Genomic DNA, 144,179 nt, shown 5'->3' on the forward strand with positions numbered 1-144,179 from the left:
ACTTTCAGGCGGATGCCTCGGCTCAATTGTGCTCTGGACACAGCATGTGAACAATGGCTTAATATCAACGTTAACATATTGTTACAAGATAACGCAACTGTCTCATGCTAAAATTATTGACAGACACACTCCCGAGGGAAATTTGAGAGTAGTGCAACAAAAAACACACTTATTCATTTATATTCTCCTTGAGATTCATGAGGGATTTTGCAGTTTACTTAGCTATGATCACGTCTATTAGCACAAATATTTATGGGTCATATTCGACGTTGATCTCAAAATAAGTTCAGTTCTTTTAAGAGCTTATAGCTTGAAATTTGAAATGGACTAGTGAAATTGATTTGATCTGGTTTAGAAACAGTGTCATGGATGTCGTGTACCTTTCGCCAGAGAAAAGAGATGCAATCAGATATTGCTAGAGCTGAAATTAAGCTAAAATCATGAGGTTTACCGAATGTGAAGTTGAAGTTAATTTGATATTGGAAAACTAGAGCGCAGAATTCGGAAAAAAATGAAAATTTGTCCTCGCAAACGTATAATGAATGGCGAGGTAAAAATATCAGAGAGAACGTTCAATTTTTATACGGGGAATGTCGGATGGCGGATGAATTTTTTCGGGATTTAATTTTTTGAACCATTGAATTCACAAATAGCTATATATAGCCGCAGAAATTGTATGGTTTAAGTTTTATTTGATTTAATTTTACCGACAGGGAATTATTTATGGTACATGTTGAATGTACAGCAAAACATTTCTGTTTATAGGTGGAGTACTGCTTCAGTAAGAAGAGTCGCACGTTGCTTTCCCATGTCATTTTTGTTTGCCGAATTTATGAGTTTTGTTTCTCCATTCATTGCAACAAGTTATTGACTTGAAAAAGGTCTTATATACCTGAGTGAAATGCTTATTCCCAGGTAAAACCCACTCAATCTCTTTTAAAATATCGGCCTGTTCACGGTTAAAACTTTACTGAGGTCGATGGATGATCCCTGATCGCCAATTTTTGCGTTAAATATAAGGGATTGAACAGTTTGCGAAAGGTTGCCGAGCTTTCGTGAAAAAGTGATCGTCGGGAAATGATTGCCGTTGGGAAAGAGGACAATCCGCGGCATCATTCGCGTAATCGAGGCTGGACTCATAACTTGTGCCTGAGTGCAATGGCCCTCTGCCTCTCTTGCGTTCTCGCAATCGCCGAAAATTTCCACTGGGCGAGAGTTTACCGTGAAACTGAAGAGTATTATCTGAAGCGATGCTTTGGCGATAAAGCTGTGATATATTGGCTGGAAAAATAAAACCAATCCTGACCAATTTCCATATATATATAACTCTGAGGAAGGTGGATGTAAACCACCGAAAATTTAGTTCTGTGAGTGTTTTCTTTATCTTTTTGTGTCCTGTGCTTCTGCCCAACCTGGGATATTTTTGTTATTTACCTCGTCGAGGAAAATTTCGAAGTATATATATATATATATATGCTTCTGTAAGAAGAGTCACACATTGCTTTAAATGCTGTTTTCATTAACTTTTATCATTACATTACTTCAAAGTTTTTAAGAGCCAGAATAGCGTCAAAATCTTTTTCCGGGCATGAAATTTCCCAAACTTTTCTAGGGGAGGACCCCAGGCCCACTCTATATATGGAGGGCCTCATTCTGAGCTCTAGCCGAGGGCCACCCTAATCACCCCTGGCTGCCCCTGACGACTACAATGGAGGTTTTTCAAAACAACGTGACTTCAGTGTCTTAGAGTGGCTGTGGCTGGAGGTCTTGAGACTGGAAAATATGTATGACGCTCTATTCTCGCACAATCCCTTTCTTTGCAAGAGAGGTAATTTTCAGCCTATAGTACTTCAACTTAAAGTTTGGGATTTTCCTTTCTGTATTCTTTCGCATTTAAAAAATATTTAATTGAAGATAAAATTTCGATTAAATGAAAGCTGTCTCCGCAGGATGTTCAATTTTTTCCATTCAGTGGAATTTTTAATCACATGTTGCAAAAAATTATCCGGGGGTAATACAAAGTTAGCAAACTATTCTAACTATTATCTGGCGGCTTTTAAGGTACGTAGAATACCTCATGTTAATTTCTTACGGCGATACATTAAAGTGTAGTTCATTGCTATCTTGCATAGTGGTAGACGAAATAGGACTCCAGTGAAAAGGGAGTGAATTTAATGAATTGACCTAACGCAAAAACAGTATGGCTTCAGCAAATATTTTAGGCTCATAGTAAAAGAGGAAAAAGTATTACCTACCAATGCAAGGTATCGAATTAGAATCTATTAAGATACCGTCAGAATTTGTTTGTGCATTTTTTATGCATAGCGTGCTTGTTCGGTGTTTTAGGGATGATTTGCATACTTATGGCGTATTCTGAACCTATCCTGTAAAAATAAGAGAACCTTTATCATTGCTCAAAAAGAATGAGGTCGTTTACTCTGACCCGAAATCGTAATTTATGTCATCTGCACACTAAATGAGCGGGGAAACATATTTCGATAAATATTCTCCTAAATTCACCTACTCACACGGACATAAGAATTTGAGATACTTTCTAGGCAATCATACATTTCATCATCATTCTGAGTACACCAATCGCTCACTGAATAGTGAGGGTAATGCTGAGAACCTCATTCGACGCGAGGAGGAAGTGACGTCTATAACTTCCCGCAGCCGTGACAATGAAAGACTTAATTCGTTTTGCTTCTCTGATATGAATAATTATTATGACAAGATCCAGGTATGGGCTTTTTCATATCTCTAATCCAACGATAGTAAGCAATTAAAAATTAGCGAGGAATCTATGCGGTTGTTATGTATCCTGTAATATTAGGCACCCCACATTGAATGTTTGTATTGCATATGCTCCTACTAAAATGTAGGAGCTTGCAGCAGGAGCTTGATCACCAGCGATTCGCTCTGTGTATTCCTCGTGGTTTGATGTTATGATGATCAGTAATTGTAAATATCACACTGTGCCAGAAAACATGGTGACATCGATTGAGCCAATTAATTATGTGGAAAAACTCTAACTTATAGTTTTTATTGCTTCTGATGAGTCAACGTACTCAAAGCAACGTAGTGCTATTACGAAAGATAAGGAAGATTTCAATAAAATACCTTTGAATAATACTTTGAAGATAATTTCTCGTGATTTCTCTATGAAAATTGATATAATGACAAGATAATATATCGATTTTTATTAGTATTCTTTGATAAATTCATCAAATCAGTGGGTGGGCACCATAGATAAAATTTATCGTTTACTATAAATTTATATAAAATAGATAAAATTTATATAAAAAGTTCATGTTTAAGGAAAACTTTGACGTATCGTGAAAAAAGATTTTGTGTTGAATGAATAATTAATACAAAAGCTTTTTTTCGGAGGAAGGTCTCCAGAGTGAAGGAATTTTATCTCCGAATAATTTATTGGAAGTATATTACAATTTTCAAGCATCGATAGTTACCTATATCATGATTATAATAAAAAATATGGGTATGAATGTCAGTGAGCAGCATTACTAAACAAAGGTCAAAATTTACGGCCGAGCTCCTGAAGATGCGTGGGCATTAAAACAGTTTTTCAAAAGGGCATTAAAAGGTTAATCCACTAGGGACATATTTTTGCTTCTTAAAATTCTTCTCTCTCAATGTACTTCGGTCAAACTCATTCAAGTTATGTCTTCTTTTGGCTTCTGTAAAAATCAAACCATGTGTTGTTGAAATGGATTCTGAAATGAATTTCAATATCTCAAGTTGCTTTGTAAAACACTTTGCATGAACTTATTTTCTAAATTCGAAAAAAAATTCTGTGATGCCAATATTGCACCCCATATTGGGGTAGCATTAATTAATGTCTTATATAACCCTTCTTTCGGCCGATCGTTCTTCAGTATAGTTTAGGAATTACAAAAATTAGGTCAGCAATTGGTACTGAAGAATTGTAGGGAAAATGAATTATGGAAATTTTCATGTGAAAAAATTCGCAAAACCACTTTTGTCCATGATAACTATCCAAAAACCTCCGAGAGTCCCAACTCACGTATGACTGAGTCGCAAAAAAAATCCATCCCTGGTTCTACCCCTCGTTCACCACCCGTGTTGTATTTGCTCGTCACGGGAATGTCGTGTCGAGGTGACAGGCCAGCATGCGACCGCCGCAACAATTGCTTTGAACTGGGAAATCATCATACGTGGGCGTGGTCCTCTGTCACCATTTTCCCGCCTAAATGACGTCACCGCTTCCCCGTAGAGAGAGAGAGAGATAAAAAATGAAATATTTTCCGGTGCGTGAGCGATGGAATAATTCACGGGCGAGAAAGGAGGGAGGGGTGGTCTCGCCACCTCGACTATTTTCGATAAAGTGGATCGAGCGGTCGTTTGATGCCGTTCGATTGTGTTCGCCAGACGACGCTGATGGGCTCTGGGCTCCCACACCCCCGCCTCTTCATCAACGCGCCCCGATGAATATGCTCTGTGGCGGTCAAATTTATTGGGCGAGTGGTTCCGAAATTTTCATCTCGAAGCCCACCCCCACGTTAATCACCTTAAATGATTCCGGTTTGGTTAATTTTTTTTTCTCTCTCTCTCTACTCAAAAAGGGTGGAGCTGATGGAATCGGTAGGGTAAAAACAGAAGGCTTTTAGCGTGCTTGGGACTTAGAATCGTTCATTATAAATGGCACGTTTAACCTAGATAATTACTTGGCTCTCCGATGTAGAATACACGCCTCGTTGTGAAATTATTGAGATATAATTGTTGGAATTTTTGAATAATTACGCCTTAGTGGGGATTTTGCTTCATACGTTTGTTATGTGTGGAGATGATATGAAGCTTATAGTCTCAATTTCTTCCACTTCTTCTCCGTTAATTCTTCATCAATATGAAGTAAGAATTAGACCAGATTCTGGTAATGGGCAAGAAAAATCCGGATTTCAAGAAGGAGAAAGCAGAATTGATCATGCACCAAACAATTATCATTTCTGATTCCATGCTTTCGCTTGTTATGTATATAATTTGAATTCCATGCGTTAAGGTCCAAGCGTTTATTTTTATTGTGCTCGATAACTTTTCGGATCTTAAATGAATTTCTGAATGGAGGACCAAATAAAAGATTTGAATTCGTGGAATAGTTTTCAGCAACCATAATTTTTGATCTGAATAAAAATAAATTTTGCTTTAAGTTCATTAGAATAATGAAATAGTTAGAGAATCATAGAGTGCAGTTTGGGTAGTAACTTATCACCTGAGCAAAGGAATTTGCTTTAACATGGACAAAGTAGTTATCAACGTAAAGCAACGTATGGTAGGGAGAAACGAAATCATAATGGATTTTTAATTCTAATAGATATATAAATTTGCCCTCACACATGCTACGCAAAATTGGAATTATAGTTTTTTTTATGCCACTATTTTTCTTGTAGTGTGAAATATAGGCGCAGTAACATTTGAACGTTGTAGCTTCATGTTTATTTTAAAACTCTACGTGGGCGAAGATGGCCATATAGCAAGTGGAGTAACTTATTAGAATAATTAATCCAGCTCTTCGCATTGAACGTTTTAGCATCTTATGGGCACGGGTACGGTAAGTGTATGGAGGAGATAACTATGGTCATGGTGAAATACTCTGTAAAGTTTCATTTATTTGTGCTAAATCAAAAATTTGATGTTAGAATTATGTAGAAATTTTAAAAAGCGAAACTGGGATTTGTTGTTTCTGAAACGTGCTTATTGAAAGTAAATTTGGGTAAAAGGCTTCCCATATTCCCTTTACAGAATTGCTGCCAGCACTGCACCCCAAGCGTACTTGGTGACTACCTTTGTGAATGAATATATGACTATTGAATGAATGATGTGCTATAATAATATAAATTTTTGGAAAAGAATTACGGTCAAAATCGAATTTCTCTCATGATTAAAAGTTATTTAATAGCGAGCTATTTAATAGATACGTTTGGAATCTAACATTTATTTCATGGGGTGAATTTTTTTCTGAGTAAGTTTTGAATCATATTTTGTGATGCATTACATTCAGAAAGACGTTTTGGGCGTATTTGCTAAAATATATCGAAAACAGCATCAATCATGCATTGATTACGATAAAAATTGTTTAAAATAAGTAAGGGGGCGTGGTTTTAATGTTGGAGAAGTACGTAATTTTAAAATAAATCGCTGAAAATGTGAAAATTTGTTGGAGGGAGGAGACTGTGTACAGACATTTTTATCTACATTAAGGACCGGATATTTTTTTTTCGAACTTACCCCAGTGGCCGGGTATTTTTCAAGGCACGCTGTTTTTTTGCATGCAACTTTAATTTGGTTTACATCTGAATAAATGTACAATATCTCTTTCAAATTTTTAGTCTTTTAAGATAAAACCTAATGTTATAATATGAATAAATAATTTTTAATACCTAAAATTTATTATTTTTTATGACACATAACCTCGATAAATTTATAAACTTTATGAAGGCAGCGTGTAGAAAACACTCTCAATTATCTCGTGATCCTTCCGTAACAGATGGCTCGCGAAACATGAGTGTACTCGTGATCCGTCCACAATGTGTTAAGCCAATACGATGAGCGTTTCATTCGCTCCCACCGATTTGAGGCATAAATGTACACGTCGCGGGAATCACAAGCGATCAATTTGTACACCGGGCACCGTTCTCCCCATTGTTCCCTCCCGACCTCACCTTTTGTCCTCTCTGCTTACCAAATGGAGGCGATCCCTGAACCTTTAAGTGGAACCGACGTCGTGTCATCTTCCGCGGAAATCAAACCCATTCATCAGTTTTTCTCCGCTCCACGTCCGCCTGCCTCCACCCTCCGCCGGTGCTTTAGCAAGCCTCGATGGAGGAGGAGCATAGCAATTTGGCAGGGTGGGTGGTTTAAACCTCGCGGGAGCCGCCCGTCCGGACGAGGCCGTTGTGGAGGAATTATGTCCACTGGCTCGGAAGAGGGGGAGGAGCATTTCAAGCAGAAGAGACGCGGTGGCCTCCCAAGCCTCTTGAACCCAGCTTGGTTTTCCGTTTAGCCGACCGATCCTGATTCGATGTATTCATTACGTTGCTCGAGGGAGCGTGTGCGCCGGTTTTTCATCCGAGGAATGCATCTAGGAATCATTATCGGTCGGAAGTATGAAAAAAAAAGAAGGGAGAAATGGCCGAGGTCTGCTCAACAGGGCTTAGGGTCGGAGGGTAAGGATCGCTAGCTATTGTATGTGAACTAAGATTTAAGCGAAGAATTGTTTGCCGTTCCGCAGGAAAATAGATTTTTCGGTCAGTGGCCTATGGTAAGTGGTTTCTGGCTTGGTAACGGGGGGATAGTTCTTCAATCCTAGTAAATATTTTTGTAGGTCTTGGGATAGGGATATTCTATGAAGTTTGTTCCGGAAACTTTATTGTTTATTTATGCCTATATTCCTATTCTCTGGAATTATTCTATTATGTTATTTTTCTGATGAATGGATATCCTGGAAATAGAGTGAGCAGTTATGATGACTAACTTTATTTGAATGATTTTCTTCTTCCATCCTAAATTCAATTAATTGAGGACTCCTATTTGGCAATAAATGAAATATAATATCGTCAATATATATGCTTATGATGGGTGTGTTGGAATCTATTTTTCTGTTTTTGATAAACCAGTTCATTTTATTCAGGATGCGGACCGCGGATTCTGGCTTGGTAGCGGGTAGAGATTTCTGCAATCCAACTAAGTTCTGATAGGTTTCGAAAATAGGGATGATATAAGGGATAGCATTTCAACAGATTTTTTTTGCTGTGTATTTCTATAAATGCCTCAATGACATTTAATTCGAATTTCAACATTGACTTATTTTTCCAGTGAAATTATTAGCCAAGGAAGTCCCGGAAATAAAGTGAGAAGATTTGGTTACTACCTCTTAAACGATATTTACTGCATAGTGAAATAATTTATTTGTTGACAGTAACGGTTAGGTCATTGGTGCATTTTTTAAGCGTTGATGGTCTTAACAATCCATCCTAGATTATTATTTCATTTAGGCCGGTTATTCATCTTAGGAGAATCATTTGAGACTGTTAGAAAGCTTTTATCAATTTTTCTGATAAAAATGAGAAAGTGTGAGGAAGCAAAATGTATTTGAAGCAGATTTTGGCTAGTTAAGCACCCCTATTGTATAATCTATTTTTTTATAGCTCATCGGAGCTTACATAAATTGAATTGTTTTCCCCAAAGTTTCAGATAATGATTAATCCCTAGTCTTCTGCGTACCTAATTATATTGTGAACTTCAAATAAGTATTTTAAAGTTTTACGGGATATGTTAATCGCCCTGAGGATTTGAGCTTTAGCTTCTGAGATAATCTCGGTTTAAAAAGATGTGCATCTATGTATTTACACTTAGAAAAGATCAATATCACACTTCCTGAAAACCATGCACTTTCCACTTGGAAAACCTGATCATACCTCATATTATTTGATACATCAATATCACACTTCATACGGATTGCCATTCTCAATATCACTTGCCATTCTATGTGAAAATCCATCAATTATGTTTAATCCGGCCTGCGCATCAATCAGTAATTGCCATTTTTAAGAGTTCTTGGCTATGTGTTACATCATTTTGAGGAGAGAGTAATGCATTTCATGGCGCGTTAAACTTTGGGTAATCAATCATAATGTGATATTCTTGTGAATAAATTTTGCATAGAGGATATGTATTCGTTCAATTGCATTAGGCTCAACTATGTGGAAGTTAATACTCGAAAATGAAAAGGAGACTTCGTTGATTTCCACTGATTTATTTCGTCCGTACAACATGTTTCGAACCATAAAGGTCATTATCAAGTACCTTTAAGTTGATGTATTTAGGTACAACTCCCAGAGCGAGACATCTACTGTTATATATGTTCAACGACGCCACCCTGGATTTAATTGTCTCAGTCCGGTACAGTTTGGCCTTTTGCGCTGTACTTGCGTGCTTAATTCGTTCAATTGTATTAGGCCCAACTATGTGGAAGTTAATACTCGAAAATGAAAATGAGACTTGATAATGACCTCTTTGGTTCGAAACATGTCGTACGGACGAAATAAATTCGTGGAAATCAACAAAGTCTCCTTTTCATTTTCGAGGATATGTATTTTGAAAGAATGTTCTGTTTTTGATATCAAACTTGGACCAGAAATAATATCACTACAGCTTTTGGAATAGCGTTAATACATTTACCTCTCTCTTACTTTCTCCCTATACGCATGCCATAATCATAATTACTATAATTTCACTATTCTATGGCGTTTTTTTCGAATAAAGCATAGCTTTTTTTAAAACGTTCATCGTTTATAGGTTTTTATTGATCGAAAGTGTTGCTGCTTGAGTGTTGGAACTTATTTTTTGTGAGTGAAACATTTTTTGGTATGTGATAATGGTCATTTATCTCTCGTAGACACCGTCATATAATTAACGGAAATGGAATTGTGGGCATTTGGGTGAAAACAAGAGAATTATATGGGGCACGTATACAAAGATATAACGCTAAATATATCCCTAAAAATGCCTTAGTCGTGATATAGTATAATGTGATGTATATTGTACTAATTTTAAGAATAGCATACTTACGTGCTGGGAGAAGGAGGGTGTAACAAATCTCTCGAAAATTATGGTGGAGCTTTATTTATTTTATCTATAAAATGTATGTATATTATCTCGTAAAATGAAATCAAAGGGTGGGTATTTTGAGAATTATCATTAGTTTCCCTCGATATAGGAATTATGAGTATTAATGGGTCCACATACGATTTATACTTAAACTCTCAATACTATTTATTGTTATATTTATACTTAACTCTTATACTTAAACTCTCTCGGCTTAAACTCTTTTTTGAAATATCTGTGTCTCGCATTAATGAAAGAGCTCTTCTAAGTTCCACTGAAAATTGTTCAACTTGGAAAATCTATCTCATTTATAATGAATTGGTTCCATCACATCTCACCAGAAATATCCAGTTTTATGCATGTAGCTCATCTATCCCATGTCTCCCATAAATTTCAGCAAATTAACTCATCTCACTCAATAATATCACGCTACCGATTCTCTTTTCTTCTCTCTATATATATGTTCAATTTCATTCATCATAAAGTATTCCTCATGATTTTGATGCTTTCTCTATGCAACGAAACGGGGTATTGCTATCTTCTCTGGCCTATGTAACTACATATCAATATTCCCACTTTATCAATTATGTTCAATGCAATTTAGTGTTTCATAAACACAATACCATTTGCTATTTTCAATTTTTGCTTTGCTTTTAGAAGTGGAGACAGTTATATTATGTTTTATGTAAGTTAGTGTATTATTATTTGAAATGTAATGGAGCGAAATGTTCTCAGCCGAAGCTAGTGGTTTAGTTAACGTAAAAGAGGAAATTGCTGTAAAATGTAACAATACAATTAGATCCAAAAAGGGTTATTTTTTCGGAATAATATATTTTATAACAAAAAATTATTATTCAGAAAAAATAAACGTTATACATATTAATTAAAAGTAACGGTAGAAATCCGTTGTATTAATTACCGGCACCATATTAATTAATTAATATTAAAATCCCTTTTTAGTGGGGTTAATGAGGTTATGGAATGAAATTGACATCTCATACGACTGTCAAATTATGTATTTTAACCGCCTTTTTTTCGGAAATATATTTCAATATCAATTTCATCGCCACAATTACATGTGCGTCGTCTTTCAATTAAAAATCTAATGAAGGTTAAAGTGTCACCCCGTGGTGGGTACGCTAAGAAATAAATATGGTATGATATATGCTTTACCCGTATATTTATATTTTCTATTATACGGTTATTTCATATGAAACATATTTTTATGTCCTTTTTTGCACCATAAAACTCGCTTAAAAGATTAAAATCTACTTAAAAAACGGTGAATTTGTTAACGTGTGTGAATTCATTTTCCACTTCGGTAGCATTGATTTGTATCGTGGGGAATAAATACTGGCTAAATTTGACCACCTTATTCGGGAAAATTCAATCATCTTTTCCATGCTGTGTGAACCTCCTACTCTAGATTTCCTTTTAAGATGTTCCCTATCCCATTGCTCGTCAGTCAAGCACTAGAATATCTGAATTCATTGTTCTTTTGCTGTGAAATATCCTTGATACAGAATATATTGGACCCTGCGTCCTACACATTTATCGGTCGAATTATGCTTTCAGGTTGAGTATTAATGAATTAATTATGTCAATGCTAAGAGCTTGATGAATTGAAATATTTTATATTTATATAAAACCGTTATTGCATTGTAACATAAAATAATAGTGACTTAGCACGATCTGTGGCGTAGAGCAGAGGAGTTATCATGCAATGTGGGATCGAAGCACATCTAGACATCGCTGAATGTTAACATCCGGCGTATTGCTATAAAAGCGAGGAAAATTTAGATTTTGATTCAAAATAGAAGTATTCAAAATTCATGGTTTTATTCTTCTGGTTGCTATTAATCGTGCTGTGATGTGGCGATTGCCAATCTATTGGTGCTAGGGCACTAGATACTGCAGATACCTTTTTCGCCTTGTTTTCATTTATCATTTTGGCAGCTTTATATAAAATGTTTTAGGGTAAATCAGGGAGAGATGCCGTACGTTTTGTAAAATAACTATATTTTGTCCTATTTTGCTTTTTTTGATTAAACTAAGTAGCAAACATGATGACCAGTCTTGTTTCTGGCGTGCACACAAAAAGCGTATGCTTATATCGTTATTCTCTTAGCTATAAGAATAATTGGTGTAAAGCATTGCCTCGCAGCGTCTATCCCGTATGCTATGAGTGACACGCCACACCTATGAGGATAATACGCCGTATGCAATCAAAATTGACTAAAAATTTATTTCTCTATTCTGCTGCTTCAATAAAAAATAAAAATTGTCGCATTGTTGAAGATTTATGGAAAATAAGCTATGCAAATACTTTTGATATATTTTTACTATTTTGTAATTAATAGTTCATGCCTAAAATTTTAATTAAACTGAAATTCAGGTTGTTAAACTACACAATATGTCGGTTCGAAGATTTTCGCGGCGTTGATTAGATGATCTCTGCATTCTATTCGGGTTTTCACCGTGTCCGTTGTGTTTTGGCGACAACACTTTCATGGAGACTTCGTTGATTTCCACTGATTTATTTCGTCCGTACGACATGTTTCAAACCATAGAGGTCATTATCAAGTTTCATTTTCATTTTCGAGTTTCCTTCGACCTGAAGACGCTGACTGTAATTTCAGCGAAACTGTTGTCACCAAAGCACAACGGACGCGGAGAAAACCCGAATAGAATGCAGAGACCATCTACACAATATGTCATTATATTATAAACATACACATTTAAAACCCAAGAACTTTAACTAACATAGGCTATATTTATCCAATTTTAATTGAAAAATACAAGTCGAACCAAAGGAATTCAGTTAACAGAGACGTAATTGTGGAGTTTTTTGTAATTACAAAATACTTGTTTAAATGAATTAAGGAGATCAACTTAATTTATACCTAGCTTAAGTCAAAACTTGCTGTTGGCCACAATATTAGGATAGCAATGTCCAGAATATGCCTAGAAAAAATTAAATATTACTACACGACACAAAAACAATTGTATATAGTTTCCTTTTAATATACTACACACGAAAGCAAATATAAGGTGGCTGAAAACGTGCTACAATTAATTTGAAATCATAATTCATCCCACGCGCCGTATATCCCCTGTGAGGGAAATGCGGCGCGTGTACCGAAGTTCATTGCGGCGTCTCTCCCTTTCTCGACAGGGGAGACGCCGCACCTCGTGGATCTGTGGCCTTGATGGCCAATATGGCGTAACTAGAATGAAATCATCCCGAGGATAACTCATTGTTGCAGCAAACCTCAAATAATTGCAATATAGCAGCAATTAAACGTCCGTCACGAATTTAGTGAAAGGCGAGGAAAATTTTGAAGCTAAAATACCAGACTTACCTCAGTATTTGCGTTTTCAAATCTGAAAAACCAATGAAATACAAACGGGACATCCTCACTTATTCCTTGCCTTCTACATTGCCTCTGCAATGTGCATTTGCTCGCAATCTCTCAGGAAACCCGAAAGTAGAATAGAAATAGAATAGAAAATGAAATTTATTATTCCGGGACAAATGTGCCCCTCAGGAACATAAATGATTATAAATATAATAGAGTCAGAAATATTACCAAAAAATATATAGATTTACATTAAAAATCAATGTCACCGAATGCGTCTTAATATATGACAAAATAGAACAAATAATACATATGTATATATATAATTATCAGCAAGACAAACGTATGAACTCATAAATACATCTGATTTTATTAACAGCACAAAATGCAGTTAAGTTACAACTAGTAGTAGAAACTAATAGGGGTGCGCAATCTATCCCGTATACGGCTTCTTACCCCGATTTAGGTACAGTACTATTTTTTCGGATAAACACGAGCATAATTTGCACTTGTCTGTGCCTCAGCCCTTTGTTCCTTCGTTTATTATGTGGAGAGAGTACGAAACATGGAACTAAATTAAAATGATACAAAGGAAAACTTTAAAAGCGACATTTGATATATGACACCATTTTAAAATTCCAATTTTAATGCTGAGCACTGTTAATTTTCAATTGAGATTTATGAATTTAAGTTCTTAGCTCACTTTTCAGTGCACCAATTGCAATGGATTCAACTTAACGCTATGCATAAAGAATAATGTTTAGAGTCTGTTGAAGAATTTTTCACTTTTATTTCACAAGTAGCGTATTTTATGTTCCCTCACTCCCTTAAAGGCTCATCGTGAATAACGCACTTAAATGAGATTCCAGTCCTGGAGCCTCGGATTAATGAGATTTGCACATGTGTGTTTTTTCAATCACCGTGATCCATAGAAAAAAATCCGTGGGGCATTCGGTTTTAACAGCGCTTTCGCGGGGATGAGTCAACTCGTCGGATAAGAGTATTCACTTTAAACTGTGATATAGAGAGTGTTTCAGGAGGAATCTGGAATACTTAAGGAGAGAGAGAAAAGTAAGGGAAACAATTACAAGCATATTTAGTCCTATAAACGTCCTTAGTTACGCAACTCCTTAGTTACGGAGTTATGGCAATGAAAAAATTTTAATGCACTTTGCAGTCGCAATGATAATTGCTTTCTTGGGTATCCAGCCTTTTTGACATTCTATCCAATTCACTGGATTTTAAGGATCATTAAGTAATGAAGGTTAGACAAAAATGTGAGATTATAGCGGTGAATTCTTCTCGGGTTTCCATCCGGGTGAGCTCCATCTCCATCGCTGCCGACGTTTCGATAGAATCCTTTTCTATCGTCATCAGGGCCGATGATGCCAGTAGGAAAGTGCCAAGTTTATATATCCTCGGTCGCTCGGTCGAACGACCCAACATAACGACCGAGGATATATAAACCTGGCACTTTCCTACTGGCATCATCGGCCCTGATGACGATAGAAAAGGATTCTATCGAAACGTCGGCAGCGATGGAGATGGAGCTCACCCGGATGGAAACCCGAGAAGAATTCACCGCCATCATACGCCGGGAAAAAGTGGAATCTTACATGTGAGATTACAATTGAAGGGGGGAAAAGCCAAGGGATACAAGTGATTTCTCATTCTAAACAGAGTTAGAACAAAAATTAGGTATAGAAAACAAACGATATCAACTAGGCATTTAGCAGTGCATTTGATATTCTACTCGATGTCAGCAGAGAAGAGAAACTCGCAAACATCTCTTGATTACCAAGTTTTTGTACATTTCTTTTATAAATTTCTGTACCTAACCCTGTTAAGAAAGAAAATCGCTTGTACCCCTTGACTTCTCAACCCCTCAATTGTATGAAACAATCTCAAAATGGGTAGGATTACGAAATCGTATTGTTGATACTCGCTCAAAGCTCTCGTTTAGTTAAGATCAAAGACTTATTATTTCAGACAATTTTAATCGCACATTTTCATCCAACTTTAATTATTTAATGTCATAAAAAATCCAGTGTATTAAATAAAGTGTCGAAGGGGCAGGATACCCCAGAAAATGGTATTTATTTTAACTAAAAAGTAAATCCAAAAGAATATTTGCGTTGTCATAGCGAAGTAACTAAGAACTTGCAACCCCAAGTTTATAGGACAAAAATGCTTAAAATTGTCTCCTCTACCACCATTTCAATAATTGTAGATTTCTTCTAAAATAGCCTGTATTTTCACATTTTTATATCCACGGGAATCTTGGCGAAATATGAGTGGCATATAGAAATGTTTTAATAGTATTCAGTAACTTCGGGGTTTGTTACCAGACAGTTGAATAACAATCCAGCGTTGCCGTTTATAACTGAGAGCATCAATAATTCTAGATTTGTGCGGATATAATAGCGTTAGTTTACGATTTCCTCTGGCACCAGGCACAGATTTATCAATGAAATCCCTTCCGCTGGACATATTGGAATGACGTGTTCTTACGACGAGACATTCGATTGTCACCGTGTCTAAAACTCTCGTTGTGCTAATAATAGTTACAATGTCGTCATTTCCAACTACCCAGCGAAAAAGGCCATCGGAATGTGCATACGGTGTGATTCAAAGCCCACTTGCATAATAGGTTTTCCAGACACTCATTCTCGTGAAAATATAAGACTCAATCACGCTGTGAATGGAGCTTCCACGAATGTTGCGTCCCTAATCCCCGTCAAAAGTGTAAGCAAAAGTTTCATTTATCTCCATTCCTATATTCTGATCATGCTACAAATACAGTACCCATAATAGTATAGCCCCCAGTTTTATGATATGCTTTTATTTGATTTTAATGATTTTTATAGTGACGAGCGTGATGCGCCCCCTCCCAGCGGGCTTCCCCCGCTCTTTTCAATGCAAGTCCACAGAGGGATAGGTGCGTTTATAATTATAAAATGTAGAAAAAAAGGCAGGGTCTTATGTACAAATTTAATTGGAATGTTCATGTACAAATTGAGGTCAGAGGACCTCTTTAAACACAACATTGGAAGTAATTACACTATCCTCTGCTAATACTTGTTTAGCGTTTTCCTTCATATTTACAAAAATATTTTGAAAAGATCTTACCCAAGAGAATGCTTTATAAAGTTGGCGATGAGAGAATACAGGGTCAGGCAGGAATAAGCCAGCTCTTTGCAAAGTCTGACCCTGAGCCTTGTTAATAGTCATAGCATAGGAAACCTTAATGGGAAATTGTCTGCGAGTCAAATTAAAAGGCATGGTGGGATCCGACGGCGTTTGCTGTATTCTTGGGATGAGGACAATCTTGCCGAAATTGATTATTATTTTTTTATCGATTATTATTTTTTTATCGATTATTATTTTTTTATCGATTATTATTTTTTTATCGATTATTTTTTTTATTTTTTAAAACCAATTTTAGGAAACAATAGCAATATTTAGGAAATAAGATATGCCGTCGCATGTTCTCTGATAAATTCTGTGCATTTTGGTACCTCATTTGAAGAGTTTGGTTGGGTGTAAGTTGAGAAAAATGTATCTATACAGTAGAAATAATATAGAGGATAGCATGTATTTTATTATCGTAGAAAGTTCCCAGTTTTTTTGTCCTATAAATGACATTGCAATAAATGACGATATCATTTTTATGGTATTTAATTGCATGATGAGGACGTAACGAAACGATGCGGTAGATGAAGTATTGGATATAATTTCAAAACGGGTGAATTTCAATTTGCCTTGGCCGTATACAATGCATGTCAAAGGGATGCAGAATATTCCATATCGGCGCTCGAAGAGGGTAAATCGTAGATCGCTTAATCCGTGGTATCCGGGTCGGAGAATGGTCGACGGTAGATCAGCGAGATGAGGCTGCATTTGAACTGAAATCATCCGTGAGGAATAATGAAGTCATTAGGACCAATTCATTTACATTTTCATTTAGTATTTTCCTTCTGGGCATATCTATGAGGCTTCAGTCTGTCCTCATTTATTACTAGAAGAAGTGAAAATTTTACCTATTCAAACGTTGATCATTAATTAATTTCACTTACCTTCCCCTGCAAAACAAATTAAAGATTTGGGCACGAAAGAAATAATTGAGTTTTAAAAGATTTAAATACAGTAGTTTTGTCCCTATTCTTACATAAAAAGCTGTATTTTAGTGGCATAAAACGGAGTTCAACTCAGATATTCGTATTTAATTTCTCTTTATTCAGGACAGTGGCTAACTGGGATAGTTGATATGAAACCCTAAGGATATTAAAGGAATAAAAAAAAGTTCGCCATAGAATTTCCCTTATTATCAGGGAGCATTAGGGAATATCCTCTTTTCAGTTTATGGCTCCATAGGCTAGCAGAAAATTGGAACGGATGGATTAATCGCACGTTAGTTGCAGTGAGAATAGTTTAAACTTGTTAACTTATGAATTACTACCTTGGAATCCGTAGCTACGCTATTTAGTTAATGAATGTCTTTACGCTGTTTTATTTAGCTAGTCATTTGATCATAATTGGCGTCTTAACATTAATGTTAAACCTGCTGTTGATTGGGAAAAGTTACAGCTAATACATTTTATTATAAATATATTTTTAGTGATTGTGAAGAAATAAAATATTTACAGCCGTCAAAGTTTTTTTTCGAGTTTCTCTTGTATCAATTTGCATTACAAAGCTAAATTAAGCAAATAATCAAGTGCTGTCTGGAAAGAAACTTTCAATTAGAGCTATGTAAATTCTCAAAATTAAAAATATGGCCGTTGGATTCATAGTCACGCTCTTTTGTATCCCAATCAAACTGTTGCGAGCGAGGAGATGGGCAACTATATTCAGGTCGACTAGTTCATGCAGTTTCACTATTCGTTCAATTCATCCATGTCCTCATTATTGTCTAGGATGCTATACAATGGCAATTACAGATTTTATAGATAAGTATGGGGACGAAAACGTTCCCTAATAGTGCGCAGTGCATCTGTAGTGGGGAATTCGAAATGCATTCTGCTCCTCAATTCTGTTCACCCGCGTCCCAATAAATGTGAGGGAACATGAGCATTAATTCCTCCATGACAACAGCTGGGAGCACCAGCCGCACGTGACGTCTTTTGTTTTCGCCGCTTGACGTTCTTGTTTATTCTCTTTCACCGAAAATTACCCCAGAGCGTGTGAACGAAGCGATGTCTGCATTAAGAGGATCCACTCCTCCCGATAGACCGGTCTTTTTTGTGAGGGCTTTCTCAATAAAAAAATTGTGGTACCATCTTGATATTTTCAGAGTATTTTGAATAAAGCATATTAAAAAATTTCCTAAATTTTAAATTGGAAAATTTTACCTCGGTATTTCAACATCGTCATTATCACTGCTCAACAATCCTAAGATTGGAAAAAGGCTATTCGGGCTTCCAGCCGGGTGGTCTCCCTCCATTCTGCCGACGTTTCGGAACACGAGTCGGGTTCCATCCTCAGGGCTAATGGTGAGTGGATGATGTTTGCCAGCTTATATAATCTTATATTGGTTGTAAGGTCTAACGTGGTTGGCCGGGAGGCAGCCAATCTTATTTTCCTAAGTGCCGGTTTCCATACATTACTTAGTGAATACCCGGTGTCACAGTTGAGGGTGTTACTTGTCTGCCGGATCTCGATGGATTCCTTTACCAGTCTTTCCCAGAATTTAGTCTCACGGCATAGAATTTTCACGTGGTCCTAAGAATGGTTTGACTCAGCTCTCCACTCAACTCTCCTGACAGCTTATCATTACACACCTTCGATTTCAATCCTTCTTTACCTGCTCCATATATTTCATTCGAGGCCATTCTTTTACATTTTTGCGGTTCACTTGTCCCTTTAAGATTGTCTTCATCAGGCCACCTTGCCTCGAAGTATGGCCAGCGGCGGATACAGATGGGGGGCACAGGAGGCGCGCGCCGCCCCTTGTGGGGTTTTAACTTTCTCTCGCGTCTCGCGTCTCAATTTTAACTTTTTTATATCATAAGATGGGATCGTCTTATATTTACACACAATCACTTACATGAAAACTTCTTAAAATTTGCATGTGACTTGACTATTTTTTATTACGATAAAAGTAAAGGTAACTCAAGGTATATTTTGCGCCCCCTTGAGTTTTTTTTCTATATCCGCTACTGGGTATGGCCGATTGAGTTGTTTCACCTTCTTGTTCAAATTTTCAAGAGACCTCTCTCCTACTCTTTTAGGACCTCCTAATTGCTTAATCAATCCATTTGATCCTCATCATTTTTCTGTTGCACCACATTTCAAAGCCTCCATCCTTGATTTCTCCGCTGCTGTCATTACGCGTTCGTCATATCCGCAGGGAAGCATACTCCAAATGTAGGTTCTTATAAATTGTTTACTTACCTCTATGAATTTGCCGCTGTAAGTAGATCTCCCTTTCATGGTGTAAGGGTACGGCCCGCCACCTCGAAGTCGCGGGTCGCACGCTTTAAATTGCGTGGGTTCTTGCCCTTGGTGACGGGAAGCGAATAATCACACACAAGTATTTAAAGTTTTTACCCAAAGTTTATTCCCCAATTTAAAATCCCAATTTACAAATACATACATTCAAGTAATGATGAATTTGTGCGTCCAGAATAGCCAAAATTTAGAACATTCCCAAAAGTCTCGGGAAGGAGAGGAGCTGCTGGTGATGGCACGGGTGGATAGCGAGGCGCTTTGGTCGCACGGCCCATACGGCCCGCGCTTCGACTCCAACCGACGGATACATTGCTGACTGACCACTGGTGAGTCTACAGGTGACTGAGTAACTGCGTCATGTAAGTGAGTGTATGAGTCACTGAGTGAGTGCCAATAGCATCTCCACCGTGCCATTGTATAGGGAAGTGGAACCAGGATGTTTTCATCAAAAAGGAAGGGGAAGAGGAAGGTTAGGCGTTCTTGAAAGTGAAAAGGTACAAATCCCGAGGCATAGTTTGTTATAGCTGGCTATTCTGAGACGTCACACTACAACATGTTTATGCATATTTTGGAAATGCAAATCTTCCATTTCCGGGTCACTACAATGGAATGCTCGGTATTTAATCAGATTAACCCTTTACTGCTGGCGCGGGTTAATGGTAGACACCCAGGCGGGTAATTTTGTTATTTACTTCCATGGTGATTTGGCAACATCGCTTAGCTACTTGATACATTCAAGTCTACTTCTTCCCTCCTACCAAACTGGTTTTTGTCAGTCTACCTCACCCTTGTGAAGTGTAAACATTGTGCAAAGTGATCTAGGGACTCGGTATGCCCCCGCGCCACTATTTGCGTTTAAGATACCTTTTTTTTGCATTGAAGTAAATACCATTGTGAAGTGAAGTGGTGTACATTACTTTATTTTGAATTTTGTTATAATAATTGAATTATGAGTTCCCAGGAATGAAGAGAAAAATTAAATATGATTTTACGCTTTCACAAAATAATTCAAATTTCACAAAAGTTTTTTTTTTCTAAAAATATTAAATATTGAGAATATCAAAATCTAATAATCTAAAATTATTGAAAACAATTTAAACCTTCAAATATGAATGCTGGTTTTGACAAAATATCGGTAGTTATTAAGAAATTAAATAAACAATTTGGGGATCTGGTATGTCCACACGCCAGTACTAACGTATCAAAAAGAAACCGCGCCAGGTAATGGTTAAGGAAAATTATATTGATTGAAAATTATTTGATCATTTGGTAAACGATGACTTAGGTCTACTCTATATATAATAATTTCAAGATGATAGCGTTTGTTTTTAACGAGTAATACGTCACGAAAAAAGGCAGGGTACGATCGTTCGAAAAGGAGGGATGCATTGTCCTCTAGAGAATGGTAATATCTGATCTGCTCTCATCGTTTTCTTTGTGCCCTCTCAAGAGTTTTTCTTTCTCATTCCTATTTCCTCACACGCCACTGACTATTTGGCGAAAAACTTGAGCATTTTCTTTCCTCGTTGGCCCATTTTTAGCCTGTTTTACGCGTGATATCTGTCCATGGGACTAATTGATCAGAGAATTTACGACACACAGATTTTGCATAAGCACTGATTGAAGACATCCTATCCAAATATAGATCTTCCTTATTAGCCATAAAATTATAATTGATGATACCAAATCACTAGAGAAAGCTTCAAACCTGGAGATTCCTAAAGTGAGTGGAGCTTCAAACCTGAGGACGCTTACTGCAACGCCTGCGAAACAGCCGTCACGAAGATGAGTCAACGCGGAGGACAACACGAAACTCAGCTGCTACCACTACACCACTCCGCGAAAGCCACCAGCAACATTCTTTGGTTGTTATTGCCGCTGAACCTTCCAGCAGATAATTGTTCATAACTTATTATACCTACATTAATGTACCTTGTAGACTCGAGCAAAAGTTTCATAGATGAGTTTAATTCCGGAATGAGTATTACTCGCGTGATAATCAATTCATGCAAAGAGCGTTCATAGTCGAAGTAGTGGATGACAAGTCATTCAGAATTGAAATAGTGAAGCATTTTTATGGCGTCGAAATGTTTTATTGACTAAAAATTTTAATGGCGATAACGAATAAGTTTGACTGTAAATGGTAATGAGTATCATTGCGTATGCCGGAGCCAAGCCTGTATATTCTGTATCTCCTATGGCAAATGGCATATGCCTCGGTTAAAGCTCCACAAATTGTGGCATAAAATATAAATGTGTAAATTAATACCAATTCCTATTTCGATTACATTCTCGCAGAAGTGAGCTCATTACAGAGATAGTGGCTTGGCTCAAAACGAATGAAGATCATGGAAGATTTGCTTTTTCCCTTTTCAATCGATGGTTTCATCTCTTGGTATCGTAGTTGACGTATCCATAACGTAATGATTCTATTTCAAGCACTTTAAAAAGATAAATGCCTTTTCTAACCGCATTTAGGCAAGAATTTCCTTTCTTTAGTTGAAAATACTTCATGACTTATGATATAATCCATTCTAATTGACGCGAAGCTGCCAAACTAAAATTAATGGCATTCAGCCATCAGCTAGAAACACCGTGACTGCCTCATTTTTTGGAAATCATTAACAAAAGAGATGAGACTCAAATTTTCATTTTAATCAATTGATATAACAAATTATCTTCACAACTTTAGTTTTTTTTGGAAAAATCTATGTGAAATAAATTACCGATTTATATCTTTTGCCGCTCTGGAGTGACCATCCATAATTATTTCCTTGTTCAATCGCTCGTATTACTACACAAGTATCTCGAAAACGAGAGTGATACGGGGTTAACATTTTTACAACGTTCGAAAGATGAGAAATTTTCCCTTTGAGTGATCTATTTTATAAAATTATGTGTAGAGTCATATTCCATACTAACTACCTTGACCATGTTTCACTATTGGATGGTAACTTCAACCTCTTTTATACATTTTAGGAAGAGGTGGGGGAGGATTTGACAAGTTTGAGGAAGGGGTTGGGAATATACGTACAGTTAGGAGACAGTGAAAATAAAGACAACTAAATAGACACGGAAAACCCCGGGTTAGAAGGAGGACTCATGTAATTTATTAATTTTATTACAAGTAGGTAATTGCGCGGTGGCGGCACGAGATCAAAATAAACGAATAAAAAGTCTCTATATCTAAGAAAAAAGTGAGGAGATGGAAACTACACCTTTAGTATAACAAAATACATTAATTAGAATATCATAAGTTAACTAACGCCTGTAGGAGAACGAAAGTGGGAAAAGAGGCACGGAAACGGGAAGGCCAATGGGGTGGAGAGGAATAGAGGGCAGGGCGAAAGAGGCATGTCTTCAGAAATGGAGAGGATATTTTATTTCAACACTCTTGGTTACTCTATTGGTGGCTTTTATTTCAAACTACATTTTTACGCACGATAGTGGTGTGTTTTATGTGAGAATTTCTGTTGTAATCGGGTCGGATCTAAATGGTTTACACTGCCACGGGTGATCTTTCTCCGTCCCACTTGAGGATTTCTTTGCTTCGCCTCTTCAAATGCCGTATGTGGTGCCCGCGCCACTTTTCCATCCATATAAAACGACCCCTCTGCTTGAGGCAGCGTGCCCCTGGCACTTTTGATTGTCCCCCATAATTTTCTTCCTTCTCGTTTGGAACTCCCGGCGGTACAGCAAGAGGATGGCGGGACGCTCGGCGGAGCGTTATTACTTCGGGAAGGCGTCGCGCGCCACGGACGACGTCCTTCCCTCTTGCGAAGAGCTTCCGGTTCCGCCGGGAATTCTCTGGGAGGCGCGTCAAAGCGCAGTGACCTAGTGCAGCTGTTCAGCGACCCTGTACCTCAAGATGCCCTAGGTTCAGCGATGATTAGCATACGAAAATGAATAGTTTTGCGGTGTGACCTTTGGTAATATGTTCATTTTGATGCACTATTGCAATCCATTTTCGGGTGTACGTCTGCGTGCTTAATATTTAAACTGAACGCTGAAGTCTCTCACTGTCTAGCCTTCTGCGCCCTTATATTTTTATTTACTTTTTTCAACCCTTGATAACAATGTACAAGTTTTCGAACAGTACGAGATAAATATATTTACATATTCAGTCTCCTGACGATGTTCCCAGCCGGACGAACGAAACGTTGAGTTTAAATATTAAACACGCAAACGTGCACCCCAAAATGGATTGTAATAGTGCATCTAATCGCTGCGGAAACCCTAAAACCAAAACGTTAATTTTTAAATGAGAACCTTTGCAAATTTCATGCATGTAATTTGTGCCCCAAATACTTGGAGCGATGATTAAAATACGAAATTGAATAGTTTTGCGGTGTGACCTTGTGTAATATGTTCCTTTTGATGCACTATTACAATACATTTTCGGGTGTAAGTCTGCAAGCTTAATATTTAAGCTCGGCGCTTCATTCCTCCTGCTGGGAACGTCTTCAGTAGACTAAAGATTTAAATATTTTTCCCTCGTACCGTTGGAATACTGGTACATTGTTATCAGGGGTTTAAAAAAGTAAATAAAAATAAAATCAAATAAAAAAAATTTCTTTGAAACGTCAACTATGAAAATGGCGGGAGAGAGTATTGGAATATTGTTATTAATTTTTTTTGAAATATAACTCTTCCACACACAGCTTAAATAATATCCATCATCCCTATTAAAATTTATAGCCCGTTTAGAAATTTCTATCGTCTCTCTAATTAGCCTTGGATAATAGCAGATGTTCTTGGTATGGCTTTGGCCTCATCTAAGAGGATCTTGTGTCCCGGCCTCGACATGAAGTGATCGGCGATAGCTGAAGTCTCCCGTTGTCTAGCCTTCAGCGTCCTTATATTTTTATTTACCTTTTTAAACCCTTGATAACAATGTACCAGTATTCCAACGGTGCGAGAGAAAAATATTAACACATTCATTCTCCTGACGACGTTCCCAGCAGGAGGAACGAAACGTTGCGTTTAAATATTAAGCACGCAAACGTGCACCCGGAAATGGATTGTAATAGTGCATCAAATCGCTGCGGTAACCCTAAAACCAAAATGTTCATTTTGAAACGAAAAACCTTTGCAAATTTCATGTATGTTATTTTTTTCACCAAATACTTAGGGATCGAAGTGAAATTTTTAGTGAAATAGAGTTAAAGGCATAAATATACAATAAAATACCGTTCTGTAGAGGGGAAAATATATTCAATCGTATCTCGATAGGTGTTGTTATTTTTCAGGGTACCCCTTTACCAACTGCGCAATATAGTTCAAGGCTTGATGATTTAACTTCAGTTATCTCGGAAACTTCTTTATTGCACTTTGACGCCTTTGATTCTGAGGTCCTCAATTTTATACGACCAGAATTGTCGCGGTATGACATCCTTTGGTACAGCTACTGGAAATGCTTGTCGGAATTGTCAATGCTTGCGGAGAGATGGTGGAAAAGGGTAATGGAAGGTGAAGTAGATGGAAAACAATGGCATATCCTTTTCTATCCCTTGCCTTTTAGCTGACCTTTCATATTAAGACGGTGCACCATATGTGCTGATGCACCCCTACCGAACGGATCACCTCTTCTCAGCCGCACTTATCTTCCTCGCGCATTCCTCTTAAGGTTCATTGTGCTTTTTATTTCAGCGAGCGATTCTTTCCCTTAATGAGCGGTTTCCAGTGAACTACTAACTGAACAGTGACTCTTATAACGCCATTAAATCATGAAAAGTGGGTGGCAACCTTCCCGTATTTTATTTAAAAATTACCAGAAAATGGCTGACTAAGCAAAATTTTTCTTTGCGCTGTTACTTATTTACACTAGTGGCATTCAGTGGCGGAGTAAGGGAGTCTCAGTAATTTCTAGAAAAATTTAAAAGATGATGATATTTTTGGTGGCTCTCCAATCAAAGTTATTATTCCACTATGTTAAAAACAATGTTTAACTAAAAAAACAATTAATAAATATATAAAAGCTACTCATATCAGAACTCAGACAAATTACCACTGAGAAGTATTGCACGCTACCAAGTTAATTAAAAAAAATGATGAGTTTCTATATTTCTACTCTTTGCTTGGTGAGTGAATCTTACTCGACCAGGGGTTCATGTATACGTCTGCCTACCTTATGATAAGGGACCTCGGACAAAATGTATGGAAACCCTGGCTAACTAGTAGAGGATTGAGCTTTAAATACCGGAGTCAAGGGCCTCAGATAAAATTGCCCTTTCGGTATTTTACACCCCCTTCAAGTTTTTAGATTTTCATTTTCATTCAGCTGGGTTTAAAAAAAGGTTACCAATATCCTCAGATGTTGTTAATATTGAGCATTCCAATTGTGCTTTCTTACTTTATAAAAAAATTCATCCTTCTTTTTTCAGGCGTTCGAAAGTGTTTTTGTCTCCTTGAGAATGTATTTAGCTCAACAATCTTTAATTTCTCTGAATACCTTCATCATTGCTCTTTTAAATTCACCTTATTCTAGTAATCCCAAAAATACACACTCCATTTGCTTTCAGTGACATAATTTTCTATACTTTCCATTGCTAAGTTTCACTGCCATGTTAATCTGTGCTCTGAAGAAACTTTGGCAATATTTTTTTCTAACGATTATTGCCGAAAAGTATATACTTTATTCTGTACATATTTCTGACGATAGTGTGACCTTGGCATGATTATCCTTGCAGAGGAATTTTTGTGGCACTGCTATGAGTTTTTTTAGGATGGACGCTAAAATCATGTATCAAGCAAACCCCAAGGCGACGTGAACTATTATACTCAGCTATTTCCCTTCCAAATACTCGTTAAGCTTATCGGAGCTAATGGTGACATCCTCTTCAGAACATCCTTTCTACTTTTTGAAATGTAATTTTAGATAATTTGAGGGATTGTATAAATCCCACTCAAATGAAAAGTTTAGACTCTCCTCAGTAGAAATCTTCGAATTCCTGGCTCGCGCATTCTTTGTGATGTGCGTTTAAAAATGACCTTCGTCACTGATGTACGCTGTTAACAATTGATACCTCTCATCCATATAAACTTGGGTTCTAGTGAAAATTCCTAGATCGCAGCAGAATGCGTCGGTTGGTCAACTTTGTTAAGAAACCTACCCACTCTCTTTAGGATTTTTGACCCACAGTATTTGTTCGCAAAAATAGTAGAATACTGGGCTATTGGTCTAATGGACCACTGGATAGGAATATATATCGTGTGAGGTGCGCGGATTCATAGTTTATCTTCGGCCTTGGAACTGTGATAATTTTCACATGGACTTGTTGACCTGAGATGCTAAATGCCCGTCAGCATAAAATTATATATGTCTAGAAATACCTCGGAGGAGTAGATTTATAACAATCGGGTTTCATCGGGGTTTCTGGATCGAGTCGAGATCTAGATTTGAGTTTTTTTTTATGAAATATAGTTTTTTATTCGTTGAACCACATAAGGGCCATGTGAAAATTGAAAAAATCATATAAAAAATATCGAATTTGAGAATTAATGATGACAACGAGCCCAATTAAATATATAGTTTTCGGCATAATTTGGCGGAAATCTTAGATATTTAACACAATTGAAAGTAATTAAAAAAGAGTTACATACGGGTGTATGCCGCACGTCGTAATGGAGATTGCTCCGACGTTTCGTGACCGTCTGCTGGCCACTTCTTCAAGGGAATAAGTGACCAGCAGTCGGTCGCGAAACCTCCATTACGACACGCGGCATACACCCGTATGTCACTCTTTTTTAATCACCATGAGCCGCGAAAGCTTCAATCAGGAAACAATGAAAAGTACTTGTCTATTTCCACACTTATTTATTCAAATCGACCCAGGTTTCGGCACATTAGGCCATTTTCAAGGTTCCTACCTGAGGAAGCCCACCTAAATGGCGGCCGCCGACAGTTGTCTGATGACAGTGAGGAGTGGTTGGGGGGGGGGGGGGGCAATGTTGCTAGGTCAGAAAGGGAAACGCCGACCTCAAATGTAAACAAAAGGCTTCCTTGAAGAAAGGAGTCGGAGGGGACGACGAGCGTGAGGGGACAACGAAAGTATCGCGGTCAGCATTACCTTCTTATCCTCTTCTTTCCCACTACTCTGTCCTCAGTGAGAAAAATTGCGATCTGATGCCAGCAAAAGACACCTATATCACTCTTGAAGCCCTTTTCAAACCTGAAGACGGCTGCTGCAACGCCGGCGTGTGCAAATAGACAAGTGCTTTTCATTATAAATAACGAGCACATATTATTTTGGATATGACCGTTAGGTCATGGCAACCAGCGTACGTAATACTAACTAGTCGTTTAGTTGGTGAGGATGACTCCATATGAGTACATTCATTGTCAGCTCACGTGTATTTCCTGAAAATTGTATGCCTACTCCGTTTGGTATTTGGTAGGAAAGTGCGACGACAAAGTGAGAGATATAAGCTACTTTTCCCTCGTTAGACCCCATTTAGAATACGCTGCCAGTGTTTGGGATCCTCATTAAAAAAGCTTAATAACAGAGTTAGAACGCGTGCAAAGAAGAGCTTCCAGGTATGTGAAAGGTCGTTGCCATAGTCTTGTTATTTTTACTGGCCTCTTAGATAAACTCGAATGGAAATCTCTGTCAAACCGTAGATTGAAAAATAGACTAAATCTTTTAGATAAATTCAAGAGCAGTGTCTTTTCTAACGAAGTTAGCCATATTGTTATGCATGTCGCCCCTCTTCTAGATGTAAGTATGAGGGTGGAAGCTGTCATTGTGCTTTATGTGTCCAGGAGGCTGGCGTGGGAGAGTCAGAGGGTCACGCTTAGAGTGAAGGGGAGATTTTAAGGTCCACCTGCCCTTTCTAGGTGGTCTGGTCCACTCGTCAGGCGTCATAATTTTGGAAGACGTCCTCCCAAACCGTGTTGGGGTTTAAATGTTAAAACAGAGGTTTCGCTTATTGGGCCACCGGCACACTGGCCGAATATTGCAGTTGCTCTCCCTGGGAAACTGTTTCCGTGGGAATCCTTCGCAAAGGACCCTTCTCACGCCACCCACTGCAGCCTCCTGGTCCAGGGTAACGTATAAATACCCCAGATTTTTGGTACTCGGGGAACAATCTCCAAGGTGCAGCCGGAGGCTCTGCTACTCTCCGGCCAGGGCTAAATAAACATCTTTTAAAGCCAACGCTTGAGTTTCTACTCTTTGGTGCCTATACCCACTCTTCGAGACTTCGGCCTAGCCACTCAGGTCGGAGATCTTTATTGTTTATTCCATCTTGCGTTCTGTCTTTCGGGACACAACATACGGAAGGAAAAAACTGGTGTCAGGTCCGGGGTTGGCACAGCGTAATTTCGCACGAGATTGTTTCGTAAGTTCGGCGAAAGAGAGGCCACCGAAGCGCCTTCCGTGAAGCAGCAGACTTCAAAGGTGCATTGGCCATCGTCGTAGAGAGGGGCGCGGAGAGAGAAACCGACGCTGCCCAGATTCGACGCCGTTAAAGTCGCCGAAAGAAAAGATAGGCCACCGAGGCGCCTTCCGAGAAGCAGAAAGCTTAAAGGTGCATTGGCCATCGCCATAGAGAGGGGCGCGGAGAGAGATTCGACGCCACCGAAGGATTCGACGCCGTGCAGAGTAGCAGCTGCAGCCGTCGCCGTGGAGAGATCCAAGAGGGGAGCGCTGAGCAGTTCGACGCCGGAGACGGACGCCGCAGACGCTGCCAGGAGGACGAGGGGTTGCCGGAGATTCACCGCCGCTCTGTTGCCATCGGTGAGTCACACTCATTCCCTTCTCCCTAACCCTAAGTGAATTCTGGGATCAGTTTTTATAAAATAACTATGGCGCAAGGTAACGCAAGTGTAAGTAGTCAGCAGGACTATTGTGGCATCATGGAGGCCATCAAGTTAATTTCACAGCCCTTTGACGGGGATAAGGAGAAATTGAGAGAGTTTATAGATAATGTGGACGTGGCGTTTGAATTAGTGCATCCTAATAGCCACGATAAGCTTTTAAAATTCGTAAAAGCGAAAATAACTGGTGAGGCTAGGTCTAAGTTAATCGTCAGAGACCTCACAGACACATGGGAGAGAGTGAAGGGTGTATTGGAAGAGAATTATTCTATTAAAAGGACATTAGATTTTTACGCCTGTAAGATGTTCAATTCCAAGCAAGGAAAGACCGAATCGATAGCGTCTTGGGGGAGTAGAATCGATACGATGCAGACGGAATTGAGGGATGCAACTAGAAGAAACGTGACGGATGGAGAATTAAATGGGGCAATAGCTTTAATTAATCATTTAGCGAAAGCCTGTTTCATTCAAGGTTTATCGAGTGATCGGATTCAAACCATTGTGAGAAGTCGCGGTGACAAGATTCTCCTTTCATCCGCAATAGAAATTGCGCTCGAGGAAGAGAGTGCAATTCTCTCCCAGAGAGAAAGAGGTGGCAGCAGTACTCCCCTTGCTAATGTGAAAATGAAATGCGAAAACTGCCACAAAGTAGGTCATCATGTGTCTCAATGTTTTTTAAAGAAGAGGCGAGAAGACGCCGAGAATGTGAGGGTTTTAACAGGGGTCAGATGTTTTAACTGTAACGCTCAAGGTCATATGGCGAGAAACTGCAGGGCTCCACGCCGTGACCTAGAGAGAAAACCCAGGGGCCGAGAAGATGGAAACGGGGGCGGAACGAAATGGGCCCACTTGGGGAAGGGACCCGGAAGAAATATTGCCGTGACGAAAAGGGTCAGCGCCCTCGCCACCGACGCCGTGGAGACAGTGTCCTTTTATGTTGACGAGTGCGAAAAGGAACGCCTCGCGTTTTTAGTAGATACGGGGGCCGATGTAAGCCTGGTGAAGCATTCATTGCTAAGAGAAGGCGTTATTTACTTCCCCGAAGACCGAATTCAGGTAAAGGGAGTAACAGGTGAAAAGGCGAGCACGTTAGGGTCCGTGAAGCTCACCTTGATGACGAAGAAAAGGAAAACTTCGTTCAAATTCCAGATTGCAGACGAAAGGCTTCGGTTGAAGTACGACGGTATTTTAGGGAAGGATTTTCTGTGCGATATGGGGGCTAGGATCAGCTATAAAGAGAGGTCGATCACCATGCAAGATGTGATCGTTAAGTTTGATTCCCGATCAAAAAATTGTGAATCATCGCGGACGCGAGAATCCACTCACATCTTACTTCCTGCTAGAAGTGAGGTAGTTGTGGCATGCCCTTCCGAGAAAGATGGAGAAGGAGTAAGAGAAAATTGGGAGAATTGTCCTGGAGTATATTTAGCGGCATCATTAACCGTCAGCGAGGGAAATGAATGCATCATTAACTCCAATGAAGAGGACGTGAAAATTGAATCGCCCGTCGTAGAGCTGATTCCTGTTGAGAAACAACATTTTGTTGTGGACGAAGAAGTTGACGCGCAGTCGGGATTGGGTAGAAAGAAATTGCTACATTCGCAACTGCGACTTGATGACCGGAATAATGGAGAAAAAAGAGGGATTATGGAGTTGATTGATGAATACGGTGAATTGCTCTATTTGCCTGGAGATTCACTGTCATGCACAGATGTACTTGAGCACAGTATTCCGACTCAGGGAGTCGATCCGATAAAAGGAATCAATGTAAGACCGCACAGAGTACCCGAAGCACACAAAGAGATTGTAAATGAGCAAGCTGAGAAAATGCTCGATGAGGGAATTAATTTGCCAAGCAAAAGCAAGTTGAATTCGCCATTGTTAGTGGTTCCAAAGAAGATGGATTTGTCCGGTAAGAGGAAATGGAGGAAGGACCTCCGCAGAGTAAGTGATGTCACCGTGGGGGGCGCCTTTCCCCTTCCGAACATCGCAGATATCCTAGATCAGCTGGGGAAGGCAAAGTATTTTACGACCCTTGAGTTGGCGAGCGACTTCCACCAAATCCAAGTTAGATAAGAGGACCGAGAGAAGACCGCTGTGAGTACTTCAAACAGCAATTTTGAGTACGTTCGCGCGCCTTTTGGCTTAAAGGGTGCGCCTTCATCGTTCCAGGGGCTCATGAATGCAGTGTTATCGGGACTGCGAGGAAACAAATGTTTGGTATATATGGACGATATTGTGGTGCATGGAGATTTGCTTAGGAGCCATAACGAAAAACTGAGGGATGTTTTTCGGATACTGCGAGAGAGTAATTTAAAGCTGCAACCGGATGAATGCCAATTCCTTAGGAAAGAGGTGGTGTATTTTGGCCACATCATCACAAAAGATGGAGTTAAACCCGACCCAGAAAAGGTGGAGAGGGTCAGAGAGTTCCCTCAGCCTAAAAGTACGAAGCAGTTAAAGGAATTCTTTGGGCTTGCCGGCTACTATAGAAGATTTATTCCTGCATTCAGCAAGATTGCCAAACCAATGCATGAGTTGTTGGAGAAAAACGCGCGGTATGAGTTGGGAAGAGAGCAACAAGAAGAATTTGAAAGACTTCAGGAGTTGCTGACCATAGAGCCTATTCTAAAGTACCCTGATTTTGATGAGAAGTTTGTTCTCATGACTAATGCCAGTAATGAGGCATTAGGGAGTGTTCTTTCCCAAAGTGAGATCGGGAAGGATCGCCCTATTGCCTACGCAAGTCGGACGCTGAATAAAGCCGAGAAGCAAGGCTCAACTACAGAGAAAGAGCTACTCGCAATTGTTTGGGCTGTTAAGTACTTCCGTCCTTATTTTTACGGGAGGAAACTCACAATTTCAAGCGACCACAAATCTCTCACGTGGTTGTTTGGTGTGAAAAACCCAAACTCAAGGCAGATGAGATGGTGGCTCAAACTTGATGAATTTGAGTACAAGGTCATACCCAATAAGGGAGGATTGAATCTTAATGCTGTTGCCGTAAGTAGAATATCCAACCTCGAAATTGAAAATGAGGACTGGGTGACGGAGGAAAGAGATGTCGAAGAAACTGTCCAGAGAGAGACAGCGAAAAGTGACGAGAAAGAGAAAAATGATGAAGAGATGATGAAGAAATCTTCTAGAGAGATATCAAGAAGAAAATAAGAGAAATATGATAGAGAGATGACGAAAGAATCGTCGAGAGAAACAGAGAGAAGAGAAGGAGAAGAGAAAGGTGGTATAGAGATGATGAAGAAATCATCGAGACAGATAAAGAGAAAAGTAGGAGATAAATGTGGTAGATAGATGGCGAAAAGGTCTTCGAGAGAAACAGAGAGAAGAGAAGAAGGAAAGAAAGATGGTGAGGAGATGATGAAGAAATCATCGAGAGAGGAAGCTAGAAGAGAAGAAGAAAAGAAGAGTGATATTAAGGCGACGAAGAAATCGTCGAGAGGAGCAGAAAGAAGAGAAGAATAGAAAGGTGATGTGATTCTGCAAAAGAAAGGTGCGGAAGAAGACGACCCCTCTGAGGAAAAGAAATTAGAAAGAGAGATGGAATTATCCCGAGGAGAGGATACGGTATTTCTCTAAGATGAGAATGTCAAAAGGGGTTGGTAAAGAAAGTTATTTGCGCAGTGGATGAGAGTATAGTTCAGATCCATGCGTGGTTATGAGTGTTAATGTAACCATTAAAGGTAAAAGTTAGGTTACGAAGGTCAATAGTAGATTGAAATGGTTGTTTTAATTACGAGAAATCACAGTGGGACGAGTGATAAGCTACCGATATTGTAGTGAATGTATTAGATTTTAAGTTAGATAAAAGGAGGGATTAGCCAGGGATGTATTACGAATACGAAAGAGAGGCGCAATTGTACAATTCTGAATGGAGAATTGTAACGTATGTAAAGCTAGTGGAAATAGATAATTAATGTGAATGTCTGTTGAATTGTGCAAATTTAAGCTTAAGCTTTATAACTGCGTGGCTTATAAAATGAATGAAATCAGCAGTATGAGGAAGCTGATTAAGAAATAGGATCGTAATCAAGAGAGTTCATTATGGTCAATAAGGGGAATATTTGATTTCATTGGTGAATTAAGGAAGGTATTGTTTGGGATCATAGATGAGAAAGATGCCAAATATTGTACGGAAAATTTCAGTAAATTAGAAGGAGAGCTAAAAGGCTTTTTCAAACTCTCTAGAGAGGAGATGCCAGTGGTTTAGGCTACCCTTAGAACAGTTAATTCTACCGTCAGGGAGGTCCAAGAAAATGAAGATACACTGCTTAGTAATTTGAAACGTATTGAAGATCGCTTAGATGAAAGGGACGGTGAATTGAAAAGAAGATTTAGTGGTGTGACTGCCATGATTATAATGAACGAGCATGCGGTGCAGATTGAATCGTGCAATTCAGGAAGTGGAATTGGACTATGATATGATAGTGAGAGCGATTGTGGGTGCGCAACAGGGCATCCTACAGCCACATATCATCACTCCTGCACAAATACTGGAAACTATGAAGATTAGCCGAGGCGAGATCCCAAGTGACCTGTCCCTACCTATCCCACTGAGTGTGACTTATAGTAGTGTTTTGTTAAAAATTATCGAATTTGATGTTTTCATCAATCATGATTTCTTTGTGTATGTGATTAAAGTACCTTTAACGGACCACATTAAGTTTAATGTGTATCATGTAATTCCTTTGCCTATTCGGTCCGATTCCAGTGGTACTAAGTATTTGTTTATTCAACCAGAAAAACCGTATATTTTAATGGATATTGCTAAAAGATACTACTCTAAGGTCAATGAAAATGATTTATTAGAATGTAAGAAAATTAACGAATATTGGAGGATTTGTAAGCAATTGTATCCAGTGTTATCTACTCATTTGCATGAAGAGTGTGAAGCTAAAATGCTTCAATCTATACGAAAAATACCATCAGATTGTTCTGTGAGAATTGTTGAACTAAATCAAACATTATGGACCCCGTTGGACAATAACGAATGGTTGTATGTTGCTTCACCTCAAGAAACTATTACGGTGTTGTGTGAAAATCAAGACCCTGTGGATGTGAGAATCGAAGGGACTGGAAAGTTGAAGTTTGTGAAAAAGTGTAAGGGCTATGGGCCCAAGATCTTAATTGCTTCAAAGATAATGATCAGTTCAAATACTAGCCAAAAGGATGTGATACCTCCTTTGAGTTTATCTTATGATTGTTGTGTAGATGATAGAGTAACAAAAGGTGTTAGCAAGCTAAAAATTAATTCGCACCTAAAGCACATTGTGAATAACATTGAGGATCTTAAATATGCAAGTCACAAGGTTCAGGAAGTAGAGAACCTCTTGTCAGAAGAGGAATGGAAGCAAAGCCATTCAGATAGAGTGTATAATCTATCATTCATGTCCATAATTGGATTGATTGTAATTTGTATGATCTTATGTTGCTATTGTTGTAAATGCTATAAGGTATGTTTCCGCTATATTTGGAAGCCAGATACGGATACGAGATCGTGTCCAACTATTGTTTTCAGACCCAAAATTGTTAATAAGGTTCATACTTCCAATGACAGTTTAAGAAATAATGAACAAGAGGAGGTGATAAGGTTTACCTCCTTAGAATCGAGTCAGAGCTGTGGAGGAGAGGCAACTGCTAGCCTTTCTGTTCCAGTGCCGAAACGTTAGATTCATTTGAAGAAAACAAAGCAATTTGTGTGTTTAGCTTTATTTTCTCTTTTTAGGGGGGAGGTGTTATGCATGTCGCCCCTCTTCTAGATGTAAGTATGAGGGTGGAAGCTGTCATTGTGCTTTATGTGTCCAGGAGGCTGGCGTGGGAGAGTCAGAGGGTCACGCTTAGAGTGAAGGGGAGATTTTAAGGTCCACCTGCCCTTTCTAGGTGGTCTGGTCCACTCGTCAGGCGTCATAATTTTGGAAGACGTCCTCCCAAACCGTGTTGGGGTTTAAATGTTAAAACAGAGGTTTCGCTTATTGGGCCACCGGCACACTGGCCGAATATTGCAGTTGCTCTCCCTGGGAAACTGTTTCCGTGGGAATCCTTCGCAAAGGACCCTTCTCACGCCACCCACTGCAGCCTCCTGGTCCAGGGTAACGTATAAATACCCCAGATTTTTGGTACTCGGGGAACAATCTCCAAGGTGCAGCCGGAGGCTCTGCTACTCTCCGGCCAGGGCTAAATAAACATCTTTTAAAGCCAACGCTTGAGTTTCTACTCTTTGGTGCCTATACCCACTCTTCGAGACTTCGGCCTAGCCACTCAGGTCGGAGATCTTTATTGTTTATTCCATCTTGCGTTCTGTCTTTCGGGACACAACAATATCTTACGGACGCCAACATACTACGGAAGGTCAGGTCATATAAATAAAATAAGATAAATACACTGTAGAACAGACATTCAGAATGTCTTTTTTTCCACAATCATTAAGACATTATAACGGCAGCTATAAAACTCATAAATAGATTAGATGACTTGTAGTGTAGCCTACTAACCTATGTAAAACTTAATGCATGTTTCTTAATTTTATTATTATTTTTAACAGCATATGGTAGTACAATTTCTTAGTATGCTTGATGTTTTTTGGACTGTGAGGTGTGCATGTGGGAGTCCAATTGCATGCTGCATGATGGTGATTGATCACCCCCTGCCAAACACCCTAGAGGTGGCTCGCAGGGTATTATGTAGATGAAGATGTAGATGTATTCGGATTCATTCACTGAGAGATGAGTTCGTCGGGAAACTCGGAACTCTTGAAGTCCCGCGGGAATGGGACGATGGTGCAAGGGGGTGTGGGGGTATAATGGCCCGCTGGATGGGAATATAAATCGCGTGAAGTGCGCGGAATGCGGGTTTTCCCTCGTTGACGAGGGCTCCGCTCTAGGGAGCCGCGGGGTTTATCGGTGCCTGGCTGAAGAGGCCATTGGACGAGCGGGAAATACACAGCGGGAGATCTCAGCGGCGTCGCTGTGCGTCACATGCTAATGCTATTCCGCAGCGTGGAAGAAAAAATCAACACGAGTGGGATGCTTGCCGTGTTGGAGGTTTCGGGCCAAGGGTGACGCTTTATCGCGCTTCGTTGCTGCCGACGTTAATAGCACTGCGATCACGCCCTGTGGGTGTCGTCGACATAAATTTCGTATTGAATACGTGTGGTTATCATGTAAATTTAACAGCTTTTTCCGTCTAGGAATCGATATACACTCGTTATAAAATATATAAACAACAAATAATAATTTACACACTTTGATGCATAACTCCAACAACGACCGTGGCTTTGACATACTATGTCATTTTCAAGGTGAAATTGAAATTCATTGAAATTGACATAGTGTTGAAACTATGGTCGTCGGTGGGGTTATACATTTAAATGTGGAAATTACCATTTTTTGTTAATATATTATAATGAATATATCGCATTTCCGCTACACATTAGACATGCGGATTATAGTAATTCATTTTTTTCTGACGAGTTTTGAAATGCTTCCCGTTTCGGAGTGAGGCAATCTTTCGATTCATGGATTCGGAACTAATATTAATAAGCATATTTTTGTCTCCGTCAAATGCTCCTTTCTAATGTAAACTGGGGAAATTTCGAGGCAAGATTGCGGTATTATAATTCAAAACTTTTCAAGTCCCAGTCGAGTGACTTAATGGGCTCCAATCCCGTATATTGGATGCTTTTATGGGCATCGCATCTGCTTACTTCGAAACGGTCAGCTCAGTTGAAAATTGATTGGAACCGTAGTGTGCTCGAGAATGCTAAGAATACGGGTTCGAATCTATGGGTTAAATAATAGAAAATAAATTTTAATCCCCAATTTTAAAGCACCAGTTATTTTTCCTTGCTCCGGAACCGACTAGGTTCAACTCTAGAATTTTTAGGAGGTGTGAATAATATTATCATATATCAATGTCTTGATCATGATCTCATAAGTATGAATTTACTCTATTTATTTAACTAAAATAGGCGAAAATAATAAGTAATTAGTCAAAGAATAGCGACTCGTCTCCCTAATTCGCCCATAACACAGATATCATTCAATTTATACTATATTGACACCGGTATGTTATTTGTTTATTATTTGACCCCTATTTACTGTTATTTCGGTAATTGTTTCTCCTATCATTCCCAATATGGCCTATTTTCTCTCTTTACCGTGATTTTACTTATCTGAAATTTTTTTTGCCTTCGTTTCATTGAATTCCGTAATTTATCCTGTTCTCCATTTATACTTTATCTTCACAAGTACGTGTAGATTCCTTGGTATTTAAGGCTTCAAACGCAAATACCATGATGCGGGATTACATTTGCATTTTGTCTCGAGATTGGGGGAATGACTCCCAAACTAGAGCGTAGCAATGGAAATTCATTACGTCTTTAAGAGTCTTCGCGAGTGACCTGTCAATACCATCGTCATCTTCCACTCTGCGTTCGCAGTTAGCTCTTGTTTTTGGGCCATTCCCCTTTCATTCCGTGACCTATGCCCCCCGTAATATAAGAAGTACGTGTCAACTGCTCATTAAAATATTGATGGCATTTTCACTCCGAATAAATGTGACATTCTTGACAGATCCATCGAATAAGACTGTGTTGATACCCAGCAGTTTTTCAACGAATGTTCACGATTTTTAAATTGCGTGTCTTGTGTCAGCCTGCTGAAAATTTTTATTATTCTATTAGGTTTGTCACTGGTCTTGTTATTATTTTGTAATAAATAACTCATCGGAGTTTTACTGCCTAGCCTACAAGGCACTAAAATTTCAACCCACCAATCTGAATGGTTACTCTTCAATCTTGTGCCAGATCAGCCTCCCATCGGATGTGCTTCTCGAGTATATTGATGTGCGGAGATAACTCCCCGGCGAAGGTGTTAATGGACACAGTAAATGATGCGATTAGCGAGGAGAGATTTTTATTCCATTTTAGTAAGACATACTCCTGTTATCAACCAAGCATCCTGAAAAATCTCTTGAATTACTGACTTAATTACATTTTCACACAGTTCTATCCTATTACTAGAGGCCTATATGTCAAATGAATAGCGAGTAAAATTACCAATTGAATCTACGGGTAAAACCTTAAGCCGTCAACGCAGTAATTTCTATGAAATTACCCAGTACGATGACAATTTTCACTTATTGGAAGGAGATAAAGTGTATGTATGTCATTATCAACTTTCTTCAATCCGAAGATAGGGTTGACGCAGCTCTCGCCTCTATTATCTTATTAGCTAATCTTTTAACATCCACATAATTCTTCTGCCTAACATCGTTCATCACCGTATGATTTTCGCCTACCTATGGTGTAGTGAAGTTCTGTGCCAGTTTTACGGTTCTTACATTCGCCATCACACAAATATTATACATCACAATAGCTTTTGCTGTTGCACAGGGCTCTGATTTCAAAACGTTTTACGCTTGTCCTGGGATCATTATCCACAAAAGTCACTCACCCCCTTCTCCAGGAGTACAATTGCTGTGATTGATATGTAGGTGTGTATATGGAGAAGGTGACAGACATCAAAGGTTATTTTCACCATCGTGAAGGGAAGAAAGGGTGGAGATAAAGCCTGCGTCGGCATTAACATTAATGATAGGTATCTAGGGGACCACGGCATAACGTCCCACTTGATGGGCAGAGTGCTGTACTTGAAGTTTCCTCCACAAAACAATCAAATAAGGATCGAGAATCCTCTAAACATTTCCTTTCAGCATCAGGATTTGAAGGCGGGCACATGAAGTGATAGGCCAACACCCCCGCCACCGCAGCAACCCGAACCCCATTATTGAACGTGTTTTGTATTCCCGATCAATGATGAACTTCAGGGCTTTCGTACTTCAAATGCTTAACCCTTTTACTGCCAGCCCATTTCAGGTGGGATATGTCAAGAATGCCAAGGCTATTTTCTGGAATTTGCAACATTTCAGATTTTAAAAATTTTCAGCTATTTAATTTTATATAATATATCTAGATTTCTTCCCAATACTTAAGATATATTTATCTTATAACCATACATAGATTATGAGGGTTTACTTAAATTACAGCCGTTGAACAGGCCACAATCACAAAAAAAACTCAAATAAGTCGGGCCAATAAATCGGCCCCTGGCAGTTTTCGCTCAACCGACGTGAGAAATTCAGATGGAACTTCCTTCATAGTTTTGCGTTAGTAAAATTTTTATGTATACTTTTCAATACTTAACCGAGATGATTAAAAAAAATGCAAAAGAAACTATTTCATGGACGCTGAAAACTTCAATTGGTAACAGACATTGAAATAATGAAATCTTAATGGACGATAGTTATTGGCATCCTCGTCAACGGCTTAACTTTGCGTTAAATTCGATCGCAAGATATGCCCCAGAAAATAATTCAATAATACAAAATTTTTATTACCAGATCTATTAGACTGGGTAATGATGTGGCTTATGTTTTATTGTAGCAATCGAAGCACTATTTCGATTAGGATTCTGTGAAGAATACATTAATATACATTTTCTGTGTATCGGATATTAATCATGGTAATCGTATGTTGCAGTGCCACAATCTGAGAAAGCGGCCGATAAATTGTGATAAGGCCTATTTCAGAATAAACTCATTCTCAGCAAAACCAAAGGTTCCAAAGTCGTAATGTCTAATGTCCGACTGCCCATGCCCATTTATCTAACGATTTGATCGTTGGATTATTCATCTTCATAGAATGATCCTCCAAAAGTGTTAGAACATTGATAGCTTTGCTTGATTTCGCTATTTAGTAGGCCTTCTTCGCTTCTATAGCGTTGAAGTGTTTTTCCCCGTCCCATCCCTTACGCACCTATCCTACCCCAGAGGCGTCGACGGGCTCCTATCGCGGCGGCGCCTCTTTCCTTTTCCTTCCTCTGCAGACCCTTCCCGGGTGATCGGGCGTATGAGCCACTGGCTTGGTTCCCGGCCCCGGTGTGTTGTATCCCTGAAGGGTTCACCTTGAATCTCTGCCCGTGCCCAGTAAGTACCTGGATATGAAGGATATCTTCTCATGCTGGACTGGTCTTTACGATTATGAAAGTTCATAATTTTGTAATTATTCACTCTCGTTCACCTCGGAATGATATGCTAAAATAGTAATTCACTACAGCTATTATTTCAACTGCTCCGGTGAAATGTAAACAAACCTACAGTACTGATGGCCGTTAGTTAACTAAATTTCAATAATATTTAAACAGGGGGAAATCCGTTTTAAAAAAATTTGGTGGCAAATTATTAAATAAATTAAGAGAAAATAGATGTATATTTGATTACTTGTAGATATTGCGAACGCGAAAAATAATAACATTAAAATTTGTATGCAAAGGTAATACTAATTTCAAATGAAACAAGTAATGCATATGAAGTGCTCCTGTAATAAAACTTTATGTAAAATATTTTCGTAGCGAACTTAAAATTCGCATTAAAATGGTATAGTTCGCAAAGGGGCAAGCTGTTAATTATAACCTAGTTTGGTTTAAATAGCTGGACGAGTTAAAGCTGTGCGCCGTACTGCAATGAGAATTCTGTATGCTGGAGGCAGAATCTAAGAGGTTATATTAAACATCTCCTAAATTCGTTTAGTGAGGCATGAGAAATGAGACTTTAAAAAATGGGTTCTCCAAACTCTCCAAACTCACAGCGCGGGAAACTAGCAGTGAATTTGTTTAAAATATGGTCAAGGGTTTTCCGCTTTTAGTCCGGGCGTTGAGTTGATAGTGTCCATCAGTATTATCCTCGGCTTGAGTTACGGAGCTGACTTCATCACTAATATCTGTTCAAAAGGCTTATATGGTCTTTTATTTACGAGTGTGTATGGAGTGAAGAGGTTAAAAGGGTTAAGGATAAGCGAGGGCGGGCCGTCCATTTGGTGCAGCGTTGAGTGACGTGGATGAAATGCAACCGCATTGCATTATGGGTGGCTGCCCACGAAAGGGTAATTACCCTGTCGCTGCCTTTTCCCTTTCTAGCTTCTTCCTCATTGGTTGGCGTTTTTGGCGCGTGTTCGTGCCTTTTATGACACGATTTCCGAGAAATCCTGGAAATTTGTAATCCTTGCTGAGGTCATACGTGAAGCCGTGGCATATCCCCGCTTTGTCGATATTTTCCGTGACACTCGCCGCTTTTCCGTCCACGTCAAAGTCTTGAGGTTGTTTCTTCACCTACGGATGTGATGTGTCTTTGAAACATGGAGAATACGGAGCTTTTATGCGCCAGTCATTTGTCAAGCCTTTTTCAGCGTCTTTAGGACACTGCAATTACAGTGATTAACGAGCGAATTTTGTGTTTTATTATTTACTTGATTAATGGAAACACAGACTTATTAGGACAAATAGCCGTCCTCAACGTGTTGCGCACAGGGTACGGGCACTGTTTTAGGTTAGGCGATGACCTGCCAACAAAACGTGTATATTTTAAAATATTTTCATAAGTTAAATATTAAAATATTTGACTGTATTTGATGTTAGTGATGGGATTTGAACGGAGTGCAAAGAGAATAGGATTACGAAAATATGCTATTACAACTTATCATCTAATTTATCAAATGAAGTGGACATGTAAAAAAAATTGAAGATATTTTTTTTGATAAAATAAGCTGATTTCCCCTAGTTTTTCTTTATCTAAACGCCCCAAACAAGCTTAGGCGGAAAATATTTACGAACAATATGTAGTAGTCTCCTAGAATGCTGAGCTACAAGTCACAGGGAAAATAATAACTCCTACCTGATGGGAGAAACATCTTGAAGTAGCCGTAATAACTCAAGATTAGAGCTCTTTCACGCCTTTCTGCGGATGTACGTATTTGAGCGGATAACCTGAACGGCATTTGAATGAATCACATAGATTTGATACGAGATGCGTTTGGAGGGTGGGAAGTAATATTGGAGGGCTTCTGGTTTTACTTCCGGGAACTAGCAGTTGGGCCCTATCATTTTCGTTTCAACCGTTATCTTCCGTTTCTCTGTCGTTGAAAAGGCTAAAAATGGCCAAGAGGAGTCTTTTTCTTCCTATCGGATCGGGAATTAAGTGATTTACCATTCTTATCTACGAGACAAATACGTACCCTTCAAGAAGTACACGAGTCTTGGGCTCACCTATAATTACGAGCAAGCCTTCAATTAAGCAATACAGTCTGCAAAGTGTTTTTTTGAACACACGTTGATTTACCGTTAGCCTGTTTTCGTTACCAGTTTCCACTGCCATTTTTTTAAAAGCTTTCCCGCCTCTCGTATTGGAAAATGATATGCCTTTCGATATCGTCCGCTATTAAATATTTAAAGCCTCCATAATTCTGAAAATTGTGACAACCCGAATTGATATCCACGCGAAGTGAGGAATCAAAAAAATCGTAGTTGGCGTGTTTCGCGTTGATAACGTTCGTGGTCCGTGTTTCACGATGACGAAAGCGACGTATCGCATCGTGGTTTTTCCCGAGTGGATAAATCTACTCAATCGATATCTTCGTAGGCGGAAGTCTTGGGCACGCGAAGTGTTTCGCGTTTGGACAAAGCCAATTCGGTCCCATCCGATACCGCCTCTAATACTCTATAATGATGGGGAATCGAGTCGCCGTTTCCAGAATCGACCCTAATCTCGACGATATTGAGAGGCTCTCAAGATTTGCGCTGGCGTGCAGATGGGACGTTTTAAGATGAGATTAACGGGGAAGGCTTTTCATTTCCCTTATCACTTGCTGCCTATGAAAGACCCCGTAATAGGTAAATGGGGAGAAATTGGTTAGAGCGACCACAAATATTACAAAAGAGGATCCTAATGTCCGTCTCTAAATGTGTTTTCAACCAGCGCGCATTTAAATGGATTTACAAAATAGTCAAATTTTTTTGCGGAGAGATATCGTGGAACAACATCTAATGATCAACGAAGACATCGCATTGCCAACAAATTTTATTAAAACCGTACTGCACGTGTTTCAATTGTGACACAGTCATCATCTAGCTAGGTACTAAGCTGATATAACTGATATCCAAACATCATCATGGTGATTGTGTAATAATTGAATCACCTGTAGTACGCTGCTAATATAATTTGTTGGCAATACGATATCTTCGTTGATCATTGGGTTTACAAAAGTCGTTGCTCGCTTCGCTGAGGGACAAAGTGATCTGAGTGTCACGGGGAAATAAGGTATAATTAAGGGTGTTTACCGGAATTTACATTCATGATTATGTGATTTATAATTTTAATTTTTCAATGGAATTCCTCGTATTTGCAAAGACCATACCGCTAAATATTGGAAAAAAAGTGGATCGCATGGCACACATCACCACGCCGCGGACATTTTTGAAAGCCGATTAAAATGCGACCGAAGTGGCAACAGAAATCAGCCTTGTAAGGGATGGAATTGGGCCTCCTCTATGCAGTCTCCATGAGAGCGACTTAAGCAGTCCGGTCGCTTGCGTTTCGCGACTTGTTAAAATGCATATTTAAATTCGAGCTGCTGCTAGCGTGGGAATAGCGGAACTCTTTCGGACGTCAACGCTTCGTTTTTTTTCCTGTGGGCACATTTCCTCACTGCTCTATCGCGATGGCGTGCTTGAGTTTAATACGCCTCATCAGGCGAGAAGGTGGTTAATTCAGCCTTTGTTTCCTTCGTCGTTGGAGGGACGAAGAGTTAAAGGAAGAGGTTTATAACTGCTTAGAGGGCAATCTAAATTTAGGTGGATGAGTGAATTAGCACTTGATGCTTTTAAGTCCCTATTAATCACTCTTTATCGACCCTCCATCGTACATAAATTCGTGCGTTGGTGCTAGATTAAAGGAGTTAGCGTCAGACCTTGCTGCGTTCAAACTACATCATTGAAGTGCCCCCGCCATTAAGGAGGTAGTCGCCTTTTAAATCGTTAGGGTGCTTAATAGCTCAGTTTACTTATTACGTGCCTATGGCCGCAAGCATCGAGGGGTGCTTCTCATGGAACTAAGCCAGATAGCGCTGCTCCAGCCGAAAGAGTGAAACATGGGATCACGGGGAGATTTTTTTCTGGCCGAATGGCCCGGCGATAAATAGTCTGGAGGTAATATAACACCCACAAAAGGATGGAACGGAATTAGGGCGTATTAAAAGTTCTAAGGCGTGATGGATCGATGGCTGTCTTTCTCTCTTACGGAGATGGGAAAGGAAGGAATTTATTGAGTATTGCTAATATCAGAGAGTGTTTTCCGCCGTTAATGTTTTGCTAAGCCTCTTCCCTACCTTTACATCATTTATCCTACTTATAATTCTCACCATCATTGGAATTGTCTCTCCTTTTCATCGGCTCCTGCTGTAATTTCCTTTTTTTCTTTTTTTAGTGCTATTTCCCAGTTTTTACTTATTTTCCCGCTTCGATTAATTTATAGTTCACTTCCATTTACAGTTCACTGAAACTTTATAACTACCCATAGATAAGGCGTCTACTATTTCCGATTATCTCCCAATACCAAACTTTGTGCATTTTCATTGGAACTGGCCATGAAACCTGTTTGAATCTAAGTCGGTTCTTGACTTCCTCCGTTGAGCTTTATTATTGGTGCTTAGCCGTCGAATTTCTCGTGATCTGCTCTCAACTTTTCCCTTTTATATTTTTATCAGTCTGGCTACGTATATTTCTTTCCCTTTTCATCTGCTTTGAGGCATGAAGTTTGATTTTCTTTCCCTCATTGCAGCGTAAGTTTCGGTTTTATCCTTATAGGTTATGTTTATGTAGGTCTAACATTTACTATCAATTTTATCAAAGCCTAATAAACGGAAAACCCCCAATAACTATCGGTTCTGCAGTCTATTTCCCTAATCTCATTTATGTGATCGTTTCTACTATAATAATTAAATCACTATCTATCTCTAAACTATCATGATAGAATCAAAAATGGTGGTGAAGTGAAACGTTTATGTTGTGCTATAGTGTTATTATTTTAGACCGCGTCGGCTGTGATATAGTTCATGTATCAACTAGTAGCAATATTGTAAGTAGACGACCCTGGTAGCGTGACTAGACAATGATATTTGCCTCTTCGTACAATTATAAGTTAATTAAAAGTTCCCGTATTTCATAACCAAACATACGCTGAAGCTTGTTATATACTATCGACTGCTGTATAGTGATAATTGAAAAAGAGGAGTCGTTATTTTACCACCTTTCCATAAAAGTGCCTCGCTAGGCAATAAGGAGTGTTTAGCGGGTATACGGTAATGCAACTTAGACAAGCCCTTACTAAAGATGAATTGTACCCAGAAAGAAAAGAACGATGATAGCTACTACATGCATGCGGGAATTTCCGCGGCATAAGTCAAAATGGCTAATTTCTACTGGTAAGGAATCAGCGATTCCGATTTCACAAAATAATTATTTGCTGGGCGATATTTCCACTTTTGCAGTCAGCAGACTGCAATTATCAAGGAGCCTTACTGTATCCACTCGCTTGACTATAGATCCCTCGATACTTCACGCATCAAAATAATTCTTTCAAGTAATCTGAGGGATTCATGACTAATGTTCAGTACTGTTGGGAATTTTAGGGGTTGAGATTGTGCAAATTTTTTTACCCCGCAAGTATTGGATAATTACTCCTTGGTTACCGTGATAAGGCAACGCAAAATTATCCGAGACGAATTATTAGTTACCTTTGAAACTTCCAAAGGGAATTCATTTAAGTAGGGATAATTAAATTGAGCCTTCAGCGTCAAAAATACTATTCATTTCTCTCTTTCACTGCCTAAATTTCTGGTGATCATTTGAAAGTTTATAGATGATATTGATTGAATCCGTGACTGAGAAATATATTCTTGGTGGGATGAATATTCTATTCGTAATTTTTATATTTAAGGAGATTGGGAAGTATTTTTGGGAACAATATTTATGAAAATATTGATTTTATTTTTACCATTGTCTTAACAATTTCTGAATCATATTATTTGGTTTTTATACTCAGAGACAAAGTTGCATTATGGTGTTTATTACTTCCTATTAGCAAATAATGGAAAGCGATTGTGTAATGGAAAAGAAATTTAATTTTCGAAGTTGTGCATTCCATTTTCTTTTTTATACCGCTTAACATTTGGTGTTTTCATTATGATTGAAAATTTATCGGAGCCGAAGATTTTGCCTCGGAAGCGAAGAAAGGCCAATGCTCCTGCGACGGTAGTACATCATTTAGCTTATTGCTACCTTCTGAAGAATTAAACTTAACTTACAAAACTGTGTTTATTTTGGTCTCTGGATAATTTGAAACTGGATTACCTTTGTTGGCAGGCTTGCACAATTTCTCTATCGAAATTATGGAAACCACAAGATTTCGTTCTATCCATTGATGGGATAGTAATTCAACTATATTAAACTTATGAAGTTAAGTTATGACTATTGTATGGAATAATTGTACCGGTGCTTAAAATTGCTCATGTAAATGGACGTTAATTCACTCTTGTAAACCATTAATCGTACATTTTGATGTATGAAAAGATGAATTTGTGCCTTTGTAAGGTTGTAAGACTAAGCAGTGTTATTTTACAGTATTCCTTGTATGAAAGGCAGGCCGTTATGATCCTATTTCACTCCTCAATCTCTTTCGAAATGCAGTCGATAAATTTGATTATTAACTGACTATCATTCATCGTTGTTAGTCAGTCATGCTTGTTCTGCTTAGTCGTTTTTGAGAACTGCTTCGAAAGTTTCCTTATCACATTCAATGACTTGAAAATTTGGAAAATAGTTATCATTACATATTTTTAGTGGTTAAATGCCATTGCGATAAAATGGTAAATAGTATGGAGTTATGATAATGCTCTATAGTAATGCAGTTCAGCAAAAAATTGGATTAAAATAATGAGAGTGAAAATACAATAACGGGCATTGAACATTTGGCGAGAGCTGTTTGTTGATGCAGAAAATTTGGGGAAATGCCACCTAGGGATCTTCACTGCACCGTGAGGTTTCTCAAAAAATTGCCAATGTTACCCCCTGCAGTTGGTACTGTGGTCCCGTGCAAAGTATGGGGGCAGACAGGAAAGAATTTGGTTTCATTTTTGGCCATTCATTCTATTCCTTCGATCTGAAGGCGCTGAAGGTAATGTCAGCGATATTGTTGCCAAAAAAATCCAGCGGCCGCGGTGAGAACCTGAAGGAAATAGAAAGAACTTTCAATTTTAACCTTATACGTGCAAAGGAGAGAATTTTTCTCTTCAATACTGCATAGGATATATTTCGTATGCACAGTGAATCATCGGAAAAAAATTAACCGGTTGATGAAAGTCAATTTTTTGAAGTAGTCAGAGCCACGTAACGTAACGACGTAATTAGAGGATTCCGAGTGACGTCTTTGGAGATCACAAAAGTTAAATTGTCTTACTTGTAAAGTATCGTAGTACCTGGTGGCACAGGGAAAGTGACTATCCCAACTTCTGTTGTGAAATTGTGGCTTATTCCGCCGTGAGATTTACCTTCACCTATCAAGCCCTACTTTCCGATTGTATCACTGACTAAGTGAGGGAGCAAGGTATGATACCTTTTTCATTCGAATGGCATGAGCGCTTATGGTTGAATCAAATATATTTAGCTGCTCTCTCGACATTTTGATTGCGCGGACAATATGTATTCACTCTATCGGTATTTCGCGTTTACTTTAAGGGTAGCATTTTGTTTTCGTGTTCATGTAAGTGGTACCTAACAGTGGCGTAACTATGGAAGGAGATGAGAGGATAGATACCCCCCCCCCCAAAGCCTCAGAGAAAAAAAAATATTTAAAACTATCATCTAGTTTTGACATATAATGACTGCATCTGCTTAAAGTTAAATTTTTAGTGCCAAAATGATGTAAAATGTATTTCCAGATATGTATTTTTTTTTAATTTCCCGAACCGTTGCCTGGGGGAGATCGCGGGAAACACATTTCTGCTTAGTTAGTAAGCAGATGATTGACTTCATGTACAACCTCCTTTGCTTTATTGACTAACCTTGGTGCATGCGACTATTAAATCCATAAATTTTCAGATTGAATGATAACCGTTTTCGGTCTCTGACGGAGAGATCAAACGTAATGGTGATATTGATTTTTTTATTTTGTGGACAATCACATTATAATATAATTGAGTTATTTACCATTGTAATTGGAGCCGGTGATTATGATAAATTGAAGGAGTATTACGAATGCTGTTAGCGATGTAGTTTTGTGGTCTTCATCCTATTTTCAACCTTTTTGTCCAAAACAATATCGGATTTATCGAAATATTGCGTCAAATGTCAGATTCCGTGAGTGATAATTCATTGCTGTAAACATTTTTTGCAATAAAAATGTTGTAAAATCCTCTATTTTCGCGGAATTGTATACACAGAACCAATTGTGGCAGTTGCATTGGCTGCGCATGTGAAATATTTTCATTTAGGACAGAGCATGGACAACGATGGTAACAGTGAATAGTTACTGAAGCGTAAAGTTTGGATAATACGTAAAATTTAACTGCTATTTCTGGTCCGAATTTGAGTCAAACATGATTATTATTTAATAATGAATTTGCGTTGGTCTTCTATTTTTTCCTCTGCATCTAATCGAAAAAATTTCATCAAATTTTTTATTTGTGTACTTCAAGTTCTCATTTTGGAGACGTCATTGCACACGCTGGGTAAATAGTGTTCTCGAAAAGTCTATTACTGAAGCTTAATATTTGTCTTAACTGAAGCTTAACTGTCTTATGTCTTCTCTGTGAATTTAATTTTGCTCAGGCTTCTGTGATGTTCATCTTTATACGTTAGCTATATACAGGGCATCATTATCAAGGTAATTAGTAATTTTTCGTCTGCACGAAGAAATGTATTTTAGTAATTTAATTAATGTGATTCACAAAACATTCTTTACAGAGTAAATATGGCTATTGCTTTTTGTACACATTCGGCCGTTTTATAGCTAGACATCTGAAGATGTAACTATGTTGCGTAACCCGTTTATTTGGTATGGTATTTGGAGGAGGTGACTGACAGGTGAGGTCATTTGCGCCATGAGGGATGGGTAAGGATGCAAGGGTGGAGAGAAACCCGGCGTCGGCATTAGCCTGTTCTTAACGAAAGGCGCCAAGGTGACCACGGCTTAACGTCCCATCCGACGGACGGATTGTTGCGCTCGAAATGCCCTCCACACAAGATTCAAGCAGGGATCGGAAAGTCAGAAAATTCATTGCCACCGCCGGGATTTGAACCCGAGACTATGGGATGAGAAGCCTACGGGGCTAACACTCTAGCCACTACACCAACCCGATTTCGCGTAACCCGTGTCTTGCACATTAAACATATAGAGTGAACCCTATTAAGTGTACTGTTTTATTTTCAATAGAATTGTGTTTCGAAAATGTTCTCGATAAAAATATTATTTTTCGGTATGCTATCATGTTCACTTCGAATTAAACTTCAAAATAAGTGTGCATCAAACGCATTAGGAAGACGTGAAATACGATTTCAGAGTAAAGGCTGTTGCACGGGTGGTGCGGACTATTTTCAGGAAGTGATCGTACCTCCAAATATACTAAATTTTAGCTATCATATAATTTACTGAAAATTAACCCATATTACGTAGGCTGCTAATGAATTTTCTGATATTTAACCCCTCCTGATGTTCTTTATACACCTTTGCTGCAGCCCGTCTTATTATTATTGAAAAATATTAATGCCTAAAATTACATCCAGCACTGCGAAGTACACTCGAAGCCATGCCAGTAGGCAGCGAATTATATTTAAAATGCGTTGGATTGCCTGTAAAATTACTTTAGAAGCTATGTACTTCACTAACCCATGCATGCATGCGGCTCTAATAAAAAAACTCAAATTAAGTTCGCTTGGTCAGGTATTCAGAACGGTGACGGAACCATGAAATTTAAATGCATCGACCAAATAGAGGAACATTGTAATTTAATACCAATTGTTTATTTGTTATTGGTATGTATTTGCTATGGGGGATTGACGGCAAAGTTTGTGCCGCCATTATTGATACGCAAGAAAATAGATTTATTTTCTCATGGTATGATATTCTTAAGCCAAATTCGACGAGGGAAAAATGTCGCATCATCATCTTACTCAAGAATATTACAAAAGGGTATTTCCAAGTTAGCCCTCAGATGTGTTGTCACCCACCGCGCATTTAAAGGGGTTTACAGAAGTCGCCACTCGTGTCGCTGGCGGGCAAAGCGATCCGAGTTTGATGGGTAAATACGATATAATTAGGGGTGTTAACACAAATTTAAATTCATGGTGATGTGAGTTATCAAATATATAACTCCTCAATACTATCCCTCGCAATTCCGAACACAATACAGCAAAATATTGGAAAAAAAGGGGATCGCAACACACTCATCACCGCCCTGCGGACATTTTTGAAAACCCACTAAATTGCGAAGTGGCATCAGAAATTAATCTTCTGTAGGAGGGAATGGGGTCTTCTTTATGCAGTCTCCTCGGTTTTACTCTTTATATCATGCCCGTCTGAGACTTGGTACACGCAGTTTGCCTCCCCCATGTGTCTTTCGCAGCGGTTCTGGAATTTTTTAATTTGTAAACAATTAAAAGGTTTGGTACTTTTTCACACAATTTATTTAAGACGACCGGTTTCCAAACCAAACCAAAACCAAGTGGTGTCCAAGATGAGTGTTTTGTGAAGTACCAAACCTTTTAATTGTTTACAATGGATTTTCACATAGTTAATCCTGAAACTTAATCGAGTTTTTTAATTTGAGTGAATAGTTGGGCCTTGACCTTGGGAAATATAAGGTATGAAGAAATAAAGAGTGTTGTTTCAGCCGCTGGTATCTCTTTCTACCGAAAATTCATGGCATTACTTCAGAACTTGGCCAGCTGATCGCGAGCAGCCAGGCAAGAGGCAATACAGGCAATCCAGGAGAGACGAAGTCCAGCTCAGTGGCAATTTAGGGGGTGTCGCATGAGTCAATACACCCCCAAAAATTTAATAAAATTTTATCAGTTTAATACTTTTTTTCCTTGTAAAGGAAGAAGGTAAAAATAAATGCAGATTCACGACAATAAGTCCCAAACGTGAGAGAAGTTTGAGTTGCATTTTTCGTGGGGCGTAGTACCCCCTATTGTATAAATACTCCTCTCTCCCGTGGGGAGTGTATTCTATACGCCCTCTGCCCATATCATGACCACACAAATTTCATGCTTAATGATGAGCTGGCCGAGCTCGGGACGAATAGAGATCGGGAGCAGACCGACGATAAGGCAGTGGGAAGATTCCGAACTGTCTTCCGAACCGGCTGCCTCAGTCAAACTTTTGATTGGATCGATTTGTGTACCCCGCGATGAATATCACATTCGCAGAATTATTTTACTCTTCATGATCCTAATGAGTTCATCATTTAGTGGTTTTTATTACATATTATAGTAAAAATTGCACATTGAAGAAATTTGCTTCTCTATTTTTCGACCCGTAGCTTAATTGTGGAGAAACACGGAACTAAAGGAAATGATAGCTTGTGATCACAAGGAGCGTCAATAAGTATCTTCCCACACCTGTAATAACGTCGCTACCCTCACCAGAGGGCGGTTAATATTTTCTCACCATTGGTTTTCTTCTTGAGTTTTCAAGTTGATTTTCCAAGGATAATATTTATTTCTTCCATTCGCCCCTTGAAATCGTTTATAAAATTAGGAATTTGAATCGAGATGTACGATCTCAAGTGCTCCTAAATATTTATTCATGTCAAATATAGGTATGGGAATACATTTTTCCCGAGATATAAGGAACTTCAATAAATGGTAGGCGGAACTTTATTGGAGCATTTCCGTTTTACTTGTCACCGGCTGATGCCCTAGCATTCCACGCCGCTCGCCTATTGAGGTGGATTGCGGGGTAGTATGTATTTGTAGATGTAGAACGTAGAGGAAGGATCGTTGTTCCTAATTTGCCATTGATCTAAAAAACTTCCCGCGATCATATTTAATTTTAAATTTTTTTATTTATCTCAATTAGCCTCGAAAACAGCACAATTAGGCGCAGAAAAGTTTCTCTGGTTTTCCACCCGTTGATTTTCTCCATGTGTCTCGACGTTTCGAGCAGCGACTTGCTGTTCTGATCATGGATAGGGTCATAGGCGGATCTAGGGGGGCACGGGGGCATGTGCCCCCCGCAGAACCTAAAAAAATATGGAATATTTTAATAATGAGTCATTATCATTGCGTTCGTTTTGTATAACGTAGTATCCTTGTGCCCCCCCAGAATAAAATCCTGGATACGGCCTTGCTTATACCCCCCTTAGAAAGAAATCCTGGATCCGCCCCTGGATAGGGTGTATAAATTCGTGTCAAATTTTGAAGAATGGCATTCAGAAGACTCACTGAGGATGAACAGCAAGTCGCTGCTCGAAACGTCGCGAGACATGGGGAACATCGACCGGTGGAAAACCCGAGAACATTTTCTGCAACTGATACCCCGGGAAAACCTAAGATCATACAGCGCAATGAGGCAGTTCATTGGAAGCTTAACCAATCATCATCTGACGATAACGCACACACCCATGTCTTGGAAGGGGGTATCTATCCAGGCGGGACTCGAACACGCAACCTTCGGTGTGGTAGGTGAGGAGTTATCCCTGCCGCCACCGAGGCCGTCTGGATGAATGAAATGAATAGGTGGTTAAGACCTACAGTGGCAAGAAGGGTCAAGACGAATAATGCGGAGAAATTTTGGCACTAGAGTTAAATAGAACATTTAAAACTCATTGAATAAAATTTATATCTAATACGCCACCATTCAGATGACTAGCGCGAATACGTGAGTTCCAGGGAAAGGCAAGCTGCAGGTTCGTTATTGGCGTGCACAGTGGAAAGAATGAAACGATGTGACGCGTTGGAATTCCCACACTCGGAAATTTGACCGAAGAATTACAAGCCCTCATAGAGAAAACCGATTCTAAAGCAGCAGAATACGGCTGCAGAACTTTTTTTGGGATACATTTTTCCCCTGTAATGCGAGTAACCCGTTGGATAAGTACTTATCCAAACTGCAGCAGGACTATTAAACTAAAATGTAATTACTCCTTACCTCAAATATTTTAATTCGGCTCACAGAGCCATCATCTGGTACAATAATCAGAGCTACAATCCGTCATCTTGCACCAGGTGATGGCTTTGTCTGCCGAAATGCGTCGTACGTATTAAATTTAGTTTAATGTATCGAACTACCACTGCATAACGTCCGAATCGGTTAAATTAATGCAACAGCACTTGATGATTAGCATTGTTTCAAGTTATGGGCTACTTTGTGCTTTGGTCGCTAGGAGGAAAATTTGCGAGAATTAAAGCATTTTCATATTTTATTTCCCTAACTTTTATCGTCCTAACCAAATACCCTGTTACGTCTTTTTTCGAATTCTACATTGGCAGTTTTAAGGGTGGTTCTCATCCTAGTTGTCTTTTTGTCGTATCACTAATCAAGTTACCATTTCGTTTACAATATATCAATCAGCTTGTATTGGTGATACCATTGTTCGCGTGTATTTATTAAAATTCGTTTCCTCTTAATATTAGAATTTAAAGCTAAGCTCAAGGCAAAGTTGGTAAACAATAGGAAATCACAGATAGTGAATTAATGCATTGCTGTAAATATAGAGAGGCTTTAATTTGGACGAAGGAGCACTCATGACGCAATGCATTGGATTTTACAACAAAACGGCTGTTTAGATAAATTCTCTGATGTCCGTAAGTTGATGAAATAAATCCATTTTTTTTAGATTATTTTGGTTTTGGATAGACTTTTTCGTATTGCAATGAAGTTATATGACGTTTAATTGAGTTATTTTCAGAGAAAACAAAAGAATACGGCAACAAAAAATCTAGTAATCAAAAGAACACCCTTCCTCTACTTTTCTCTCCAATGTTTAGCACTCAACATATTCCCCCTGCATTTTTTTTGTAGCGTCTAATCAAGACTTTCCATTTTAGACTCACTTTGTGCTGGTAAGTATTTGTAAAAAAATTGTTCAAGTTTGCTGTAATAGAAATCGGAAGTGGATTTACGGGTCACTCTTCAATAGTTAGTGGGGAAACTAAGCTGAGGTCTGCGAAATCTCCAGGGGCCTCCGACACGAATATTACAGTAGAAGATTCTCCTCATTGTCAATATGCTTGTTGCCGTCCATTGCGCAATAAAGGCTTTGAAGGGACTCCTACAGGGAATTGATTGTAACTGGGGCTGTTACTGGAATATATCACCTGTCAAAATCACAAGATTTCAATGTTATTTTATGTACTTTGAAATGCAAAACAACGTCATGTGAAGCATTTGCACCGGGATTGCAAATAATCAATCGGAAATATTGATCACTCTGATGTGGACATTTTTGAAAATCGGTTATAAAGCACCCTAAAAGTGGCCACATGAATCAGGCTTCTAAAGGACGGACCGGGGAATTCTCTGCGTATTCCCCTTATTCTCTGAATTCTACAAATCGACGAAAATGTCAACCCCTTTCCCCATGAGTTCTACGTTTCCCCGTTCCACCCCGACTACCCCATCCAGCAACCCGCACAGCTGACTCATCCATTTTTCCACCCACACGGAGCAAAAAAAAAAACTTGGTCGCCTCGAAAAAAAGTCCCCGTAACAAAGATTGGTGGAGCCTTACGCCGCAGGAAATTTACGGGTCGTCCGGATCAGAGGAAATAATTGAACTAAAGGCCCCTCCGTCTTCATTTTAACCTGTAACGAATAAAAAGGAAAACTTTGTGCGACCACTGTAATGGGAGCAAAGGGTGGACAGTGTAGGCGATGTTCCGAGATTCATGAATATTCGTGACAAGGCGAGTGGTTGAGGTCATCCGACTAGGATTCATCCTACCCGCCATGCTGCAACACTGGTGGGAACATCGACATGACAAGTCGGGTACAAAAGGAGCTTAAATAAAGGCCTTCCGCGCCCTTTTTTTATGGGTGATCATGCATCGAAATCTGTGCTAATCGCGTGAAAGCTTCGTGAGAATTGGGTGCTGTTTTGCCAGGAACCTACTTTAAGGGCGTTATGGGCGATTAGCAGTATTAGGGTAGGAGTTCCGGTGATCGACTGTATAGTGCAGGGATGGGGCGGATATTTAGTTTAACTCATCAGGATTAAAAAAAGTTTGGATTCCGGAATATGACTCCGTCTGTAGAACTAATGTGCGTGAGTAGAGTAAGTCTTTTTCAGTGTCAAATTACAAATTCTAGCCTAATACACTTGGTTCACTAAGGGATGATACACTGCTATGAATCTGACTCATTTTTTTCAGTACTATGAAATGGATTGAATATAAGTGCGTTTTTCGATTTTTGAAGCGATTTGCTTCCTGGGTTGGTTTTAACTTACGCATATAATCTTGAAATTGTCTAATGTACACATTTATAATTTCTTTATCTAACAAGCATACTTCTCTCTATCATTTAACATCTTAGGCGTTCACGTACAAGGAAGCCCTGAATGGTGTAATATCCCTCTAGGTGAGATTGGAACCCACGACCTGGTTACTAGGCGAAGACTATCCTTCACGCGCCTCCACCTAGGCCGACGTTAAGTGGGTGAATGGAAGTGTTTTTTTAACATGGAGATGGAAAGTTTTCTCATGTAACGGCCGATGTAAAAAAGCTGTGGTTATTTTTGTCTTAAATAAAACTTACCCTCGTCGACCAACGCTAAATTTGACGGCTGGTGTTTGCGTTCCCGCATTTAAATCCATGAAGGAAGATATCGAGTAAATATAGAACAAAATGCATATAGAATTCGCGGTGACTTCAAAATATCCAATTCCTTGGTAAAGTGATTAGAATAAAATTATAAATGGAATAAATTAATAAAAAACGAACCTATTTATTTTCTGAGTCACTTGGAAAATATGTTGGACACTAAAATAAAATCGGTGGACGAGCCAATTGCTTCGATGGTTACGCGAAGGAAAGCTTTTAAGTAAGGAAGTAATTGATGAAGTATCATGAACATCTGCGGGAGATCTACTTTTTTCTCACGGGGTGTTCTATTTCTTGTTTTGAGAGATAAAGCCATCCTATTTTTCTTCAATTGGTCTTTCCCTTGATAAACCTTTTCTCGGTAATCGATCGATTTCCTGTCATAACTAGGACTGTTTATAGGTTGTGTGTGTAATGCGACAGTCGTATCCGTATTGGGGAGTTCAATATTGAAGTTTAATCGTGGGAAAAGCTCGTCATAGGTCGATGTGTTATAAAACCTGACTAGTTTCGATGGAAAATGTAACTTTTTACTTTAACCTGATGTTTGCCAGTAAACTTTTTGAAATGAAAGGGGTAAATGAGATAATATTATTTACTAGGGAATATTAATTTATTGTGAAAGAAGTTTACCTTATGAAGTTTAATAAGTCCGAATAATGATAAGTTTAATAAGTATTCCGAATTAAAAAAGCGGTTTTTAACATAAAAATTTTTCTGATAGGAAAAATCATGCTTTTTTTAAGGTTATAATGGGCTCATTCACCATTTTTATTTTGTTGTCGATTGTGATTGAATTAGAGAAACAAATAAACTATTATTTTTTCCGTTTCTAGATCCGTCGCCTACTTCTCGAGCTGTTTGTGATGTAAAATCGACGGCGCACAGTGGGCTGAAATCGAAAAAAGCTGGACAAAACCTCGAAAATGGTTTTTTTGAGTATGGAAGTTGAAACTTTGCACAGTTGTTGCCAACACATTAGTGCATTTTTTGACGCAAAATGTTTTTCATAGGTTGATTTTTTTTTATAAAATACATAGCCTCAAAGTTGAACAAATTTGGCGCAAATTGCCCGCTTTGAATTTTTTTCGAAATTCAGCATGTTTAAACTAATGTCACACCTTTAGTAGTAATTCGATAGCAACAAAAACTTATAAAATTGTTAAACGGTTTGTTAGCATTGATTACCATCAACTTTCACGACTTAGTTGTTGTATTTGTGACCAATATGATACAAAATGGCGGACCCTGTTTTTCGTCGAATTTTTGGGTTTATGTAGGATTTTAAAAAAAGGATCACCGAGTTACCTCGAGATATTTACACCACATATACAACAAAGTATATAGATTACGATAATCGGAAGTGCAGCTGCGACCACCTGCGACGCCGAAATTAAGATCGATTTTTCGAACGTGCGGCACCGCCCGGAGCTTGCTGCTGGCCACGGGAATTGCCGTACTCGACGGATGTTGGATAGTGAATCATTTTAAGCAAATTTATTGTATAAAAGCTATGATATATTATTACTACATTTATTTTCCTTTTGTTATAACCTGATTTCTTTACTCTTTTGTAATATTTATAGTCGATGCAGTACAAAATGGCGGACGCTAATTTCAGTAACATTTTTGCCCGTGTGTGGCTATACAAAAAGAAGGACACCGAGTTGCTCTCAGATATTTACATCGTAATTGCATCAAGCCTTTTAGAGTCTCCATCCACAGAAATAATCTGCGACCGTTCGCAACAAACAAAATAAAAATCGATGTTTCTACCGTGCCGCGCAGTCCGCGGCTGCTCCCTGGGCGGATGGAATGTCGTGACGCAGCGTACATTATAAAACGCTATGAATGCATAGTCTTTGTTGAGGATGTATTTAATGTTATTATTAACAGTATAGGCTTTTAGGCTTTTTTCTCAGCCCTTTCATTTTGATAAAAGGTTATCAATGAATATCTAAATAACTGTTGAACTTTCCCCATGTACGTGCAATAGTATCACTCCGAGTCGGTTGAAGAACTGTCGGTTTCACTTCCAGGCTGCAGGATTTCTGGCTCATCGTCATTTAGTAACAGTAAATTCCTCACTTCTATCGGCATTCTTCGGGATATCTTCGTAATTAGGGGTGCGGCGTTGGATATTACTGTATCCGAGGTCAGGATGAGCCGGCGAAATAAGTCATTGTTGGTAGATATTCTTGAGTGCTTCCTGCTGAAGCTTTCTCGATATTTTCTGGTATCTTTATTGCGTGCTTCAATTTCTTCTTCAGATAATTGCCCTAAAGGAAGAATCATCTCTGAAGCTATATATGCTCTGTGTATTAGAACCTTATGAACGGTCGGAGTCATGTGAAACCATGTGTACAGAGTGACGAAGAGCACAGCGGTTTCCAAGCAATAATCTTTGAATTGATATTCTTTTATGGGTGTATCGCTGGAAATAGCCTTCAAAATCGTTGAAATTTTTTGATAAGCTCTTCATCAATTTCTGCAAATTAAGCATGAGAGATTTAGCTAAAATTATAAGGCAGCTGTTGACAGAAATGCCAATCGAGGTTGTAAAGTCAGACCTGCTTTTTCATCATAATATGAATTAAAATGTTTTTACCTAATATTTCAGATGACAGAGTGGGATTTTCAAAGAAACGGCGAGCCGTCGTTTGTTGTTCAGCACCCTGTTTCGTCACATCAACAATCAAACCTATTTCTTCTTTAAACTTATTTTGTATTAATCCTCTTCGGTGTAATAGCAGTTGCTTTGGTCTCCGCGGGCCTGGTTGAGAAAGTTATATTGAATGATATGATAAGTAATTTTCATAGGGTAAAAGAAAAAGATGTCTTTCAGTGAAATTACAACCTACCTGCTACTGCTTAAAATCCAATACATATGAAATATGTAGAAGATATTAAAAAAATCTTATGTAGCAGTGCAATGTGGAAATGCCAAATTTCAGATTTTTAATTTTTACAGGTCGGCTTTCCAATTCTTGAATTCGATGCATTTCCGAAATTTTTGCACCCCAAACAAAGCATGTCATGCTTCCCGTCTCAGTCAATGCATTGCAGACCTAAAGTAATTAATTCATGCCATCAAGAATGAAAGAGTAGTTGCACAACAAACCTCTTTCACTGTATGTTCAAAACTAAATTCATATATGCATTTCTTTCTGGAAACGGAATTTCCGAAAAAGGTATAAAAAGGCACACGAGCAACGTGGGGTCATAAAAAGACAATTTTCGCGACTGCCGTAGGAGGTGGACGGGCAAATACCAACCAGCTGTGGGCTGGTCGGCTGGTTGTAAAATCTATTTCGTCTTTGAGGTTAGAAGCAGGCTAATAGAGCCGTTTTACCCATCCAAGGGGTACAATTCACGTGCGGAATTGTCATAGTTTCAAGTCAGCTAGTTTGCATTCGGGAATTTGGTAAATAGGGGGATCGGGTTGGTGTGGTGGCTAGAGTGTTGGCTTCCCACCCGGCGGGCTCGGGTTCAAATCCCGGCAGTGGCAGAGAATTTCCAGAGACTGCCCGACCCCTGCTTGAATGTTATGTGGAGGACATTTCAAGCGCAACACTCCGTCCGTCGGATGGGACGCTAAGCCGTGGTCCCCTTGGCGCCTTTCGTTAAGAGCAGGCTAATGCCGACGCCGGGTTTCTCTCCACCCTTCCTTCCACACCCTTCCCTCATGGCGCAAATGACCTCAGCTGTCGGTCGCCTCCTCCAAATACCATACCATTTGGTAAATAGTCACTAGTCAGTAAAAATTGATAGAGGAGCGAATTAATTTACCTAAAGTGACAACAAGCCAACTTGAAATGAAATAGTGATAATTATGTTGGAATCAAACATAACCACAGCAAAGACTTCATAGCGCTTTATCATGTACGCTGCGTCACGACATTCCATCCGCCCAGGGAGCAGCCGCGGACTGCGCGGCACGGTAGAAACATCGATTTTTATTTTGTTTGTTGCGAACGGTCGCAGATTATTTCTGTGGATGGAGACTCTAAAAGGCTTGATGCAATTACGATGTAAATATCTGAGAGCAACTCGGTGTCCTTCTTTTTGTATAGCCACACACGGGCAAAAATGTTACTGAAATTAGCGTCCGCCATTTTGTACTGCATCGACTATAAATATTACAAAAGAGTAAAGAAATCAGGTTATAACAAAAGGAAAATAAATGTAGTAATAATATATCATAGCTTTTATACAATAAATTTGCTTAAAATGATTCACTATCCAACATCCGTCGAGTACGGCAATTCCCGTGGCCAGCAGCAAGCTCCGGGCGGTGCCGCACGTTCGAAAAATCGATCTTAACCCATTAATGCCCAGACGTATCTTTAGATACGTCACACTTTAAAAATTCCTAAATACTCATTAATTTGTTATTTATGCAATTTCTTTACGTAGTATGACAAAGGAAGTCTTCAAGTGGTATACAAGTGATTTAGATTATTTAAGCCTATATTTGCTATTGTTATGCTTAGTTTAACATGGCTGGTCATGAACTACTCGGAAATCGCTTCGCTATGGTCATGTGAAAATTCAATTTTCATATTAAGTATTGAGTTATCTGTGTCCAGTTTTTAACTGTTTTATTTTAAATGTTTAAGGAATACTATCTTTTTAAAGAAAATCATTTTTCTTTCAAGCTCATGACAAAACTAGTCAGTAAAGTTTTGACGTATCTAAAGATACGTCTAGGCACTTGTGGCACTAAAAATTCAAGTTTCGACTTATAGATATGATTTATTCTGTTTATTGATTGAATAAATAAATAATTATTTTATAAGACTAATTATGTGATAGATCGAAGACAATTTTATATTTCTGCCATTTCATGATGCATAATATCGAACAATTAGGTAAATACAGCAAAAACAAGTATTATCTCAGAAATGTGGTGTATTCTCATTTGAATTGCGATAGAGTAACTTCATTGGAAGCATAAAATGAATCAGTATTGGATTTCTGGAAACGCAAATACTCGCGATATCAAGTTGCTTATCCGGGCACAGTAGCGTATACAGAAAAAAATCAAGGGGGGCGCAAAAGATATCTTGAGCTAACCTTACTTGTATTGTAATGAAAAATAATCAATTCACAAAAAAGTTTAGGAAATTTTTATTTAAAATGATTATATACGTATATACAAGGCAATGCCATCTTATTATACGAAAGAATTACAATTGTAGTTCTGCAATGTTAGGCAATGCGTGCGGCCACGTAAGAGGGGGGCGCGTGCCCCCTTCACTCCCCATATGTATCCGCCACTGTCCTGGCATTACTTGTATTCTGTATCGCCGACGGTGGAATGGACTGATTACTTGTTTCTCGTTAAACTCACCGCTGGCAAGAAATCCAGATTTCAAGCTGGAAATCAGTGTAGGAAATAAGTAGTTTTAGTGAACATTGGCAATGAAACTATGTACTACGCTACGTCACCCAAAACTTGTACTTTGTATTCAAGTTCGAGTCTCCGAAAGATATACCTGACATAAGGAGGAATTGGCGCTTTAAAACCTTCTCAATCGTCTCTTTTGTAAATATTATTTTGTTTCTTTTGTTGCACACCCCTTGCTATATATGCTTCCCATTTACCGCTGAGAAGAGAAGACGTACCTTAGTGATGGAGCAGAGGTGAAACAAATCTGAAATAGCTCTACCATCAACACTATCAGCAGAAAAATTCAAGACGAATTTTCTGAACAATTGTAAAAAATGTTAGTACATTATTCGGACGTACAAATCGAAGAGATTTATAAAGTGTTTGGAATATTTCTACCCTTAGGTTATCACCGTCTACCTAGTCGATGGCTTTATCGGAGGTCATCTCCAGACTGCACCATCGAAATAGTTTCTCAGTCAATTCGAAGGGACAGGTTTGAAGAAATTTTAAAGTTTCTGCATTAGGCAGATAATTATTATAATGGGGAGAGTGATGGCAAGGATAGGCTATGTAAAGTTCAACCTATGTTTGAGATTTTGTACTAGACTTTCAAAATTGTGAGCGCTGGAGAATACTGTTTGGTGGATGAATCACTCAACCGCTACTATGGTAGGTATCGCTGCAAGCAATGTGTTATAGGGAAACGAGTAAGAATTGGGTTAAAATTAGTGTATTTCCGAATCAAGTCAACCTTTATCATGCTGTAGCCAACCTGGAGAGAACAGATCTTGGTCAAGGAGGAGATGTAGTTTAGGACTTGTGGATGATTGTAAATTACTACCAGGTACAAACATATTTGTTGACAACTTATTCACATCAGAAAAGCTTCTTAGAATGTTGACTAGAAGGAGCTTGTGTGACTGGAATATTTCGTGAAAATAGAATCAATAGTGTATATAACCTTCCAGAAAAAGCTGCATTTCAAAAATCAAAAGGGGGCCTGCTCTAGTTAAATGGAATAGTTTATAAAAATGATACATACATAGATACCATGATTACTAAAAGCATACATAATAAAATGAAAACTCCTGTTTGTTATTCCGTTTCCGAAAAGAAAAAGTGGATGTATCAGTTGTACAGGGATGGCTACGGTATAAAAAACTGGGATACAGGGACACACTGCTGTAACATTTCAAAATCAAATGTAAATTTATCACGTAATAATACTACAATAATACTCAAAATTACATTATTTGATGCATAATAATTCTAATGCATGTATTAAAAACTACTGATAAAGGCATGAGTAATGAATTATACAGCAAAAACGTGCTTCAGCACAGTTAAATGATAATGTACATTTTTGACCCCTTAAGTGCCCAGATGTATCTTAAGATACGTATAGGATTTAGTACTATGCAAATGTTAGAGATTTTTTAAAACATTTTTTTACGCATCAGATATAATGTATAATCGTAATTTAAGCAAAAAAAGTAAAATGTTTTGAAAAAAATCTTCTGGGCATTAATGGGTTAATTTCGGCGTCGCAGGTGGTCGCAGCTGCACTTCCGATTATCGTAATCTATATACTTTGTTGTATATGTGGTGTAAATATCTCGAGGTAACTCGGTGATCCTTTTTTTAAAATCCTACATAAACCCAAAAATTCGACGAAAAACAGGGTCCGCCATTTTGTATCATATTGGTCACAAATACAACAACTAAGTCGTGAAAGTTGATGGTAATCAATGCTAACAAACCGTTTAACAATTTTATAAGTTTTTGTTGCTATCGAATTACTACTAAAGGTGTGACATTAGTTTAAACATGCTGAATTTCGAAAAAAATTCAAAGCGGGCAATTTGCGCCAAATTTGTTCAACTTTGAGGCTATGTATTTTATAAAAAAATCAACCTATGAAAAACATTTTGCGTCAAAAAATGCACTAATGTGTTGGCAACAACTGTGCAAAGTTTCAACTTCCATACTCAAAAAAACCATTTTCGAGGTTTTGTCCAGCTTTTTTCGATTTCAGCCCACTGTGCGGCGTGGACCTTTTCGCAGACAAGTTAGGTAGCTATAGGATTGAGTAGAAGCCTCACAAACGCTTGAACTACAAATGTGTGATAGGAATATGGAACTTTTTCTGGACGTGAAATATCTAGCATAAAAATATTGAAACAGGCCGTAAAGAAGTATTGAGTCAAGTTGAGAGTGTCACTCCACTTCAAGCAGAATTTTCATAACTTTTGCTATCATATTTATCTCTTGCATGGTACGAAATCAGAGCTAGTATTTGAATTGCATTGAAAACATGCCCTTTGCTTTCAAATGCTTTATATGTTTAAAGTGGATGTGCTTCATTGCTTGCATGGTAAAATTTCCTAAAACTGTGAATTTATTTTCTCTGAGTACCGTAAAATTATTCTGGTCTTGCAAACTTTTTATAAAAAACTGTCTCCATGTTCGCGATTCCATAGAAGGTATTTATAGCCAACTTATATTTACTTGAAGTAAGATATCCCTCGTATTTCTCGTCGGAAGTCAGTTAAGGAATTTTTCTTGATACTAGAGCTTTTTGATTATTTCACAATATGTCCATTCCAGTTTCGTGTTACAGCCAATTTAAATCCTGCATCTCAGATTTTTCTTAAGTTCGCCTTTAAACTAATTATAATGTATACTTACCGAGGGAAATTTAAATTTTTCTTTCCATAAAACTTTCTAACTGTCCAGAAATTTAATATAAAGTATCCATTTGAAGGAGGTACATTTAGCCTGTGCTTGATCGCTTGGTCTGATCGTATAGAAAAGAGACTCATAAGTTACGGGCCGTATTCTTAGTCGACCCTACATATCCGTCCCTACATAACAAAAGGCCCCTATATGCGTTTCTCAGTCGACCCCACATAAGTGGTGGGAGGTGATTCTGTCGTCAAGTTCTCTGAGATGACGTAAATGATGGCGCATTGCCAATTTTCCGCTGTGGTGGCGTAATGGGTCCTAACTATGAGACTAAGAAAAGAATTCTGATAATTTTCGGGCGTATTGTTAGGGCAACGGCTCAAGGTAAATAAACAATCCGTGTCGTCCGCCAGGTCGTGTCGGTACCTTAATTATCGCTACAAATACTCTCATAATGAGCCAAAAGTAGAACCTTATTGTCTTTAAATTACTTCATGAGCGGTCTGTACTAGATAGTAATAAGTACTGAGTAAATATGATCATTGATGTGGGAACTTACGTTGCATCATCAAGGTTCGTCATTCGCTTTCACCTTCCGTAGTTAAGTTTATTATTTGGAAAATAGTGGCATGAACATACGTTTCTATGGTTATACGTGAACGAAGTATTGGTTTCCCAAAAGTATACCAAGTGCCAAACGGAAAAATATTATATATTTGCAGACACAAGGTGTGTGTATACCGCTATATTGTTCTTATTAGTTCAGTCAATTTTATAATTCATTTAACTTGATGGCCATAATGTGGTAGTATTATTACCTTTCTACTGTGTTTCTGTAAATTTTGAAATGGTTCGTGTGAGCTCGTCTCCCTTAATATTCATTACAACGTAGATTCTTTAATCGAAGTGATCAGCAGACGATATTTGGCCGCCATGTTTTTGTAGGGTGTAGGGCTGGTTCAGCTACCATACATCAAGTAGGGCCCGTTTAGTTCCAAAAGCGGCCATACGTAGGGCTTGATGTGGCATATGTAGGGCGAGATCGGTTTATATAGGGGCTGATAACTTATCCAGGGTCGGTTAGCCCTACAGGGTCGACTAAGAATACGGGCCAAGGTATAGTACCGTAAGAAGGTGTTGTCGCTCCAATATCTGCTTTCTGATGACTTGCTGAATTTGGATTTATTTCACGTCATCTATTTCTCAGTAAGTGTTGATAATGGCCATATTATTTTATCAATTTTTTAGTTTTAATATTATTTTTAATGCTAAATTTTAGCGTCGGGTAATATTAGGTTTCCAGGTTTACCTATTTAAAGTATGTAAAATGGATACTGGCAGTCGTCTATTGTCAAATGTTATTTCTTTGTTTGGCTGGGTCTTTCCTTCTCATTCCAATTCTGATAACCTACCATTAACCTTTCCTCACTTACGCAACGCCTTTCTCTTTAAAATCATTAACATGATATTGATCATGACATTGACATTAGGCTAGTATCTCGATCAATTATTTTATCTTCAAATTCAACCATCCAACGTAATCCTATTTTCGCCGATCATGACAATGTGTGTTCCTTTTTCTGTCTGCTTCGCCTTAAGTCATATCCATTCCAAAATTTTGATTCGTGGTTACGCCTGAATTTGTCATGACAATATGATATGTGTCCCATTTCCTATACCTGATATTAACATAGTCTCAAATAATTTTCAAATACTGGATAAGGACGTTGGGACCCTGGTAAGTGTAAACGCATTCAAAACGAAGTTTGATTGTGATCCTATCTCTTTTTTGAATAATCGCGTCATGGCAGCGAAGTGGTGTCAGCAGCTTCCCCTTTTATCCCAATGGAGTCGTTTAATCCGAAGCCATATCCTCTTTTATCCACGGATTCGCTTGACGGCGATAAAAAAATACCATAGGCGAAAAATTATTGCCTTTAAAATCGACCGTGGTCTCATAAAACGAGAATGATACCGAAAAGTTACGGGTCACATGGGGCTGAATACGGCGTCATCGGAGATTCGATCAAATACGACCTGTTTCAAAACGGCGACTCATTGAATGTACATTCTCATAAGTCACCAAAGCATCATGAATCAGATGAAAGAATGATTTCCCGCGGGAAATGCCTTAACTTTCTCATAGACTGCGAATGTTTCAGGTGGCAGAATGGATTCTCGATTCCTACACTCCGACTGTACGACCACGGTGATCGTCTTTTGTCGTCCTATCTCTCTCGTCAACCTATCTTGTCATTGTTGGTGCGCGAGTTACAATTCCCATTGCTCATCTTTCTATTGGAGCATAACGATGGAATAAATGGTGTATTTCATTTGCTCTTCCAAGTCATGAATTATATCGGTTGTCAAAGTATGAGAATGTTCATCGTGATAATTTCCCGTTTCCCGATTGATAAGGAAGGAGTCGCCATCGTTGCTGACAAGATTTTAAAGGTGAAGTCGGAAAAATCTGCTTATTGAATGCTTTCAGATGGATGATGACGACAAAGTTTTCCTCGGGTAACCTCCCGGGTCATTTCCATCACTTCTAACTCTATTGTTTTCCATACTCAACTGACTGACGTGAAAGTAATTTTGCGTGATTATGTATCTTTGTTCTACTTGTGACGCGAAGAAATTTTATGATCGGTTCTTCCTTGTCCACACATGTGATCTTCATGATATTTTTTCAAGTCTGGCTAACTTAGAAATCACTGGAAATTTTTATCTTCCTTGGTTCCAGCTTAATTTCGATTGACTCCTTCACGACTCTGTCTCAGCTTGACACAAATATTTTTGAATTGTCTAAGCAAACCTTTTGGATGTAAAGGAGGCTGTGATCCGCAACCGCTAACTATTCTCTGGTTGGCGAATTCGTACAAACCTTTAATTTTCTTATAGTCGGGTCTCAATAGTCATTCCTATTTCTCCTATGAGATCTCCACATTCACCCAGTTTTCGCCAAATTAAACTCGTAGTTTGCTAACCGTTGCTGACTCATCACTGGATTCATGCCTGCTGAGCTCTATGTAATAATTTAGTGGGTAACTTTACTGCTCGTTAGGGCTGTTGAATCATTTTATAAGTTTCATTTAAAGGATTTTTTTTGAGTTTTGAGCAAAACTTGATTGAGGAGCGTTGCTCCAAAGTTGAGTGCATCTTGAGCGACGACACGGTCATTGAGCAACGCATTATTTTTGATCACATCCTGTTAGCCGGTGTTGGACTGAAAGTCTTCCGCCAGGACGATAATGAGAAAGTTGTTTTATTTTCTCCAACCAGCTCTTAATGATTTCCTGTCCGTAGCGTCGCACTCCTCTCATGGCGCGGCGTTCTGCCCGTTGACTCTTCCTGTTCTGTAAATACCCTGGAGTTCCATGTTAATTTTATACCTAAAAATTGTCGCGTTCTAACTATATTCTTTTCACTAAATTTATTTTGGTTGGTCCAATAACTTCTACTTTCGAACTTCTTGTAGTTTCCACTTCACTCATTTGATTCCTTTCTTATATTTATTTCATCTCACTTTGTTGATATTCGAATCAGCCTAAGCTTTGCATCTTCAATTCCGTGTTGCGTCGTAAGTAGGTAGCGGGGTGATTGGGGGCCCTCGGCTGGAGCTCATGATGAGACCCTACCTCCCGGGGGATACAGGCCTTCCCTTCGGATAAATTTTAAGAAATGGCATACCTGGAAATATAATTTGACTCTTAAAAAACTAGATAAAAGGTAAATAAAAATAGCCATTTCGTAAGAAAAAATGCACTATAAAATGAGTATTTCACAGATTATAAAATTTAAAAATTTATTGTGATTCTAATATCTATTAAGTGAATTTTTTCCATGAAACTGCTCTAAAATCCGGAAAAACCTCTAAAATAACCTTTTCGAATCACCCTAAATAAAATAACCTTTTGAAATAAGCATCACGTTCTCTTTTATCTTATGACACCTTTATTTAATTTATTTTTATGTAAAATTTTTACGCTGAGTGTGTTGTAAAGAAAGCAAATAATGACAAATTAGAATTTATAATTGTAAGAAAAAACTTTGGGTCAAGTGGTCTGATTCTTTTTCAACACACCATTCACATACGCTTCACGATAGAGGTGAGCGTTGTGGGGGCTCTTTAAGCTCGGGGCCCTGGGCGATCGCCGACCAGCCGACCTGGCCAGACCACCCCTGGGTCTAATAACCTCTACTCTCTAACTCCTTGCTGTCTTCATTTCTTCCCCATATTACTTATTTCATCTCACTTTTTTGATGTTCTAATCGGCCTAAGTTTTGGCTCTTCATTTCCGTGTTTTGTCGTAAGTAGGTATCCACGAAAGTTTCTTTTTAATCTGTGAAAAATATTTTCCGACGACGTCTTTTCCTTGTCATCTGGAAAAGAAGCAAGAGTTTCCCTTCAAAGAATTTTCTCACACCCTTTCTTTCGCAAAAGTTTTCTGAGCCCTGACTCTATAAAAAATTCGCGGTTTTCTGTATTCCATGATGTACAATTGAGTCATGCTACATTTAATTCGACATATTCTCATCATACGTTCACTATCTCTCTTACTTTCAGTGTAGAGCATATGGTGGCTGCATACTCATCGCGACCATGGGTTAAAAGTCGTCAGCTACGATCTTTATCCACAACTATACAGGAGTGGATGGTTGAAATCAGTCAACAGGGCCTACTCAAAGGTAATTCATCATTTCCATGCTCTTTTTTCCACAAAAATTGTGATAAAAATGATTGCAAATAATATGTGACCTTCATAAAATATTTTTACGAGGCAGTTATTTTTGTTCTGGTTTAATTTTTTTAATGCTTCCTGACGCTTAGTTTTTCTAGACACGAGTCACCTACAGTATTCTTTACGTCCTTAAATCTTAGGTAGCGTCGTGCCCTACCTATATACTATATCGTAGCGTCGGGCCCGACCAGAGGTATATTTTTTAATCCTTATATACTTATAATACCTCCATATAATTCCTACCTCCACATACTTACAGGGATGTGCAAGTAGCACTTTTTGATCTCGAGTCGAGCATCGAGTCGAGTTGAAAATTACACGCGAGTATCGAGTCGAGTATGACAATTTATGAACCAGGCAATACAGCAATGCATACTACAATATATTCTACTCCAATTTTCTATGATGAATGTCTAGCCTAATGTAAGAAGGAAAAGATAATGATAATCGTTGATGGTTAATGTTAGATGTATGTAGAAGGGGATGAGTGAAAATTAATGCGCCTTCAATAGTTCCATAGGCAGACTTGAAATTAATTACCCCAAGTAATATGTCGACGATGTCATTTAAGTCATATATGTATCCAAACTACAAGGGAGAGCCCTGAGTAAAGATTACATACTACGTACATGAATCATGTAATGTTTGGCCCTTTCAAATTCTCAAGCAGAAAAACCAATTATTTTACATGCTCAGCCAGCAGGTTTTGACGTCTCAATGTGACAGTACTATTGTCTGCAGAAAATTGCCTTTTGCTACACACTTGTGTGACTGGGAAAGTACTTTCCTACAATGATTGCAAGATTTCGGAACCTTCGGAATTTTTATTAAAAATTATATCAACGATTTTTATGGATCTTGAATCTTCATGGAATTCAAGTGGACGAAGCGAACGAACTGTAGAACTTAACTTTCGTTTTGTGGAGCCAAAGAAAATTCTATACTTCTCACGTCGTTTAATCAACGTTAAAAACTCTTGTTTTTATAAGTTCTAGAAAGAAACTAAACGCAACAAATGAATATCACATCGGACAGACGCAGTAATAGAAAAGGCTAAAAGATTCCTTGTGATATGAGAACTCCCCTTTCCGCGCGACTCATCTCGGCGAAGGTGGAAAGGGAAAAAGGGTATCGGCTGATGCCTTTCGCGGAAACAGATCATTTTTCTCTCTCTTAAGCATGCCAACTTAATCTCTTCACTTTACTTCAATACCCGAGCCATAATTCTTATGCGTGGGATGGTTCCGAAAAATATCCAATCCTTAGTATTTTCAATCGAGTAATGCGTTAAATGCTTAAGTCGATCTATACATAATCCTTTTTACCATCCTCAGTTTAGTGTCATAGGTCAATGAAGACGATATTTCGTGCTTTAAATGACGATTTTCAAGAATGAAGTTTGAAAAAACTGGAAAAATCGGCCTCCGAGCCTCAGGGTCCCGCAGCGTGTAGCTCAGCCTTGCCGCGCGATTGAAAAATCGTTCTCATTCCCTTCGTCGGAAACGTTTATTTTCCAAGATATCTGCTTAGTACTCTTTATAAATCTCTACTTTATACTGTGGTTTGAGTTTTTCGATTTATATTTTCGTAAACGAAAGATAATGTCTACTTTATGTCAAATTTCACGTGTAAAACGGGTCGGCCATTTTGCGTTGTAAAACCAGACAAATGCGAGCCAAAATCTTCACAAGTCATTAAAAGTATAAGTAAAGCACCAGGTCAAAGAAATATTGCGTTTTTTATTCCATAAAATCATGCCAACGCAACACCACCTGGATAAATTGAAAGATTTTCGAGGAAAAATGAGATCGCGCGTGGTTTTGAAAAGTTGTCCATGTTTGGGCCACTAAAGGGTCGTATTTATGTAAAATGGCATAAAAATCTATATATGGTAACAATACATGAGTATTTACGCTAAGTTTCAAGTCTCTATTCCCAAAAAGGTCATTTTGGACTTTATTCCAGCTTTTTCCGACGTAAAGGTATTCGGCGAACATGTCGACAACAATAGTGTATACAGCAAGCTGAAACTACCAGGCCATGGCATTAGAATAACTTATCCGCTTTAAAAACTGTATTATTACATGAGTTTCATGATAGCGCTTCCTGTCGGCAGATTGCTGGACCTACTAGCCTCGAAAGCTCTGTAACCGGAACCACTCGACTCGACATTCGTAATGTTACTGGAAACGCTCGAGTCGAGTACCAACTACTCGACTCGACTCAAATTTTCGTGTACTCCCGCATCCCTACATACTTATTATGATATATTTTCACTTCCGGGTTCTAAATGGAGAGGGCATCGCATCTTGGACTCTGATTGCATCAAATGCTTGGACTCTGATCGGTTATTTAGGATTGCGGAAAACAAATGTATAGAAAAGTATAGAGAAAAAATCCGTAGAGGAGAAAAATTTAGTTGAACGGGTACGCGGACAAGGCAAATAATTTTTCCTCTTTGGAATTTTCGTGTTTTGTATTCCCTTGCGTATGACTGCTTAAAGGCAAGACAAGGCAATCCAGATGGTTGCTTGAATGAGGATTAAGTATAAGTGAACAGCAGTTGTCAAAAGTATTAAACGCGTAGTAAGTACTACCGCTTCTAAATTGTGCGCATCTATGATCCGCTCATGGGTTGAATGAATGGGGCTAATTTCTAGCATAAACTTTGGAGGGTAGGCCCACGGTGTACAAGAACTTCGACCCTCGCTGGAAGAGACGTGGGTCGCCGAGAGGCGATGGACATTTTTATAGTACGGAGAATTGACGCCGCCGACTAGGTGATTGATGTCGCGGGAACGGTGGAAATCTTTGAAAAATATTGTGACTCGGGGTCACATTCATATGAATTCATACATTTGAAAATATTTTTCAATTATTCGATGAGTGGGTGAGCATTGGTGATTTTCTTTTCCATTCTAGCATATTTTTTTGGATTTCTTTTTCATCCAGTACTTTCTCGAAAAATACGTGTGGCTTCATATGCGGATGCGTTTTCTTAATCAACGCAATTTAGTCAGATATCATAATTGCCATTGCTAGGTGTTTTTAATTTGCTGACTAACCCAGAAAATCATGCTGATAACCTCACCAGATTATTTTTTAGCTGATTTTTTATTGAAAATGGCTGAATTTGTTATTTTTTGGCCTTTACAGAAGGCCTTTCATGCCTATTTTTGGTAAGATACCAATCCACATCTTCCTCTTAAAAATGTTGATATCCTATTAATGATCATTATTGTTGCTCAATTCAAAGTGAAAGTACGTATTTGCACTTATTTTTAATGCCAATTACTATTTAACTTGAAGGTTCAAATGTTTTTTTGTCTTAGTTTACCTTATCTTCAAACTAATATTATGTATGGAAATTGTTGTTTGCGGCATGCGCCGGCTGAAAACTTGTCAGGGGGGATTCTATTATTGTCACCCCTGAGGCGTTATGTGGCCATGAGTGGCGATGAAACAGTTTAAATAGTCAATAATGATAGGTCTATTAAAAAGAACTTATTTAATTAAAAAAATATTTTTTAATGTTTTCCTTTTGTAAATACTTTCATGCGTGCATCCAAGGGTGGCGACTAAAACTTAAACTGACAATGAGCAAATGCACGGCGGTGCATTTATTGCGTAGGTCATCCAATTATCTCATTGTACGTATATGTTGTCAACATTAAGACGATAGATGATGTGAAGTATCTAAGAGATGCAATAAATACGGACCTGTCGTGGGAATACATACAAGAAATATTTGTGCCGGAGCCCTGAAGAATATAAGATTCGTTAAGCGTGATGTGGGAAAATTAACGTATACAAAGTAAAGCTGTGCGATTCGTCAAAAACTGCTACGGGTGTACAGAAAGTGTTACATGAATGTTAAATGATTGATAATGGGACCTGCTAGAGATTCGGATGCTTAGCGCTAGGCTTAGATTGATTGGGCAATTGCGCATAGATATCTTTCAGAAAGACGCGGAAAAAATTATACGAGAACCCCACCCTATTTCCAGGTGCGATAGGAACGGTAAATCAAGAGAGATATTTTGCCGAACGGTTAGGTATAGGAATTCGTTTTTCCACCGAACAATAAAAAATTTAATAGAATTCTTGGCGAAACTTCGTCCGAGCATTGAGGCGCTTAACGGTTGGTATGTAGATGTAGATGAAGACGGTATTGCAAATATATGGGTAAGGTGGAGAGGTTATTCCAGATTTGTCTCTGGACAGGGTAGTGAAATATTTTAGCTCATTGATTGAACACCTACCACGGTGTCGAATACTTCGCCCTCATTAGTCTTAAGATAACCGTCCACCTGCCTCCCTCAAAATAAAATTCGATACGAAAAGGTAATATTAAACCATTTCAGAGGAAAACGTTGGAGCTATACCTGTATCCGGGTTCCAAGAATGTAATCCAAGACGGAAAATAATTCTTCTAAAAATCTTCTACGTTTTTTAAAGGGAAAATTTAACTCTCTTCCATCCATCAACGCCTCTGCGAATGCAAACCGATACAGAATGTAATCTGAATCGACTGATAAAGAGAAAATTGAGCTCCATCCTAACCACCTGGACCTTTCCAAATGTAACCCAATACAGAAAAGGTATTCTGATTCGTTTATCTAGTAAACATTTAAGGGAATGGGGGCGATGAACAAGCGCGGTCTGAGGCGCAGACACTTACCATCTTTCTCAACTTTAAAATAAAGTAATATACTGAAATTTAATTAATAGTAATACCCACAGTACTGTAAGGACTAAAGAAAGGATAGGTTGTTTTGCATAAATGAAGCTCTCATGAAGTCACATAGTTTTTTCCCAAGGAAATTGCGGCTAAATACATTATCGAAATTTGATTTTAAAAAAGCTGCTCCTCGGGCGTTCTGTCGAACTATTTCAACTTGTGAAGCGCCTCATGCCCCGTTCACACTACCATTGTTCTCAACCAGCGTAAGATGACGTCAAAACTAACGTGCGCTAACACTTACCATGGTTAGACACTGGCGACATCTGATGAGTAGTAAAGTAAGTGCACGTGAAAAATGAATCTACGAGAGCGAATAACCGGCTGGAAGGAAAGAGAATGTGCAAGGAAAAGTTCTTGTGTTAATTACAATGATTTTCAACATATGTGCATATTATGAGCTACTTATGAATTAAAAATTGCATTCCAGCGTCGTCGAGCATTGTTCCCTGCTACGTATACGTTAATTCAAATGTGTTCGTCCAACTCATTTCATCAATAATGTGGCATGCATTTTTCTACTGCTCTATTTAATACGAATTAAAGCGACTATTAGTGATAATTAGGTTGATATCAACAACATTTACTACTAAGTACTTGCCCTTGATTCGGATGTGTTGACAAATCATTGATGTAGGTGAAGAAAAGAGGACCTAATCTTGAGACTGAAGCCTCAATTGAGGCACAATTGTGGTGATTTGAGATTAAGATACACTTTTCGCTGCATTACAGTCTTAGCTATTATTGTTTTCTGATTTTGATAAAAGACATGATCCAATCTGATGCTATACCGCAAATTAAAACTATTTTACTTCAACTAAATGGTGGACGAAAATGTGACTGGATTGTTGAAATTAAACTTATGAAATAAGAGAGAACGTGGTATTTTTTTGTGATATGTAGTATCACCCGACGTTTCTAAATTTATTTTCCATAGTTATATCCAACTAGCCGTTAGCCTGATATTTTATATGATATGGGAGGAACTTTTGTTCAAGGATGAACATAAGTGAACTTTTTCAAACTGGGACGAAGGACTCTTACCAAAACATTATAATCATTGTGACCATCGGATTTTTGCTAAGGTAGTTTCGCACATTTTACATAATTATAGCAAAATATTAATAGAGATTATTCAATATGTCCGTCACAATACAATGCGAGCTAATGGCTCTTTCATACGAACTACATAGTATATCGCATAACTTAAATCAGGTTTTAAATCCCACAATATACAACAAATTACGGAATGAATCTATAAAACTTTCTTTAGAATTAATTCTGACAAATATAGTTCAACAATAACGGCCGCCTCCTCTTCGAATGCTTTACTTTCTGTTTTCTTTCCTCCTATCCCACCTTTTTGCTGCTTCGCTTTCTTCTTTTTCTAAACAGCTTTTAACCATCTTGCGTTCACACACGCATAAACTACCGCCAACCATGGTCGGAAAACGGTGGTCAGAATCCCAACCACGGTTGACGGTAACTTGCGTTCACACCTCGTTTTGTAACCATGGTAAGGGCTAACCGGCGTAAAAAGAAGGTAAGTAGTGTGAACGGGGCATCAGCGGTTCAGAGGGGAGCGTAGAATTGCCAAGTGTTCCTCGCAGTGGCACGAAGGCCGGAGCGGAGCAATAGAGTGGCGTGGAGCGAAGTAGCATAGAGTAAGAATATAGTTACTCTATGGTAGTAGGCTTGTCTTACTTGTCTCTTATGGTGGGAACCATCACAGTTGACTATAGCCTTCACTGAGGTTACGACGCGGTACCCTGTGGTTTTACTTCTTGCTTATTACTACTAAAATGACCTGTGAATGAAAATCACAGCGTTTTTTCTCCAGAATTTGTTTTAAAGGGTTTCTTTCCATGTTTTGGGCTCAAGTGCAAATTTGGTGCCCGGTATTTCGCAATTAGAGAGGTTCGTTACGGAAGGTTTGTTTTTGCGTGTGTTTTTCTTGCATTTTCCATTTGAAGTGTTTGGGACTCGGCCAATTACTTCAAAATAAAAATGACTTAAGTTTTTTTGTCGTGAACCCAAAGGGTCCCAAAGACTACAGAAATAAACACTCTGCTTCCCTGAATTATTTGAAAACAATAAGAAATACCAAAGAAATACAGCAGAAATAGTGCATATTAGGAAATGCTATATTAGGAAACATTACAAACGATATATTAGGGAATGGGGAGGTTTCCTTCAAATTTCGCTGTATGACGGTTCTCTGTATTGAGGTTTTACTGTACACTATTTCCATTAAAATTAAAAAAGTAGTATATGGATCAATTCCAAAAACATTTCGTGAGCTAGGGTTGTGCAAGTGATTGGATTGCGGCTTACGATAATTAAATCATAATTCACTATTTCATTTCTTCCATTCCATTCTTCTGCAAATGGCATTATTTCCCCAATTCTACCCCGCCTCTAACAAGTAAGGTGATATTAATATTATGATTTTCAAAATAAAATAAAAACTATTTGTCAGGCGTGTTCATTTTTTGGACCTTGATGAAATATGTACGTTATAGTAACTAGGTGAAATTTAAGTGAAATACATAAACATAATTATAATCACCATTAAAGTTTGAGTATAATCGTTAAGAAATAATTAATAAAAGATTTTGTATTAGTTTATCATGATCTCTTGATGTGCGAGTGTAGTGTAGAATTTCAGAATCCGATGGTATGAATATTGAGTGGATGGTTTTTGTCCTCAGAGTTTAAAGACTATACATCAAGCGAGGCCGCCACTTTTTCTAACGTACTCTAACTTGCAGGGTTTTCTGCACCTTAGCTGCATCCTTATATGACCTCCACCTTGATCGTTCATCGATTGTTCTTTCCGATGGTTCTATCTTTTTTCGCCATTATTAACTCGGTTCCTCTGTTTCACCGTCTCAGACCTGGCCCACGCCGGGTTCTTATTCCTGTGGGATTGTCATCGAGTACCACGTTCCACGGTAATTCCGTGTTTGTCCTAAGAAAACATTCAGGTCGCCTAATTATTTGGCTATTTTTGCCACTCCTAGTAAAAATACAAGTGCATCGTAACGTCTTGCTGGCGTGAAAATAATAGATGCAGTCGTTACTCTAAGCAATCTCTTGTTTGATATGAGTGAATTATGAATTCTGGACTGGACTCCTTCACAGTTAAAAATACCTAAACTTTTTTAAAGGTATTTTTATCTTTGTTGATTTTATTTATTGCTCTGCAGTTAAGTATGTGTGGTGGATGAAGTAATGTAATCTTGTTGAAAGATAACACCAGTCGCATCTCCGTGCTCCTGCTTGTGTCATATTCTTAAAAAATTGAATTCGTGGTGTTTTCTATGCTTTACCACCCTCTGAGAAGTGCTGCTGAGGTAGCTTTCTTGGCTTAATGAAGATAGCACTCGTCATTGTTTGTTATGCTATGTCTCCCCTAAATCGATAATGCTGTTCATACCCTCTGTCCTACCGACCGACCTACCAGTGAAATATGAGGATCACTTGCACAGATATATGTTGCAGCTAAGAAAAAAACGCGAGCATTCACAGAATTTATCCGCTAGCTCTATGCAAAACGTAATAATTTATGTAGAGTAAAGTTTACGCGATATGTAAGGATATTACTTATGGGGGAGATAAAAAGTTTCCGAATAAGTATTTTTCACAGTTAACTTCGCATTGTAAAACCATATTTCTCGCAATTTTGCCAAAGAACAAGTCTGTTTTAAATCCGTATAAATATGTCCTATAATTCATAGAATACAGTCCTTGGCTCCCGTGATGCTTGCCGACGATTCACGCCTAGTACGGAACGGAGTCAGGCGTATAGTCAGTGAGCAGGTCCTCATATATCTGGTACAATGCATTTTCATCTTTGCCGGAAGATTAGGACGCAATACCTTCGTCAGCCTAGCCTGAGAGCGCCTTCTACAGAGCTAATGAGTCATCGCTATCACCAAGACACCAGCGTGGAAGAATAATTAATAACGGCCTTATCAAATTATACGCAGCCATTTTCCTGTGGCAAAATTTAGAACTTGTACTGTATAAAGTACGAAATACGCTTTTTCATTAAAAATACAATGTGTGAGAAAACTCGAAACACAGGGAATCGATATTCGTGAAATTTAAATGGCGTATAAAAGAGAAGTAGCTACAGCTTTCGCAAAATGAGAAAGCAAGTAACTGGAAAAATCAAGAGAATTAATTCGAGGAGGAACCATTCCGTCCCCTCTTGATTTTATTTGCCATATTTTGGTGCGTTGTAATCTGTTTTCAAAAATGTCCGCAGTATGGCGATGAGGTGAGAGCGGTCCATTCATCTTCAATATTTACAGTATAATAGTGCGGAATAACATTGAAAAGAAGTGAAGTTGATAGACCACGTTACCATGAATACTAAATTCGGTCTATGGCCCTAATTATGGCTTATTCCTCTGTAAAATTCGGGTCGCTTTGCCCGTCAGCGATGTAAGTGGTGATTTCATGGAGCCATTTTAATGCATGATGCGTGACAACATATTTAGAGCCCGACTAGAGAAACCTCTTGTATAATATGCGTGGGAAAATCATTCTAAATATATTCCATTCCAAATAAAACAATCGTTTTGAACCTATTGCAAAGGAAGATAAAATATAGTTAAAAATGGCAATTTCCACACATTAATGCATGTTAACTCCACTACCGGCCATGATTTCGACTCTCTATGCCACTCTATGACTTTCTTTTACCGAAACCTTGAAAATGACATAAGAGTGTCTATTATAATTAACGTGCCTATGCGAATTATTTATTATACCACCCTCAGTGGCGGCTGGATAAAGTCCTCGCCTGCCAAACAAGAGGTCGCGGGTTCGAGTCCCGCCTGGTTAGGTTGCCCCTACCCAGGGCACGGTTGTTCTTGCACATGTACCTACATGTTTAATTGTTGAAAACGCCGATGCAAAAGGTCATTGTGAGCTGTTTTCGATGGTATGGTAATAAATAAATTAAAATAAAATGAAGTTTGGTATGGTATTTAGAGGAGGCGACCGACAGCTGAGGTCATTTGCACCATGAGGGAAGGGTATGGAAGGAAGCGTGGAGAGGAACCCGGCGTCAGCATTGGCCTGCTCTTAACGAAAGGCACTAAGGGGACCACGGCTTAACGTGCCATCCGACGGACGGAGTGTTGCGCTTGAAATGTCCTCGACTCAACACTCAAGCAGGGATCGGGCAGTCTCTGAAAATTGTCTGCCACTGCTGGGATTTGAACTCGAGCCCGCCGGAAATGAAGTTTGGAAATTAATATTTGTTGGGTAGATTTTATCATGGATAAATCGCAATTCCACCACGTCAAGCTTCAAACGATTTCGTATATTGGTATCGAAGTATTAAATCGAATTGAATTATACCTCATTCGATTTCTAAACTAGATACGGCTTCAAGTAGCCCTAATGATTGTGTTTCCAGTGTACCATGAAGATGGAGTGAGCTGTGTAGAAAGCTATCCTTTTCTGTCGTACTTGCAGTGTAAACGAGACTCCAGGACGGGCTCGCGGGGTTACACTCCTGGGGCAGGAACTGTAAGCGCTAGCTTTTCTCCTCTGCACCCAGAAGGGGAAGGACGGAAAGGAACAAGGAAAGAGGCGCCGCCGCGATAGGAGCCCGACGAAGCCTCTTGGGAGGGGATAGGGAATGAAGGGAGGGGACGAGGAATCCCGCACCGTCACAAAGGCGGGCGGGTCCTACTACTAACGAAACCAAGCTTACGCAATTAATGTTCTAACAATCTTGGAGGACCATTCTGTGAGGAAGAATGATCCAACGATCAAATCTTTTGATCCGTCGTACTTGCAATCCGTTTCGCCAGTGTATAATGGTGCTTTTACTGAGTCGGGGGAAGGCTCCGTGGCGCTACTTCCCCCGAGGGGTGTCTCCACCGCGGCCTCCAATCTTCCCAGAATTCACCATGCGCACGCAAACTTCCCATTAAAAATATGCTGCGCTGGCCCTCATCAAGATCACTCCTTTCCACTTCCTCATCTTGTACCTCTGCTGGCTGTGTTCTTCCAGCCTTTGTGTTGTTTTCTCTCGCCCTGCGACCCCAAAAGCCTAAATGACTCGCCTCACGTTGCACGCACTCCATAATTATTTTGCCAGAGTTGACCGGAATTTTCTCTTTTCCCTAAATTGAAATTTTAACCTGTTATCGAGAAATTTTGGGTCGCTTAAAAATTTCAGTCAAGTATGCTAACATAATTTTAGCAAATTTTTCCTGAGATTTCTTATCGGTGAATGCATTAAAAAATTCAATGTTCGAATTTTCCAAATTTTAAAGTTTCGTGAGGCCAAGTAAAATTTTAACCGACAGAAAAAGTCGTGGAAAGTTGACTAAATCTTTTTGGATCTATAATATTTAGCTAACTCCAAGCGGAATTTGTGTAAGTGTTCATACATCATTCTAGTCACCTCACTCAAGCACATTTATACGTGTGGGTGCCTTGCCCCTAAGTGGTGTCTGAACAATTGATTTCCGTCTATACACCTCATGTTCTTAAAAGTTCCCTATCGTCTTTGATTAGGGCCTTGTATCAGAACGGTCTTAATCATAGCGTTTTCTAATAGGGTAGTTTCCTTCATCAAAGAAAACGAATTGATTGAGATTCGTTACCCACCATTAGTTTAATAATAATATACAAATTATTTGGTTTTTGAAATCCCAGTTTAGACGAATGGCAATGGTCAATTGTAACCGCATTTGAAAAAGGCCAGATTGTCGCCCATGCGATGCCACTCCAAGTGACGTCACAGGGACCTAGATTCTATACGAGTAGATAGGAGTTTTAGATCGTCTGAGATTACCAATGCATGCATGAGGCACAGAGCTCAGGAAAACATCTCTTAATAATCACCTATTAACATTACCTATGCTCGGAAAGTTACCTTTGTTTGATAGGGTATAAGTTATCCTTATTTAAGCCAAGCGCTACCTGCTAGCAGGATACTCTGCTACCTGCTAGCAGCCTGCATCGCAGCGGCGCACAGACCCTCGCCCCAAGGTCACCTCAAACGTTGACAGCGGGAACGAGAATGACGTCACACGGGATTTTCCCAGCATTCATACTTATCCGGCACGTTTTCGCGTGCTTGAAAATGTTCACATTTCATTTAATCGCGAAGATTAGATATCGTCATTTAAAAATCTAAAAGCGTGAAATACGTACTCCAGGAGTAACAGTATTTCGATTTAGGCAATAAAAATAATAGGAAACCCTATTCTGTCCGTACATTCATATAAGGAATCGTGCGTAGTCCTTAGAAGTTGAAAACAAATTGCTTTCACACTTTGAACGCCTTTTCTTTTGCCTATTACTAGATTATCGCGCGAAGTTGGGTATATCTACATCATCAAGATCTCTCCTTCCCCTTTCCTCATCATGTAACTCTGCTAGCTGTTCTTCCAGTCTTTGTGTTGTTTTCTCCCGCCCTAAACCCCAAAAGCCTAAATGACTCGCCCCACGTTGCACGCACTGCATAATTATTTTGCCCGAGCTTACAGCAATGCTCACCTTTTCCAAAATTGAAAATTTGCCTGACAATGAGAAATTTTGGGACGCTTAAAATTTTCAGTAAGGTATGCTAGCATAAATTTAGCAAATGTTTCTGAGATTTATCATCAGAGAATGCATAAAAAATTTCAATGTTCGAATTTTCCAAATTTTTAAGTTTTCTGAAGCTAAATAACTAACTGACCGAAAAAGTCGTGGAAAGTAGATGAGAACTTATTTGGTTTATATTATTTGACTGAATCCCGGCGGGCTTTGTATTAGTGTACATAGCATATTCTATTCACCTCAATCCAGCACATTTATACATGTATATTTCCCTTAAGTGGTATCTCAACAAGTTGTGTCTGTTTATACGCCTCATTTACCAATGCATTCCCTACCGCCTTTAGTAGACATTAGAGTATTATATAAGTAGACGGTCTTAACCTTTCTAATTATATCGGTATACTCATTAAAGGATTTATGAATTAATACCTAATCCTTAGCTGAACATAGATTAGAGCGGCTCTAATGCTGAAAACGCCTTTTCTTTTGTCTATAACTTGGATTTCGCTCGAAATTCAACGAATAATATTTCCATCATTTACAATTAATTTTCGCCATTACTTATCAAAAATCAATAATTTAGGGTAATAAATAGGTCGTGCATTCCAAATTATTAAATGCAGATGCATGAGTTGCCTTCATAGATTTAAATATTCATTATGAAATTTTGTGTTGTGGGTTTATTATTCCTACAGTATATTTTTTGAATTGGCATATCTCCGTATAATATATCAAATGCGTAGTTAGGGTATGAATGGAAGCATGAAGTGGCAAGAGAAAATATTTTGAAATGTATTAGTTTCTAAATGAATATTTAAAAGATTTTTTCGTATATACTAAATGACATATGCGAGAATTTCATTACAGTTAATTGATTGCTTCCCAGGTTTTAAATGTGAAAAATATGATAACCATAAGTAGAGATGCGTGAAAATCGCAAATGGGATATAGATGCGATGTGCGCAAATAAATGCGACATAGATGCGATGACTGGACTTTTATGATACTTTTACGCAAATTTGCCTTTTCGACGGCAAAATTCGTACATTTTGTGTCGAGCGCAGTTTAAATGCTCAGCCGACACTCACCGCTTAAAGGCATGTGAGCGACTGGCCAGCTGCTAGTTGGCTGTGACTCTACGTGGCCGCGAACTACAAGTGGGCGCGGGAAAGCTATACCTCCGCCACTATATGTCTTATTCCTATTATTGTTCTACAGAATAATTATTTAAAATATTCTGTATTTTGTCACATAACTGTGTTTCACTACATTTCATCGTCATCTACCTCATTACGAAAATAAAAAATAGACGCTACAAAATGCGAAAGACTGTTGTTGAAAGTGCGATTTTCACGTATCTCTAACCATATGTAATCAATTCGAAGTTTCGTTTGCCTTAACTCTCCGATCGACTTAGCTTTCTATGTTGACGTACTACCTCTCTTTTACATTGTTAATGACATGTTCTATGTAACTCATTCGGTGCCGTCCCCTGCCCCACTTCCCGTCCTTCTGCGTTTGTCTTCAATAGGCTATCATACCACATGATGAGGCCGATAAACTGGTCCCATTTTGCCTCATAGTAATTTTAGAAGTCTTCCCTCTTCCCCCAGTCTTCTTAGAATTCCCTAATTACTTACTCAGTCGATCCATTTTATCGTCATCATTCTTCGGCAGCTTCGCATTTCGAATGCCTTCGCTCTTGAATTTTCTATCGCTGAAACCGTTCATGCCTCCTTAATATAAATGAATTCGTCACTAAGTGGACCTGATAAATTGTTTCCTTACTTTTTTTCTTGTATTTTTAGCTGTAAGCAGATTTTTTTTAGCTAAAATTCTCTCTTCGCTCGTTAAATTCCAATCCGCTCTTTATTTCTTGCTTCCCTCATGCTGGAAAAATAATTTTCATGTTATATCGCAATTTCATGACACTCATCGCATTTTGGAAAAACTTATTTGGATAAACTTAGTGAAGTGAGAATCACCCTTCCCTCCCCCTTAATGCACCGAAAATTACGTCATTCTCCCTCTGTTTTTGGAAGAAAATGGTTTCTTGCTTTTAAGAGCGCGTGAACGACTCTTTCGCCCTGCGCTGTATTTAAGAAGCACCCATGCTTCATGAAATTCCTGCTCTTGAACTGACACCCTCCCGCTCCTGTCTTCCATCCTCGCCCAATCTTGAGTTTAATGATATGCTGGCGAAGACATCCTCAACCATCTGTTTCTCCGCTCCAACTCTTCTGGTCTTTAGAACGTTTTACGAGCGGCATTTTAATATACTTATAAATGTTCGTGGTGTGAAAATTCCTTTTGAGTGACTTCTCGGGTGTCGAGAATGACCTCATAAATGCACGCTTGCCACGATTTCATTTATTTTTCATTATGAACGCAGCAAACATCCGCAAAGTGGAGCATGAAACTTGTTGTTTATACTGTTGTTTAATAAACTGATTTTATTGTAGTTGAATAACTTAAATTTTTTTAAACAATGGTTAACGTTATCTTCTGGTCGGGAAGAATAAGTTAACAATCGAAACTCTGGTCGTGTTTTAATTAAAAAATTCTGTTGAAAAACAAAGTTTAAGATATTCATCCAAAATGTTCGTCAAATTTCTCTAAGTATCGCCGGAAACGACTAACTAAAGTAATTACGTTTTAGACTGTAATGTGATACGCATGTGTAAGATAGTGTACGTCGAAATATGATACGTCAGTGTGTGCAACAAAATGACTACACGGCCTTTAGAATGCAATTTACTATAGAATTGTTTTTCTTTTGTTGGAGCCGCAGGTACTGTGGGGAAGTCAACAAAGAAATGGGGAAAAGGAAACGAGATAAGAATTAGGACGAGGATTTTAGTTTCTCGTAGTAAGAAGTTGGCGTCCAATGCAGCCCGTTTTTTTTGAGTTCTAAATCGTACCGCATCAGCAAAGCTACTTTGTTTCTCACAAACTGTCACCCGATATCCAGATCCCCGGATGTCATGCCCCATCTCAAGGCTTAATAAAAACTTATTGTAAATTAAAACTTGCTGGAAAATTTACGCAAGTACTTTAATTTTCTTTGTAAGACCGGCATCCATATATATTTTATATTGTTGTCATTTAGAAATATTCCAATATTACATTTCAATTGGTGGGAGGAGGTAGATTTTCATTAATTTTTTATTTACCATATGTTATAGCTCCACCAGATAAAGTCGAAGGCACAGTTTATCTTATCCGGCGATATCTACAAAAACGTTTGCTGCACCAATTATCCCTCAACCGATCTCAATATCAACGTATTTTCTTATTATCTTTTCCACTCAGGAGTACCTGACTTATTTAACACTATAATTTCGAAAAATAGTGCAGCCTAGTTGATTTATTTGGCAGAAATTCGGCGCTTGTACTCCCGTTTTCCTTGAATTTAATTAAGGCGTTTGTTGTCTGTACGTGATGTAGTCGAAACTAATTAAAATAGTTTCTTTCGATGAAAAAAAGGTTCTTCACTTACAATTAGTCGTTCTAGTGTTCTAAATGGTTTCTGGATATACATGCGAACTCAGGCTTTCGTTCAATCATTGATGCCGTGATATGTAAATGTCAAGCATGGCTTGTTCACTCCTTGAAAATTTAATTACCAATAGTTCGCTTAGAGACTACAAGGACGAAGGAAAATTGTGGAAGTTTTGTGAGGAAAATTCCTGGTTTGTCATATACAAGTTGGACTGGTGCAAGTATTTCCCCTAAGACTTGACTTGACTTGACTTTTGTTTTATTTTACGTGGCTCAGAGTGACACTTAGGGCCGTATTCTTAGTCGACCCTGTAGGGTCAACCGACCCTGGATACGTCATCAGCCCCTACATAAACCGATCTCGCCCTACATACGCCACGTCAAGCCCTACATACGCCCGTTTTTGGAACTATACGGGCTCTACTTGATGTAGGGTACCCGAAACAGCCCTACACCCTACAAAAACATGGCGGCCAAATATCGTCTGCTGATCACTTCGATTAAAGAATCTACGTTGTAATGCATATTAAGCGAGACGAGCTAACAGGAACTATTTTAAAATGTACAGAAGCACAGCATAAAGGTAATCATACTACCACATTATAGCCACCAAGTTAAATAAATTATAAAATTGACTGAACTAATAAGAACAACATAGCGGTATACATGCACCTTGTATCTACGAATCTATAATAATATTTTTCACGTTTGGCACTTGGTATACTTTTGGAAAACCAATACTTCGTTTACGTTTAACCATAGAAAAAGTATTTTCATATCGCTGTTCGCCACATAATACACTTAACTACTGAAGGTGAAAGCGAATGACGAACCTTGATGATGCAACGTAAGTTCCCACATCAATGATCGTATTTACTCCGTAGTTATTACTATCTTGTACAGACCGCTTTTGAAGTAATTTAAAGACAATAAGGTTCTACTTTTGGCTCGATGTGAGAGTATTTGTAGCGATAATTAACGTACCGACACGACCTGACGGACGACACCGATTGTTTATTTACCTTGAGCCTAACAATATGCCCGAAAATTATCGGACGTCTTTTCTTAGTTTCAAAGTTAGTTCCCATTACGCCATCAGAGTGAAAAATTGGCGCTGCGCCATCATCTACGTCATGTCAGAGAACTTGACGACGGAATCAACCCCATGTAGGGTCGACTGAGAAACGCATGTAGGGCCCTTTTTTTATGTTGGGACGGATATATAGGGTCGACTAAGAATACGGCCGTTAGAGTGTTGAAATGGGTTGGGACTTACCAAATAGAAAACTGTATGGAATTTTACGACCTTTCAATCTATCTATTTAGCGGTGATATAGTTCAGCGGTATACCCGCGTCATAGTTTGGGGTACCGGCCAGCAGTTTCGTATGGTATGGTATGGTATTTGGCGGAGGCTACCGACAGCTTAGGTCACTTTCGCTATGAGGGAATGGTAGGTAAGGAAGAGTGGAGAGAAACCTGGCGTTGGCATTAGACTGCTCTTAACGGAAGGCGCCAAGGGGACCACGGCTTAACGTCCCATCCGTTGCACTAGAAATGCCCTTCACACATTATTGAAGCAGGGATCGGGCAGTCTCTGAAAATTCTCTGCCACTTCTGGGATTTGAACACTAGCCCACGGGGTGAGAAGCCAACACTCTGGCCCCCACTCCAACCCGACCACTAGCAGTTTCATCTACGCTGCATTAACGTCTCCAGTAGCAGACACTAATGATGGAAAAATGCAATCAGTCGCCATCAGCAATCGATTTTTAATCGAAATAAAAAGATCGGCTTTCGACATGAATCGAAATGTGAACCGAAAGATCGATTTATCGAAAAATCGACGCACACTCTACTCACAAAATTTTTAAATACATTCTAAAACCACTGAAAATAATTTTGCTCACCTTAGAGAAAGTTTTGCACATGGGACGTATCACGTTAATATAGGGTGATAATGACGCTGTCGAGATCAAACGAAATGGTCAAGGTCAAAGTTGAAAAGTCGAGTTTGGATCGAAACTCCACGATCATGGCTCGATCTCGATTTCCTTGATATTTGACTGTTAAAACTCAATTTTCGATTGTAATCGAAATTGATATTTCCCTAATTAGCGAAGGCGAAACTGTAGGCCAGTAATCCACCCTGTGACGCGAGTACATCTCGTATACTGACATGACTCAACGAGCATGCGACCAGGCGCTATGCATCAGTGGCCATTGCCAAGGTATCGTGATATCCCATGGGTTCTAGAACTTTCGGAGCAACGTCGAATAGCGTGTCCCTCGAATGCCGCTGATACAAGGGCTAGAGAGAGGAGCGTCTGGGGAATTTCCTCCAGAGAGAAGAGGCCGCAAAGTCGGGGGCCGTGGTCGCAGAAGGCGGAAATATTAAAATAAATTGTCAAAACTAATATCTCCGTTGTTATTTAGCGTAGATCCACGATTTTTTCCATTTTTGTTTTTTTTAATCTCCTAAATCTGAATCTAACATTTTTTTGTTGCCGCGGACCTATAAATTCCTTTGAAACAATATGGCGGAAAAAGTAAAATGTCCTAAACATTAAAAGCTCTGCATGTACATTATATATTATATCATATACCTACAAGTTCTATCTATAGAATTAGAGACATCGATACATAACCGTGAACAACTTTTCCGTGATGCGTTAGACGCCGCGGATTTCCGACGAGCTGGTTGTAACATTATTTAGGGGTAAATTGTAATTAATTCTCAACGATAAATAGTTTCAATCTCTAGAGGGAATTGTGATTTTTGTCCTATTCTTCAACTCCCCCGCAAGTCAGGACGCAGGCATTCCACTCCTGCTTTCGCTATTGCTTAAACGTCACATCGTTGGTTGAACTCGAAACAAGCTGGACAAAAACTTCAAAATGTTTTTTGAGTATGGAATTCAAACATTTGCACATTATTGTCAATACATTAGTGGATATTTTGACGCAAACTGTTTTTTAAAGGTTACTTTTTTAAAAAAATTACATGACCTCAAATTTAGCAAATTTCGCAATAATTGCCCGCATTGAATTTTCCCGCAGATCAGATTGTGAAAACTAATGTCACACCTTTTCTAGTAATTAAATATCAACAAAAATTTACAATATTGTTAAGCAGTTTGTTATTGTTAATTATCATTAACTTTCGCAACTCTCTTGAATGGACACATAAAAAGGTTTGTGGTAATTTATATGCAAAATATCTCGAGTTAACTCGTCCTGTTTTTTGTTTTGTTTAGTTAAAGTTTTGGATTCCATACTAAAAAAAACATTTGCGAGGTTTTTTCGTGCTTTTTTTCATTTGAGCTCATTGTTCGTCTTTGCTAAGGCGTCGGAACTCGGAATTCGATAGCCTAAATGAAAATCACGCTGGAGATCAGGGACATCGAAAGTTTTTACCTATTTATGGTATAGTTCGTTTCTCGCAGCCTCTCTTGGTAGTATGGCATGTGAATAGTTTCATTTGAAAGGCTCAACGTTTATACGTGAGGCAGGTAAAGGTTTCTGCAAGGACTCGATCGGCCGTTATTTATCTGTATCTACATATACCCTGCAAGCCACCTTTAGGGTTTTTATCAATCACCAACATGCGCCATGCAAGTGGACCGCCACATGCACACCGCACAGATATAAATATATTACGCATATTCGCAAAATATACGTGCATATTCTTACAAATGCAAAACTTGCCAACAGATTTTAATTGCAGTAGCAAATCTATGCAAGGTTAGAGCAATTGAAAAAATAAAAAATAACATGAAATGAGTCGTTCTAGCGAGTGACGCCATTTATTTTATCAATCGAGACACCATGGCTATCCTTAATAGTACGAGGAAAGAATGAGATTATGAATTGGAAAATTTGAAGGAAAGAATTGCATTCCCTTTGTTTTGCAGTCTATTACTTTTATTTTCTTCTCGTGATCACGTATACCATAGTACAATGGCAAACGAAGGATATTTTTCGCTATGTCGTTTGAGAAAACACCTCCAAAATCACTTAGTAAATTTGGCTTATAATGAATCCTACACACACATTTCGACCTACGCTCCTGTAAATATTCCCATCCTAACACCGTTTTGTGCGTCGCGCTACCGGGAAAATCTATCAATGTGGGTGAGAAGAGATTCGTAAAGTGGGCAGTTCGCACACGGCTCTAGTAGAACCGATATTTTTCCTTTATCCTAACCCCTATCATATCCACTCCCTCGAAAAAATTTTGTCCTCTCCACCCACTTTAAAAAAAACTCCCCCGCCCACCGCGCTCAGCTGAATAACGTACCCGAAAAATCCCCACGACCGTTTGGCCTTCCCGGCTCGGTCGCAATCGGAAACGAAAAACAACGTTCCGTTTAGACGCTAACGGCCAATTTAAAAGGGAAACGCTATTTCACTCCACCCCACAGATTTTGCCGCTGCCACACCGAAAAACCTCGACTTCGCTCCCCGACCCCTTTCTCTACTCCCCCCACACCCCCGATCTTCCGGACCGCGTCCGTGGTCTGCCTTTTATCTGCACCCCGAGCTTCACCCCCTCTCCCACCTCCCCCACCCCACGTCTACCTCCCCTCCTACACACGAGGGGAAATCCCATTCCCAGAGCCAGCGCCCGGAGGTCCCTCTGGCGGAGGAAGAAGCAATTTAACTAATGTGATATCCTGCCTTAATTCTCGATTTCAGGGATTCCACATCGCTAATGAATCGCTGCTAGCGGGCATAAAACTTAAACTCTGGAACGAGTGCTTGTGTGTGTAGGATCGGGCATCTAGGAAAAAAATGGAACGGTTCGAGCATTTTTCTTTCATCCCAAAAAAATTTAACTTCGACTCGACATTTTTTGTTGCACTGAGATTTGGCGAGTTTCCTTAGCGCATCCGAAAAAAAGTGATTGTTTTCCGCCTCAAGTTACATCTCATATATCCCTGATTTCGTGTTTTTCATGGTCTTTTTCTCTAGGCAAAAAATATGCTTTGTTCATTTCCGTTTGCCCGGTTAGTTTTATGTCGGCATTTTAGTCGTGGATGCTTCACGTTATGTTCCCTCTGGTGTCTCAGTAAGCCTGGGATGTATTCAGTGATTATAGTATTTCGTGGGATTTTTTTAAACATTACTTTTATGGAGATGATAACAGAAATACTTGGAGCCTTCCTTAAATTCTTTAAGAAAAGGATCACATAGTGTATGTCAAAAAGAAAAGCCGACATTACTGCAATAATCACTGTGCGGGGACGTATATGTTAATCTTGATAAGCTTTTCATATTATCATTCTTCACTTGTCCGCAATGCTAAATTATAGAGGAAAATAGTTATTTTAAATCTATGCAATATTTACAATGGGTCTGGCGCAAACGCATTTGTAATTTTAAGCCCAAATCCATTGCGAAAACCTGGTAATCAAAGTAATTTCTCGACCAAATAATTTATCCAAAAACTTTAATTGTAGTTGGACAAGCTATTTGGGAATCAATATCATGTCGAATGTATTTGTTTAACGTATTTCGTTTCGTCAAAGTAAAATAAAATCGAATCGAAAAAAATTATTTTTTCCCTCTTCCTCTGATAAAGAAATTAATGACCTTAATTGGTGCTGATGAGTTGTTACTTTGGCTATTTGGTTTTGTAATAATTTGCCATCTAAATTATATGCTTATCATTGGTTTTATTGCTTCGCGCTCCGTTTGTATGATTTTGCCAATGTAAAATATCAAATATATTCTTCTATCATTCTTCTAAAGATATCTAATTAAATTATTTAGATACCGAGATTTATAACTTTTTTGTTGCTGGTTTGCATTTACTATTTGTAATTTATATAAATAGAGTCTTTAAATATAGTTTTTTTTTTAGATTTAGGGGATTTTCTCCCAGAACAGCATTGAGTCATTCCCATTAAGACATTCAGAGCATGGCATGGATGAGGGTACGTCTGTCACGAAATACATCGCCTGCAGAGTAGCGCCTCATGTAACTAATAGCTTTAGAGCCCTCTGATGCTTTGTCATGTCGTTCAATGGAGGTGTTTTCCCTTCTAATCTTTGTGCGGGCATTTTGAGGTTGTTGGCTGAGAGGAGCATCCTCGCTTACACCCATTAGGGTTGTTTCCATCCGTCCATATCGCCAGCAGCTACACATATCGCATTACTCTACGGTTTCCTTTGATTACATTTACCTCTTTTAGTCATTCAAAAGCAAGGAGACCCACATGGAAGGATATTTGCACCATTGAATTGAGAGAAGGAAGTTAGGATTTGGTGTAACTCGGCTGTGGTCTAAGCCCACCATTAGCAAAAGTAGTCAGGGGCCCACAGCGCAAATTAATCGTTCTGGCGGAGCGCTGAGTGAGTTTTAAGGTACTACAGCACTCACATTCCCCGGAGGTCATTTGAAAATGAGTAGTACGTTAGAGAGAATGATCATATCCATGGCATAAAGTATGGATTCCAGTGTTGTAAGTTGAACGAGGGTGCCTCATGTTGTGGAAACTACTATCATTCTCAGGTTGGGAGTGAAGGGTGGGAACAAAGGAACAGCTTTCAACATTAACTAGCGATTCAGACACTACCGTTATCTCTTGGTACCTTAGGTTCTAAACCCTTGCGTCGTAATGTGCATATCATTGCCCTTTGCCACTCCTGGAATGTTAAAAAAAATGGGCTTCAGAGTTAAGTATTGACATTAAACGAAACCTAAAATGCAATTAGCATGAACAAGATAATACTAATACTAATAATAATAAAGAAGTTGAGGGAAATTGCGATGCGCCACGCATCGCAATTTCCCTCAACTCCTTAATTAGGTGCAGAACATAGAGGTTCTACCTTGCCTATTTAGCAATAGAAGCTTAACTTATTCGAAAAATTGAACACCTAAAGTAAATAAATCCAAAACCTGCATTAATCAGTTTGCATGTAGTGTCCTTTCACCCCCACCACATGCCTATTGAGGCAACTTTCAGGGTAGGATGTAGATGAATAAGTGTAAAGATAGAAGAAAAAAATCAGGAGAGGCTGTCGTAGGCGGTGGGATTAAGTTGTCGTCCGCCAAGACGAAGGTCGCCGGTTCGAATTCCGCCAAGTTAGGTCGCCCGTTTCTGGGAATGTTCATGTACGTTTAATGTTTAACTTGTATCGGAACTTCGAATTTAAGGCTAATATGGAGTTTTTTTCGGTGGTATTGAAATAAACAATACAATAATAATTGGCGATTGACTCAACCAGCTGGCATTTTAAAACGACCACGGTTTCTAAAGCACTCCTTTTCCCAAGGAGAACAAAGAATGAATTCACTCTGAGGAGGGATTAGAAAAAAATCGGGATGATCTTTTAGATGGCAGGAATCTGGAGGACCTCCCACGAATTCACAGAACGAGGCCAAACCCTTTTGCGAAGCTTTCGAATACACTTTCATCCCCCATCCCTAATCACGTAAGTCAGCTTGCCACTGGGCCCAGAAAACGCTGCAAGGGGTGAAAATGGATGAAAAAACCCGCATGATTTTACATTCCCCACTTCCGGTCCTCTTCAGCCGGTAAAAAACAAAATCTAAAACGGCCATTTCGGTGTGGCAGATTGCCTCAAGGTCCGAGAGCCCTGGTTCGAAAATCTACCTCGATATGAAGGTTTATATAGCTCTTTCCGGTGTTATTGAAGTGTATAGTCTTCTATACATATAAAATAGAATGCCTGTTTGTATGTCCGCTATGATTTACCATACGGCTGGACGGATTACAACCAATGTCAGTATGTAGGTACATCTCATGCTCCAAAACCCCGTTGCGCTACTTTCGGCTACTCCCGTTGCATCCTTTGTTGGGTTGTTTGTTACGACACGTCGTACAACTTTTGCAGTTGACATCCTGCCGAGTAGCCACACTTCTTCATACCCTCAAAAATAAAATCAAAAAATTCTGCCATGCGATTATGAATTCCAAGTTCCAAGTTTCCCATTTCTCTGTGTACTATCCTTCCCGAGCAACGTCGGATGGCCTGCTAGTAAAATAATAATTGCTTTGTATTAATAAATTTGCGTTTGGTGTACCAGCACCCCGGCCACACGCCTACGGAGGCGATTTGCAGTGTAATATGCACATGTAGACGAATATATATATATAAGGTTAAATGGAAAAAAGGCAGTAGAGGCTGTCGGTGACAGTGGCAGTGCCGCAGCGAGGGGGGTTTTGGGGGATAAACCCCCCCAGAGCTCAGAGAAATTTTTAAGTGTAATCCACTTTACTTAATTGTTGATATTGCTAATTGAATAGTGTAAGGATTGATAAAATATCCCTCAGAAAGCCGTAAAACACCCCATCTTGAACCATTCATCATAAAATTCCGCAATTTATTAATCTCGCACCTACCGCTTATCCTGGTGGGTATTCCACACCACCACACACACCGGTATTAGTTGCACCTAAACACCCTCCAGCCTTAATTCCTAGCTGCGCCCATGGACAGTGGGGTATAGTCCTCACCTGCCAAATCTATGGTCGCAGGTTCAAGTTCCGCCTGATTAGTTCGCTCGTTTCCTTGCCATTAATGTTCATGTATGTATAATTTTTAGCTTGTTACAGAACCTCTATGTGAAGATTAATATGGAGTTATAGTGAATTAATTAATCTATTTTATTTTAGATTAATTAAAGTTATTGAATATTTTAATATTTTATACCAAACTTGGGGAGGGTGGTAGCCCTGTAGGTATAGCGCTGGCCTGCTGATCGTAGGGTCCCGTGTTCAAATCGCGGGTGAAGGTTTCGTATATTCCCAAGCTATATCCAGTAAGTGCTTGGTGGTTCAAGGAAAGGAACAGGTTATCCTGCCTTGATGTTCACTCGCCTAATATCCTCGTAATTAGAAATGAACGGATTTGAAAATGAAGGACTCAAAGTCAACTTTTCGTGAGAAATATTGCAGAACAAAAAACGTTGTTAGTAAAGAATCTAACGTGAAAAGATACAGGAAGATATTGAACTGTGTACTTATCATTTTTTGGGGATGTTTTTTTCTATGTTATTCGTGCTTCTTCCTCCAACCTTTCCCTCCTTATTTAGCCTTATAATCCGTCCCCCACCACTTTTGGAAGATATCTGTCAGTAACTGAAATATATATATCTGTTCCTGATGATGACTGCGATACCGTCAAAACACGTGTAAAGTCGGGGTTAAGCTCTACACTTTCCGATCCAAACCAACCTTCCGGTTGAATAACTGAGTGCATGTTACCAACCCTACCTGAGAGCAATGTGTAGAACATTATAACTGCCATAAGTTTTCGTGTCGACTTGAAATGTTAAATTAGTGGCTGTAGCAGATTGATCACGCGGTAGAGTGCAGGGCTGCCAACGAGGTTCATTGGTACATATCCGGGGTAAGCCACTTTAAAACTCTATGTGCTGTGGCAATGTTCTATGAGTGCCAATACTCTGTGGAGAGTATCAGGCTGAGCCCGAAGAGTTGTGCTGCCCTCTTCCGTGGATGAGGATTTCTATGAATACTTATGGTATAGGCTCTTCACCTACTAAATAAACCTTGTCGTCGAGAAAAATACTGAAAATGAGGATGGAGATGAATACAATCACGTCATTAAAATTTTAGTTTGACATGAATGGAATGCAGTAAAGAAATCCATCCGAATACGCATTTTTACGCTTTCGGGTATTCACTTTGACATGCAAGGACTTTTCTAGTCTTCATTATTCCTCCGAGTGTGGCAATATTTCCGCATTTTTGTTTTTTTTGTTTTCATACCAAGTTAACGATTTATACCAATTATAAGTGCGATATTTATCTCTGTGCGTTTAAACCTGTCATTTAAATATACCTAACCTGGGTAAATGTTACATCCTGCACGGATTCTCTGTTTTTTTGATGCTATCACGTTCTCTACTTAAATAGAATCCTAGTAGTTTTCCCCAGAGTAAGAGAAGTTGCTGATTTTCCGCAGGATTGTTTATCAAATGCCTTAAGCTGGCAGATGCAAGAAGAAGCTCCCTTCCCTAAATAAGTTATCTGGTGGTACAATGTTACGTTTCTAATTCAGAAAGGACTTACTTCCGTTTCACCTTTAATTATAGCGTAATCCTTATCCTTGTAGAGGTTAAAGTGGAGTAAGACACGTTAGTGGTGCTGCCCGGTTCCGGCGCCTAGTTCTGCGGATAGTGGAACTAATATGCCATCCACCGTCAAGACACAGATTACTACCCAATGTTGGAATGTTGCGTTAATCGCGTTGCGGCCTGGTGGTCTCCCATCCATCGCTGGCCGGCACCGCGAGCATTTCGTTGAATCGGAAACTTAACTTAATGACTTTCTTATCGATTATCGAGGGATGGGTTCAGTCCCGCGTCTGGCTACGCGATAGCTTGTCTGGCCGGGTTGGTTAAAAGATTAATAAGCAGTGCCGCCCAATCACCCACACTCCGCTGAGGAAAACAATCGCAGGGTGATGGGGATTATTTCAGGGAGCCCTGGGCTCTGGTGCGTATCAGTTTTCGCCACTGGTCAGCTGGGTTACTCGTACGTGTGACGCAGGAAGGGCTTCGCAAGGGTCTTGCCATTTAGTCGGAAAGGTGGGATGGATCTTCAACCAAGAGTTTTATTTTTGCCGGGAAAATGATCGTATTTGACAATGAAGGACTTGAGGTCAACTTTCTCGGGAGAAATATCGTGAAACTCAAGGAGAGGAACTGGCTCTCCTACCTTGATATTTCCTTGCCTAATATCCTCGTAATAAGAAATTATCAAATTTGACAGTGGGAGAATTGAAGTCAACTTTTCGCGAGAAATATCGTCGAACAAAAAAAACATATGAAAGAATCAATCGTGGAAAAATACACTAAATTATCGTACTGTCTACTTATTTATTTTTTTAACGATGAATTTTTTCTATGTTTTTTGTATTTTCTCCTCCGCTTCTTCCCCCCTGTTCTTTCTACTGATCCTCCCCCCACTACTGTTGGAAGATAACCCTCTGCAACTGAAATATCATTGTACCTGACGATGACTGCGAGGCAGTTGAAACTTGTGATGTAGGGTTTTTAAATTAAAATAAGTAGACAGTATGGTATCTTTGTTTATCTTTTTAATGAAGGACATGATTTGACTACCTACACTTTAATTTTTGTTATCAATTTGTTGTGATTTTTTATCTCCGCATTAAATTCGCATCACATCGTGGCAGTTATCGCATGAAATATTAATTCAGAAAGAGAATGCGGGGTTAGTAAAATGTGAAAATCCCTTTTGATGCCTCTTTTATTTTGTTTAAGCCCTAGATTACATGGTAAGACGACATTGTATTACTAAATAATGATTGTGTACTACTTGGAACTTATCAAAGTTGTATCCTTTTTCTAACTTTTCTGTAGTTCAAACATGCAAGCGCTGTTTTCATCTTATTCGCTTTCGAAGAATTAAATCTATTGCAGAATAATGGCATCTATTATTAAACATATTTTCAGTTGAGGCGGAGGCAGAAAAGATTTTTCATATTTCGAATAAAGTATATTTTATGTACTACTATAGCAACAAAGTAAAACATCGACTGTTTACTTCAGTATCCACCTTTAACATTTACAGAAGGTACTAAATATTTTTGAATGGTAGAGTGTCCCATATTAACCTGTATCCAATTATTTTCAATGGAAATATTGCCTGAAATACAAGGCTTGTATTTTTGAAACAGCTTATTGTTCAGTTAAAATAAGCCACGCCTCTCCAAATAATGTTCTCATTCCGATTATCAAAAATTCTTATGTTTCAATGATTCTGGTATAGTTAGGTGAAAGTTATCAAACGCACGAATCTTAACGAGCGAAAATTTCCATAGTTTTATAGTAACTTAATGAACATGGGCAATGTGTGGTCTTTAAATTATCTTGCATTCGCTTACATAAAACTTAAAATTCATTTCCTCTCCATGCCTTGGTTGTAAATGAGATTTTTTCCTGATGTTATCTCAATTTTTAGTTCAATGAAATAAGGTATCAAGCTACATTTAAAATATCAAAGGAACTAGAACGCGTGGAGAATTTTTAGTCGCCACTTCGGGAATTTAGAGGAACAAATCGAGTTCTCCTTAAAAACGCAAATGTTAAATTCTCAAAAAATTGGTGGTTTTGGAAATATTCTGAACTTTCCCATTTAACTACTTCCACGCAAACCGTGACTGGGGCCGTATTCTGTATCTCCAAACCGATCGGTGCGGCACCGATTCATTGGGTGGGACGTCACAACGACTCGTCGTGCGATTCTGTATGCACCCCATCCGTGCGGCACCGATAAGAAAACGGGAGATTGTCGGTAGCCGTACCGACACCTTTTTTTGGTGTCGGTACTGCTACCGACTAGTGGGTTTCATGAATTCCTCCGTGCGCATTGTACGTTTTATTTTGTTTTCCCCTCATATACGAGTAAAAATGAGGTTTGCCTCAATGTTATATATTTCTCATCCTTTGAATAGGCCACTATATTAGACTGTGTCATCAACTATTGATTACCTTGACATAGATATTGGTTTATTAACTTGGGGTTTGCCACCATGTTATGACTTTATCTCACTCTGAATAGACAACTCATATTTTCAATCAACATCAATATTTCACTCAATTTGGCGATTCTCTCGACATAAAAATAAAATATTTTTGTTTAAATATGAGGTTTGCCTTATTGTTATCACATTCTCTCACTCAGAACAGGCAACTATATTTCACTGTACAATCAGTTGTTGATTCCCTTGGCGTAAAAAAGATATTTATAATTACATATGAAGTTTGCTGCAAGTATGTTATCACTTTCTCCCATTTGAAATAGGCAACTTTATTTCATTATATTGTCAGCTGTTGATTCCCTTGACGATAAAAGAAGATATTTGTAAATAAATATGAGGTTTCCGGAATGTTGTAATTTTATCTCACTTGGAATGCGCAACTTACATATATTTCACCCACTTTACATACACCCAATCACAATTTCTTTACTCCCTCGTCATTACACTTCTTATAATTACTTCCAGCTCCATATTTTTGTAACAATTTCCTTACTTGTTCCTCCAATATAATATCTATATTTTCTTTTGAATCCTACGTTCATATTCCATTGTATGTGATTTTCGTCTGTAACGGTGCCAATGGTATAACCGTCCGTTGATAAAATTTAGACGGAACTTACTTAATAACAATATATTACCAAATCATTAATACATAGCATTATCCGGTACCAATATTAAAAAAAAAGAAAATACGATCTCAAGGATAATTTCAGTAATTCATTCCAGTAACAACAATCTCTATCACATGCAGACTATATTTCGATGTTTTAATATTGTTTCCTTCGCTTTTGTAGGCAGGGCACTACTACCACACATTATATAAGCATCGTTAACAAGTTACCCTATATCGATTACCTTAATCTAACAGTAAGTCGTAATTTCCGCTACTAAAAAGATTTAAAATAACTGCGTACCAATGAGTACCTTTCCGACCTTACAGAATCGCTGAAAGTGCCGTCGCGTCGTCGGTACGGAATGATGTCCAGTCGGTGGGCTTGGAAGGGAGACCGATCGGTGCGGTGCCGACGAAATACAGAATACGGCCCCTGAGCAGGAAGATGAGAACAAATTCCGAAATTGAGGAAAGTTGAAGTTGGGTGGAGTAGCATAAAATCTCAGATTGGGAATTTTGTTCTATTAGCTCTATTTCAAACAGCTAGTTATTTGTAGTCTGAAAACTCACCGAGAAATATGTAGAGAAAATAGTGAAATTTCATAGAATGATATAAATTGAGTGCACTGAAAGCATGAACTGATGTGTAGCGAGGGATAAGTTTATCAGAGAATATCTGTTATGATGAAACTCGGATGAATAGCATGATAGGTTTCATTCTCCATTAAAATTACGCTGTGCTCTGCGCACGATATCTTCCCCGACTGCCTCTTAGGGATCAATCTAAGTGATTAATTACGCCATAGTCGCAAATTATAATGGATGCAGGCTCTTTTAGGGCTTAACAATCGTTATAGTTAGGACCTTCTTAGGAAATACATGCTCACGTCTTGTTTACTTGGCTGTTAACAATTCTCTTTTAAAATCATCAGTTTAAATCTAATAAAATACTAATTCTTCCAAACGCTATGTCATAGAAAATATTTGAAATTAGTCATATGATAAAGCAAGAGTCTGTGGTGCCAGTCATGCATAAGATCATCCAAACAATTTTTCTGCTAATTTATTTCCAACTTTTATATTTGGTGTTTTTAGGGAGTCCTCATTTATTTCCTCTGCCTTCCCGAGGTGGCGTCTACACATTATTCACACGATCTAGTCCATTGTATATATTAAGGTAATTATATTATTATTATTATAGTATTCTACCGATTAAGGTAGGTTTCCATGGAGTACTAAAGAGGTGATCTGGGAGCCTCCCTTTCCTTCCAGCACTGCCTTCTTTAATTCACTGTAAGGCCTACTCTCTTTCAATCTATCTAAAAATCCTATTCTTTTCCTTCCCCTCCCTCGTTTCCCCAACATTCTACCCTCCAACACCATTTTCAACATCCCCTCACCGCTAAGCACTAACTCCATCCAAACCTTCTGTCTCCTGCGTATCTCATCTAAAAGCTTTCTCTCCTCGCCAACCATATCCAGCACTTCGTCGTTCCTTTTCCTCTCCGTCCATTTCACCCTCTCCATTCTTCTCCATACCCACATCTCGAACGCCTCCAATCTTCTCTCGTCTTCTTTCCTCAGAGTCCACGTTTCCGCACCGTAGAGAGCTACACTCCAGATCAAACTCTTCACTAACCTTTTCTTTAAACTCTCACACAACGATCCTCTAAGAAGCTCCTTCCTGTTCATGAATGCCTCCTTCGCTAATGCGATTCTCTTCCTTATGTCCTTACTACTGTATCCGTTTTCCTCTAACGTGCTGCCTAAATAGTTGAATTGCTCAACCTGCTCAAGTTTTTCACCACCCACCTTTATCTTGAGTCTCACATTCCTCGCTCGTGATGCTTTACAAAACCGCATTACCTTAGTTTTCTTGTGATTAATCCTCATCCCAAACTCCTCGCAACGTTCGTATAACGCATCCACTAGGGCCTGAAGCCCCCTTGCTGACCGACTGATCAACGCCTGGTCATCCGCGAATCTCACTGATTTGAACATCATTCCTCCCACTTTTATCCCAGCTTCTAACTCATCCCACAGCGCACAGCGGTAATTATATGTACCTTTTTATTCTTTTAACGATGAAGTTATGTGACAGGGTCTCTTTAACGGTCACATGGTGCTGGGCTGTCAGCCTATACTTTAGACTTTCTTCCTCGTTTTCCCTCGCACTTTGGGCGAACAAATGACTCGAAATCCAGTATTTGCAACAATTCTTATTTAGTAATTGATAATTATAGCAAATTTTCAAAAAAATAATATCATTGGTGACATTCAAGTACAAAATTAAGTGGCTTTTAAGATTTAACCAGTGTTAGCTCCTGAGGTGAGTTTATGACTCATCATGTTTGAGTAACCTTCCATGTATTTAAATGACAAAATAAGTAGGTTTGTGCGTGAATTCGAAGAATTAAGACTTTTTACGGTTAATACTGTACCTTGAAAAGCTTGGGGTCATTTTAAGTTAGTATTCATGCGTTTTAATTGTCTTTAATAACTTTAATTGGCAATTTAGTACTGAGTGGTTAGCCTCTGAAGTGAGCTTTGGTGTTGTCGTCGTAAATGTTCTGTTTTATCTGCTTATATCCGGGATAATTTTCCCTCTAGATTAACTGACCTGCCATTATTGTTATAACTTCATCATTTTATGAAAAACGTGTTGGCATCACTCGCTCAGTTCACATCGTGGTCGCTCCGGCTATAGTGCGTCGATGTGTGTGATAATTTTTTGAGTGAACGTTTGCTTCATGACGCTAGATGGTGGCAAGCGCGTTTCAGTGGAAATTTGTGAATGTCAAACGAAAGATGTGTGCTCGCATCGTAGTTGCCAGGTCTCATGGCTAACCAGTCACAAATATTAGACGGAGAACATGTAATTTTGGTGTAATTTAAATAATCCGCATGATGAATATTTTAGTCTTACTGACGTGGGTATTAGTGCTCATTGGTTAATCTGTTCTATCCAAAATATCGTAATTATAATTTGAATGCGAAATAGATTGAGTGATTTATGTGTTTACTGGCTTTATTAAAAAAATCCAGTGATAATATCATCAAATAAGTCTAAGTTACAATTCGAACAAATAACTTTCTAAAGTCATGTGTGCATAATTTTCCCACGTGTAGATTATTGTTGCGGTTGTAATTTCAAAACAAGCGCTTTCTTAAGATTTGCCAGTTGTGGAGTCTCCCCATGTCGAGATTTCCTTTCTAACGTTTCTGAAAATTGTTGGCAAAGATGTCTCCTGAACATTTCATTAATTTGAAGAGTGAAATATTTAGGGAAATAATGACCTTTAGCATATAAAATACCATTACAAATCCATCTCTCCCTAAAATATCTGATCTGGATTCGTAATTTTTAAACATCTAACTGGCCTAAAATACTTGTCACAAATATAATTAGCGTTGGCTATTACTCGCTTGATAATTATAAGGTTTCAACGGGCATATCATAATATCTTACTCATTTCTTGCGCTAGGGCGCTCAGAATATTCACATTTAAATTTTCAGGTCGCCCATAGCGTGTGCAGTGAGATAATCTTTGAAATCTGCTCTGACTCCGGTACTTGTATAGAACTTATTTCGAAAGTTGATTGCAAACTTTGAAGGGCTTATCTGCCGTGAAGTGATCATATGAGCACAATATTCATCATTACTCGCATGCTGTACTCTTATCTACATTAAAATCGACGAGACGCCGTGCTAAGGATAGGGTGAGTGCTACGTGCGTGGTGTGGATCACCCGTGCCACGACTAGGGTGTGTGGCACGGGGTGATTCCACTCCAGGCATGTAGCACTCATCCTAGCTTTAATCAGAAATGCGCTCGCTTGCCGGATACAAGCCAAACACTCAAGACAATGAAACACGGTTATACAAGAAACTAGGAGAGTACTAACGATACGGACAGGCTACCATGCAAATAGGACTACTAGTTTGTAATAGAAAAACGAAAAGTTAGCGTAATGCTCGTGTCGTAGTTTTCAAGTCTGTTGGCCAACCATTCACAAATATTAAACGAATAACGAATAATTTTGGAGTCATTGAAATAAACTCAATGCCAATATTTTAGTACTACATAAGTGAGTATAAGTGCTTGTTGGTGAATCTGTACTCTACTCTCTACTGCTTTTACTCTCGCAGGACTTTCATCCGACACGTCTTACTAACTCATGGAAAGTATATGCGATATATCGCACACAAATTATTTGAGCATTTTCATGCGAAGTTTTAACTTCCTCGCTAAAAAACGTTTTTCTCAGCTTTTTTTTCGATTTCAGCCTACAGTGCGAAGTGTGGATATCTTCATCTACTCAATAGCCTGCAAGCCACCTCTTGGGTTTTTGGTATGGGTCGATCAATCACCAGCATGTAGCAAGCAGGAGGATTCCCTCATGCACACCATACGATCATAAAATGTTACCCTTACTAACAAATTATACTTCCATATTCATGCAGAGGCAAAACTTGCCAACTACTTATGAAGACAATCTGCCCATGAAACTATAACATGCAAAACGTGTTGCAAGATTTACTAGAAAAATACCATCAACTCCAACCGACGCAACGCCGCTCTAGTTTTTTCCCTAATCTTACACGGACATGAAAAATAGGACACCACTTTTATTTGTCTACGCTTAAACGTAACCCAGTATCGTCGCCGTCGACCGCCCGTCTGGGGCCTTCGAGAGGAACGTGTCGGGACCAAGAGGGACCTCTTCACTCAAAGGGACCCTTGGGGTCTTACGGACACCGCCGCGGGATGTCGGACGCCAGGGCCCCTCAAGGGTTAAGGGCTCCCTCAGGGTTTACTCAGGGCTTTTCTCATGTTTTAAGTGGGCATTATCGGCCCTCCCACAGGCAATGCGTCTTATCTGCTGCAAGGCTCCTTCTTCTCCCCGGCCACGCAGCATCCAGTCCGACTCAAGGATCCCCGCTCCCCAACAACTCAAAACAGCCTCCCACTGTCGCCTTTCGGATTTATGACTTCCATTCCCAGGCTGAAGAAAGTTTCCGCCCCCAACTCCGGAGGGGTTGGTTCCCCGTCGTCTCTTTCTGTGCTGCAGAGGTTTTTGGGGAAAGTTTTTAAGGCATTAAAACTCTGCCCTTGTCCTTCCCCGCGCCTCACTCGCTCTTCCTTTTCCCCTTCTCAGCTTCCCGTCGAGTTTTTTTTTGTCTTTCCCGTGGACCTTATCCTCTCGCGCCGTTTGTGGCGCAGGAAGGAATATCTCTTTCCCCAGTGAGACTGCACCGCTCTAGTTACGTCCCCTTAGAGACTGTTCCTCAAGCCTTTTCCACTCCTGCACCCACTTTGCGATCGGCATATTCTGACATTTTTGTTCCTTTGGGATAATTGCCCACTAAGTCCACTAAGTTTGGGAGTGCCCACTAATAGACTACCGCACAATAGGGTAGTTTCCTTCATGAAAGAAAACGAAAGGCATTTATTGCGATTCATTACCCACCATTAGTGTATTCATAATATACAAATTATTTGGTTTTAGAAATCCCAGTTTAGACGAATGGCAATGGTCAATTTTAACCTCATTTGAAAAACACCAGATTGGCGCCCATGCGATTCCACTCCACGTGACGTCACAGGGACCTAGTTTGTACACGAGTAGATAGGAGTTTTACATCGTCTGAGAATGCATGCGTGAGGCACAGAGCTCAGAGAAACATCTCTTAATAATCACCCATTAAAATTACCTAAGTTCGGAAAGTTTCCTTCGTTTGATAGGGTATTAGTAATCCTTATTTAAGCCAAGCGCTACCTGCTAGCAGGGTACTCAGCTACCTGCTAGCAGCCTGCGTCGTGTCAGCGCTCAAGCCTCGCCCCAAGGTCACCTCACACGCCCGCAGCTGGAACCAGAAATACGTCACATGGACTTTTCCCATCATTCCTACTTAGCCGTCGAGTTTTCGCGCGCTTGAAAATTTTTCACTTTTCGTTTAATCGCGAAAAATAGATATAGTCATTCGAAAATCAAAGAGCGCGAAATGCGCACTCCAGGAGTAATAATCTTTCTATTTAGGTAATAAAAAATAATAGGAAACCACCCTATTGGAGTGCCCACTAAGATAAAACCGCATAACTAGGATACCTATTTAGAGGTAACGCATTGAGGCTTCAGCATTTTATTTTTTCCTGATGATGGCTGTATTTTAATGAATTCAATATGTGTGATATATGGAAAGAAACCACTTTCATTAGCAATACTAAATCCTTATGAACGCTTCATTGTGATTTATATGCGACCTTTAAAGTTGGGAGCAAATAAGTCAGGCATGCATAAAACGCAAATGGCTAAAAGATCGTGAAAGACGAATTCCTTTTACCCTGAATGCAGCGTACAAAATTCTTAAATCTGGAGTCCACCTTAATTGTTCAACAAATTTGTATTTAAAGGAAATGTACTACAACGCTCTACAAGAACATATCTTTCGTATCCATGGATCCCACACTATGGCACTGATATACACTATATATCATTCGTAGTTTCTATTTCCCGCAGATGGAATTAATTGCCATTAGCGGCGCTAAATATTGGTGAACGCTTTAGTATGATTAACATGCGACCTTAATTCACCGCCGAATGATAAAAAAAAATCAAGTCCTTGGCAAGTTTTAAAAGAAAAGTTTTCAATATGATGAATTCCAACATGCTAAAATGAAAAGATAAATTGACTTTTATTTTTTGTATTGTTGCGTTCTCATTAAATCTATGCATAATTGTATTATCAATTCACACTATGTAAACACATTATTCAGGATTTTTGAGTTATATTTTTAAATTTTGTTTTATTTATTTGTTGTTTATATAAATTTATTATTTTGGTTGATCGTTTATCAATGTCCAAAGGACCCATAAGTCCACAATTATATATGTTTATAATTATTATTATAAATTCGCAATTGCTTTACGGCTTATTACTGCCTTGCTTCCCTATAATGAATACAAAATGCTCAAAACTTAGCTTTTGCCATCGCTATCATATGGTGCTATTTTGCCATTGGAGAAATTTACCAATGATTCATTAGTATTTACCTACTAAGAATGGAAAAAATGATACAGCTACTAAGAGAAAGATAACCTACGTCGGCAAATGATTAATGTCCTAATGACTTAAATGCAAGCGAAAGATTGCTGTCAGACTTTGTATCAAAGTGCATAATTTTCCCATCTTTAAAAATTTCGTTCTTACGTACGACAATTGGAGGTGAATCAGTTTTCTTCGCTGCTATCTTCTTCTGTTTTTCTTATGTCTTATCTCATGTCTTTCATCGGATGACCATAGCACTTACTCTAATTCTTTTATTCCTTCGTTCATTTTACTCAATTTCCTTCTATTCTTCAAGGGTCTAGAACAAGTGTATGCAATGCACTAAATATCTACGAGTCGATGTAACAATACTTCGTTTAATAAGTGCACAACAAATGCGCCCCATAATTATTAAACTCCTCAGTGCCTTCAACGTCTTCTTTTAATTCCAACTTAGTGGTTTCCTTTTCTATATTGTGAGGACTCACATTCATATCGCGACTGTTTATGACGACCTTTGGTGTGGTATTTGGAAGAGGTGACCGACAACTGAGGTCATTTGCGCCATGAGGGAGGGGTATGGACGGAAGTACGGAGAGATACCCGGCGCCGGCATTAGCCACCTCTTAACGAAATGCGCCTAGGGGACCACGGCTCAACGTCCCATCGGACGGACGGAGTGTTGTGCTTGAAATGTCCACCAGACAACCTTCAAGCAGGGATCGAGCGGTCTCTCAAAATTCTCTGCTACCGCCGGGATTGGAACCCGAGCCCACGGGTTGGGAAGCCATTGCTCTAGCAACCACAACAACCCCATTCCCTTGTAGTTTCGAATTTTGTCACTATCCCAGGATTGGTCCTGTATACCCTTCCATTAATTCCCATTACAGGCCTATTCAGACACCTCTCTTTGATATTTGCTGTTCAGATTTTTCTTACCTTCGTTGTTTCTCTTCATCTAATTTCTTTTAAATTTACCATAGATTTTTTCCTGTATTATGCTCTTGACGAATTTTCTGAGTGTCTAGTTAAGTACCTAGTGACCTTATTTTTCATTGGTTTAATGGTATCCTCAGCTTCATTACACTTCTCTTGGCATTCTAACCTCCAAATTATTTTCCACAATGCCGAAAAATATAATCTACTACGTTTTCACTGACTCATCGAAGGCATTATCGGATGGAAGATGAAACGCCTCCGTCGGACCATGAATTCCCTGGAGTATAGACTGCCAGAAAGTACATATTCTGAGCGATGTGAAACAAAGTGTTCTAATCAAGCTTATAGGATAAAAAATATATCCGTACAGTATGGCTCTAGCCTACTCTGTTCAGGTAGAGGTCATAAGAGTGTCTTGAATTCCGAGAATTTCGATTTGTATTGTCTCCTCCAAATGCAAAATTTTTTCATGAAGTTCTGCAAAAATAATTCCACCAGCATGGGGCGAGCTCCCGCTAATATGGCATCCAAGCCTCCAAATAAAGCTGAAATTAGCAATACGTTCGTGAAGTAAATAAATAAAAATCTTGTTCGTGCGTATTTGATTTCTTTCCACTGAAGAATGCCTTAAAATACCACCCTTTGTATCGTCTAATCCTATGGCCTCCACACAAGTTTTCTCTTGTGAGATTCTATTCAGAATGATTGGGAGGGAAGTGTTCACTTTTTAGGATCTATTCTTTCTATCGTGTTTTGTTTTGTAAGCTTTCTGGAATGAATTGCATACTTTACAAAGGAAGGAAAATTTTAATTAGAGAGAAACTCATTTTTTATGATAGCGTAGTATAAAAATGAAATAAAGTAGCATCTGTTTGTTATGTGTAGCAAAAATGTTTTATAAGTAGATTAAGATGATAGCAGCGCACTCTACGAGAATGACGAAAAAATGAATAGTGCGTTATACTCCGATACAATAATGGTTTACAATCAATCATTTTTATGCAAAACATGGGGTACTGAATACGCTTTACCTACCAAATGACAATCAGAAATGTCATTCACATTTGCATTTTGTTAAACGGGTATTGATGAAACCCCAGGTAAATATTGTTAACGCTGATGCAAGACGTTTTTCAACTATATCCGTTTGATTTTATATTGGTCGCGGTCATTTTGAATAACCTAATAACTCCTATGATCCTACTATCTCCCACCACTTTTACTTTGACAAAATGTCGAATAATTACGTGGTTGTTGTAGGGATCATTATTGAATTTTTATCCGAAAGTTGCACCTCTCCATCCGATTCCTTGACAAAATGCTCTATGGTTTATGTTGTAAATAGTTTCAAATTCAAATGTAGTGATATGAAGATTTATATAAACCTATAGCAATGCTAAAAATTGGTATATTTGCATAGAAAAATGAAAAAATGATTGATTGATAACTTTTCAATACATACTTGATTGTAGTGCTGTACACCTTTCGATATACAACTTTCATAAACAAACATAATCTTCACCTAATGTTCAAAGCTCTTAATAAAGGACTGGTTTCTTTCTTCATGTATTTCTTTAGTATTCATTGTGTAAATGAATTCAACGGTAAGACATGAAATGCATTCATATCCTAGTTTATCGTAGGCATTTGAAAAGAATTGTAAATTTTGAAATGTGCCATCCGTTTCTTAGTAATCTGTTTCTACGTAATCATCCTTTTCTTACTTGATTTTGCATCTCCATTGAAATTACCCTTGTCATGGAGTGGATTCTTACACGCAGATGAATTTCAACAATTAGCCTTTTCGAGGACAATATTCCTTCACCCTGTAGCCCTTTTGAGTGTCGTTTCATGTTCGATCCTTCCGAGACAAAAAATTACACACGTCGTACCCATCAGGAAGAAGTCTGAAGAAGTTAGAGATAAGGAGTGCAGCAGGATCCACCATTACAGTGTTTTCTGCGGGAAGGCTATCTTTATTTGAGTGGTTTGAGGGTGGAGGGGGAAGGGTTCACTTAAACTAACGCACGGGGTGGGGAGGAGGTGCAGGGGGCGATAAAGCGTGGCCCCTCAACGGTGCTTTACGAGCGGGGCCCGAGCCGAGCATTCCCGTTTATCAAGTGGTGGCGGATCACACGGGGGATCTTCCAAGTAGGGAATGGTGTGCTCAAACAATCTCCCCGTAATTGATTTCTTATGGCTTTCCGATGGCTTAGATCTTTCCTCCCTGAGAGCTTGACGCAATGCTATCCATGTAACGACCCAACCGTGTATAGGCAGGTACAGGATACCTATATGAAGTAAATCTTGTTCAAAAATTTCTAAATAAAACATTTTAAGATATAACTAATCGTTTACGGAACAACTTTGTGAAACCTTTCCATCATGGAAGTTCGTGTACATATGTTTTAAAATGAAAAAATAAGAGAATAAACTTTGTAAGGTTCACTTAATATATTTAAAAGAGACGATCAGGAATTCTAAACATGGTTACATATTCAGGTTACCTTCGGATTTCGTAACATGGTACGAAACCCTGGTCATGTTTCTTTTAAATATATTAAGTGAACCTTACAAAGTTTATTCCTGTATTATCCATTTTAAAACATATATACACGAAGGATGAAATTTGCCATGAAAAAATAATTGGGCTTGGCCGGGATTGGAACTAAAATCTCACGATTGCCGGTCAGGATCGCTGCACAACCAAGCCTAAATTTTATATAAAAGATTTTTTAATATTACTAAGTAGTTTATGATGTAGAGAAGGAAACCAAATACACTTTATATGAGAACGGTGCTTCAACTGTAGCGATAAGATTAATGCATCTCTGGAGGAAAATATTGTCAATGATGATAAAAATACAACTCTGTAGTGCTCACAGAGCTAGTTATGATGCTATATAAGCTCATTGTACTATCATTTGCAAAAGTCTTGCAACAAATCGAGCGGCGCCACTTTCGCTCCATTGTCGATTTCTGGCCACCATAAAGTTTGAATGATCACTATCTAGGTATGAATCTTCATGGTAGCTCGGGAACGACTCACGAACGGGTCATCGTGACACGGGAGTGAGACGTAGGAAATCATTACGATGTTCAGTTGAGTAAACGAGCGTAGATGTTAAGTCGTCGCGGCGTTTGAGATTATTTTTGTACCCGTAGTTAACTGGAGTAGATAATTGAAAACATTTACTCGTTAAAAGAGTGGGTACCTATGACGCCTGGCTTCCAATGGTAAACCCCATAATGCCGGCTGGGGGCACGATTTCGCCATTAGGAACACGGAAATAAACTCGCTCGTAACCCTTTTTTTAGGGTTTCAACGTCGTTCAGGAGACTTTATATTAAGTTGTTGAAATATTTGTTCGATATAGAAGAATTAATAAATGAAAAAAAATTAACTCGCAATTTTCCGGAAAAAAAAACACGACTCAGTCGTCTCCACCACATTTAATTGATTGGCATTAAATAGTTCTTTACGTAGGTTGAAGCTGATAAAGATAGCTCCATAAGCTTTCTTCTTCATTAATTATCAATACGTTAATTGGATAAATATATTTACACCGATGGAAATGTTTCTTCGGAAAAAAAATGGAATTTCGATTGCAAAAAAAAATCGCTAGGCGTCATCGTTGCTAGCAGAATGTGTATCTATTTTTACTGTTTACATATCTAGGAGAAGCTTAAATTTTTACGATTGCACTAACATATTTAGTGATCATGTCGCATTAATCTTCTTTTTGTTATAATAAATTAGTTATTGTTTCGATTTTAATATTTCGGCTATTATTATATTATTAAGGACAACCAACTTAAAGAGTGACTTAATAGTACGACTTTTCCCTATCCATGAATGCCTCCATTGGTAAGGTTTCCAATAACAACAACGGACAGAGATTAAATTGAAAGTCAATTTAAACCAATATTCGCCCTTTTTTAGGGAGGGAAATACTTTGCGCATCTATTAGGGAGGTAAAATACTTTACGCATAATTTAGCCGCTCCCTCAGCTCTTAACGCTGAATCGGTCCCGGGCCGTAGTTTTGGTCAGCTAATAGGTCCTGCACCTCGTCTTGCCCTACATCTTTATCGCAACTTTACCAGCCAGGGACGAGGAAGTAGGTTACCTGGAGTAAAACTTGCAGGCCGTAAGTGATGCTCACGTACTTCCAAAATAGTGTAAATAGGGCCAATTTGTAGCACTATCATATACATGTTGATGCCACAATTTGCTTGAAGAAAGTACGCACTAGAAAAATAGTCGATAAATACCTCAAGATAAGCCTTTCCTATATTTAAAAATAAGCGCCGTGGTGCGTGCACGATTAAGGATTACCATTACATAGGTTGTTCCTAGGATTGTACTTAGTAGATCAGCTAGTCTCACATTCCGTCCCTTTCCAACAAAATTACTGTATTAAAAAAACACTGATTGTAGAATACTGAAGCCTAAAGTTTAAAAGTAAAATTCTTCACTTAATTCATATCTTTTTCTATCTCTAAGAAAAGTTTCCGTCACTGCTCATTTACGAAACGAAAAAGGGTAAAATTATTCTGAAAAACATTACTGGAGAAATTAACTTGGTAGGAAATGGCGACAAGTTGATGACAAATAGGCAGCATACTGCATAGACGGACAGCATAATCGCTGCAAAATATCATTCATAATTTTCTTTTTAATCAGATAAAATTGATCTATTTAAGAAATTACGTATATGGAACCTTAGATTATTACGATAGTTCTTATTCCAAAGGTTAATAATGTTGAGCAGTTACGGACCTGTAAAGGAAACCATATAGCACTAGGAATTACATTCACCAGTGATTCTGATTGGAGTTCCTTCAAGACAACGCAATTGATTCGTCCTACCGCGCTAACTACGCATGATTCCCGTCGCACGGTCATTTAAATTAGAAATTGTTGCAAAAAATGCTCAAATTCAACAGCTGGTAACCCTCTTAACATAAATTACAGAAATAAAAAAACTTTAAAATAAAATACGGAGGATAAAAAATTTTCGGCCACGGGAAGGACTTGAACGCGCGCCCCTCCTATTGTCAGCCGGAATGTTTATCCACTGAGCTATTTCAAGCTCAAGGTCATGAATCGGTATTTTTGATTATTTGTTGTTATTGTAACACTGAGCTCCTTCATGTGCTTCTCCTACGGCTTCCCACTTGAACGAATTTGATCAAAATAATCACTTTCTCGGTATATTAGTCTTTTATTCGTTTATATGATTATAACTTGATCACGGAGGCTTTCGCATACTCTATGTTTCGGCTGGTTAGTATATACAATAGGAATATAATGATGTTGTCGCCTGCGACTTCGGTATGGTATCGTCTTTTTAAGTTATTATTATTTGTTATTATGTTTCAAACTCGGTATTTGTATTTCTAATGAAGCAAGCGTATACATTCATTACAAACAGAAATTCTGTTAGGATTTGCTTACATACTTCTTACTCGACTTGAAAGGTTTTATGAAATGAGCTGCAGTTCCACTGATGCCTTAAACAATAAACGTTTTGCCAACAAACACATTTCCTAATACAATGTAACCTACTTAATGCAAGTAGATAATTCATTTAATAATGCTAAGTAAGTATCCTACATTATCCCGAATTCATCAGTGTATATGTAAATGATTGCATCTAAATAAGATAACTTAATCATCAACGACATAGCAGCTTAGAGTTATTATTCGCATTCACACTAATTCAGCATTAGAACATATTATCAAACAATACCTGTTGAAATCCGACAATCATTAAAAATGGGACTTTTAGCTGGAATTAAGTTTTCCTCGTCATACTTTGAACAAGTGGAAAGGAATACATCTTTACCGATTGACGGACGTCGGAGAACTCAGTTATTACTTACGTAACGATTAATGCCGACCAGCTTAACTAATTCATATTTTACGTATTTGCTCAGATATTTATATGATAAAACACTGGGAATTTCAAAGCTGCCTCGTATCATATGTCGTAGATATTGTATTAAAACATCAACCCGAGTCGATAGATGTAAACAAAAGTCTGCCATGTTCACAGTGAACGACTCGTGATTTCCAGCTCTCTGAAAAGAGCTGAGATCACTCAAAAAGAGCCAAGCTACCGACTTTTTAAAATCTCTCCGAGGAATTACCTTCGATCTTTCCTACTGCATTAAATGCTACAATGTGTTTGGGGGAATATCATGAACATTAATTTCACTTAAATGGAAGCGGTCAAATCCCGAGACTGAAAAGGATGACAAAATACCTCACCCACCCAATGACCCGTTCTCCATGCATTGAACCATGAAGACTAGTATTGGATTGTTGCATACACCCGAAAACCACACAATTTCCGGGCACAATCTTTGTGGAGCGAAAGTGGCGCCGCTCGATTTGTTGCAAGACTTTTGCAAATGATAGTACATAAACATGTTGATTCAATAATAAAACGTCGTTATCAGCTACGTATTTGTACATCCATGTGCATTTTGCATGATGGCAATGCTTAGCTATTGAAATTTTGATGAAATGACAGACAGTTATACGAAGTTGTACTATAACGAGTTAAGGCATTACAAATAGACTTGAGGGAAGGCATTACACTAATATTTCTTATGTGATTGGAGCCTTTCTTACACGAAATCAACTTCTTTGCTTCTTTATTTATCGATAATTTGTAGCTCATGTTTTCTCTCCAATTTGCCATGCGTTTAAGCTGCAAAACATGAGCTGTGGAGGCTAGTAGTTGACGTTTCCCTCATGCAAAGACTGATTTATAATATTACTTACGCGACATTTCATGTAAGTATCTCGTTAGAATTGAGAAAAAATGAAAACACAATGATACACATCGATTCAAATTTGCAAATGGACACCCTATTCTGGTATATAACGTTAAAAAAAACTAAATAAATTACATCCGGCATGATTTTTCTCATAACCGAGAAGTAACTAGAATTTTTAGACGGAGCTGCCCACGCCACCACTCTTTTTCTGTTTCGCTCTGGCAATTTGTTTGCCTCAAGACAATGCAAAATTGAGTTTTCATGGGATATATTGTGTCTGAAGAAGAAAGCTCAAGGACTGGGTACCTTAGGGGCTAGAGAAATTTTGAAAAGTATTGATTCGCATATCAACTAACTTTTATACCTTTCCTTTCCTTTACAGTATCAATTCAAACTTTGTTTTGCTCTTTCATTCATTTTTTTAAAATCCCCTTGCCTTCACGTCAAAAGTCTCCTTCCTTCCCCAGCTACGGGAAGGCATGACAACCAGACGTCAAACCAAATGCCCCTGCCCCCCGAATTTGATAATTCCTTTGTCACCGTGCTTGTTAGGGAACATGTCATCTCTTTCACTCCTCCACTCCTTCCCAGATTCTACCTCTACACAATGTGGAAAAGTTTTCGGATGAAAAAGTGTACGAGAGGTGCTATTTTTCACTTTTAAGGCCACTTCTTGAATAAGCAGCGAGGGTATGGGATCCAGCGCAAAAAGTCTTAATCAGTGAACGTACCTAATAAAGGAGAGCTGGGCGATTCGTAAAAAAAACTTTTACGAGCGTTGTACAGCTTTTACACGAATTAGTCTGGGGCCGCTAGAGACTCGGATGCTACATGTTAGACTTAGATTGTTTGAGTAATTAAAAATAGCCATAAAATAACAATACTTTGTTCTACTCCACACTTTATTTTAAATATTACGACCCGGGTTTCTGCATATCATGCTATCATCAGGTGATGATAGCATGATATGCAGACCAAAACGATAAATTTACACTGATTTAATTGTAGAGCTAATTGTTATATGAATTCGTTTTTCTCCCGGAAAATAAAGGGATTTAACAGGTGGTATGGATTTCACCGTACATGCTCTACGGTATAAATGTAATTGCTATGACAGTTAGCCAAGCACACGCAAAGATATTTGGCTGGTATGAGCTCCTGCAATGCATGTATTCTGTGTGCAACATGTTGAGCAAAAGGAAAAATAACAGCTACTTAGAGTAGGTCCAAAATACTTACGAAAGGATGGTAATAAAATGAGTTACATAATAACATGATCCTCTCATCATCATCACTGGTCAACAATCCTAAGATTGGTTTGATGCAGCTCTCCACTCAATTCTCCTAAAGGCTAATCTTTTCACAACTACGTATTTCTTCTCTTTACCTGTTCCATATAGTTTTGTTCGAGGTCTTCCTTTTCCGTTCTTGGCATTCACTTGTCCCTCGACGATTGTCTTCACCAGGCCATCATGTCTGAAAATGAGGCCTAAAAGGTCTTTACGTCTTCTTATTAAGGTAGTACAACTTTTATTATTAGTTATTTGCATTCAAAAACGTGTCGTGATCCTCTATTGATGGAAATGACTCGTTATTCCAGCTGCTGTCCTCTGCATTCTGTTTATTTCTGTAATATCCCGCATCGTGTGGATCTCTTGCGCTAGCAGCACAGTCCAAATGGGACATTTGATTTTGATTTTATTTATTTCTTTTACCTGGCCCAAATGAGGCCACAATCCGGCCCCCTCTTCCTCTGGATCAGGGCTCTATTTACAAGGTTATAGATACGGAAATGAAGGAATACAGCCATCAGTATGAGAAGGACATGAGAATCTTATAAAATTTCTTCTTTACGTAAGGCACACTTCTCCAGAGAATATTTTTCGTTGCACAAGATATGGTCGATTAAGTGTCTCCACCTTCTTATGAAAGGGTCCAGCTGCCCTTTCCTACTCCTTTTTAGGGATTTCTCATTGCTCAATTGGTCGATACATTTTATTCTCATCTTTTTCCTGAAGCACCACATTTCGAATGCTTCCACTCTTGACTTCTCTCCTACAGTCAACGTACTCAAGTATCGCTACCACAAAGAACTACGCTCCATATGTAACATCTGATGAATTGCTTCCTCACGTCTATAGGGGCAACAAGGGAGGCATGGGACAGTTCAAATTTCCCTCTCTTTACTTAACATTTTTAGCTCTTGCTTTTCTCACATGAATGAGAAGTAGTAGATGCATTTACTCATAAAATGGATCCTGGCTCACCTCTGTTAATGTGAGTTAAGAAGAGGATATAGAATGATGAAGATAAAATGGATCGACCGGGCAGTGCTAATAAACGAAATATTAGATATTAATTCTTTCTCTGGAATACGTCTTTTCAGAATATTGTAGGCTTTTTCCATGTCAAATCTCCTAATTTTCCTTCAATGTGAAGGTTTTCGCAATAATTGCTTCCTCAGAGGCTACAGATGGATTCTTTTTCACGAGCCATAATCCCACAAGATGAACCACCCTCTAGTCAAAAATGTATCTGCAGCGCTCGAAAGTCCTATAAACTGCTATCTGTTTCTTACCTCGTTTACTAAAACCTTCTTCAAATTCTTCTTTGTCTCCGATAATATTGCTAGGTAATCGATAAATCGTAATATGCTAATTTTCTTCTCTAAGAATTTTCGCTCTTTAAGCTTTTTCTTTGATGGCTATCTAGATGTAACAGTTAAAAAATTGCGAGAGATAAAGTAAAGTCTTGTTTCACTCCTTTCCTTTTTATTGATTTCTCTCGGCTTAGTCTCGTTTTTATATCACTATTTGTTTTCTAATAAACTATGGATAATTTACACTCCATAATATTTTAAGATTCCAAGCATTCAATTCCAACCTGCATTGCCAAAATCCTTATCGAAGTTCCCAAACGCTATCTATGAATGTCGGCGACCATTACATTCTCTATGAGTAGCATTATGGCTAACATTGCTTCTCTTGTGCATGTATCTTTCTTCTCTTTGTGGCATCTACAGATTTTCTCACGGATTCCATTCCATTCGTTGCATATTTTAAAGCAAGTCATGATTAGGCAGGCCTCAGCTTGTGTATATATTCTGGCGAAAATATGTGAGTGCCATTCCGTTTGACTGTGATCACAATTTGCCGTAATAAAGAGCATGCAGCAAATCAGCCAGGTAATTCTGTGTGAGATGATCCGTCTTCGTTCTAGAGAGTATTTTAATTTTCCTGTTCTGCAGTTTTCCCGATACACGCACCCTCATAAGCGTTTCACGTCTTGCTATGGCATGTCCAATGGGAATATTTTCGTTTTGTCCACCACTTTGGCTCGGGCAAAATTAATCAATCCTCTGTCGTCATCCCTGGTATTCAGCGGTAGTCTCAAATATCCCATTATTACAACCGACTGGTTGCATGCTTGATGCTCTCAGATAATGCGAGCAAATGAAACTGGCGTTGTACCAACTCATGTCTCGAGGGTTTTTTCCTTGACCAAAATACGGCTTTTGTTAACGATGACAAGTGATTTCCAGTTGTTAATACGGCCGGCGGACTGTGGAGGTATTCTTTACGTGACATTGCTTAAAGCTTGGTCCATTTGCCAGTGACGTTTTTTTTGCACAGTTTTCCATCCTCCAAGTACTCCGATATTTATTTCTCTTCATAGTGTTGTTCGATTGATTTTAATTCTGGTTTCATACAAAGTCTTCTAAGCGTTGGAAATTAAAATTTACTCAGTACGTTTATTCCACAAAAATATTTTATATAGTTCATTCCGATCCTCCTAATTTCAGGGTAGTTATCCAGAGAAAATTTATGATTACGCCATTAAAAATAACATAATATTTTCGAGGGAATGGTTGGGGCCAATGTATTAGCGTGGAGTTAAAAAAAGATCATTTCTTATTTTGACTCCATACAGTAACACTGCAAGTTATTTAGAGCCGTAAAATTAAATGGTTAAACAAGTGTGTAACTACGATGCTAATTGAGTTGAAAATACATGCATTTTTAAAATGGTAAATATTCAAATTTGTTTTTTTAGAAGGAAGGCGGGGTTATAATGGGTTAAGAAATGAGCAGGAAAACGGTGTAACGCATATCCAGGGGAATGGATTCGTAAATTTCGTGATCGCAAGAGGGTTTGCAAAATATTTTTTATTCGTGCCACCGTATTTTTATCGGTAAATATATCCTATATTAATATTATTTGTTTTTAATTTGCCGTTAAAGGTCCAGTGCGCTTTTCGATCGACCAATTTTTGAGGCTAAATATATCTACCAGTTCCTTATCCCCGAGCGTTGCCCTTTGAAATTTTGTTTTCACCAAGTTTGCAAGCTTTTTTTCGCTGGAAATGTTTTCTGCCGGAACCAGTTTGTGCACGCTATTGGTTCGCGTAATTTGCCTGTTGAAGGATCAATAATTTAGTTTTATTTCTCATTCAGCTCGAAGGGTTTGCATCCGTGAGCACATGGGAATATTTCAATTAGCGCATTACGGGGGGTTTGGTCGGACAGCCTTTTTGCGCGCCAAATGAACCCGAAAGGATTTACTTCGGGGTGACCGTAAACAGATATCGCCGCTGTCAAAATGAGGGGGTGGAGGGTTTGGGAGGGGGTCACACATTCACGAGAATCCTGACGGGACCACACTCCGTTGAACACTAATCAATGCCGCGTACTCATTCTCCCTCTCCCGTTGTCTCGTTAGTAAATTTGCCGCATCCGGTGTGGGGAGCGGTTCAGCGCTCTGCCCTGTCTGTTTCCCCAAAACGGATGGCCACGGGAGCGGGTTAGCGGGTGCGGTGAGCGGCGTCTTCCTCTTACGATCTGGAAATCCAATCTACTATTCGAAATACGAATTCATTTTCCCTTGATATGCATTTCGCCATTTTCGTACTCATTTCTTAACCGCATTGAAATAAAACTGGCAATTTTCCACGATCATAAATTTCGTCCAGGGCCAGCTGCCGGTGTGTAGAATACCACCCCTTCAGCTTGAATGATTGTGCATGTGAAACACATTAATGGGACAATTTGCACAAGTGCAATGTACCACTGTTACCTTCCAGTAGTGAAAAAAGTGAAAACATTTTCGGTGGTATTTCCTCGTACATAATAGGTTTTGAGAAATACAGACAAAGGTTTCCTCTGGACACCTATAATGTTTCAGTGATGTCGTGAGTTTTATACAAGTGATATTAATGGCGAAGTGTAATGGATAGGTCATTCACGATTTCACTCACAAAGGATGTTTTTTTCCATTAAGTTTTGCATAAAATATGAAATAAAGTTAAATAAAAATATATATATATATATATATATGTTTCAATATCATCTTACTCATCACTACATCATCACCAACCTTGAAGATTATGTAGTAACAGTGAAACCTAGGTCGTATTAAATAATTTATGATTGTAGAAAATTTTATCGAAAAATTAAAAAAGTATTTATTTCAATATGGAAGAATTCCTCTCCATCACGCTTGAATGTTCGGATTTTATTCATTTTTTAACCCATTGTAACCCTGCGTTCCTTCATAGAAAACATAAATATATAGATTCATCATTTTAAAAATTCATGTATTTTCAACTCAATTGTCATAATAGTTAAAGATTGATATGGTCATTTTATTTACTGCTCTAAATTACTCATAATCTTTGATAAAGCTGAAAATGCACATTTTAAAAATAAATCTTCAATTTTGATGTTGCTAAGAAGCAAAACTGAGTGAAGCAGGGTCAAGGACGTATTAAAAGCATTTTGTCGTGGCGAATAACTAGCCTACTATATTTAATATCATCCTAAAATTTCCCGATCATAAAGTAGACCGTGCTTGAGAGAGGCATACCTCTTAATGTATCCCTCCATCTTGACCGGCAGTATTTAATCTTTTATGGTGACGTATGACCTATTTGAAACATACGACCTCATCTTGAAATTTTTATGGTGATAAAGTGAAGACGAAACAAGGTAAGTGCTTGGTGTTCACGTTTGCCTGTTTCTCCAATATAAATACTTCATTGTGAGGGAAAATCTTCAAAATTAAGATTAAGCCAATGTTGTGCCAATGGTTTAGCGTGAAACTTTTAAAATGTGTGAAACGTTTAAAATGATGTCTAGAAGTTGAACTCGGGCTGTCCACCGGGTGAAAGTGATTGAATGATGCAGACGTTTCGAATACGAGTTTGTTTTCGTCTTCAGGGCGAGTCATGTTTAAGATGATAGCATAAAGGTTAAGCGAGTTATCCGTCACCAAAAATGACCGGTACAGTGGGAGTTATACGTTCGTTTAGTATTTGCCTGCCCCTAAAATTTGAAAATTTTACAGCGATATTTTCTCAAATATAAATCTATGTTCTCGGATAAACGCTTACACCATTGATTACACCTTTGACTTATTGCTCCGGATGAAAATTTTCGTCCACCGTCTGCTCATCTGCAGTTCGGTCATGCGTTGCGTCGCAAAGCCGAAGGTTGCATATTCGAGTTCCCCAATGAGGGTTTGTGTTTGAACCGCACAAGGAAATTCCGAGCGATAAAAAGTTAACTGGTGGAGGCCTCAACTACGGCGTTTAATATATATTAAGGGCGAAATTTTCAATGAAAGATCACTTGTTATTCAAACCTGGATCTCCTAATTTTCGGTCAGATTTCAGTTACATCACCATCGTGCTCTAAAGAAAATTTTATACTTACTCGTTAGTTTACAGAGCAAGGTGTAAGTCTCTTAGACCTACGCTGCGGCACAGGAGACGGAAGTCATGGTTGCAGACATACAGTCGGAGAGAAAACTCTTCAAAGTCGAGATCCAGCGACGGAAATTATTTAAAGCGATTGAAAATCTCGAACGCTACCGTGTTTTCCCAATAGATCGACTTGTTCTCACTCGAAATTATCTCGAATGATACAAAAAACCCCACTGGGTAGATCATCAACCTCTACCCATTGCATGGGTGCTTTTGATCTTTCATGTGTAATTATCGCTACTACCGATGTAACATTGACGGATTAGGGGGGTGGTGGAGAAGGGAGGGCGCGTATTTACGTGTAACTAGGGGTGGCGATTGAGGCCTCGTAATTCCTGGGAAGATTAAAAATATGATTATATGAAATGAGAAGATTTTATTTAATCAGATTAACAAAAAATGTATAAAAATTATTGGTGAATATCTGAAAGCCACTTGTAAGCATTACTGACCTCACAATCAGACGTACGATGTATCAATATCGCGTATAATATCAATATCGCGTAGAGAGATTGCATACCACTGTGGCGCCGCGGAAAGTATTGACGCGCCTCCTCCTTCACAAGAATTACAACGAACTTAATCCGCACGTGAGAGGAAGAGGTCGTTTTGTGTTATTTTCGGTGTAGTCGGTAGCAGATAGATAAATTGCTTCACCTCTATTCACGTACGTATAAGAGTTAGCGTAGTAGCTCATCAAATATAATACCTAAATCCCCGGGCGTGATTACTCGTTACGGCAGGGGCGAGAACTAACTTGGATTCGCGTCACGCCCTTTCCCGCGCGCGCCACTGACAAATGGCGGCATCCCCGCGCCGTAGTCTTCCACTTTCGGGAGTTGCTCTCGGAATGGGATCTCGTGGCGGTGGCGGAGGAGGGGTCTTAAATTGAGCGCGAGGGTGGATGTCGGTCGCGGAAGACGCATGAGAATGTCGGGAGTGATCTGGAGTGAGCTTCCCTCTTCCATGAGTGGGTCGGGCGCTCTTTGGATTAGGCTACGCGTGGAGTCAAGGTTGGGGCAATGGAAGGTGGTGTATATATGCGTTAAAATCCTAGTAATTATGAAAGGAGACAACACCTTCTTCCACGAACGGGGAAGATAATCAACCTACGAATGAATGGCGATATTTGATGGAGCTGTTTAACAGGAAGCATAATAACAAATACACTAATACTGTATGTTACGTAAACTTTTTAATGGTCTGACTCATGCGTCGGCACTATGTGCAGGGGGAGGTGATGTCGAGCAGAACTTCATTGAAATAGAATGAATACATTCTTCTGAATAAAAGAAATATCTAAGATCCATCTTCTCTTGAGTTTACGAAGTTTGGCAGACACAACCATTTGTGCCATCACTGGTAAAAAAATATGCCTAGACGGGATTCCGACCAGCGACCTCGAAGCTAGCAAACGAGGACTCGCCCCGATGATATTAAGACGGGCAGGGAGCTCACTTGTCCAATAAGCACTCGGGGACAAAAATCGACGGCGTTCAGACGGCTTATTGGTCAATATTTCGGTAAGGCAGTTCATTCGAGTGACACCGAAGCCTGTAAATTGGCAACGAGAGGTCACTTCCCAGCACCCAGAAAAAGAGAGCAGCAACACCTGTTCTTTTGAGTAAAGGTGAAGAAAACAGTGGTCAGTGTTGCGAAACTCATCGCAGGCGTGCTAAAATATACTTAATCGGGGGTATCATTACGATTGCAGAGATTGTAAATAGGTTTGAGCTTCATATTGCTGACTCATGAGACTGACAGATATAATCTTAACTTGAATAAAAAGGGACATCAGTAGCAGTAAGCTGCTGCTTATTTGGTGATGTTACTCCAGTTTTCTTGATTTATCTTTACGTGTACACAAACTGGTGGTAAAATAGCTTTCTTGAAAATGGCTAATAGGGTAAAATTTTTGAAATTAATGTCGCAAAGTCATCGTTAGAAGATAAAATGATGTAATATATGTATGGCATACATACATTGTATGTGATTTTTGTATACGTGCCAGTCATTACATGATATGGCTTTACCTGGTCAAATCTCATTTAAGCTGTGTTGAGTTGTCATTTTGGAATCAAAGACTTCCGATAATGTCATTACCTGCATCGTGAGCTATGGAAACCATCATTCCTCGTGGACGTTTAATGTATTTGGTGGTTTCTGTACGGTCTTGGCTAATGTGGGCCATCGCCCGGTCACCCACTGCTATTCAGCATATCGCTGAAATGGGACCTCTAATAGGCCATTATGCATTGGAGCATATGAGATAAGCTCATGCGACGAATTGGCGATACATTTGCTCAGTAAAGATTAATGAGGCGACCTGAACACCGAGTTTAAATACCCATGCTTAAAAGAAATGAAATATATGTAAATAAGTTGAGCCATTTTAGCAAGTGGGGGCGTTATTTGAATGAAAAAATGAGAAACTTAACTAGAGGACTTAAATGATAAATAGAATAAACTATTTGCTTGATACTGAGTAAATTAGGAGTTTGAAGTTAAAAGTTTTTGGATGATCTTTGTCTATCATTTGAGGAGATTTCAATTTTGACGTGCCTTGATGCCTAATAATCACAAAAGTATCACTATTGACAATGAGTAAATAATGAGTTGAGGATTAAGAATTCTTCTTTGTTTACTTTTATGTACTTGGAGTCTTCGGTATGTCTCAGTGCAATGACGATTAAACAAGGCACTACACATGGGATTAATATCCAGGAATCTTTGAAAAAGATAAAATGAAATTTTGCATTACTTGGTCCATTTTTTGTACAATTGATTTCCTAGCTCGCGGATCAGCTTTGAGCCACCGAGTGCGTCCACCGGGTTGCAGATGGTGAGTGGACCTTTAGATAAAAAAGTAAGCTGCGAGATAAGCGGGTTCTCTCGTCGACTAAGCAGTCGTGGACAATAAGGGACGGTGTTCTGAGGGGGTATTGGTCTATCCTTCAGTAAGGTAGACCATTTAAATGACTAAAAAACCTGTGAAGTAGCCGGGACTTGGCGACAGGAGGCCGCCAACAATTATGTCTCCCATCGCCTAAGGAGAGGGCAGCACCTCTTCTTAATGTGTGTGAAGGTGGAGACCACAGTGGTTAGTACGGTGACGCTGCAGGCGTGGTAACATTTACTTTAACGGCTGTAGTACTGCGATGTGAACTGCAAGGGGAAACCACCACATTACTATCCCGAGGATTCCTAGCTATTCCTAGTTTAAATAATCAGGCATGATGGAATTCTCTCAGGTAAGGCAGAATAGAATATAATAGGAATAGGAATAGGAATAGAATAGAATATTTTTATTATGCTCTAGGTAAAACCTATGAGAGCAAAAAATGGAAAATACAGGAAATGTTCTACATCTTAATAGAAGGCATTTTGACACAAATAAGTCATTATGCAGATTATTGCTAGGCTAATAAGTAGTAGATATTTATACAAAAAATGTAAAATATTCAATACTAATAACACAAAAGTATAAGTTTTAACTTAGACAGTAATGAACACACACATACATATACACGTTTATGTAGATAGTTTTGATAACATTACAACTTTAAGATGATAACTCTAATGAGTTGAGGAGACTGAATTAAGCTCCAGACTTAAAATAGGAGTACAGCCTTCTTTTAAACAACTGAAAAGATTGTGACGTCTTTATATTTGGCGGAAAAGAGTTCCAGAATCTAGACGCAGTTTGATGAAAAGATTTGAAATATATATTGGTGCGGGCTTGGGGAATTTGAAGGTCAGGAACACGGCGGGTGGAAATTCCACTAACTTTTTTGCGGGGGATGAATAATTCGTACGGGTATGCAGGAGTCTGCTTTTGGAATAAGGAGAACAGAAAAGATCCCAGGATATAATCCCTTCGGCTGTGAAGAGGTAACCATTTCAGGTCAGTGTAGAATTTGGACAAATGTTAATCTCTACGTAAATCAAATATAAATCTAATACAGGAGTTAATTAACCGTTGCAAACACATTACAAATACACTAGGTAAGTCATTATACACTAGTATACAGTAATCAATAATGGGGTTGATAATACATATGTCAAGCATAATTCTCTTGGAAATAGGGACACTTTTCTTATGTAGTTTCAATAAATAAAGAGCCTTATTCCCTTTATTACACACTTCAAGCACATGCTGATCCCATTATATATTGCAGGTGAGCGCGAGTCCATGATATCTTACAGTCTTGGTAACTGGCACAGTGTTGGAAGCGACACTTAAATTTGGAAGGCTGTCATAAGCAATTGTATTTAGAAGTCTTTTATTACCAAAAGTTATAGCTTGGGTTTTGTTTGGGTTTAACTGTAGGCAGTTCAATTCAGCCCAGCTGCATATTGAGCGAATGTATGAGTTAATCATGTCGATTTTGTATGGAAGCTCTTCTACGGTAGAATGAACATATATTTGTAAGTCGTCTGCATAGAGCATATATTTACAGTGAGTGATGCTCTTAGTCAGATCAAGAGTATACAGAGTGAACAAGAGAGGCCCGAGGACGGAGCCTTGAGGGACATTGCATGAGACCGGGAGCCAAGAAGATATGTCACTACCCTGGCCCTTGACTGCTTAAGTTCTGCCCGTCAAGTAGGAATGGAACCAGTTCAGGGCGGAACTAGAGAAACTGAGGGATTTTAGTTTACGTAAGAGCAGAGAATGGTTCACTCGATCGAAAGCCTTGCTGAAATCAAATAATACCATAAGTGTGATCAGTTTGTTGTCGGTGGCGAGACGAATGTCGTGTGTGACTTTGAGCAAGGCAGTCTGGGTACTAAAGCCTTTACGGAAGCCCGACTGATAAGGATCAAGTTTATCATACAGTTTGAGATATTCAAAAACTTGAGTATGAACAATGCTCTCCAGTGTTTTTGATAAGCCGCAGGGAATTGAGATAGGTCGAAAATATGAGGGATTAATGGGTTTACTGACCATTAGGCCGGCCCTTATTTTTCAGAATTGCGAAAAGTTATGTTTTCCTGGTCTCAAAATGATCCAAATGAGGTCTATATTCACGTGTTAAAATTTTGTCACTTAAAAATAACGGCAACCCGTGCCCCAAGGGCCCTAAGTACTAAGGACCCTCAATCGAGTTTTTTGGGGTCGACAAAGTGCTATTTCTATGTAAAACGTAAAAGTAAAGCCCTTTAGGGCCAATTTTCCGTTTGTTTTGACCTATCTGTAATCGTTTAGGAGATATCGTCCGCCGTAATGTAATCCCCCCCAGGGCGCCACCCCGCACCGCGGCACCTCTGCGGTACGGCCCGCACCACTTACTACAGACTTCCCCTCAACCCCCTCCCCTCCCTCGGCAAAGACTTTGCTCCTGATGACAAGATTTACATGCTAGTGGTGCAGTATTGAATAGGTTGTTCCTCTTGTGTCATGATTAATGTTGTTAAAGCCTATTATGTCAATTTTAACCCTTCAACGCCGTCCTATGTACTGGGTACCGACCCCTTATCCGACCCTTGATTTTTTGTCGCCATACGGCCGCGAACCATTCCAGCTTTGTTCCAAAGTGCTCTTTATGTACAAAATATTATAAGCATGTGATACAATTGTGTCTATGAATTATAAAGGAATGAAGGAAATGAGCAGGGCTTCCAGGTCTCCAACAGTAGATAGAAATATTCAAGGAAGACGAAACGAGGTAGTCAGTTCACGGATGTAGATCACTGTAGAGAGATAGTTCTTGTGTATAGTGTGCAAGGGATAGAAGGTGCTAAGGATTTTAGGATGTAAGGAGAAAAGTGGTGGTATAAATACTTTATCATGAACGTGATGTTCATTTTAAGAATAGACCAACAAGGAAAGACGTGCAATCAAGACTAAATCCAGGCATTGAACTGGTTGGAAAAGAAAGTGAAGAAATACTCAGCTCAAATTTACCTACAGTGAGAGAAGCACTGTGTGTTTTCTCTATCACCTAATAGGTTGGAAATGTGTAAGACTTAGTGCGAGAAAAACCGTGAGAAATGCGTCTCATCCATGGTACAAAATTAGAATCCCTGTTATTACGGTAAATAAGGCGATTGAAAAGTTAGAAAAATGACATGGCAATGGCAAAGAATGGATGAACGTGCAACGACATAAAGAGACCGCGAACTATAGTATAGATGAAGAGTATTTTTCGTAATAAAACTTGATGATTTGTTTGAAATTGCAAGGAGCGGTACCATTGAATTTTTTAACGCACGACGGGGAAAGTGCAGTTAATCTCTCGGATAAATGTGCTTGGGCTGAGGAAATAAAGTTCTTACGCAAATAAAGAGGAGAACGAAATGCAGTTATTGGTGGAATAGATTTCAATATATTCAAGAAGGTGTGGTTCTCCGCTCCTAATAGTGTCAGAAGAATTAGAAATACAATGAAAATATATTTTATTTTGGTTAATGTACCGAAATTCATGGACAGAGTGAAAATAAATTGATCTCTTGGATTGGAAGTATTGTTATGACAATTAAATTCTTTCTAAGGTAAGCACATTTCTTCAGAGGCTAGATCTTGCCAGTGTGAGCAAAGTCTTTGGCGAGGGAGGGGAGGGGGTTGAGGGGAAGTCTGTAGTAAGTGGTGCGGGCCGTACCTCAGCGGTGCCGCGGTGCGGGGTGGCGCCCTGGGGGGGATTACATTACGGCGGACGATATCTCCTAAACGATTACAGATAGGTCAAAACAAACGGAAAATTGGCCCTAAAGGGCTTTACTTTTACGTTTTACATAGGAATAGCACTTTGTCGACCCCAAAAAACTCGATTGAGGGTCCTTAGTACTTAGGGCCCTTGGGGCACGGGTTGCCGTTATTTTTAAGTGACAAAATTTTAACACGTGAATATAGACCTCATTTGGATCATTTTGAGACCAGGAAAACATAACTTTTCGCAATTCTGAAAAATAAGGGCCGGCCTACTGACCATGCGTATAGGTGTAATAAGGCCCTTTTTCCACGCAGTTGGAAACTCAGAGTAAGATAAAGAATGGTTGAAATTTTCGAAAATATATGGGAGTAGAACATATGTGGCCTTGTGAACAAACATCATTGAAATTTGGTCGTACCCTAGGGAGTTCGATTTGGTGAGCTTCAGGTGCTTCAAAGCACATTTTGGGGTGGTGTATTGAAAGAAGAAATTTTTAGCATCGACTGGGACAGAAAAATCGACAAAATTTAAGGCAGGCTCGGTGCTTCCACTGGTGGGCAAGGAATTGAAAAATTGGTTTATTTGATCTGTAGAAATATGGTTAGGCAGTACATTTGAACGCTTTCGTACCAGCCCCAGATTCCTTAGTTCACGCCATGCTGTCTGTTGATTTCTAACTTGCGAAAATTTTGAGCTAAAATACTGGCGTTTAGCTTCCGAAATGCGAGCCTTAAGCAAGTTCCGTGAGACCTTGCATAATTGTGTAGTGATCCGGAAATGGAAGATTTCCATTTCCAAAATATGCATAAATATGTTGTTGTGTGACGTCTCAGAATAGCCAGCTGTGACAAACTATGCCTTGGGATTTGCACCTTTTCACTTTCAAGAACGCCTAACCTTCCTCTTCCCCTTCCTTTCCCCTTCCTCTTGGACGAAAACATCCTGGTTCCTCTTACCTATATAATGGCACGGTGTAGATGCAATTAGTACTCAACACGGACGCACTCAGGAACTCACTCAGTAACTCACAGTTGGAGTCGAAGCACGGGCCGTATGGCCCGTGCGACCTAAGCGCCTCGCTATCCACCCGTGCCATCACCAGCAGCACCTCTCCTTCCCGAGACTTTTGGTAATGTTCTAAATTTTGGCTATTCTAGACGCACAAATTACTTTATGTATGTTCATTGAATTGATTTGGAAACTGGGATTTCAAAGGGAAATAAACTTTGGGTTAAAACTTTAAATACTTGTGTGTGATTATTCGCTTCCCGACACCAAGGGCAAGAACCCGCAACCCTTACAATGGTGGCAGCGGTGGGATTGTTTTGCCATAACCCCCCTGTGGGAGGGAGTGGTAATTACATCCCAAAAGACTGTGGGATTACTGCCTAGGTAGTGTAAGGCTCATTTATGATCACCTTACACGCGTCGGAACGATAATCACACTCACTTTACATTCTTTGCGTCTCTAGAGCTAATTTTTGGGGTACTAAATTCCGCGTAATACTTTAAATCGCCAGAAATACTATATTTGATAGGTGAAACACTTTCTCGGGAAGAAGAGCTTGGTGGTAAACGGTGGATGCGAGTGGCAATTGCTCGCCCATATATTTTCGCGAGCAACGGTAAAGTCCGGGAGAGCTGCAACCAAAATAGCTGTCATAATAATGCGGTATTTCGGAGGAGGCACCTTTTCAGACGGACAACGACCGCTGACCAACGCCTTCAGAGCCGGAGGCATCGCACAGACAAACTGTCGCCGGGATACTTTCACTTCGCTTCCAGAGCGGTGGTGTCACCAAGGAAGCAGTGCAAGCAGTTGGCGCAAAGAAGAAAGAAGATCATCACCGACAACGAACGACAATGGTGATTACGACGTTTAATAAGAACTTTGAATAGAAAATATCAAGGAAATGATTGCTATGCCTCTTTATGAATTTTCTTGGCCGGTAATTAGATATAAGTTTTCTTAATTTTCTTAGTCGATAGCTAGTATTAGTAATTTTGAAGCCCCTGCTTGTCCCGAGGAGTATGGGAATCCTCATCAAGTGGAGTAATTGGTCCCTCTGAAACCCGTAAGAGATAGGGCTCGGGTAATGAGCGAAATCTGGGTAGTTGTTGCTCTAATAATTGTTTCCGATTTAAGTAATATTGGGAATTGAGCATATTGGAACTAAGGTTTGGAATTGAAATGGTCTAAGGAAGCCGTCGCTGCGTTTGCGACATTGAGGGACTTCTAGAGTGATTGACCTGTACTTCGGTACCTCGATTTCATCGAACCTTTTTTCTGCATTCAGTATCAGTCATACTTTAGAAGCAAGTATTGGCTCATAAGAATGCCACAAGCCATATGCAGTCACTTACGCCAGCCGGCATTACACAAGGCGAGGTGAATCTACGGCGCCACCTAAGGGAATGCCTCTTGCTAGTGTTCTAAATATAGTATCTCGTTACGTATTTAGTTTAAAGGCTTTAATGGGTTAGCTGATAATTGAAATTGGAATTGATATTGTCGCTGAAGGACCGATCTGCAATCGTGAGGCGCGGGTACCTTCCATTGAGCGAGTACAATTTTCCAAATCCCATACATGCCTGTAAAAACACTATAATGCAGACGCACTGTCTCGTAACCTTTCGGGAGTTGTTAACCTACGCTTCATTTTTGGGGGAATCAAACGTTGATATGGTACGAACAGGAAAACGATCCCGGGTGGAAAAATGAAAAGAGAGAGAGAGAGGATAGATAGTTGTGATTCTAAAGAGGGAATATGTTTAAAATAAAAAAGGGATATTAACAAGGGATGGGTCCCAAGAGTGTGAGGAATTTTCCAAGTTGACCAGGATTATCATAAGGGGTAATTGAAACCATAAGTTAAATGACATAATATAGCATACGCCGGCTAGGGAAAAGATTAAGGCATTAGTAAAACATATCCTTGAAAATTTTATTGAGTGTAAAAGAGTGAAAAATAACACAAACAATTGGTGTTTAGCGTGTAATGTGTCTAGTGACAAAGTGAAGTGTACACATGTTGTCCCCAATTCAACTTATCCCCCCCTTGGTTCCTCAAGAAAACAGTGAACTGATATTCGTTACAGCGAGAAATAGTCACTTTGGATCTGTGTGAATAAACAATGGACTTAAAGCACAGCAAAGGAGGGTGATAAAAAGTGAACAAGTGAAGTGAACATGTGGAATAGAAGTGATATTGAACATTTGTACGTACTTAGTTTTTTTAATCAATAGGACTTGCATTTTGTCATTTATAAACTTTTTCTTTCCAATTTACTCTGAATTATTTCTTTTTGTGTTGTTTCGTTTTTAGTGATAATAAAAAAAAGGGATTGAAAATATAGGAGTGAAACAGAATTAGGAATACGGACGATATAATGGTATTTCTTTGTTTCCTTGTATATAATTACTTTATTTTTTGTTGAATATTGCAATTTAACATGTTGTAAATGTATGGAATTAACAGTGAATTATTTTGGTGTATAGGGGAATTTTAATGGTTAATTGTTTTTATGATTGCTTTTTCATTTGTATAAATGTGATCGGTCTCGTGAGAGATCAATCAATTTTAATAAAGAAGGGAGTATTGTAGTGATCCGGAAATGGAAGATTTCCATTTCCAAAATATGCATAAATATGTTGTTGTGTGACGTCTCAGAATAGCCAGCTGTGACAAACTATGCCTTGGGATTTGCACCTTTTCACTTTCAAGAACGCCTAACCTTCCTCTTCCCCTTCCTTTCCCCTTCCTCTTGGACGAAAACATCCTGGTTCCTCTTACCTATATAATGGCACGGTGTAGATGCAATTAGTACTCAACACGGACGCACTCAGGAACTCACTCAGTAACTCACAGTTGGAGTCGAAGCACGGGCCGTATGGCCCGTGCGACCTAAGCGCCTCGCTATCCACCCGTGCCATCACCAGCAGCTCCTCTCCTTCCCGAGACTTTTGGTAATATCTTAACTTTTGGCTATTCTGGACGCACAAATTCATTATTACTTCATGCATTGAATTGATTGAGTAATTGGGTTTAATGGAAATAAACTTTGGATCAAAAACTTAAAATACTTGTGTGTGATTATTCGCTTCCCGACACCAAGGGCAAGAACCCCCGCAACCCTTACAATTGAAAATCTGTAAGCGTTCTTGAGCGAAGGTATGTAAGGCGGAGGCGATTGCGTTTTTGAATTTGTCGACGAATTTCTTCATTGCACCAAGGAGCATGAGTACGTTTGGGATAGCACGATACCAAAGGAGCAGTGAGATTGATAAAATTTAGCATATGAGATTTTAAATAGTTTACTTTAAGATCAATACACTTTGAATGTTTGGTAACAATCGAGAGAGAGGCCGCTAGGTGTCGGCCTATGACACAAGAGCTCCCAGGGTATAGAGGAGGAACTGATTGTTGAGTTGTATTGTCGTGTGGGCAAGGCAATACGTGACAGTACGGTGTTGTGCGTGGTGCGACGCGGACCACGAGCCGAACTCATCGGGGGAGAGGGGAGAAGGCAGAGCAGCGGGAAGGTAGGTGGACATCGGGGCGTTCTCTCTCTCTCCTATTCTTATAATCATAATACAGTCCATTTTTTAATCTTTTCTTTTGGGGCGAATTTTTAAATTTCATATTTGCGTGAAATTATATTGGCCCAAACATTGAATCCAAAACAACACTCCAGTCCAAGGTCGCCAATTTATTCTGAAAGTTGAGTACATCGAAGTTTTTAAGCCTACGAAATTTGAAAGGCTCAGGTGGAGTAGAGTGATATTTGAAGCGATATGTGATTTGTATCAGACCATGGGCTAACAAGAAAGGAACAGGCATTTGGGAATAGGCGACTACCTTTTCAGGGTCATCGACGATACATAAATCAAGTAAAGTGTGGCTGAACGAAGTGTGATGTGTGTGCAGTGAAAGGGATAATGTGCAGATTATTACTAAAGGTAAATTTGTGAATATATTGGCTGTCATGATTATCTTAAATTAAATCAGAATTGAAGTCACCTACTATGACTACATTTTTAAAAAGTGGGGAAGAAGCGGGAAAGTCGTTCTCAAATACAGACATAAATCCAATTTTTTGGGGGGCGATATATTACACTTAGCATTAGTTTTTGTGAACCTAGTCCAGTGAGTTCGACAATCAAGTATTCAGGTTGAAAACAATACTCTGCAGGAGAGGATACTAAAACTGAAACATGAAAATCGTGACGAATATATATACCAACGCCTCCCCCTCTTTTACCAAGGCGATCGTGACTCAACAGATGGTAATTTGGGAGAGACACAAATTCCTCAGGGATTTTCGGGTTTAGCCATGTTTCCGTAAGACATATAATATCGTAAGAAGCATTGCAAAAATGAATGCGAAATTCATCAATATGACTAAATAAAGATTGGCAGTTCACAAGGCAAACACTGGTTTCTTTCCGAGACCTGTCGCCTTTAGGGAGTAACAGGGGGGCCTGATGTTAATAGAGTTTGTTTAAATCTTCTTCCACAACGATGGAAAGCCACTCGCTACTGTCGTTGACACGGGCGAACACACGTCCATTAGGTACCCACAGATAACGGATTTTTCCTTCTTTCTTCAAGTCGCGAGCAGCTGCGTATAGCCGTCTATTTCGTGGGGATAATGACTCATTGACGTAGATGCGGAGGTGATTCGGGCTCAAGCCTGTATTTAAGTCCCCTAGTATACGGCTGGGTTTAGCAAAAATTCTGGAGAGATTTCCAATCGGGAAAGGAATAATTAACTTGCAAGCTGTCCCAATTAAAAGTGGATGAAAGGACATTGCGGATATTTGATCGATATATATCTGTTTCACGTCTATTGTGTACTTATCTATCCAAGTTTCCGCCCTAAATCCTTCTTTGTCGGTAGCACACCATCCCCGCCGATATAGTGGTCGGCACTGTACTGTTTTAATCCGTCACTAAAATATGTCTTAACATCGTAGAACTTTATAATTTACATCAGCATCATAAGCCATCAATCTGAGGATTGGTTTGACGCAGCTCTCCACTCCGCTCTCTTATTATCATTATCGCTTATGTAATTCTTCCCTTCCTTATACTTAATAATTTGTTGTATTCAATTCATTCGGTGTCGTACTTTGCCTTTCTTCCTGTTTGGTATTATCATAGACAATAAATGAAAGTTTTACCCTCGCAAAAATTTATAAAATTGTCAAGTCAAAGGCAATGTTATTTCCAGGCTCATTTCATCGTTTCGATAAAATTGATCTACCAAGAACTCTTCCAACTCTGTTTTACGCTTTTTTCTTCCAATTCTTACCTATACCTCTCCAATGTGCTTTGTATCCTGAATTTTCCGTACTTAATCTATGGTGGAAGCTAAGAGTAGCGTGTTAGTCTGGTGGGTAGTGCGCTCGGCTACTGATGGAGGGGTACTAGGTTGAAATCCCGGTTGAGGCCTTCGGACACTCCAAGACATAATCCTCGGAGTGCGAGGTGGGCCAGAGAAAGGAAATGCTCCTCCTACCCTGAACGTGTGATTTCACACGCTTGTGGCTTATTTCGGAGTGAGATCTATGAGCGTGTGAGGTGGTGAGCTGTATGAGCACGTAATCAAACGAAACTTCGGGGTGAATCATTGAGTGAGCGAATAGCTGAAGTCTTTCGGTGGTTCAGCAAATGTTTGGGTTGTGTAACGTTGCAATTGAATTGCCGGTTTAGACTGGGGGGCATATTACGTTGGTACGGTAATTCCTTTGCAGCACCCTAACGGCTCCTCGGGGGTTTCAACCTTGTTTGCCCTCTACTATCTACTTGCGTAGTGACATATTGCGCTGAGTCCACCGTAATCAAGATCAATTTAACTGCCTCAAAGTACCGTGTCCACGTTTGAAAGGGCTTTCCACGCTTGAATTTAGCTTGAAATTGAATTGAAACAGCTTGACATCCCCGTTTTTACTCTTTGAAATTCCTGTAAGCTGAAGGACGCTGATATGACTAAAAAAAAATCATTTAATTTTGATGACCTGCGTTATTTTAAAAAGTTAAAATTATAGTGTGATGGAAAATTGCGGTATATAGTAAGTGTATTATATAACGTTAAATGGGGAACATTTATTTCAGTGTCCGAAACAATACAATTCTGGGGGTAGGATAAAACAATATTGAATAAAACGCCCTATCCATTCTCCGTCCTCCATTGTAGCTGTTAACTAAATGGATTCGCCGAAATTTCTACTTAGCGACAAGCTCCATTGATTAAGTATCACAGGAGATTTGGTTTGAGTGAGGGAGTGCCGCAAAGGTTTTAGATTAAATGGATTAAATGATGATATATATGGGTTGGTGGAAGGTGCCGTTTATCTCTCAGAACCCCCTCCTGGATACGCCACTTGTGTGTGGCTTGCAAAACTTTTTATGAGACTAGGAAAAGGGGAGCGTGCTAGCCTTGTAGGTAGGGAGTGCGCTTGGCTCTGGGCCGGAAGGATCCGGGTTCAAATACTGATTGAAATAAAACCTTCGAACTCCCCAAGCATGATCAGTGTAATCCATCGCAGTGAAAGGTGGCCCAGAGAGTGAAATTGGCTCTACTGCCCTGAATGCAGGAATTTATCCTGTGGCTTTTTTCAAAATCCTTAATTTATTCTTATTTGTGCGGGTAAAAGACCGAAAGCAAGGCCAATAAAACTACAATATAATGCCTTTTCGACGTTGTGAACTGCTTTACTAGCATGAAATCGGTTTGAAATTGAAAAATCACGGCTTGGAATCGCTAATATTACTCATTCCAAACTCTCATAGTGAGATGAAGAACGCTCTGACACGACTTAAAAAATTGCTGTTTCATTTTTGCTGGCATGCCATCTTTTAAAAGTAGTTGTTAAATAAGAGTTAGATGGAAAAGCATTATCATCATTGGGCAAAAATCCAAAGATTGGTTTGACGCAGCTCTCCACTCAATTGTCTTATCAGCTTATCTTTTCCACCAACGTATTTCTTCTCTTTCACATCTTTCTTAACCTGTTCCATATATTTTGTTCGAGGTCTTCCGTTTCAAGATGTGGCCTGTAAGGTCTTCTTATTAAGGTTTTCATGAGGCTTCTCTTCTCTCGTACTCTTCTTAGGACTTCCTCATTACTAAATCGCCTGATCCATTTGATCCTCATCATTGTTCTGTAGCACCATATTACGATGGCCTCTATGCTTGCTCTCTCCGCTGCTGATATTGTCTATGCCTCACTTAAGTGATCGGTATAAGCGAGTTTTACTGTACTACATCCACGTATACATAATACCCTGCGAGCCATCTCTTGGGTGTTTGGCAGAGGCTGATCAATCACTAGCATGCAGCATGCATGATAGTTCCCACATGCTCACCACACGCGCATAAAAATGGTACGCATACTAACAAATTATGCTTCGACATCCATGCAAAGGCAAAACTTGTCAACTACTCATGAAGGCAATCCGCCAATAAAGTCAGAACACACAAAACGTGGAAGTATAAAAAAACACATAATTTATTAGGCTACACTAAAAGTCAACCAGGGTGTGGCAAAATACAATGGGTTGAGTATTTAAAATATAAAGTACCAAATATCGCTCCAAATGTGTTTGAAATGCATAATACCAAATGAATTTTCCTTGGGCATTTGAAAAACAAAGAACAAAATAGTATTTTAAATACCTTTTAACAAATAAAAGACGTTTGTATGGAAACTAAGAGATCTTAAAAAAAATATAACCTGCCTTGGCACGATATGGATAGTTGTAAACATGAAGAAAACGATTATAACAAAAACGAAGTAATGTCTGAAACATAATGTAACAGTAGTGTTATCAGAGCTACCTCAAATGTATTTTACAAATGTATTTTTTATTTTGAAATAGGAAAATACCAAAAATCTGTATTTGAAATACAAAATGCAAGTTACATTTAGGTCGTGCATTTTTAATACCAAATACAAATTACAAATTTATTTCAAATACGTATTTTAAAATACTTGTATTTGAGCCGAGCCCTTAAGTCTACTATCCTATTAATAAGTTTACCCTTAACTGCGTGACTTTCTAAATACGTGCCAAAAAATTTCTTTATGAAATATATCCAGAAACGCTTCAATTACTACATGTCAATGACTTTTTCTGCTATTTTTTATTTTTAAGTAAAGTTTTAATATGTATCATAAATGATACAGATTAAAACTTTACTTAAAAATAAAACAAGTCATATGTGATACATACTAAACAGGCAACATTTGTTATAGACAACTTCTATATTAAATGGATATGGGATGGACATATGATGCACATACTCATTGAAAACTTCTTATTGGCCCCCGTACCTGTACTTATCACAAATATAGATATCAATCGGGTAAATCCTCTCACTCGTTTCTCATACAGGCAGTTGACTTCCTTCAATATAATTAGAAGCTGATCGCCTTTATCACCTGCAGACAGTTTCGAGATCCACATAGTATAGCGACGGGGTGTATCATATCTGATACACCATGCGTTAGCGAGGAAGAATCGTGCCCTTCCGAAGTAACCGGTAATGAGTGTAGTGTATCATATGTGATAAAAATTCCGTGAGGGGTTAAATCACTTATTTCAGTGCCTGAAACAAAACGATACGATTTCTGGGGTAAAAAATTATATCGTAATATCACGCCGTATCGACCCCGCGTCCTCAAAATGGGGGGGGGTCCCCTCGGAGGAGCATATCAGGGTCCAGGGGGGCGCTGGAGTGAGCCCTAGTTGGGGCGCATGGCGGCAGTGTCGAGATTGCGCGGGGGAAGAGGCTTAATTGCAACGGTGATTAAGCGATAAATATACGTTATCTGGACGTTATTTGCCGTAAATTTATTGTTTCCCGATGCTGTCCCATTATAATTAAGCCCAATGTGTCTCACTCAGCCACTGATTCGCTAGGATATTGGACTGTGGGGAGCGGCACGGCCTTAGATTTATAATTTGCCGCGCGGTCTCCCGGAATGGGGTAAAAGTTTGGTGCAAATCCGCGCTCCGAATTCTTGAAAGAGGCTCCGGGCTTGCTGTCCGAGGGCGGCATATTCCTCATTCCCCTTGATGAGCCAAATAGGCGCCTCGATGCACTTTCCATTTGGGTGATTATCGCCATAATTTTCCGCTCGAAGCCTCTGTGGAGAGACGCTTATTGGTAATAGTTTTTGATTCCATGCCGTTGGCGAATCCATTTTCCTCTTTCGATCGTGACCGTGGTTTAAAAAAATCCCTGCGGAATGGAAATCGATTGGTGCAAAAAAAAAAAAAATGGATTTAGTGATAGCTATCGTATTTATAAAGTATAAGTATACTTTTAGTTTTTAGTTACGTATTGAAATTAGGAGTCCAATGCTGGATTTTATCTGTTACAAAATAACTCTTTCACTCGAGTTTACGGGGCATAAAATTCAAAATAGCTTTTCCCATTTCCACAAAATGAAAGAGACCTTGACGCATGAAATGTTGATTTTTTTATCGTCATTGATTTTTGCGAGAACTTTAACTGCCGCTATTCTTCTATTTCTGTCTATTTCACGGGAAATCACAACGCCTTTTGTTTTTATTAAAATTACCGAACGTAAAGCAATTTCGATTCAATTATTTTTTATGGTTTAATGTGGTAAACTGATTTTACCGGAACGCGTATTTTGTGCTTACAGTATATTATTTGATTTTGAAATCAAACTTTGATCCGCCGTGAAAATTGCAAGTACTACGCAATTTGTGTATTTAATTGAAATTTTAATTGCGCTGTAGCGGCCGCAAAGATCTCTCTTCTGCGGAAAGATATAAAGGTAAAAAACAATCTGTGAGATTTAATTACTTTTGAGCAGAAATAGTTCTGAAAAATTGAACTGATTTGAAGTTTACCAGCTGGGACATGACAATAAATACGTATTTGAAAATGACCCTTAACAAGAATCTTATTTTCCGAGAAGCTCGTTAAGCAAAGTTTGGGGTTTTGCGATTGAAAATTGCCATTTAATCATCGTAATGTGATGATTATTTGTCATTCATGGAGGGCTCGCCAAGGTTTTTAATACGGATGCATTTTTTGTCTTGCAAAATATATTAGTACTTTAACATAGCTCAGTTAAACGGCTCTTAAGATGTCAATTGTTTCTTTATTTACTCTCTTTAAGACATAAAATGATGTTTTAGCAGTGATACACTCGACAGTTCATGATTTATATGCTAGTAATGAGAGCTCTGGGTATCAACTTGAAGTAAATTTTCTTATTTCTTACCGTTAATTTGTAACGCCATTTGTAACCCTCTTACAACTACCCATGCTAAATCTCAGAACCCAAAAGACGAGGGTAGTTCCGCGTTACATAAATTTGCTCGCGACTAGCTAGCAGTGGAGAAATCATTTAATTAAAACTAAAAGAACCTCGAGGATTCGTCCGGGACACCTCACGCAAGGGATCAATAAACAAAAAAAAAAGAGAATCATTTCTATAAAACAAATCGTACCACAACTTGGGCATTTATTTGACAATTGCACCTTTTGGGTTTTCTACAAAATGACAATTCCATGAAACAAAATAAGATTTTCCCTGATCCACACTACCGACTCCAATCCACTGACCCCCAAAACATCACAAATACCCCTGCACTCGACGAACCTCACACACATGAATAAATAAATTGGAGACAAATGTCCACTGAATAGTCCCAAATATGGGTGCCCCAAAATTACAACAATAAATTGATCTTTCCCCTTTAAACCAAAATAAAACCAACAGCCACATACCTTACGCTAACACACACACAATCATACAACCCACATACTCCGAAGTCCATGCCTCAACACTGAGAATTAATTCACGTCAGGAGAGTTCAAGTTAGGTGCGTCCAGCGGGAAGGTTGCAGACCGAGAGAGCGGTCTCCTTCGCCTCGCCGACTACCTAGCACCCACAGTGTTGCCGTTTTTCTCAACACCGCGTAGCAGACGACACAATTTGTCGTCTGCTCGGCCCGCGCGCGCTCTTCTCCATACGCGCGGGTCTTTAAACTGGCATCGCAGTTGGACCGCTGGCCGCCCGTCGTCCAAGTTACTCCGCCGTGGTCAGCCGCGGAAGTAAAGTGGCGATCTTCCTCAAGACTGCCATCAGAGAGGACCAATCTCTTCGCTGCAGTCCTGCGGCATGCCTGTAAACTTCCAATTCATCTCCCTCTCCTCTCAACATTCATGCTCCACAAACACATAAAAGAAAACAAAGAAAACACATTAACACACATCACACACGTAACGTAAGTGGCTATCTGGCCTCAATGCTCCCCCATTTTGGGACACGCGAGACGATACCGAAGAACAAAAGAAACAAAGTTAGTGGATTGAAGTCCCAAAAAGAACATACATATACATAGTTTCAATTAATAATCTCTTTACATTATTTCAATACATAATATATATATATATATATTTTTTTTATACATTAACTTCTCCCACCTGCTCTTCGACCTCCAACCTTCCCGGACGCACTTTACGCATTACAAATTCAACTCACATTATCCCATATTATTAACCCCCTTGGTAGAGTAATTGAAATGCTTATTGATATATTATAATAATACTCGATAGAAAATAAAGAAGTTAATTTCAAAATGCGATTCACCTTATCCTTCATGCATCCCTGATATACATTTAACTTGTGTTTAGTTATGCACGAAGCAATTACACTAGTCTGTCTATTTTGTAACTTGCAATATTTCTATCTGCTGGAATGTCTACCTTTCTCCTCACAATTTCTCGTTTTAATCGATTTGTCCTGTATTAAATTCATGTCGTGAGGTGTGTTTGAGACACTGCACCATAATTACTTTTGGATAGCGTAATAAAATCTCATAAGCCAGTTTTACGATTGCCTTAGGCAATCATCCATTGCACTCTTAGCCTGCCCGTTGGCGGGTTAACTCCTGTTCATCTACAGATAATGATTACCTAAGACAATAGTAAAAATGGAGTTGGATATATTTTCTTTTCATATTCCCTTTCCCCGAACATATTTTATTAATGAAATTAGTTGCTCAACTTTAATGTTCCAGTAGCCTGTGAAACGGGAACAGTTTGATGAGTGCAAAAAGAGATGCAAGTGCTATCAGAGTATACGAGTCCTGTGAGGATATACTTCAATATTCAATCAAGAACAATGGTCGCATCAAAACTTATCTTCATTTTCTATTAAGTTCACCATTAATTTCCTTTTAAGATCTTAGGTGCCTTATAATTCTGGGCCATAAGTCAAATATGACTCCTAGGTCGGGCCCTTACTGGCTTCCGTGAATTCCAATTTCTAAGTAAAATAACATTTTAATGGTCAAAGTTAACTACTTATCCAAGTCTCACCTATAGAGATTACGGCAATGGAGTCTTTGAGTGACGAGTTTCAAACTGAAATTGATCTGGAAATTACCTAAGGAAGTCTCATTTATGAGTCAATTTAGATTTCTCAACCGTGCCATTTAGCTTTGACGCGCTAGCTTGTCATTTTAAGATTACTCATTAGGAGTTCTAGATCAAAATCTTGAGTACACGTGCTTAAAATCCCAAGATTTGAAACTTATTACTTAATCATACTTCACTAATATCATGGGGGAAATACACCTCAGGGTCTTTTTAATCAGAAAACTGTGATCAAAGCCTTAGAAACCACTCACTCAAAACGACGATTTCGATGATATCTTTGTCTTAAGTTCTGGTGTCTCTATAGTTCCACTGAGTCAACCACGAGTCATGTAAGCGGTAACTTCAGAGTTGGCGCAAGTGTTCGATTGAATGGAAAATTAAAATTGGCATTCAATTCATAAGTTCATTCGTGATTTCTATTGATCTCATTTGAAGTGGAACTAATGGATTATCAGTAGCGCATTATCTTCTTGTCTTCTTTTTGTCACGATCTTTTCGAATAGCCCGTAATTCGAATTTCGAATAGTACGTAAAACTGGGGAAACTTTCTGATTGAATACTTCTGCTCCCTGAATAATTATGTCTGTGAGAGATATCTCAATCACTATACTAGAAACCCACTTCCGGCCACTAAGTGATTTACACAAATTTTGGGGTGTATTGGGCAAGATGCGACAAAAATCATAAAATCTAGCCCCTCCAAAATCGTCTGAAACCCTAGGAAAATTGTCGAAACACTAAATTTTATAACTATTACAGTTTCGCCAACTGCCTCTATGCCTTCACTTTTTGGGGGATAGGGTGGTCAAAAAATCGATGGTAATGAGGAATTTGAACATCGCGGAGAAGCTATTTAATGGCACCAAAGTCATTGTGACAGCCATTAGTCCACTACTTGTAACAGTTGGAAAGCCTGGAGGCAAATAACCTTTTTATATTCTTATGGTTCAATCTAAATAGAACACTGGGGGCAGACCCCCATCGAACGGAAGCGAGTATTTGCTATGCATAGCTTAAAAAACAGCATCATATTATGGTTTTGCTCATTGCATCACTACTAAGAGAAGAAGAAAATTGCACTGAATTTAAATATTATTATTTAAATATTCTACCGATTACGATCAAATATTTAAATAATAATATTTAATCGCTATCATAACCGGTATAATATTTAAAAAATTATATTTAATCTTATAAATATTAAAGACCGGGGGCAATTATCAACATTAATACCTTCGGCGAAAATATGGCCTCTTCCTTACCAATTACGGCAAAGGTTTGTGCAATAACCGCCAAGTACTCAAGAGAAGGTTAAGGTCATCCAAGATGATAGAAACTATCTCCTTCAAAACTACTGTACCACCTTTAAGTTCGTCTAGCTACGCCAGTTCTCAGGTTTCACCGGTTTAAAAATATATGATATCATCAAGTGGCGCCTGTTTACACTAACGTATTCCTTTGACGGTTAGGCCATTTGACTTTCGACCGAAAATGTCAATTCCATCACATGGAGCATTTTGCAGATCACCCCGGCCCGTCTCTCCTTCAAACATAACCTTCCATCTTTCATTCACAATGAGGCCCACTCTCGTTCACCCTATCTAACGATCCTCTTCTCTTCCTGCCCCTCCCAAATGTACCCAACATTCTTTCCTCTAAAGGCCGTTTTACACGGGGCACGGAATAGGGTAGTTTCCAGGCCCCGCTCACTAGGCAGATGCTAACGAATGCCTGAAGATGTCAGGGTAGTTGCCGCGAGCAGCGCCTCTGGCGGCTCGGCACTGATTAAGGCGCGAATTCGAAAATCCACAGATGAAATCCTTGTACTTAGTTTATGTCTTTATTGGCTGAGATTTTCCTCTCGCTATAATGCCGCAACATTGTAGCAAGAGGCATTTACGTTCATGTTGTTCACCGGCTGGGAAACGAAGGTAGCCAAGATACCTCTAGGATTTAAATAAGACTACCGGGTGACTTCGTTGACCTACAACACCCTTTTTCTCGACGTCCACTGTCAGGTCCGGCTCAAGGCAAATGCTTACCACGGAAAACTACTGTTTTGTCGCCCAACTACTGGGGGTTTTGGCATGAGATATCCCTGAATTACATGGGGTTTGGTATGGAATAACACCCAATCAAATATGGTCGCCCCCTAGCTACGTCGCCCGGCCCTGTCCACAGTTGAGACTAAGTAAGCAGTTAACTAGAATACCATGCCTTTACATTAAGAATAGCCAAGTTATATTTTAATTATAAACTACATTGCTAAATTAATATGAATAAATAGTATTTAGAGTATACAATGTGAGGAAAATCTCAGTAAATGTATTGAATGCAATGAAACCAATAATATGAAAAGAATCAATTCCAAAAAAAGGAAATAGACTACTACTATGGAAGAAGGAGGAGAGGAAGCGCAATCCTTCTCCTCCTTCCATGTTACTAACATAATATTACAAAAGATAAAGAATAAGACAGCAATCGTTGTTTAGGAATTTATTTGCTGGATACCTTACATAAATCATGGATTTTTTTTGGTTCATCCAATTTTATTGCTTCACTATTTTAGTGTCCACTAATTTGAGAAAGAGAATGATTTACATTACGACAACATTGTTAATGGCGTTTCTCACTGAACATGCGAAAGTCACAGCATCATTTAACGAGCCAGCCTAATAAAATTTGGATTTCTTGAAGAAGTCACTATTTCTTCTGTTGTCCTTCATCACGATATGAACTGATGGGATTCGCAGGCACAAAACTTCAACTTCACAAGTCCGTGGTATAATCGCAAGATACATCTCTTTCAAAGTCCGCTTATCACATTGTAAAAGCTCGGCACCATTCCCAACGAGCAAGAAAACACTCCGGAGTACAGGTACACGCACACAAAAACAAGCAATAATAAATAGCAGCGCGTAATGGGATCAAAATAACGATACACATGCATCACCGTTTCCAAAAAAAACAATGGAATTCATCCGGGTAACGACAATTCGATCCTAATCGGTAACCGTCTCTATCAATAGTGTGAACCCCTATCGATTGTGAGAGCCACAATCGATCATGAGACCTTCTATCGATAGCTGCCAAATAAGTCCGAGCCAGATGTCTCCACCGTCGAAAGAGAGATAGAGAGAGGGCCAAAAGCTATAGTATAGGGCCTTATGGGAGTGAGCGAGGCCTGGTAGTTTCCTTCATCAAGGGAAACGAAATGCATTGATTGCGATTCCTTACCCACCATTAGTGTATTCATAATATACAAATTATTTGGTTTTAGAAATCCCAGTTTAGACGAATAGCAATGGTCAATTTTAACCTCATTTGAAAAAGACCAGATTGGCGCCCATGCGATTCCACTCCACGTGACGTCACAGGGACCTAGTTTCTACACGAGTAGAGAGGAGTTTTACATCGTCTGAGAATGCATGCGTGAGGCCAAGAGCTCAGGGAAACATCTCTTAATAATTACCCATTAAAATTACCTAAGTTCGGAAAGTTTCCTTCGTTTGATAGGAAATTAGTAATCCTTATTTAAGCCAAGCGCTACCTGTTAGCAGGGTACTCTGCTACCTGCTAGCAGCCTGCGTCGTATCAGCGCTCAAAACCTCGCCCCAAGGTCACCTCACGAGGCAACAGCTGGAACCAGAAATACGTCACACGGACTTTTCCCAGCATTCCTACTTCAGCCGTCGCGTTTTCGCGCGCTTGAAAATTTTCACTTTTCATTTAATCGCGAAAAATAGATATCGTCATTCGAAAATCTAAGAGCGTGAAATACGTACTCCATGAGTAATAACCTTTCGATTTAGTCAAAAAAATAATAGGAAACCACCCTATTGCGTAGGTTAGAGCTGCATTAATTTCTAACACTGGCGTGGAATTGCGCGAATGCGTGAACGAAATTAGAACAAGGGCTATTTTGCCTTCTCACGTCCACGCATTCTCGCATGTGTTCTAGCAATTCACCGCTTTACACGACGAAATGTTGACTGCACCTTCGTACACTTCGTACTTCTTAGATAAACTCGGATGGGAATCTCTGTCGGACCGTAGATTGAAAAATAGACTAAACCTTATAGATAAATTCAAGAGCAGTGTCTTTTCTGACGAAGTTAACCACATCTTGCGGACGCCAACGTACTACGGAAGATCAGATCATATAAATAAAATAAGAGAGATAGATTGCAGAACAGACAGATTCCGAATGTCATTTTTTCCACGATCAATAAGAGATTATATCGGCAGCAATAGAACTCGTAAATAGATTGCATGACTTGTAGTGTAGCCTACTAACCTATGTGAAACTTAATGCATGTTTCTGAATTTCTATTCTATATTCTATTTCTAACAGCATATAGTAGTATAGTTTGTTATTAAACGGGACGTTTTTTTGGACGGTTTGGTGTGTATGTGGGAGTCCAAATGCATGCTGCATGCTGGTGATTGATCACCCCCTGCCAAACACCCTAGAGGTGGCTCGCAGGGTATTAAGTAGATGTAGATGTACACACGTCAGATTGTGCAAGTACATGCCCCGTGTAAAAGGGCCTTAACGCTATTTTCAGCATTCCCTCCCCGCTCAAATGTCGCTTCATCCGAAGTCTCCTCCGTAATTTTAAGTAGGAATGGCAATCGAAACTAAACGAAAGTCGAAACTAGTAAAATTTCAATGGTTTCGTTCCCGGGAGCGAAATATAGAAACGAAACGAAAAGTAATTGAACCCGGGGATCTAAATTCAGGG

Source organism: Ischnura elegans, chromosome X (assembly GCF_921293095.1).
Source record: "Ischnura elegans chromosome X, ioIscEleg1.1, whole genome shotgun sequence".
NCBI lineage: Eukaryota > Metazoa > Arthropoda > Insecta > Odonata > Coenagrionidae > Ischnura > Ischnura elegans.